At 36.3% G+C, this 144,179-nt stretch overlaps 2 protein-coding genes and 2 long non-coding RNA genes across 7 annotated transcripts in view; 2 read left to right on the top strand and 2 right to left on the bottom strand.

Annotated features, from left to right (window-relative positions):
- Positions 1-3,186, bottom strand: part of LOC141377858 (uncharacterized) — a 7,287-nt gene extending 4,101 nt beyond the window's left edge. Inside the window, exons 1-2 of the long non-coding RNA XR_012390891.1 lie at positions 2,384-3,186; positions 2,139-2,260 (exon numbers count right to left, since the gene is read on the bottom strand). This is a non-coding gene — a long non-coding RNA (uncharacterized lncRNA). The remainder of the gene's footprint in view (positions 1-2,138; positions 2,261-2,383) is intronic.
- An 18,855-nt stretch (positions 3,187-22,041) lies between these two features.
- LOC141377957 (uncharacterized) lies at positions 22,042-51,132 on the top strand. 2 transcript variants are annotated; one of them, XM_073924193.1, is made up of 18 exons: positions 22,042-23,461; positions 24,030-24,062; positions 24,218-24,301; positions 24,385-24,468; positions 24,925-25,008; positions 25,760-25,849; positions 31,184-31,267; positions 32,200-32,283; positions 35,827-35,910; positions 43,736-45,653; positions 45,769-45,837; positions 46,003-46,065; positions 46,666-46,725; positions 48,373-48,435; positions 48,543-48,602; positions 49,730-49,792; positions 49,912-49,968; positions 50,658-51,132. In XM_073924193.1, exons 1-18 carry the CDS (start codon positions 23,339-23,341, stop codon positions 50,879-50,881), a joined length of 3,327 nt encoding a protein of 1,108 aa, XP_073780294.1. In that variant the 5' UTR covers positions 22,042-23,338; the 3' UTR covers positions 50,882-51,132. The 2 variants fall into 2 exon arrangements, with proteins under 2 accessions (XP_073780294.1, XP_073780293.1); XM_073924192.1 differs by having other exon boundaries at positions 49,909-49,968.
- A 9,815-nt stretch (positions 51,133-60,947) lies between these two features.
- On the top strand, positions 60,948-135,950 carry lhx1a (LIM homeobox 1a). 3 transcript variants are annotated; one of them, XM_073922738.1, is made up of 6 exons: positions 60,948-61,080; positions 62,375-62,463; positions 130,059-130,282; positions 130,874-131,151; positions 132,935-133,100; positions 134,131-135,950. In XM_073922738.1, exons 2-6 carry the CDS (start codon positions 62,453-62,455, stop codon positions 134,508-134,510), a joined length of 1,059 nt encoding a protein of 352 aa, XP_073778839.1. In that variant the 5' UTR covers positions 60,948-61,080; positions 62,375-62,452; the 3' UTR covers positions 134,511-135,950.
- On the bottom strand, positions 113,363-127,776 carry LOC141377857 (uncharacterized). Its single transcript, XR_012390889.1, has 3 exons — positions 127,600-127,776; positions 117,573-117,698; positions 113,363-114,304 (listed from the first exon to the last, which is right to left on the bottom strand). It is a non-coding gene; the product is annotated as an uncharacterized lncRNA (long non-coding RNA).
- Positions 135,951-144,179: the final 8,229 nt, after the last annotated feature.

Genomic DNA, 144,179 nt, shown 5'->3' with positions numbered 1-144,179 from the left:
TGTGCTTTTACTAAACTACTGACCTACCTAACTATTCTATTTGAATTAAAAATTATTCATGCTAATATTTTGTGATTTATGAGTAGCCTATAGACGAAAAACAGGAGTGCTAGCATTTACACCGAGGGAATGACATCAGATGTGATACAGTTTGTTGGTTTATTAGAAAAAAAGTTATAATGATTACATATTATATATATATATATATATATATATATATATATATATATATATATATATATATATATATATATATATATATATATATATATATATATATATATATATATATTATTATTTACATAATGCTTTCAGCATATTATAACAGCTTGTCATCCAGTGATTAGCACAGTTATTCAGCAAAATTAATGTTAAAGTGAGTGCCGTTCGCCTGACAGGTCCATTTGTGATAACACCCTCCCAATGGATAATGGATAAGATGAAATGGCCATGCACCCAGCCTGAAATATACAACTATTTCATTGAAACATTGAACTGTTTTTACAAAAAAGAAGTTAAAGGCCTAGAAGTCTTTGGATGTCAACAATTTTGTTCTGTATTGTCATGTGCAAGAAATAATGTTCCATGATTACCAAATTCAAAACTTTGTAGTGCTAAAAACCGAGGTTCAGCCTAGCCAAAGACAAGGAAAGAAGATGGAACTGTACAAAGTCTGGGTAATCATCAACAGGCAAAACTACTGCATTCTGACAGCAAACTGCACCTGTACGGCAGAGTATGTGAACTGAGATTTCTACATTTCTTTCTAAGCAATTAATTAAGCATATTATCAGATTTTGGTGTAATCATTGCTGCGATTAAAAACGAGTAATGTGTATGATTCAGCATAGCGTGAACTCACCTGATATAAAATGAGAACTGCAAAGTTGAGCATTTTTAATTAGGTCGTCACTCTATTCAGCTCCCTTTTAGCCAAAGACTTCTGCGATTGGCATTAAAAGCAGCGTGGTGTACGGTAAAAGTTAAGTTTTCTACTTTTGAATTTGACATCCTACCGCACAATATGACCTGTTTGCTACTGCAACTGGTCTTTTTTTGCAACTGGGAACCCATGTGACGTCATGTGTGATGTAGGTTAGTAATTCCTCTATAAACTTCTTTCAAAATGCTCAAACAGGCAATTTTTTATAAATATTTCCTCAGTCTGTTTTATAGTGGTGCTCCACTCTGGTAAGTAAGCTCACTTATCCAGCAAACGTGGAGCATGCATGGCTGATATCTGTGAATAATTCTGATTGAAGAACAATGAGTTCATTCGATTGGTTTGGTCAGTACACATCATTCACCAGATAGTGAGTTCTAATGGTTTGGGGACAGGCTCCAGTAAATGTGACCCGTCCCCCTTATGCTTAGCTCTCCATGTCTTAATGCACAGTGGCCGATATGCCCTGGTGTGGATGTCAATGCCATTGAAAGTCATAGTGGGAGAAGTCACTGTTGATTATGATATAATTCTGCTTGCCACAGTTTTATAAAGCCACCCCAGCAATGCCCTTCTAGCCGCAGGGGCCAAGCTGGGCCACGCAATGTGTATTAGAAAGTCCTCAATTTCACACATGCTTACTCTTGAGTGAGTTTCGCATAAAGGGATTAGGAGGGAGGAAGTGCAAGGGAAATGGGATGTTAGACACCCTGCTTAATGGACTGACGGGGCCCGGGCCAGTGTCCTTTCTATTTCCACCTCCCGTTCTCCCCCCTCCACCTCCACATCTCTGCTCTAGTGCACTGACACTCTAATCCATGCTGCTCACTCTCCATGTACATCCTGGGAAGAGGGAGGAGGGAAGACAAGGGCGGAGGGGCAAAGATATTTGTTAAACTCTCCAAACACTGCCAGTGCCACATGCTTTATCCTTTTTTATAAGCCTCTGTGAATTTGAACAAGCCAAGAACCTTCCCTCCCCCCTCTCCATTACTTGGCTTATATACATTTTGAAGCTTGTTTTATTGCTGGTTATTGCTCTTTGAGGTTGGGAGGGTCCATCCAGATCAATGGAGGAACCCTATCTTGGAAAAATAAACAAACAGACCAATGGTTAAAAGGACTTTGGTAAGGCAACGCTCGGATAACCGCTCGTTCAAACACTCAACGAAGGCTTTGATGAATGTGTTTTCACCTGATAAAGAGGGCCGTTTCTGGGAACTTCATAGTCGGGAGGTTGCTTCAGTCGTGCTCATAGACTTCTCCCGGTCGGTGAGCTGTGGGATGTGTCCTGGGAAAGGATCCGGATGAGGAACTCTGAGGGATAAATGTGAGTGTGAGACGACCCGCTCGCTGGGGCATCAGCAGCATGTCCTCCCATTCCCCTCACCCCTCCCTAAATCTTCCTCTTCTTGCTTGTCGCTCTTCCTCTCTCTTCACCTTTTTCTCATCTTCCTTCTCTGTCACTTCCATCTTGCTTTCCTCCTCTTCTTCCACTTTTCTCTTCTCTGATGTGGAGGGAGGTTAATCATGGCAAGGGGTCTTGACAAATTGTCTCCTCAGCCCAGTGGAGATTGAGCCACCTGTGTCCCTCGGTGTGAACTCACTGACATGAAACTCACAAACACACACAGATGTAAAAGTTTCAGTGGATAACAACACTTGTAATTAATGATTTAAAAACTTTAGTGGATGCATATTGCATTATGATGGTTCAACATGTGAAAAGAATTGCTGTTTTTTTATTATTATTTTTTACTTAAAGCAAGTATTCAGAAGTATTAGCAAACTTTATTATTATTATTATTTTTTTATTTAGGAAATGGATTGCATAACATTTTAATTTAAATATTAAATTTAATGGTTCCTTCGATTATTGAATTAAATTAAAAACAAAAAAAGAATTAATCTTGTACATGTTTTAGGCTTAAGTGGTAAGTGGTATAGTATGGTAAACAATACCATACAACTTTTTGGGTGATAGCATGACAAAAGGGTACAAAAAGCCGGAGCTAGACGCGCAGCTAAAGGCTATTGGTTCACAGAGAAACGTCACTAGCGTACACAAACTTTTTGAACTGATAATAATAGAGTGCGCATGATTATTGAAGTTCTTCTGACATCCGATACTTTCAGAAATGGAAAAACGTGAAAGTGAAGCATGAAAAAGCAAAGGAGAAGCCAGAAAAAAACAAAGGAACAAATGATTTTTTCAGCAATCTAAAGCATGAACAAACTGCGATGTTTAACTATTATCTTCGCCTTTTGGATTATTATGAACTCGGAATGACAGAATTCTTTTCTAATTGAGGTTATATGTGCTGCTGAAGATTAGAGATGCAGATGAGAGGTTTGCACTGACTGGGAGCTATATTTCATGTTGGTTTTAAACCCTAATAAGGATTAAATATATGCTGTCTATAGTCTTTCTGTAATTAGTAACATATCCTTGTCCTAGTGATTGGTTGTAGCTGGAAGGGCATCCGCTGCATAAAACGTGCTGGATAAGTTGGCGGTTCATTCCGCTGTGGCAACCCCGGATCAATAAAGGGACTAAGCCGAAAAGAAAATGATTGAATGAATGAATGAAAGAATGAAAGAATGAATGAATGAATGACTGAACGAACGAACGAACGAATGAATATATATGTGTATAAAGCACCTGTTTTGTGAGAAATGCTTCTCATATGATAAGTGAACAACCCATACTGCTTTACTTTGAGCGAGATTTAGGTAACACTTTATGTTGATGGTCCATTTGAGTATTAGTAGACTGTCTGCTTAATATCTGTTGATACTGCTCCTTCAACAGATATTTAAATGACTACAAAAAAAACTTAAGAAACTTATCTAATGAGAATTTGTTAGCATGTAGATGAGGCCGAGAATTCTTCGAGCGAGAATGACATCTACTAAAACTTTCTGTCGTACACAGGGGGGAAATTCTGTCGTTTTTTTTGCATAACACTTTGGAGGCCCTTTGTATCAAAAATGTTTTCTTACAAAAAAAGCAAACAAACAAAACATTTTTTGGCAGTATAATAGTAAATCAAAATACTAACAAATCAACTAAAATGTTAAAACTAAGTAGTAATACATGCTAAATGTATGGAGGGTGGATTGAACAGAGGAAGTTTGTTTCTGAAATGAGTATTTTCTACAGGCTCCGATGTGTATGTTCAGTAATTAAATTTTTATGGCATATAATATTTTTTATTGTCATTAATGCAAAATAACTGGATATTATCATAGGAGGCTGAGAAAAACAACATAGGCTCGTACTGAAAATGTAGCCCTATATACATTTCTGGGGTTTACTAATTATGTAGCCAGAATAATAAAAAAACACCAGAATCAATCAGTGCTTTAGAAAACACTATTGGTTGGGTTTAGGGAAGGAGGAAGTTGGGTTAGTTGATCGGTCAGTCAGTCAGTCAGTCAGTCGACAGCAGCCTCTGGTGGATTTACGCGAGGACAGGAGACGTGAATGGCACTCACCAGAGAAATCTGAGATCTGAAAAAGCATACACAGGATTCACGAAAACAAAAACTGCAAAAATTATAGCTCATGGGACATATTTGGTGCTCTCCAGAAATGCATATAGTGGTACGTTTTCAGAATGAGCCTGGTTGGAGAAAATTACACATATTTAAAGAAATGTTTAGATAGTTTTTGCAACTGAACTCTGATGACTTCTAAATATAGTTTGAACCTTGTAAATTATTGGAGCTAAAGTGGCTTGTAAAATAACAAGGCATATTTGCAACTTTTTTATATTTCATTATTTGGTCCCACTTTATATTAAGTGTCCTTAACTACTATGTACTTGCATCAAAAAAAATAAGTACAAGTTATTTACTGTGTTCATAATGTATTTGAGAACACTTGTGGTGCTCTTGAGTTGGGATAGGGGTTGGGTTATGGACATGTTTGGTGGTATGGGTAGGATTAAGGGTGGGTTAAGGTGTAAGGAAGGGTCAACAGTGTATTTACAAATGTAATTACAAAAGTTAATTACAGATGTAATTATATACAGGTATTTAATAAAGCATAAGTACACAATAAATACATGTATTACATGTATTTATTACAAATACATGTATTACAAATACATGTTTATACAATAAGTACATTGTAACAAACTATTAATTTCTGTGTAAGTACATATTAGTTAAGGCCACTTAATATAAAGTGGGACCCATTATTTTAGTAGACCAGTAAAGTCCCATAGCATTTATATTAATCTTGTATAATCATTGCCTCTGATATATAATCATATAACTCTGATATCTTGAAATAGATTTAGTTGCCAAACAATCATTCATTCATTTTCTTGTCGGCTCAGTCCCTTTATTAATCCGGGGTCGCCACAGCGTAATGAACCGCCAACTTATCCAGTAAGTTTTTACGCAGCGGATGCCCTTCCAGCCACAACCCATCTCTGGGACACACACACACACACACCCACACACACAATTTAGCCTACCCAATTCACCTGTACCACATGTCTTTGGACTGTGGGGGAAACCAGAGCACCCGGAGGAAACCCACGCGAACGCAGGGAGAACATGCCAACTCAACACAGAAACGCCAACTAAGCCGAGGATCGAACCAGCTACCCAGCGACCTTCTTGCTGTGAGGCAAACGTGCTACCCACTGCGCCACTGCATCACCCTGCCAAACAATCATTTATATTTAATTAAGGTCTTGATAATTGTCATCGAGAACAAGTTAACTTTTAATAAGACGTGTCCTTAGAAAGTTAATTTACTTGTAATGATATTTTCCTGTTAAATCATATTGTAAGGGACCCGAACAGTAATTTTAAACAAATTGCACACATTTTTCATCAACTCTTTCACCATTTGGTAATTAACGTATCCTCTAATCAGATAATTGGCCACTTCATAAAAAGGATCTGTTAACTTTATAAATGCCAATTAACACCAGGAGCAGCTGGGCCTTTAAAAGTTTATTGTTGATGCTGAGAATGTGATTGGCGTCTTCCTGAAGAGCCTTGAATTTCACGGGGAACATTCCTGAACAGTGGTGGCTCAGCATGCGCCTGTTTATAACGCAATATCTCCTGATATAGGAGATGGCGATGATAAGATAAGCCTGCTCTTTTAATGTGATTTTTCATGCAGTTACACACTGTATTCAATTTAGATCTTCAGATTATGTGCCTATTTATTTATTTTTTAAAGAGATTGATAATGCGCATTCACATTCAACTATTTTACATTATATCCTTTTGTAGCCAATAAATGTGTGACATATGTTTTATACGATGCATAGTGACTTGGCATTGAGAGCTGGGTGTTGCGTTTGATTAAATGGCAACATTTAGAAGAGGAATTTGTCACAGATTTGGTCTCACAGTAATGCGATCGATTGGGTTATTTACTCTCTAGGTCAGAAGGGTTTGTATTGGCACTAGTGAGAGCTCTGATCTTGGTAGCCCCTTCATCTCCACAGGTCTGGCATAGGTAAGGGTCACCCATCATCAAACACTTCATAATCTATCTATTTACTAATAAGGCTAAAGAAACATAATTTAAATTAATTCATAGAGTTTATAGTTTTTTTTTTTTTTTTTTACAAAAATTAAAAATTAATATTGAGTTAAAATGCTGATTTTGGGAATGCTTTAATGAAACTATTTCACATTTATTCTCATCTTGCCAATGTACTCAACATAATGTGGAACTGAATCTGCATCTCATTTCCTAGTCTGCTACTGTCTACAGGAGGTCACATTTCAGTCACAGGCGCATGCTTTCAGAACCTTTCTGATTGCGATTTTCCAACAAGGCAACCCGGGGTGCTGAAATATAATTGTCTTAACTGGCATTGGGCAGGTTAAAGTTACCTAAACAAAGACTGTTCAAATACTTTCTGGCCTGGAAAACACATTTTGTAAAGCAGAATTTCTGACTTCAGCATGGTTCAGATAAACAAGAATGTTCACTTGGCATGTTTCCTAAATGTCTGCAAACATATTGTGGTATTTTTAGGCTTTAGAAGAATCAAAAACGTGTATATATAGCACCTTTAAGTAGCAGAAATAGGCCTAATGGTTGTAATCATTTAGCTTTATGCTAATCTAAAAGCTGTTTCATATACTAGGCTAAAATACATTTATCTTTTAGATGTACAGTATATACATCTCTTAGTAATTATAATTTAGGAGTAATTCTGTCAGGAAAGGTCAAGTCAAATTATAAAGGTTTTCCTCATTTCTCAGGGGGAAAAACTAACAATAACAATGATTAAATAAATAACCAATCATAAAATCTATCAATGTTAAAACTTTTTTTTGCATTAAAATGATTAGAAAAAATCTATAAATGAGAACACTAACGACAGAAATATCACAGTAATTTCAAGATCCACAGCAATACATGAATCTAAAGAATTTATAGAAATTACATTTTGTATCGTATATGTAAACTCAAGTTCAATGAATTTGAAAAGTAAACCTGCATGTATAAATACATGACCAAATCTTAAAAAGCTCTGTTAATAGGCCTGGCTTATGGCAGCTTTATGTGTTTTCTGCAGTGTGTGTTTGTTGCAGTATGTCTGCCAGCCCTTCCTGCACATGGCAGAGCTGGAGTAATGAAGAATTCCAGCTGCCAAGCAGAGCCGCACCGCTTGGACAGTGGGCATTTTTCATCCTGTAATGTGTGCATGGGTCATTAATTGCGGCTTGCCAAGGGTCCAACGGACTTGTCATTTGGGTATACCACATCTATACATCTGCTCTCACCCTACCCCATCACAGCACACCTCCCCTGGGTCTGTCCATTGCTCCACTGTGGCCTGCATCACCACAGATCCCTGCGGGAATCCTTATACTTGGGAACACTGTGGCCACAAAAAAAAAGGAAAATAAAAGAAAGAAAGAAAGAAACTGAAATGGCCTTACTTTAGTGGTTACCGTGTACTGGTTAGAAGAAAAATTACATGATGAAGCATCTTTGTTGTTCCTGTTAAACAGGCTTAAAATGTGTGGTAGGAATCATAACTGAGAATTTGCAGGTACAATTTCTACACAATTCATTGTTTTTAAATATTTTTTATTACAAATTGTTATTTTTGTTTTTCGTTTTGGAATCTGCAAATCAACTAAAAATTACAATTCTGTCATTTCTGTCACTTTTTTCTGTCACATTTTTCAGAATAGGATTTTTAGAAGTATACAGTGTTGGGCAAGCTACTTGGAAAATGTAGTAAGCTAAGCTATTAGTTACTCTACTTAAAATGTAGCTTAACTTCACTGAAATCTACCTCCTGGGAAATGTAGCAAGCTAAGCTAAAAGCTACATGGCAAAAGCAGCTTAGCTACATCTAAGCTATTTTTTTGTTTTCATTTTTAAATCAAACTTTAAGACAAGTTCGTTACTGCAATTAATATGCTGTTCCAAACAAAAACACATTTTACTAGACAGCAAAAACAAAAAATTCAAAAAAATGAGGTGTTGCACATATAAATACAACAGTAATGTATAGAAAAGGGGGGAAATATAGTATTTATAACTCTGTTAATTAATTCTACAACATAGTATAGTATTATTAGTAACTATTGTGAACTAATAGTAATTAACATAGTATACTTTAGCTTTTACTACTGAAAATTATGAATATAAAACAATATAGGTTGGCGACGCAGTGGCGCAGTGGGTAGCGCTCTCGCCTAACAGCAAGAAGGTCGCTGGTTCGGCTGGTTCAATTGGCATTTCTGTGTGGAGTTTGCATGTTCTCCCTGTGTTCATGTGGGTTTCCTCCGGGTGCTTTGGTGTCCCACACATGTCCAAAGACATGTTGTATAGGTGAATTGGGTAAGCTAAATCATCCATACTCTATGTTTGTGAATGAGAATGTATGGGTTTTTCCCTGTGATGGGTTGCAGCTGGAAGGGCATCCGCTACGTAAAACATATGCTGGATAAGTTGGCGGTTCATTCGGCTGTAGTGATCTATGTATGAACAATAAAGGGTTTATAAATATATATACAACATAGTATATTTTAAGTACTGTATTTACATTAAACTACTATAATATTTTTTTGTCATCTAAGTGCACTTGGACACATTTGCAGAATAAACAGAGAATGAATGTAAACCAATTCAACCTTTAACAAGAGCACAACATCAAAATTATCTTTAAGACATGTACTTCGAGGTATGGTCCTGCTTCCAGATAATTCCTCCACTGTCATCCACTACTTGTAGTGACGCTACTGCCCAACGTTGGATGTATTTAGACTGTTTATGACATCACAATGAAAGTCAATGGTGCCCCGACTGCAACGATCACAATTTCGCAAAAGTGCAGGAGATATGTTTGGAAAATCAAGACTGTGAATAACTGCCTTTGATAGCTGAATTTGTAGCATATAGTTAGCATATAGTTTCTTTTAAATGACAGTGTACTAACAAATATCTTTTTTTCCTTATGCATCAAAAATCTGTGGGGCCCAAAATGATGCTTGTCCTCACTGAGCTTGAGAACATACAAAATCCACACAGAAATGCCAACTGACCCAGTCAGGGCTTGAACCAGAGACTTTTTTGCTGTGAGGTGACAGCACTAACCACTATGCGCCACCCTCTAAAGTCACTTTAGAGCTTCAGTATTTTGTGCAATTTACAGGGGCCAATATTGTGTTTCATCAGTTTGTGTGTGTAAAGAATAGCCCATGGCTGGCCTGAGGCTCTTGTTGCCCGCCTGAGGCCGGCTGTTCTCCCGCCTTTATCAGCGTGCCATATTGATTGGGATGAGTGTGTGTGGATGTAAGAGGGAGACACTGAAAAGAGTGGCTGCTCTCCTCCATCTTGGCTCTGAATGAGGCCCCACAGCGGGAGGGGAGGAGTCTCTATTGGTGTGATGTGTTTTGTCAGAAGCATCTGTTTGGTCACAGGACGTGGCATAATCCTCGACCTTGAGCGCACCAGCCGAGACTGAGCACAGTGCTCAGCTGTGGCCCTGCGTGGGCCCATTAACACCTCTCACACACAGGCTCAGGGCCCGAGCTGACATCAGAGCCCACACACCTCTCTCCACAGCACCACAGGCCTCTGCACTTTTTAGACCGCATTTTGGCAGCACTTTTCCTGTCTGTTTCAGCTTTATTTTCTACTCTGTGCTTCTGATTTTTTTTGGGGGGAGGGAAACAGATTTGAAAATGTAAAGGATGAAAATAAATGTTGTTTTCTCTATTTGTTTCCATGGAAAATGTTTAAACCATCGATAAAAAGTTACTTTACAGGGTTTTGTAGATTATTTAAATGCACACTATGAAAAATTGTTTTTGGAACTCTAAATAGTTCTTCTATGGCTCCACCCTTTTATTAAACCTTTATTTTTAATATATGCATTTCATGTATTGTGTAAAGGTTTAGGGGACATTAGATATTAACATTGACAAATCAGTCTGGGACAGACTAAAATAGAGAACTTTGTGTACCTTTTCAAAATAACATACTGGCAAATTACAGTACTGTAAAAAGATAGAGGTAAAAAAATGTGTAAAATGAGAAATAAAGCTATAACCTGAATCAAAACAATCCCAGGTAGCAAAGAATTCTGGCCCAGATTAAGGTGGCACCGTCTTCAAGACGGCACACAAGATTTGGGCCAGATGTAAAAAGTAGTATTTGGCCCAGATGTTAAAAGTTTATTGGTGGGCCATGTACATTTGACCTGTCTTGACCCACATTTAAAATACATTAAAATCATTTTTGAGTAAAAAAAAAAATTCAAACCATCCGGTCGCTTTGAGAAAAAACACGCCCATAGTGTGCTTAAAGTACAATGCTTCATGGGTTTATCAATTCCATTGCAATTGTGACACACCAACCTATCTGGCCAAGTTCAGGCCCAGTTATGAGTTATTAATTTGGCTGAGACTCCATGTTCGGCACTTTTCTGAAAGCCAGACTTGGTCCAGTAATGTACTGTAATTCACAGCAGCATGTGGGCCAAGAAAAACCTGATTGTGTGGGCCAGATAAAATTTGCTGTGTGGGATACGTTGTTGATGTATTAATATATCGCAAGATGATGAGTTACTAAATCAGACCGAGGTGTACAACATAATGAGTATCTATGAAAGCAAATGAGTAATAATAATAATAATAATAATAATTAATATTATTATTATTAATTTTATTCCTTAAATTTATATAACGCTTTTCTAGACACTCAAAGTGCTTTACACATTGGCAGGAATCTCCTCATCCACCACCAGTGAGCAGCAGCCAAATTGCGCCATAGACCAGCTGATTGGTGTAAAATTTTAATATGGGGATGATTAGGAGGCCATGATGGACAGAGGACAGTGGGCAAATTTGGCCAGGCTGCCGGGGTTAAACCCTTACTCTTTTCGAAAGACATTCTGAGATTTTTAATGACCGCAGAGAGTCAGGATCTCTCAGGATCAGTCATCACTCCCTGAGTAGTATAGTGTCCGCTTCACTATACAGGGGCGTTAGGAGCCACATAGACGGCAGCTGGCCTCACTAACATCACTTCCAGCTGCAACCTTTCCCATGTGGTCTCCTATCCAAGTACTCACTGAGCGCAGCCCTGCTTAGCTTCAGTGGGCGACCATGTGAGAGTTGCAGAGAGCAATCTGCCTGCCGGCTAGTTATTACACGGAAAACATGTTTATGAAAAGCTCGAAGTAGCAGAAAGTGAAGGTATGTGAGCCCTTTACACAGAAAATATGATATGTTATTGGATATGTTTATGCAGAAACCCATCAAAATTTTATTCAGCAATATAATAAGTTCAATCCAGTTACAATTTGCTAGTTAATATGTACACAGACACTGTATGAAAGAAATAATTGATCTTTTAAGAGAGTGTTCATAGTAAGTGTATAGTCAGTGTTGGTGAAGGTTGAGATGCATGTCAACCATTTCGCAATAAAAGGGATCTTCTGGACTATGTCATTGCATATAGGACTGTTAATGTGTAAATAACTTTTAAAGATTGTTTTAGTGTGGAAACAGATGCATATTTAAAGTACAAATATTTTTTCTTTGAATAAAAAGACATGTTTTGTGTGAAATTGTAATTGTAAAAAATATTTTAAAATTATTTTTAAAATGACGCCTTTTGTTATTAAGGCATCATTACATTGTGTATACTGCATATGTAGTTATAATTACAATTCAACATATACTTTTTTTTCATTAAGGAGTAAAGCCAAAATCATCGCTTCTTATTTTAATCTGGGGAACAAGATTGTATGAAGGCCTAATGCTTAATTCTTTTATGCAAATGACAGGCTCCCTCAAGCAATGTGTAGTAGATTTATCCAGTATTAGTTGATTTTTACAATCTGCATGCCTAATTTACAGTGCAACTGTAGAGATAATGCGCAGAACAAAGAGGCCTGTAATTACTATCTGGCTAGCTTCAACAGAAGCTTGCACACCAAATCTAATTGGAGGACACCGAACACAAGTCACCACAATTTGTTATACCCTGCTAAAGGTCAGAAATTCACCTTTAGACTCTCTATATTTTATTTAAATTTTAGGTTTATTCATTTAGCATTAAATACACTACAAAAATTGTGTATATTTTTGTTTATTTAGCATTCATTCAAGTTCTCCTGAAGGTCAGAGATTTGCTTTTATACCTTTTATTAGGGCTGGTCAAGATGACAAAAATTTGTCATCTCATCCTGACAACGATATCTAATACAATAGTGCTAATTCTGTAAATTCATTTTATATATACAGTTGAAGTCAGAATTATTAGCCCGCTTATTTAAATGTTTTCCAAAAGATGATTAACAAAGTGAGGACATTTTCACAGAATGTCTGATAATATTTTTTCTTCTGGAGAAACATTTTTTTTTTGTTTTATGTTGACTAGAATGAAAGCTGTTTTTACTTTTTTTTAAAACCCTTTTTAGGTCAAAACTATTAGCACCTTTAAGCTATATTATTATTCGATAGTCTACAGAACAAACCATGGTTATACAATAACATGTCTGATTACCCTAACCTGCCTAGTTAACCTAATTAACCAAGTTTAGCCTTTAAATGTCACTTTAAGCTGTATAGAAGTGCCTAGTAAAATATTTGGTCAAATATCATTTACTGTCGTCATGGCAAAGATAAAATAAATCAGTTATTGTTATTGAGTTATTAAAAATATTATGTTTAGAAATGTGTTGAAAAAAATGTTTTCTCTGTTAAACAGAAATTGGGGAAAAAAATAAACAGGTGGGTTTATAATTCAGGGCGCCTAATAATTCTGACCTCAACTGTATGTTGAACACATGTAAAGAAATGTTTATTTTTTACATTTTAAAGTATACACTAAGAAATGTATTCTTACATGTTGTAATATTTCTCACTTCATTTAGAGCTTGAGAAAAATGTTTGACTAAAATGAAAAAGTATAAAGTAAATGTTTATAAAATATTAAATACTTTTCCAAACTTAATGAATACAGGTCCATAAAAATAAAATACATGTAAACATTGCACTTGCAAAATTGCAACTTTCTCACGATGCTGTTATTCATGTTTATGTTTACATCCCCATAATAATGTGATGATATTGTCATATAAATTCTGAAATATTACAATGCCTTTGTGACATAACAAAATAAACAATAGAGCATAAAAAGAAATGATAGACTCATATTGCAATACTGCACAGCCCTACTCTTATTTATTTACATATAGGTTTATTCATTTAGCATTATACAGGACACCTGACACAAGGCCAAACGCTCTCTGATCTGTTCTTCCAAACATCAGAATTTCACTCATATACTCTTTATTGACTATTTACATTTAGGTTTATTCATTTAGCATTATAGATAAGTTTAAAAACTCTCTCACATGTTCTTCTAAAGGTCCGAGATTCAACCTTATACTCTTTATTATATATTTCCGTTTAGGTTTATTGGTCACACTTTACAATAAGGTTAGTTAGTTAATGTTAATTGATGCATTTACTAACATGAACAAACAATGAACAATACATTTACTACTGTATTTGTTCATGTTAGTCAATGTTAGTTAATGAAAATACAGTTGTTTATTGTTAGTTCATGTTAACTCATGGTGCATTAACTAATGTTAACAAGCATGGACTTGGATGTTAATAATGCATTAGTAAATGTTCAATTATGATTAATAAATGATGTGCATGTGTTGTTCATGATTAGTTCATGTTAGTAAATGCATTAACTAATGAACCTTATTGTAAAGTGTTACCGGTTTATTTGCATTATGCTGGACACCCTGACAAGTCTAAAAAGTCTTTGATCTGTTTTTCCAAAGGTCAGAATTTCATTCATATACTCTTTATTATTTGTTTACATTTAGGTTTGTTCGTTTAGCAGGATATAACGGTGATAAGTGGTTCCACGGGTGGCCGATTAGAGGAGGAGATGCGGGTGTTTAGATTACCGTTAAGGGAGACACGGCAAACATCTGCAGTGCCATCTTCTCAGGGTCATCTCACTCCAGCTCAACGAGCCCATCCCCACTGTGGCCAATTAAACAAATTGCTGCAAAAAGAGCATTTTATTAGTATTTACCCGTTGCTCTCAGTCCATCGCCATAAATTCTCCTTGAGGCACGCTGGAAAACAAATTGGCACATTAACTTGTGAATGGCTAAAGAGGCACTCCGGCTGCGCCTCGGGGGCTGCTGGGTATCAAAGTGTCTGGCGTTCGGAGCAATCTGTCTGCTTTATCATTCAGTGTGACAGTGGGGCTGAGAGAGCCAGGCCTGCCGCAGGGGCTGTGCATGAGGGAGAGCATTAGCTCCCTTTCCCTTGGCAGGCCCAAGCTGTTTGCCATTGTATCCCAGAGAGCCTTGTCTATTTATCTGTTATTACATTGGAATTGGAAGATCAAAAGCAGGGGGCCCTTCTGCTGTGACCACGTTGGCTGCGTTTCTCTGTCTTTCTTCCTCTCTGTCGTGCATTTCTCTTTTCTTGGGCCTTCTTCATTGCTGTCTCTCTTCCGTCCCGTTGCAGGCATCCCGTATTCAGAAATGAGCGGATGAGAGGGGTCCAATGTCTCCGGGCTGATGGGGACTGTTGTATTTTGGCTGCTGCGCTCGTAGCTCATCCTACAGGGGCATTTGTTGGATTGCATTGGTGGGGCTTTCCAAGTTTTAATGAGGATTACCATGTTTGTGTTTGTATGTGTGTCACCATAATCCTTTTAGTAATAAGTCATTTCCAAGAGCAGTAAATAGGCTTGTCGTGGGCAACCCTTACCCCGCACACGTGCAGCTCTGATGGGTGGTCTAATTTACGGTGTTTTCAATTTTCATTTGCACATATTAATGTATAATGAAATCCTTTAGTGGTTTCTTCCTGAAAGTAAACACAGTTGCATTTTTATATATGCATTGTTTTAAAGTTATAGAATCTATGTACAAAAACTATTGAATAAACATTTATGAAAATGTCTGTCTGTCTGTCTGTCTTTCCGTCCGTCCGTCCGTCCATCCATCCATCCATCCATACATCCATACATCCATCCATCCATCCAATCATCCATCTTTATTAACATTTTATAAACTAAATTTATTATATTATATTATATTATATTATATTATATTATATTATATTATATTATATTATATTATATTATATTATATTATATTTATTATATTATATTTATACATTATTCAGTCATTCATTCAATATATTATATTATTCAATCATTTTCGTTTCAGCTTAGTCCTTTTATTAATCTGAGGTCGCTACAGCGGAATGAACCGCTAACTTATCCAGCATACAGTATGTTTCACTCAGCGGAACCCATCACTAGGAAACATTCATGCATACTCATTATCACACATACCGTACGAACAATTTAGCTTACCCAATTCACCTCTACCAAATGTTTTTGGATTTGTGGGGGAAATCAGAGCACCCGGAGGAAACCCACGCGAACAGACCTATGTCGGGGAGAACATGCAACCTCCACACAGAAATGCCAACTGACCCATCCGGGGCTCGAACCAGCGACCTTCTTGCTGTTAGACAGTTGTGCTTCCAACTTGGCCATCATGCTATCTATATTATATTATATTATATTATATTATATTATATTATATTATATTATATTATATTATATTATATTATATTATATTATATTATATTATATCATATTATATTATATTATATTATATTATATTATATTATATTAGAATTATAGTTATAATTAACTATTTAATAAACTGAAACTGACAGATTGCTGTTTTAATCCTACATTTGCAAAATAAATAGCATACAGTAGTTGAAATGCAAACCATATCTACAAATTACATAGCTAAACTAGTAACCTCCATGAAAGAGTAACTTAAACACCTTAGAATTAGTTATTAAAAGTGTACTACTTAACAATTGTTAACCAGGATTACTACATTTTGTATGAAAAAGAAAGTGCAGTCTATCTCTCTTACTCTCTCTCTCTCTCTCTCTCTCTCTCTCTCTGTGTGTGTGTGTGTGTGTGTGTGTGTGTGTGTGTGTGTGTGTGTGTGTGTTGGTTTTGCTATACTTGTGAGGACCAACTATTGAGAAACAACCAATGTTGTGAGGACATTTTTCTTTGTGAGGACAATTTAGGTGGTCCTCACAATAAAAATGCTTTAATGGCCTCCAAATGGCCTATACTTGATACTGTGCAAATTTCAGCAAAAGTCCTCACAGCAATAGTAAAACTGAAAATTGGTGTTTTGCCTTATGACCGCGAGCTCCCTCATCGGTCACACACGTGTACTGCATCAAAAATCCCGGGAGGAGGAGCATGAGTGAGAGCGGATTTTTTTCATTGGACGGCTGCTCCCTCGCTGGGGAATTTTTGTGATTGGCCGTTTCAGTCACATTGCTACACCGTGGAGGGGGAAGGAGAGCCGAATGTATGCAAGCATGATTAACCTAAACTATATGAGACCGGTTGGCAACCTGAAATGTCATGTTTGTAATACTACCTCACGAAAATTAACCAAGTGAAGTCAATTTGCCAATGAACATGTTACTACACGTTTACTACATTACAAACCTTGGCTGAGTTACTGCTGGCTTTAATGTAATTACATATGAAATTATACACCATTAAAATTGTTCATCAAGACTCCATAATAACACGCTTAAAATGTTAAAGTTAATGTAATTCATATTATGGGTGTTTGAAAAGCATTTTGTTTCAAATACGAGCATTAGCCGCATTAGGGAAAGCACTCCTGTATGATCGCCATGAAATCGCGGGACAAAACTGCACCTCTCGACATCTCTATCAACAATAATGAAATGTTTAGTGTCTTACCTTGCCTGATGTTATAATTCCATAGGCTGTCTGTGCTGTTTCGTCGCTGTAGTTTCCAGTAAAGTCAAAGAAAAACTCTCTAAATTCTCTTTACAAAGCCGCGTCCTGTTCGTGAATAAAGGTTCGTTTAAAATGACTCTCACAAATCAATGTAAGTGATTCTAGCGAGTGAATCAGTGAATCAATTAAGCGTTCGTAAAGACGTCAGTTCATTCTAGAAAGCATCGGTTGTTCGAACAAATCAATTCAACCCAACTAATGATTCTGTGATGAAATCATTGACTCGATTCATTTCACTGGCCGTTTAGTTTAGATGTTTTAATATATCAGTTTATATTAATCATTAATTAAATTCTATCTTAATTAACATTAATCTCAACATGAATCTATGAATGTAATTTCACTCATTCTACCTGAGCCTCACTGAACATCTGAAAATACATCATATCTACAACTTATCAAATGTTTTTTCACCCTAGCTCATCAGTCACCAGCAGTACATAACCATATTTTACAGTTGAATTTACATATTAACAGATTATATTTACACTTGTGCAGATGCATCATGCTGTAGGTAGAGGTAGTGTTATAAATGTTAAAATAAAATATATAAAAGTACATATAAAAGTACATATAATAGAGGCACTATAGGAGTAGTGAAAGTAGAATAATGCTTTTAATGAGCAGTTATTTGTTTAAGAGGGAGCTGGAGCTTGGGGGAAGGAACTGCTTCTGTGTCAGCTGCTCTGAAGCGCTGGCCATTCCTAGTGTTCACTCAAAAAAGACTGTCTATACTTTTACAGGTTGACATAACAAAAAAGTAGATAGATTTATAGAGTACATGCACACCATTAGTGCTGAACAGCTGTTCACTAGAGAAGTGGTGTGGAGGAAAGATGTACAAAACTGCAGGGTGAGAGTGAAGTGTGCCCAGTAAGATAAATGAAGAGTAATGCAAGATAAACTGAAGCATTCAAACACTCTTCCAGTCAGGCTTGATGTCAGCTCTCAATGTCAACCTTATTTAAAAACAACCAAGGTTGATCAAAGTATTTCACAAAGTAAAACTAAAACACTAAAACTGTAATATAATACATAGGAAATCACAATTTATATTTATATATATTGTGATTATAAAACACTGGTAGAGTTGCCGTGTCCTCAACTAAGGTTGCCAGCCGCCCTGTATTAGCCTGGACATCCCATATGTTGAGCTTGCCTGGTTTGTCCTGTACGTTATTCCCAATGTCTTGTTTATTGGTTGCTCCACAGATTGAAGCAGCAGTGGTGTTGAAAAGGCTTTATTGATTTAGTTTTTAGTCTTCATTTCTGTTAATAATGTACAGTACAGAATGTATCCTTTAAACAGTAAATGTAAATATGATGGAATGATGGAATGCATATGCTAATTTGCATGGCTGCACTAGTCAAATTTTGTCCCATATTTCATAGCAACACAGTTGATAACCCTGTCCTCAACTTGAAAGAAAAAGAGACGATTTAAAGTCCTTGAGAGTTCAGGCAATTCTAAAATGAATGACAAGCTGCTTTACAGGTAAAGGTTAGCTACAGCAAAGGCCCAACCATCTCTGGTCATTACTCATGAGCCTTAGTTTAGGCTGCTAGTTGTGTTGAAGCTAACTGGCTGTGATATACCAAGTACACACTGATCCAGCACAGTATGACCACAGACAGGTGAAGTGAACAACACTGACCATCTCTTCCTCAAGGCACCTTTTAGCAGGTGGCATATATTAGGCAGGAAGAGGACATTTTGTCCTTAAAGTTGATGTGTTGGAAAGCAAAATGCACTAGTGTAAGGATTTGAGTGAGTTTAATAAGGGCCATAGTGTGATGGCAAGATGACTGGGTCAGTGCATCTTCAAAACTACAGCTCTTGTGAGGTGTTTCTGTAGTGGTCAGTTCACTCATCTAGTGGAATCTGTTCAAAGAGCGAACAGTTGTGAAGCGGAGCTTGTCACAGGCAGCCAAGCTCTGATGCTCATGGGAGTAGAAGCTGGCCCATGCCGTCTTACCCACACATGACTGCTGAAGAAGTTAATGTGGTTCTGATAGAAAGGTGACAGAATGTAAGGGACATTCCACAGAATGGGTAACATTTATTTCCCTAGAATATTAAATGTATAAAAATGCATGAAAATAACTCTAAAATACATTTTAGTAATAATCAAAGTGTCTTCAAATGTAACAAACTGCAAAATTTAGAATAAATAATTAAAATCATTTTTAAAAACTATGTAGAACACTAAAAAAGAGCAGTTGTTGCATGTCCCCACTCCCTGCGTCTAAAATTTGCCAGAATATATTGTGTTTAAAATCCTTCGAAAACATGTTTTTTTGCATTTACATGCAGTTTTATATCCAATTAATGATTTACTATTAAACAAATAATCTTAACTGTTACTTAAATTATTTTTAGATGTTATTTATTAATTTTTAAACCACTAAAACTTGCTCCATATCCTCATGCTATTAGCATGTGTGCCATGTGGCTATTTAACATGAATTTAATAATTTTTGTTACCCAGTCCCGTTACTCATATATGCCATAACAGGATTGAGTAATAGTAACAGGAGTGAGTTGCATTCTCTGCTGCATATATAATAATGCAAAACATTGTCAATTTAAAACGATTTACTTGAATCTTTTAGGTTTCAGTTATTATTACTTATATTGTAAATATACACTCACTGGCCACTTTATTAGGTACACTTGACCAGCTGCTCGTTAACGCAAATTTCTACTCCGTCAATCACATGGCAGCAGCTCACTACATTTAGGCATGTAGACATGGTCAAGAGGATCTGCTGCAGTTCAAGCAAGCATCAGAATGGGGAAGAAAGGGGATTTAAGAGACTTTGAACGTGGCATGGTTGTTGCTGTCAGACGGGCTGCTCTGAGTATTTCAGAAACTGCTGATCTACTGGGATTTTCACGCACAACCATCTCTAGGGTTTACAGAGAATGCTCCGACAAAGAGGAAATATCCAGTGAGCGGCAGTTCTGTGGGCGCAAATGCCTTGTTGATGCCAGAGGAGAATGGCCAGACTGGTTCCAGCTGATAGAAAGGCAACAGTAACTCAAATAAGCACTCGTTACAACCGAGCTCTGCAGAAGAGCATCTCTGAACACACAACACGGCCAACCTTGAGGCGGATGGGCTACAGCAGCAGAAGAGCACACCGGGTGCCGCTCCTGTCAGCTAAGAACAGGAAACTGAGGCTACAATTCACACAGACTCACCAAAACTGGACAATAGAAGATTGGAGAAACGTTGCTGCTCTGATGAGTCTCCATTTCTGCTGACACATTCGGATGCTCGGCTCATAATTTGGCCTCAACAACATGAAAGCATGGATCATCCTGCCTTGTATCAGCGGTTCAGGCTGGTGGTGGTGGTGTAATGGTGTGGGGGAGATTTTCTTTGGGTCCATTAGTACCAATTGAGCATCAACGCCACAGCCTACCTGAGTATTGCTGCTGACCATGTCCATCCCTTTATGAGCACAGTGTCTCCATCTTCTGATGGCTACTTCCAGCAGGATAACGCAGCATGTCATAAAGCTCAATCATCTCAGACTGGTTTCTTGAATATGACAACAAGTTCACTGTACTCAAACGGCCTCCACAGTCACCAGAGCTCAATCCAATAGAGCAGCTTTGGGATGTGGTGGAACGGGAGGTTGGCATCATGGATGTGCAGCCGACAAATCTGCAGCAACTGTGTGATGCTATCATGTCAATATGGAGCAAAATCTCTGAGGAATATTTCCAGTAGCTTGTTGAATCTACACCATGAAGAATTAAGGCTGATCTGAAGGCAAAAGGGGATCCAACCAGTTACTAGTAAGATGTACCTAATAAAGTGGCCGGTAAGTGTATCACATGTATTATATGTATGAATTATATACTTGCAGAGTGCCAATCCACCTGTAAGTGCTGCAGAAAAGCAACAACTTTATTGTAAACAACATGATGCAGAGAAGAGAGAAATATTCAGAGAAGGAATCTGAAAGAGGGTGTCACGGTAGTGCAGTGGGTAGCATGATCACCTCACAACAAGAAGGTCACTAGTTTGAGCCCCGGCTGGGTCAGTTGGTTGTTTCTGTGTGGAGTTTGCATGTTCTCCCCGTGTTGGCGTAAGTTTCCTCCGGGTGCTCATGTTTCCCCCACAGTCCAAACACATGTGCTAGAGAGGAATTGAAGAAGCTAAATTGGCCTTAGTGTATGAGTGTGAATGAGTGTGTATGGTATGAGTGTGAATGAGTGTGTAAGGATGTTTCCCAGTGCTGGGTTGCAGCTGGAAGTGCATCCGCTGCATAAAACGTATGCTGGATAAGTTGGCGGTTCATTCCTCTGCGACCCTTAATTAATAAAGGGACTAAGCTGGAAAAAAAATAAGTGAATGAATAAGTCGGAGAGATACAGGAAGGACCTAGAGTCAGGCAGCAAGAAACTGATCAATGACCTCAGAGAGAAAAGTGCAGACGCCGCAAAAAGTGGAGAGAGATGTACCATAACATCAAAGACAGAAAAGAAGCCCTCAAACATCCCTCCACACAGCCCACAGTTATCACTAGAGCAAGCTGAACATCCACAGTGTCTGGATATTCATTCCTGTTACTGGGTGTTCATTCCTGTTATTTTATATATATATATATATATATATATATATATATATATATATATATATATATATATATATATATATATATATATATATATATATTTTTTTTTTTAATTAGTGACTTTTTTTTGTCATCATCATTTATCCAATAGTTGACTTAATTACATGACTTTAAAATTTTTTATCTTGCACTTTGGGTCTCCTGTAAAATTTAAAAATGTCTTTGCATTTTTTTAAAATACACCTTGTGTACATTTAGTGAATTTTTTTGTAACAAATATAAGTTTTTCAAACATTTTACCAACTATTTCTTAAAGATAAACACTTTTGTGAGTGGAAGACAAAATAGTTGACATTTTTTTTAAAACACCCTTTCAAAAAGTAACTTGATTTTAGTAACAGGACTGAGAAAAATAGATCATTTTCCAAAATTTGAAACCTTGTAAAAAATAAAGCAGAGGTGCCTGAGATTGCCCAATAGTCATTCCAAACAGTTAAATATGTGTGTTGCTAGATACAGTGTTGTAAAAATGTGTGTTGCTAAATACAGTGTTGAAAAAATATGAAAAAATAAATGTAATTTTAAGAAATTATAAAATCAAATGTTACCCATTCGGTGGAATGTCCCATACAGTGCATCAGCAAACACTAGAAGGGACAATATTAGGCCGGTGGTAATAATGTCATGCTCATACAATGTATATGCATATAGTACATACTGTACACTGTGGATGTGACACTTGTAATGTGTTTAATTAGAAAATAATATATTAAAACCACTTTATCATTAAATATTTTCCATTTTTAGTTAGTACAACCCTACATCATTCCTTATCATCCAATGTATTCTATCTACTGTATACACCTTAAATTAAGTTGTTGTTTAACTGCATGATAAATTATTTATTTACAAATAATGTAAAACAGTCATGTAAAATTGAAGGTGGTCATAATGTTATGCTTTAGCTGTGTATGTACAATACTGTGTGTGAATGTGTAACACGTATAAAGTGCTTAATCAAAAAGATATTAAAACCACTTTATCAGTAAATGTTTACCCCTTTTAGTAAATACATCCCTATATCTTATCCAATGTCATCCAATGTATTCTATCTACTGTGCACACCTTAATTTATTTAGTATTTTAACTGCATTTATGAAATGATGAATTATTTATTTATAAATAATGTAAAACAAATAGTCTAAAACAATATTAACCCAATTAATGAATATATAGCCTAGTGAAATGAAGTGCAAAAGTCGTGGTAATGCTAAACCCGAGTAAAAGTCTGTTGAGAAATTGCTACAATTAAGACTGTGCTGAGCTTGATTTGCGAGTGGGGGAGGGGAGCCTGAGTTGCAAGTGGGGGAGGGGAGCGGGACAGGATCAGAATCGATCATTTTCGCGGAATCAGAATTATGGCAGGTGAACGCATGTCACGGAGGCTGCAAATTCTCAGAGCCCATCACGAGACATGCGCTCGAAGATACGACAAAGCCAACGAGGAAAAACAGCTGAAAAGAGATCCATCAATATCACAGGTGAGTCCTAATTAATTTCAATTAACGTTAAACAAGTCTGAGGTGTTTTATAGTCTGGCCCAGCCTTCCTCGTTGTCATTTAGCTAACGTTAGCATTAGCTTAATTAACATTAGTTGGTCATTACACGTGCTTCAAATAAACTACTGAAATTTGGTAACAATTTTGATGATTAATGGATTATTAGAGTCGTTTTTGCAGCATAAAGGTGACCCTGGCTGTGAAAACCCGGCAAAAGTATTTTTTATGATTTTCTATGAAACTGTAACATGGATACATTTTCTATTTATGGTATGATAATCGTGGTGAAATTAGTAAGTGCAATGAAACTTCAAAGTTATCAAGTTGATGCCTCACTCTGTTTTTAAATTAATTTAAGCTAAATTGTAGGAGCAATTAGCAAAAATATCTTGAATTAAACAAATTAATATGTCATTTAGGTCATTTATTGTGATACTAGTAATATTTAATGCATTCATGTTGACACTATTTAAAAACAATATTCATACCACTGTAATTTAAAAATAATGTGTGGTGATCTTGCTGAAAGGTAATTGTTTTGTTTTACAGATAATGGGGAAAAACCCTTCTGGAAATAAGCAGGTAACGTTACAAATTGTTGTAGTTTAATGCACCACTGATTTTCTGATGTTAATTAAAAATATTAAAACCTATTAAACCTGCTGCTTAATAAATATTAATGTAAATCCCGAAACAGATTCAACAAATCTAAAACAAATAATTACACTTTCTTACAGATATCAAAGAAAGCTCAAGACAGAAAGAGAGTGAAAGAGCATCACCACCCTGGCCAGGCTGAGAGAGATGATGATAACGAGCAGGTAACTGATTAACTGAGTGTTAATGATGTGTAATGGACACCATATGATTGTTGTTGAGTGTCTAACACTACATATTCACACAGGTGTCAGAGAAAGCTCAAGACAGAAAGAGACTGAAAGAGCATCACCACCCTGGCCAGGCTGAGAGAGAGGATGATAACGAGCAGGTAAATGATTAACTGAGTGTTAATGATGGGTAGAGCTGCACAATTAATCGTATAAAGATGGCGATCTCGATTCAACCCCTATATGTTGATTTTTACCTGTGAATTTAATCGTCTAATAATGTTCTCAATGACAGATTGCAAGCATAGGCCTTTATCTCAAACATAATTCAACATTAGAATTATTATGAGTAGAATATAATTATTTATAGAAACCAGTAGATCTACACATAATATTAATATTGTTGTTGTTATACCATAAGTTTGAGAAACAATAATAATTGCCGACTCATATTAACCTTTATTTTACATCTACAGAATCGTGAGAAAATCGTGATCTTTATTTTAAGCAAAAAAAAAATCGCGATTCTCATTTTAGCCAGAATCCTGCAGCTCTAATGATGGGTAATGGACCCCATATGATTGTTGTTGAGTGTCTAACACTACATATTCACACAGATATCAGAGAAAGCTCAAGACAGAAAGAGACCGAAAGAGCATCACCACCCTGGCCAGGCTGAGAGAGATAATCATGACGAGCAGGTAACTGATTAACAGAGTGTTAATGATGGGTAATGGACCCCATATGATTGTTAATTATGGCAGGCCATTTTAGCATTTAAACCTTTGTTCTGACTATCCACAAATATATTTAGAGATATCTCTAATTATATTTTGACTAGTCATAATTATAATTCGACTAGTCAGAATGACAATTAGAGATATCTGCAATTACAATTGTACTAGTACGAAATCAGATTGGAGATATCTGCAAATATATTATGACTAGTCATATTCCTCCATTGACTTCCATTGAAAAATATTTGCAAATATCTCTAAATGAATTGACTAGTAATAATTGTAATAAGAGATATCTCTAACTGAGTTTTTACTAGTCATAATACATTTAGAGATATTTTTAATTCGTCATATTTAGAGATATCTACAAATATATTTGAAGATCTCTAATTAATTTACTACTAGTCGAATTACAGTTGTAGATATCTCTAAATGAGTTTTGAATCCAATTTAAGATATCTGCAAATATTTTTCAATGGAGGAATATGACTAGTCATAATATATTTGCAGATATCTCCAATCTGATTTCGTACTAGTACAATTGTAATTGCAGATATCTCTAATTGTCATTTTGACTAGTCGAATTATAATTATGACTAGTCAAAATATAAATGGAGATATCTCTAAATATATTTATGGATAGTCAGAACAAAGGTTTAAATGCTAAAATGGCTTGCCATAGTTATTGAGTGTCTAACACTACATATTCACACAGATATCAGAGAAAGCTCAAGACAGAAAGAGACTGAAAGAGCATCACCACCCTGGCCAGGCTGAGAGAGAGGATGATTATGATAACGAGCAGGTAACTGATTAACAGAGTGTTAATTAGGGTTGGGTACTGAAACTCAGTGTCATTATAGCACCGGTACCTTGGTAACCGGTATGTACCGGATCAAATCGGCATATGAATTTCGGTGCTGCAATAAGAACGTAAGAATCAAAGGGGTGCATGAAAGGCACACATAGGCGTTGTCTCACACCATCACTAAACCAAGGTTTATTATAGTTAACGAAAACGAACGATAAAACGAAAACTAAAATGTAAAATAATTGTCGGTAACTGAAATAAAAACGAGTTTTTTTTTTAATTTATTTTTTAAACTAGAACTAACTGAAACTGTATTGTGTACATACAAAACTAACTAGAATTATTGCAAAAACCTCTGTTTTCGTATTTGTAAATGTATTTAATACATAATCTTACTGTAAGCATTTTTAGAAGTAAATTTTTTTAAACTATTCATGTCTCCAGTAAGCACTTATCCACCAACTACTTACTTTTATAACAAGTCTAATGCTGTGTTCACACCAAACGCGGAACGCCCGGATAAATCACGTTATTCGCGCGTAAATTGCCACGTGAACATTTGAGTTTACTCGCTTCATTCGCGCGTCAAACCCGCTTCATTCGCGTGTCAAATTCACTTCAGAAACAGACGCGGATTGGCGTGATGGGCAGGGCTTCTGTCTGCCCCTTGACTCTAGCTTCATAGCTAAATGGCTAACATGGATTTTATGAAGAAAATAACAGTGTTTGTGCTTTATGAAGGCTGTAAAACAGCGTCGATACGTTTAGGGCCGTGTCTGAGTCCACTACATCCTTTTAGAGGTGCATCCAGCCCTGTGAGCTTATAAACTCCTCCAGAAACTAAACCTGGATGACGGAGGCTTTCAGCGGTGCTTCTGACAGACCCAAGCCTAGTTTGATGAACTGTTGTCTGTGTCGGCTGGAGGATTTCCCCTGGGACACCGACAACAAGTGATGCGTCACAACCAGGCCCCTACAAGAACAGCTCCTGATTGGTTAACGCGGCGCGAATGTCCGCTGAAGTTCAGATTTTCAAACTCGAGAGATTTGCCCGAAACACGTGTCAAACACGCAAAACGCTTTATTTGTGCCACGCCATTCGCGTGTATCGCGCCATTCGCACCGCGCAATTCGCTTCATTCGTGCCGCAGGATGTCTATTCGCGCGTTTGCATTGCCTTAACATGTAAATCACTTGCGCTTGACGCGTGTTCCGCTTCTGGTGTGAACGCAGCATTATACCCCCCTCTGACTCTAAATAATCCAATAAATACTCTCATTGAGTTATTAGAACAGTAACGTTACATTAAGAAGCAGTAAACCGATAATACTGCGCATGCGCGATTCAGTGAACCAAACATAAACCGTACAGTCTGATGCATGACTGCACTGAACTTTGAACAACTGCAGCGCGGGTAAACCGAGGGCTTAATTAGAGGATCTGGTCAAAAACGTAAGTTTATTTCATAACAGACAATCATAATGGAGTTTAAATAAGTGAATCATGCTTCAGTTGGGCTGTAAAACTTTACTGTAAGACATTTTTCAGATCATGGTGATGTTTTAATTTACTGAAATGACTATTGCTGACTACATAATGTTGAGTCCTGACATCTGCGTTAGAAATCTGAATTTCCCATCACCAGGCCCGGATTAATAATTCAGAGGCCCCTGGGCACAATGTCTTGTAGGCCCCCTATAGCCGCACCCCATAGTTGAATAAAAAAATAAGATTGATATAATATTTGTTCAATAAATTAATCTACAATGTATTGCCCACAGTTTTTAAATAAATAATATACAGTACATATATTTCTAGTCTACAAAGATTTAATCTATTTTTAAGCATTTAAAGCACACTTGGAAAAAAATACTAATACAACTAGGGGAAATAAAATAGATTTTAATATACTTGTTCAAGTTAACTGAAGCAGTACTAAAATTTATATTTAAGGGTATTTTTAATGTATAACTTCTACAAACTTATGCACATGATTTGGATGGAACACTTCTTAAAACTGGATTGAAGAGTATGACTCCTTTATAATACACACACTTATTAATGATTCCTACTTGTCTTCCTTCCAAATCACTTCGAATAATGTTTTAAGTATTTTGTGATATACATGTTAAAGTGTGCTCCTAAAAGTAAAAGTGGCCCCTGCCCGCCTCTCACAGGTTAATAGTAAGCTAATGGAATTTCATAATACAAATCTTAAATTCAAGCTTACCAACAAATGATCAAAGGAAATATATTAATGCAATTTAAATATGTTTACTTTAAACTTCAATTATATTGTTCTGTTAATTTATTTTTTTTAATTGTCAAATAAGAATTTTGTAGAGTCGTCAATCATCATTTTGTGGCTAAAAAGTATCGGTTCAGGCACCGTTTTGGCACTGGTATCATTTTAAAAGTATTGATTTAGCACCGGAATCGAAAAAAAAACAATACCCAACCCTAATGTAAATGGACCTGTTTCAGAAAGGAGGTTAAGTGAAAACTGAGTATTTTCAACCCTGAATTGAGAGACACTCTGGGTTTTCAGTTTCAAAATGGCAGCTTTGTCAAACTGGAGAAAGCAGGGTACGTCAAATACTTGACACAGCTATTTCTACCACAGTAAATTCTTTTTTTATTGTTGATATTTGGCGCCAGTTAATCAGGAAGTGATGTTGTTTGATTCACTGGATGGAAACGTTGCTTTTATTTGCACGTCTTTTATGCGTTATTCCAGTTTTGCACAAATTTAATGAATATTTTTAAATGGAAAAATAACTATTGCCTACATTTCAGTTACAAAGAACAAAGTCGCGTATGAGAATAGCTTTTTTTTTTTTTTTTTTTATAAATAATTCGCTTAAATTCACTGTCCTTTGACATGTACTTACTAGATTAATGGATTTTCTTTCTAAAACTATTATTTAGTTCTGCTTGCATTTCTAAATGTCATATCAACCTCTACCATTTGATCAATAATAGAGACTGACACACAAGTGCACTTTAAATCTATTAAAACTGATCAACGTGTATAAAAGTGGGAACGTGTGAAATTTTTATAAACGTCACGCATAACATTACTTTTATTATACATACTTTATACTTTATTTAATTACTTTTGAGGGGCGAAGCAGTGGCGGAGTAGGTAGTGCTGTCGCCTCACAGCAAGAAGGTCGCTGGTTTGATCCTAGGCTCCGTTGGCGTTTCTGTGTGGAGTTTGCATGGTCTCCCTGCGTTCGCGTGGGTTTCCTCCGGGTGCTCCGGTTTCCCCCACAGTCCAAAGACATGCGGTACAAGTGAATTGGGTAGGCTAAATTGTCTGTAGTGTGTGTGTGTGTGTGTGTGTGGATGTTTCCCAGTTAGGGATGCTCATTTCGGTTAATTTTGCTAACCGACAACCGTCTCTAGTTAATCGGTTATTAACGGTTAACTGGTTAGATTATTATACTTTTTTTTTTTTTTTTTTTTTTTTTTTTTTTTTTTTACAAATTGACGTGTCTATTTTGTGTCTGACACATTAAATATTGCATTTTAAAATACTGATTTATATGCTAGCATATTAATAACAAAACATAACAGAGCATCTTTACGCACCTGCAGGGTTTCCATAGCACAGAAGAACAGAATAAACTACATAAAATGAATGAAATAAATAGGCCTGCCCTGAATTATTTCCCACTTAAATTATTAAATTATATTTTTAAAAAAATGAAAACAGGGACTGAATCTTTAAGATCCGGCACAGGCTGTTTTTTTTAATCATGTTTTTGTCTTCATGTATAAAAATAGCAAATTTTCTCAAATTGCTCGCTCCACGGAAAATATGCATTTATTTAACGCCGCGCTGTTATTATGTCACAAAACCTTTAACGTTTTTAATAGAAATCATTATGTTAAAGATTAGCCTATGTCTTGCTATATGGCTTTCTCTCTCTCTCTCTCTCTCTCTCTCGCGCGCGGTTCAAGTGCGCACACTGCGTGATAAAGACATGACAACATGCGCATATGTTGACTTTTTTTGTAAACAGTTTTGTTGTTTAAATATGACATTCCATAAATGCTTTATAGGCTGTAAAATAAAAGGTAAAGCCTATTTGTTTTGTCCAATTAGATCTACAGATCGGTATTAATGCATCCTAAAGTAAAGTGAAATGGCTGTAAACTCCAGCAAGATAAAGTGATTATGCAGAGCCATATAGCTTTTTCTATAAATAAAGTATAATTATGGAAACTGTGTTCATCTTAACTGAAAGGCACGTCGTGTTTGCTGGCCTCACGCATCACGCACCTGTCAGTCAGTCGGTCAGCACGTAACCTCAAAGGGTTTAACAAATAGCCTAGCGCACAGCACTACTACGATTACAGAAAAGTTTGCGCTGTTATAATTCACTTACCTTTTTAATATGTTTTGGTGCAATTATAATCCGCTATTAAAAACAACATTAACTAAACGTTTTGAATGGGTAATAGCCGTGGCGGGATGCATTTTGGTCCTCGCCATAGAAGAAGGAATGTAGCGGAAACCATGCTCTTTAAAAGTTCTCTGTAGTTGTCTTGAGAACACAAACTGCTGCTCTGGGTTGAGCCGCGTGCAAAACACTTGCGGCTTTTAGTAAACTATTAAAAAGATGCCTCTCTTAAAGCAAAAAGTGCATTCAATCGGCCCCTTATGCAGCCAAACTAAAAATATACAAAATAATATTTTTAATCGTTTAACTGAAACCATTTAATCGGTTACAAACACACTTTTTCGGTTAACAGTTAATCGATTATTTTGAGCATCCCTATTCCCAGTGATGGGTTGCGGTTGGAAGGGCATCTCCTGCGTAAAAACGTGCTGTATACGTTGGTGGTTCATTCCGCTGTGGCGACCCCCATATAATAAAGGGACTAAACTGACAAGAAAATAAATGAGAGAATGAATAATTACTTGTAAAATTATGGATTAACTTAAGCAGCTATTTTCCCACGCTAACTGTCTGTTTCACTGATGCAGTGGTGTTGCTCTTTTAAATATTTGCTATATCTCTGCATGAACACATCAAGTTCAGCTGGAGACAGAAATACTGATCCCTTTTTTTCTTTTTTCTTTTTTTTCTTCTTTTCAGATGTTGCCATGGTGACTCATTTCTTTGCTCCATTAATAATGCCTTTTTCTAGTTTTCTAGCACGCTTAACTCTGATTTGGTCTACTCAAAGTTGGTTGACCGAACTCGGATAAGCTGTTCTGAAACTGAAAACTCTTAGTTGAATTACAGAGAGATTAAAAACTCGAGTTCAAGTTTAAACTTAAATGATTGTTGAGTGTCTAACACTATATTCACACAGATATCAGAGAAAGCTCAAGACAGAATGAGATTGAGAGAGCATCACCACCCTGGCCAGGCTGAGAGAGATGATGATAACGAGCAGGTAACTGATTTGCTGTATTAAAGGTGCAGTAGGTAATTGTCTTCAGAAGCATTTTTTTGTTGGGCTGATTGAAAATCTCTTCACAGTCCAATAGTACTGAAAGTAAATTATCTAAATGTGTTTATGTATTTTTATATTTTGGGTAAGGCATAAAACTAAAAGATGTTCATCCAATTAAATAGAGTCGGACCGACATCTCTCATAATTCCGATAAGTAGTCCAAACTGTCTGTCAGCAAATGCAAATTTGATTAACTGCGCAGCCTTTTGTACGCATCTCCGCCGACCGCTGTTTGTGCTGCGCAGTCACGGGAGAGGGCGTGAGCGAGATCGGTTAACCTGCTGAATCAAAACTCTTTTTAAAACCTGAATCAATATTGGAGTTACCTTTACACGCTGGAGAAAGGATGAAACAATGGCTTAAGAATTTCTCTTAGACAGGTAATGTTCTGTTTTAAAACCGTTTTAGCTTCATGCAAAGCTGATGTAACGTTAGATGTTGTTGTTACAAATGGGTTATATCTTCACAGAAGTGTTGTTCAGCCACTAAAATCTTCCGGTGAAAGATTGATAAGACTATTTTCAGTTTCATAAGGGACCTTTTACAGCATCTATAATGTTGATTTTAATTAGTTTAACAACAAAACACAAGTAAATAGCGCTATTCCGCCTAGTCTCTTTCTATATTGTTTACCATGCAACTCCAATATTTACTCTGAAATCGCATGTCTGTTTGGCTTGCTCACCGCCGGACAAGCACTAGTCTCTAACACATGAGAGAAGGTTGTTTTGCTGTGCTCGTGTTTCAGGAGGTGATTCAGAGATTTATGCTAAACTGTTAGCATTGTGGAAGATCACCTACTGCACCTTTAATGATACGTAATGGACACCATATGATTGTTGTTGAGTGTCTAACACTACATATTCACACAGGTGTCAGAGAAAGCTCAAGACAGAAAGAGACTGAAAGAGCATCACCACCCTGGCCAGGCTGAGAGAGAGGATGATAACGAGCAGGTAAATGATTAACTGAGTGTTAATGATGGGTAGAGCTGCACAATTAATCGTAAAAAGATGGCGATCTCGATTCAACCCCTATATGTTGATTTTTACCTGTGAATTTAATCGTCTAATAATGTTCTCAATGACAGATTGCAAGCATAGGCCTTTATCTCAAACATAATTCAACATTAGAATTATTATGAGTAGAATATAATTATTTATAGGAACCAGTAGATCTACACATAATATTAATATTGTTGTTGTTATACTAGGGATGCACCGATACCTTTTTTTTTTTTTTTTTTTGGATCCGATCTCGATACAAAAAGTCTGAGTATCGATCGATACCGATCCGATACTGTGCCGTTTTTTTTTCCCCCAAGTAAGGTTGCTCAAAATAACCGATTAACTTAATCAAAAGGGTGCGTTTGTAACCGTTTAACGGTGTCAGTTAAATGATTAAACAATATTATTATCATTTTTTTTTTTTAAGTTTGGCTGCATAAGGGGCTGATCATAGCGAACGCGCTTTTTTGCGTTGAGACTGACAGGTGCATCTTCTGAATGGTTTAGGCTAGTAACGTTTTGCCGTTTCAGAGGTTGAAAAAGCTTGTTACCTCAGTCGTGTCTTTTTCAGTCTTCAATCAAATGAAAGCAGAGGCTGGGTTTTCTTTGAGGTGACAGCAGTGCTTGTGTTGTCAAGACGACTACAGTGAGCATTTAATGACGGAGGAGAGACTTCGCTGTTTCAAGTCATTTAAAGCTGTATTAAATCTTGAATATCATAATGCTATTAAAAATTACAATTATAACAACATTGACAGGAACACTCGCGCACACACGGCTCAGCTGATTCAGTCGTTTCCTAGTGGCATAAACAGGAGCACCCCACTCCCTTTTTTTTTTTTTTTTTTCTTGTCATCAATAAATCAGTGCGGCGCGCCTCCGTTTTTGGAATGGAAAAGCGCGTGCAACCACAAGTGCCTAGATTTTTTTTTGTCAAAGAAGCAAAATAAAATAAGGATATTTCTGGTCACAGTTTGACTGACGAGCTGACTCTGTGCCTCTTTGCCTCTGTGCTGCCTGAAGCCGCGTCATATAATAAATACGATGATTTAGTGTTCAACCAACAAACCAACCGTTTTTTCCATTTGAAAAATTATAGTTATTAATAGTTCTTGTATAATAAAAAAAATGTAAGTAGCCTACATAGCCTAATCTATCAATCAAACAAATCCAAAGTTTTTTATTAATGTTTGCATATGAACTTCGGACTAAACTGAGGCTTTCATTTTACAGCTTAAAAAACATGTATGCAAATTAATGCAATATCATATGTAAACAACTACATTTTTATATGCTATGTTGTAGCCAATACTTAACAAAAAGTCAACATAGAGCCCTAAGGTTCATTCTCATTGTCTATCAATACAGGCAGCCCGCGCACACGTGAAGCGCCAGCTGAGACAGAGGAAATAAGTCATAATCATAATTAAAACAATCTTTAAACTAATGACTTATATTAAAAATGTTTACAGAGGTTTTGTCATTTAAAATAGCAGAGCATTAATTAAATGCATATTTTCTGTGGATGGAGTCAATCTATTTGAGGTAGCCTATTTTTATTTAAAGAAAGAAAAAACATAATTGGACAAACAGCACATGCCGGTTGTTAAAAAGGATTCGGTCAGTGTTTTTGTTTGTAATATAAATTTGTCATTTCAGTAATGTCAGGATTGATTTGATTCTGATTTTGTTTTGCTGCTGAAGCGCAGGTGCGTAAAGATGCTCTGTTAGGTTCTGTATGCTGTTCGCATGCTAAAATAAAATGCAATATTTAATGTGTCACAAAATAGGCACGTCATTTTTTTAATTAAATAATATATTTTAATATTAATCTGTTAACGGTTAACATTCGCTTAACGAGCGGCGGTAGTCTGTTGGCAAAATTAACCGAAATGAGCAGTTTCTATAGCTCTGGTGCTAAACTCAAAATATATATTTTCTTTAGTAAAAATAATAACACCTAGGTAGGCTATACATGACAGACGGCACAATCGAACTGAAACATGCTTGCTGTTTGAGCATTCTTTGCGCATTCATTGTGATTTTTGTTCTTTACTTTTTAAAATAAATTTTTTCTTTGAAATCTGCAATAGGCTACAATTGACTTCGTGGGTAAAATAATCAGCCTGTTATTAAATGCATTAACTGTATTAAATTAAAGACTTATATTTTCCTGCAGGTCTGATGCAGACTACACTAAACCGTCTGATGCCAGTTTAATGATTCCTTCTCAAATCTCACCGTGAGTGAGACGGAGAAAGTTCAAAACAAGGTCCGCTTATGCTTCAGTGTCAACACAAATTGCTCTGATAAATAAAATATTAATATATAAAATTACAGTGAAGTATTCAATTTCAAAGTAGCTTATATTCGGCTAAATAATTTTCTGTTAATGTCAATCTATACTGCGCTCGTCAGTTTTACTCGTATTAATTTAATCAATACTTTGACCACAATGGGCCAGGCTTTAAAACTATTCGCAGCACTTAAATGATTCATTTTGGAAGAAACTCAGTCTGGAGGATTGGAGAACAAACTTATGAGAATGAATAATCTTACGGAGCGGAGCACAACGCCTCTGTGCATGCAGCCGGCATGTGAATGAAAGTGCTTGATGCATCGTAGACTGGTATCTGCAGACATTTGTAAAACAGCAGCTTAAATGGAAGAAATAAGCGCATTGAGGATCTGTCCAATGTATTATTGAGGCTTTTCTAATTAAACATTTCAGGTAGGCCTACTTTGGGGGTGAAGAGCAGGATAACCCTCTCTACTCCTCCATTGCGAATGCCATCTGATACAGCGCAACATGATGTAGAAACAGCAATGAAATGAACTCCTGCTGCAGGTCAAAATGAACCCATTTAATGCAAAACTAAATGTATTTCTCCACTAATTATTTAAACTAGCAGGAACATAGTCTTGGAGAGTTTTTCCTGTTGTCTTAAATGCGACAAGCAGTTTGAATGGAGAATGAATGACAGGCGCAGCCGCAGGAAGCGCTGAACTGAACATGAATTTAACCACGTGAATATTCATCTGTGCTTCACATTAAACTGTAGAATGGTTTTAAAATACTTAGAATATAGTAGCCTACATAACAACGTTCTAGTGGCTTATAATAGGCTACCTTCATGGCTTAGTTGGCTTATAAACACACAATATAGCGCACGCGCAAGATCGGATTTGGATCGGTACCAGCTGACCGATACCCGATCCAGCAAAAATATGCGGTATCGAACCGATTTCCGATCCAAATATCGGGATCGGTGCATCCCTATGCTATACCATAAGTTTGAGAAACAATAATAATTGCCGACTCATATTAACCTTTATTTTACATCTACAGAATCGTGAGAAAATCGTGATCTTTATTTTAAGCAAAAAAAAAAAATCGCGATTCTCATTTTAGCCAGAATCCTGCAGCTCTAATGATGGGTAATGGACCCCATATGATTGTTGTTGAGTGTCTAACACTACATATTCACACAGATATCAGAGAAAGCTCAAGACAGAAAGAGACCGACAGAGCATCACCACTCTGGCCAGGCTGAGAGAGATAATCATGACGAGCAGGTAACAGATTAACTCTAACTTTATGGGTCCTATCATACTCCTGGCGCAAGACATGTTTGCCACAATGTGTTGCTGTTTTTAGACCAGCACAACTCAAATTTTTCTGTTTTACGATATGTTGTTAAATGGCAAACCTATTAGTGCCACTTTGTGGACTCATGGGTGTTTCAGTGTAAAATGGGGCTGTGTTAAGGTGCTTTATTGGCACATTGCTATAGGTTGTTTTTAATTATGTGTTTCTGGTGATGCCCGAAATTCAGATGGAGAGCAGGAAGTAAAAACTGAATAGGAGTCTTAAAGGAAAGTGTATTTTTATAAAAATTAAAAAAAAACATGCAAAAGTGAAGACCCAGGTGGTTTTAATATTACAGAATGTTTTTTCCGCCAGTCATAGGTTTTACACTGTATTAAATTCAAAATTGTAATATACACAATTTACAAGTTACAAACTAAAATTAAGTAACATTATGTCTTCGATACAGTTGAAATCAGAATTATTCCCCCCTATTTAAAATGTTAGTTAAATATTTCCTAAATGATGATTAAGAGCAAGTAAATTTTCACTGTCTGAATTTTTTTCTGGAGAGTAAAAAAGCTTTTAAGGTCGATATTAGCCCCCTTAAGCAATATATTTTCCTATAGTCTCCAGAACAAACCATCATTATACAATATCTTGCCTAATTACCCTAACCTGCCTAGTTACCCTAATTACCCTAGTGAAGCCTTTAAATGTCACTTTAAGCTGTATAGAAGTGTCTTGAAGAATATCTAGTCTAATATTATTTACTGTCATCATGACAAAGATCAAATAAATCAGTTATTAAAACTATTATGAGCAGAAATGTGTTGAAGAAAAATCTTCTGTTCTTTAAACAGAAATTGAGGAAAAAATTAACAGGGGGGGCTAATAATTCTAACTTCAACTGTAGCTGGAAAAAAAGATATGGACCGTCAGTTCACAATATATTGATTCCCAATTTCTAGGCAATATTGGTGATAATGGTCAGCAATGTTGGACCATTATTGCCTTTTTAGCTTATAAGTAGAGGACAGAATCTACTAGAATGTGAAATAAGTGAGCTAAATAAAATGTAAAAGAGTCAGTATTTTTAGTGCGTGTACTTTTTTGCTTTTATTTCTGCTGTAATAAAAAAAATCAAATTGTAGAGCAACTCAAGTTCTGTTGCCATTTTTAATTTTTACTTTAAGAGGTAGAACTGTCCGAGATGAACAAAAGCAAGTAATGCATCATTTAGATAAAAAAAATCTGATAAAAAAAAAAAATTCTTAAATGGTTAAACTCTTTTACTGTCTTTCTTTTGACAGCCCCCTGTCATTTAAAAGATTCTCAATGGTAAACGTGTTGAGTATAAAAGCCTCATTCGTTTTGTAAGGTGCGTGATGTGGCACCAGGCAAAAGTATAAATTAGCCTTAAGATTTTTTTTTTTTTTAATGGTGCATCTAACCTGTTTTTAGTACTGTTCAATTTGAATACATTTATTTTACTAATTTAGGTTTTTTTTTTTTTTTTTTTTTTTTTTTTTTTTTTTTTTTTTATATAGGTCTTTTAAATTTAATACTTATCGGTCTTAAAAAGGTCTTTAAAGTCTTAAATTTGACTAATGTCTGCAGAAATCCTGTGTCCTAGTAATTGTTGCTGTAGTAATAAACCAATTATTTAAGAGTCTTCACTTCTCTACGTTATAAATATACACTGCACAATGCACCACAGTTTACACAAACAGTATTGCAGTTTATCAGTTTACTGCTACAGTATTTAGTAGAATTCATTAACTTTGGTAGCAATTATTGTTCAATAAGGGTTATACACATTATACACTTTACTATGTGGTTCAAAAACATCTTTGTTAACAATAGTGATGCTCCGATATTGACTAAAAATAGCTTGATTGGCTAACCCCGAAAGCGCTGATCTAAAAAGCCGATCACTTGACGTAAATTACTCGCACAACTTTTTCACGCTTGCATGCACGGCGCACAGGTAAACAACAGCAGAGAGGAGCTTACGAGTTGCAACATGCGTTCCCCCGTCTTTTTCAAAGTGTCCAATATAGACATAAAGTTAGCCGTTTGCAATGTATGTCGCGATGAAACCCCTTAAATGAGCAATGACATTTTACCAGCACTAACATGATTAGGCATCTTAGAACATACAACTAAATATGCCGCGTATGAGAATCCCTCAACCAGCCGACTGTGAGTGATGCAAGACGTAAACCATACACCAGGGATAGTACGAGGTGGAAACGCATCGCATTTCAATTATGGAATTCATTTGCCTCTACGATCAACCTGTGATTATATGGAGTGCAGATGCCTGTCCAATGTCCCTGCTAAGCTTAACAGCACACTTCGACTCAAACTTCGAAAGACACAACATTGTGCTACACTGTCAGTCAGGCTTTCGACGCCTCCACAGAATGTGACCACGTGGTGAACTCCATTTAGCGGTATGTTTCAGTCACAGGGAATCCAAAGAGAGAAAAAAATGCATAACTTAAATTAACTACTAGTGCTTTTTTAAAATATACTAGTGCTTACTCATTAGACACTAGTTTATTTTATTATACTACTTATTCATTAGATCGTACTTGTATAGTTTTTATTTATTAGATACAAGTACTTATTCATTAAATAGCGCTTATTAAATGTATAGTTTTTATTTATTAGATACTAGTACTAATTTTAATAGTGACTAGCAACTATTCTGTTATTAGTAACAAACAAAAAAAAAATTCTATTGATTTCTATGGGATTTGTCATTAAGATATCAACTGTTCAGTTTTGACTAGTATGTAATCCAACTGGGACTAGGGGAAAAAAACGCAAAAGAAATTTGTCTTTAATTTTAGCAGAGACTCAACTGCATTTTCACACGTTTTTCAATTAGGGATTAGGTCTAGAGTAACCTAATAAAAATGTTTTGTTGGACAATTCACAGTAGTCAACACTATAATATTATAATTTATTTTCATTATTAAAACTAAACTATACAATTGATAAAACGCAAAACCCTTTTTAATGTTTGCTTTCCTTTTGACATCGCTAACAGTTGTAATAAGAAACATCCCAGCAGCAGTCTCATGTTAAGACACTTAAATACTTTTTGAGTTTAAAGATGATCAGCCTGTAAAGTCAAGTTTAGTGTCATAAATTAACTGGGTAAAATGCATGAGTAAAGGGGATTTGCCGCATCAACCTCTCATTTGCGCTGCATGTAGGCTGAATGATAATGTTTTAAAAATATGCAATACAAAACTTTCAACATTTGTGTTTTGAAATAAAACAGAAACAAATAAGGAGTAAAATATAATTTAAACCCCTGGTCAATTATACTTTATTGTTTGTAGCAAGAAGAGAGAAAAACAGATGAAAACCTGGCTGGGGAGATGGCATGGATTCTGTTTTTCAGAAAAGATCGTACACTGCATTGTGCAGGCGTTTATCATACAACGCAGTTCTTGTTTAGTGGAGAGAACATTAATCACTGGCAAACATTTTTCTCCAGTACCACCAGGAAATGAAGTGGCCTACATTAGTTAATTTACCTTTTATGTAAAAAATTAAGGAATGACTTGTGCCCTAAATATTAACTAGATTCTTAAAGTTTGAGAACAAACTTTGAGGCTGGCTTGTGAAAGCCTGACGGTAATAGTTTATTTAGTTTAAACAGTTTTAAAAAGTATGAAAAGATAGATAGATAGATTAGCATGTTATTACCATGATTTTAACGTGAAATAGCATGTTGTTAGCATGATTCTAGCATGAATTAGCATGTTACTAGCATGATTTTAGCATGAATTAGCATGTTGTTAGCATGATTTTAGCATGAATTAGCATGTTACTAGCATGATTTAAGCAATAATTAGCATGTTGTTAGCATGATTTTAACATGAATTAGCATGTTGTTAGCACGATTCTAGCATGAATAAGCATGTTACTAGCATGATTCTAGCATGAATTAGCATGTTACTAGCATGATTTTAGCATGAATTAGCACAATTCTAGCATGAATTAGCATGTTGTTAGCATGATTCTAGCATGAATTAGCATGTTGTTAGCATGATTCTAGCATGATTTAGCATGTTACTAGCAAGATTCTAGCATGAATTAGCATGCTACTAGCATGATTCTAGCATAAATTAGCATGTTGTTAGCATGCTTCTAGCATGAATTAGCATGTTACTAGCATGATTCTAGCATGAATTAGCATGTTGTTAGCATGATTCTAACATGAATTAGCTTGTTACTAGCTTGATTCTAGCATGAATTAGCATGTTGTTAGCATGATTCTAGCATGAATTAGCATTTCACTAGCATGATTCTAGCATGAATTAGCATGTTGTTAGCATGATTCTAGCATGAATTAGCATGATTCTAGCATGAATTAGCATGTTGTTAGCATGATTCTAGCATGAATTAGCATGTTACTAGCATGATTCTAGCATGAATTAGCATGTTGTTAGCATGATTATAGCATGAATTAGCATGTTACTAGCATGATTCTAGCATGAATTAGCATGTTGTTAGCATTATTCTAGCATGAATTAGCATGTTACTAGCATGATTCTAGCATGAATTAGCATGTTGTTAGCACGATGCTAGCATGAATTAGCATGTTGTTAGCATGATTCTAGCATGAATTAGCATGTTACTAGCATGAATCTAGCATGAATTAGCATGTTGTTAGCATGATTCTAGCATGGATTAGCATGTTAATAGCATGATTTTAGCATAAATTAGCATGATTCTAGCATGAATTAGCATGTTGTTAGCATGATTCTAGCATGAATTAGCATGTGACTAGCATGATTCTAGCATGAATTAGCATGTGACTAGCATGATTCTAGCATGAATTAGCATGTAACTAGCATGATTCTAGCATGAATTAGCATGTTGTTAGCATGATGGATGGATAGATAGATAGATAGATAGATAGATAGATAGATAGATAGATAGATAGATAGATAGATAGATAGATAGATAGATAGATAGATAGATAGATAGATAGAGACAGACAGACAGACAGACAGACAGACAGACAGACAGACAGATAGATAGATAGATAGATAGATAGATAGATAGATAGATAGATAGATAGATAGATAGATAGGTAGAGGTAGATAGATAGATAGATAGATAGGTAGAGGTAGATAGATAGATAGATAGATAGATAGATAGATAGATAGATAGATAGATAGATAGATAGATAGATGGTGTAAGAGCATGAGTCAAACAAGCCAACCCCCGCCTCTCTACGATGTTCTGATGCTGAGATATAGCTGGTGCCATATCGTTGCTAGGTTAGTCTGTTTTGTTGCTATGGAGTTGATTGACAGCTTAGACTGATGATGTATCAAAGCTTCTTGCCAGTATGAACAGTTAAACACAACCCCCATGTCTCTATCACACTGCAGCATGACAATATCAGTCTGAACCTCTTTAATTGCAGTCTATGGGACAGTTGCTAGGGTGCAGTATCTGGTTGTTAGGGTGTGGCTAGAAAGTTAAAAGGCCATCGGTGATTGGCTGCTGGCTAGACTGAGTTAAATGAGCCTAGCCATTAGTCTGTAGGACAGTCTGATGCAGAGTTATGAGCTCACAAAGTTTGATCCCATGTAAAGTCAATGAGAGTCTTTTGCAATGGAAGTCTATGGGACGGTTTCTAGGGTCCAAAAGTGGTTGCTAGGGATTGGCCAGAAAGTTTAAAGGTGATCAGTCATTGGCAGTTTGATAGTCTGAGTTAAATGAGCCCAGTTAGAAGTCTGTGTGACATTCTGATGCGGAGTTATGAGGTCACAAAGTTTGATCCAATGTTACGTCTATGGGATTTTTCCGACGGTCCCGGGACGTTTTTCGGGAAACCGAAAGTCGGATCAGTCGGAAAAGATATAGCAACTCGAGTCAGAATAGTTCTGAGGTCTGACCCAAGTTTGATGGTCATAGCTTGAATGGCCTAGGAGGAGATAGAGTTTAATTTTTTGTCTCAGAAGAAGAATAATATAGAAAAATAATAATAAGTTTAATAGGATAACAGTAGTCTGGCTTGCTACACAAGCCAGCCTAATTAAAACATCTGTATAAACGTACGTGTTTATTTCTTAACTTTTGTTAATAAAACGACACAATACTGCTTATAAATATTGTAGCTAAATATTAAATAACTTTAACTGATTAAAACCGTATAATAATAATTTAAACGTTACATTTTTAAGAACTTCTTCACAAATAGCATAAATGGCACTTTACTAATCAGTAATAATATAAATGGTAATAATTATAAGTACAAAAATATTAGCCTACTAGTAACAAGTCAGATGTTTAAAAAAACAGCATAGGTTCTCCACCTATGAAAAACTAGAAAAACTAACATGTTGACTGTATTCGGTTTAAGTGAAGACCTAATTGGGGTTATAATTTTTCTCCAGCAATACACCTTCAGACGGTGTGCTTGTAGCGCAAATGCACAGATGCTGTTTCTTGCTTCTGTTCCGCCTCCCGCATTTCTCGGAAAGCAGGTTTCTCTACATCGCGGAGCGGCGCATTCTTAACTTACTAAATATGTTGCTCCATTTCTCATCAATGTCTTCCATTTATCACTTTCTCTATTGTACCTGGCCATTTCTGGAAATGCCTCTGTGATATCTGGCTGACTAGCTGGGCTTTTGTGTTTATAAATCAGGAGTTGATTATAGGCGGCTTTTTTTTCCCCTCGCCGTCAATCGCCACTAGGTTGCATGGATCGGGACCCGTGGAGCTGCACATCGATGGATTTGCTCTTCAGTGTTTGGACTCTCAGCAGTGAATATTAAACCACACTTTAAAAAAACCTACAAAAAGCTTAATCTAAATTAATTGGTTCACCTTTCTCGGTCGGCATAAATCCAAAATATTCCCAGATTTAAAATTTTGTTTTCTAACAAGATTTATGGTTGAACCATAACGAAAGTGACCGCGCGCAATATTCCCGCTGCCGCCTGTTTTTATTATTAATCAAACAACAAAAAGGGAAAAATCCCTCACTGCTCTTGACTGAAGGACTGCTGGAGCTATAATTTAAGCATTTTCACAGTAAGAAAAAACTTTTAAGCACAGTTTGTTTCATATTTTTATTCTATTGTATTTATTTCGCTTTCATTATTTACAGGGAGGAAAATAACTGAATATATACAGTTAAAGTCAGAATTGTTAGCCCTCATGAATTAGCGACACTTTCCCTTCAATTTCTGTTTAATGGAAAAAGGTTTAATTTCAATCTATTTCTAAACATGATATATTTAATAACTTATAGCAAAGATAAAAGAAATCAGTTATTTGAAATGATGACAGTACATTTTATTTTACTAGATATTTTCAAGATACCAGTATTCAGCTTAATTGCATTCAAAGGCTTAACTAGCAAATGCACCATGGAGTGACGCGACTGACTCTTAAAGGCAATGAGAGAGGAGACTCTGATTCGTTTAATGCACGTTATGCTCAACTCCCCCAGAACTCATTAAGAGAATGAGCACAACCCTGTTAGACCATGTACCGGGGTGCAGAGCATATTTATCCATCCTTAAAATACCAAAAGTTGATTCAGACAAACCGTTAATGATTTGCGCCATGCGGTTTAGACTTTCTGCCTTGATCGTTAAGAGAGCCCATTAGCTTAACTCATTAACTAAGTGTTAATATCCAATTGACACACAATGATAGTTTAGTACAATGTTAATGTTTAGTGAGTGTTAAAGTACTGTAATTTTCATGAAGTTTCCATCAGATGTTTCAAACGCAGTTGCACTTTCTATGTTTTGACAGAGTCTTGGTGCTACTGATCAATCGCAGTCAGGCAGTCATGGAAGTGAATATATGCCCTCAACTTCCTCCGACAGTGAAGAGTGCAGCATGGAGGAAAAATTTTTGAAAGATGCTCTCTGTAGAAAGAAAGCTGATGAACTTGAAGGTGATGCTGTTGACTTGGAACATGCCATAAGTGAGGAAGATGACCAGAAGGAAGACAACAAGTCTAAAATAACAGTGAAGACATGCCAGAAAGGAGCTAAAAGAAAATGGGACAAAAGACATTACTGCATTTATTGTAAAAAACCTCAGAGTAAGATAGCACGTCACTTAGAGAGAAAGCACAATAAAGAGGAAGATGTTGCTAAGGCAGTATGCTTACCCAAAAATTCAAAGAAACGACGCTTGTTGTTGGATCAGCTTCGATATAAAGGGGACTATACCCACAATACAACCGTCTTGGAGTCGGGACAAGGGGAGTTAGTGACTTACAGACAACCTACGGAAGAAACCAGTCCACACGAGTACCTGCCCTGCAATTATTGTTATGGATTTTTTAGAAAGCATGACCTCTGGAAGCATGGGGTTTCCTGCAAAAATCGAATTGGCCTCCCTCTGGAAGAATCTGGGAAAAGAAAAAGAGTTCAAGCTGCAGCTTCTTGTCTCCTGCCAGTACAAGAAAATACAACAAAAAGATGTCGTAAAATCATCAGTAGAATGTTGCATGATGAGGTATCTCTTCAAGTAAAATCAGATGCACTTATTTGTGAGTATGGGGACAGATTGTTGGAGAAGCATGGTAGTGATCCATCTAAAGATGGTTATGTAAGTCAGAAAATGAGAGAGTTGGGGAGATTTGTGATTGCTGCAAAGAAACTAAAAGCGAAGGTGAAAAATCTTGAGGATATCCTAATTCCACCGATGTTTAAGTTAGCTGTTGATGCTGCTAAAAAGGCATCTGGCTTCACTTTATCTAAATACCGCTATGATCGTCCATCTCTTGCTCTAAAACTTGGACACTCTTTAAAAACAGTTGGTGATATCTTGATTGGTCGTTACGTAAAGGCAGAAAATGAGATAGCTGCAAACAGAGTCAGGAGCTTCCTAGGGTTAGTGAGCTCTGAGTGGAACCACTATGTCTCACATCGGGCAAGGACAAACCTAGAAGAAAACAAGTGGAACAAGAAGGAAATGATCCCCCTCACTGAAGATGTAATATTGCTTCAAAAATACTTGAAATCTGTGGAGCAAACTGCCCGAGAGAAGCTGAAAGACTGCTGTGATCCCAAAGCATACGCCATGCTAAGTGAAAGCATCCTCTCACAAATTATTCTTTTTAACCGGAGACGCCAAGGTGAGGCAGCAAAAATGCTACTTGAGACATATGAAAACAAAAACACAGAGGCCCTAAATGATGATGTCATGCAGTGCCTCTCAAAATTGGAACGTGACCTGAGTAATGACTTTACAAGAATCGTGATAAGAGGGAAAAGAGGGCGAAAGGTTCCAGTGCTGCTTACCAAAGAGATGACAAGAGCACTGGATTTTCTCATAGAGCACAGGATGCAGGAGAATGGCGTGTTGTACAACAACAAATATGTTTTTGCAAGAGCAAAATCAGATTCTCATATAAGAGGTTCGGACTGTCTCCGAAAATTTGCCAATCTTTGTGATGCAAAACATCCAGAAACGCTGACCTCAACTCAGCTGAGAAAGCACATAGCGACACTTTGTCAAATAATGAACTTAAAGGATCATGAGTTGGATCAGGTAGCGAAATTCATGGGACATGATATTCGCGTTCATCGTGAATATTATCGCCTAACAGAAAACACTATTCAGTTAGCAAAAATGAGCAAACTGCTGATGGCCATAGAGTGTGGAACATCTCTCTATAAAGGAAAATCTCTAGATGAGATTGACCTTGAATTAGAGGGTAATAACTTTTTTTTTTTTTTTTTTTTTTTTGTAGAAGCAATATACACTACATGGAAAAACTAATATTCTTTACAAATTCACGTTTAAAAATGTCTCTTGTGTTGTCCTTACAGTTGCTTTGTCCAATAAACCTAAGCAGGGGTACACTTCAGAGGAGATGTCTCCTAGACAAGGACATGATGGTATGCAAGTTATCCCATATGATATATATAATGTTTGTTTAAAAAATATCATGGATAATACCATGTTGATTTATAGCAATTTATTAAACAGTATATGTATATATGAATGCACAAAGTACATTGTGTATGCTGTATTAATCTGATGTTAATTTTCCTGTGTTACAGAGTTCTCCAAAAGCCTGAAATGTAGACGTGAGCATGAGGAGGCGTATGATTCCAACCCAGATGGTTTGCAGTTTGATTATATACTGCTTAGACCAGTGATGTCCAAACTCTGTTCTGAAGGGCCGGTGTCTTGGAAAATTTACTTCCAACCCTAATCAAACACACCTAAAGCAGCTAATCAATCTCTTACTAGGTATGCTAAAAACTTCCTAGCAGGTGTATTGAAGAAAGTTGGAGCTAAAGTCAGCAGGACACCGGCCCTCCAGAACCGACTTTTGGACACCCCTGGCTAAGACTTTCAAGCCCAGTTTCAAAGACAGGGCTTAGCTTAAGCCAAGACTAATATTAGTATTAGTCTTTTTTGTATTTCCTTATCTAACTCTGTAAAAGCAAATGTCTCCCTTTGCATTGAACTTTCATACATTCAGAGATATTGTTTGTTCACACAGCTACAATACACATCAACTAAAGTTTAAAATATGATATACCACCCCTTTAAAATGCATCAGTGCAGGATATTTTCTGTTGAGACAGTTCAAACATCCATTTTAGTCTGGGACTAGCCTTTCTTATCTGTGAAACTGGGTGTTAGAGTTCAGAAATGTATACATTTTTAGTATGCAAGTGTATATTACTCATGTGGTGTCTCTTTTCCTTACCCAGAAAGCCCTGACTCACACACAAAGAAGAAAGAAAATAAAACATCCAAGCCTGAAAGAAATGGTAAGACTATTAGCTACAGTGCATCCAGAAAGTATTGATAGCGCTTCACTTTTCCACATTTTTTTATGTTACAGCCTTATTTCAAATGCATTAAACATTTATTTCCTCAACATTCCACACACAACCCCCCATAATGACAATGCGAACAAAGAGTTTTTGAAATTGTTGCAGATTTAAGAATAGAAAAGCTGAAAAATCAGATGTACATCAGTATTCACAGGCTTTGGCATGAAGCTCTAGACTGAGCTCAAGTACATTCTGTCTCCACTGATCATTCTTGAGATGTTTCAGCAGCTTCATTGGAGTTCACCTGTGCTCAATTCAGCTGATTGGACATGATCTGAAAAGGCGTACACCTGTCTACATAAGGGCCCAGGGTTGATAGTGCATGTCAAAGCACAAACCAAGCATGAAGACAAGGGAATTGTCTGTAGACCTCCGAGACAGGAATGCCTGGAGGCACAAGGCTGGGGAAGGTAACAGAAACATTTCTGCTGCTCTGAAAGTTCCACTGAGCACAGTGGCCTCCATCATCTGTAAGTGGAAGATGTTTAACTACCAGGACCCTTCCTAGAGCTGGCCGGCATTCTAAGCGCAGTGATCGGGGGAGAAGAGACTTAGTTAGGGAGGTGATTAATAACCCGATGGTCACTCTGTCTGAGCTCCAGCGTTCTTCTGTGGAGAAAGGAGAACCTTACAGAAGGACAACCATCTGTGCAGCAATCCACCAATCAGGCATCTATATGGTAGAGCGGCCCGACGGAAGACACTCCCCGCCTGGAGTTTGCCTGAAGGCATCTGAAGGACTCTCAGAGCATCAGAAACTAAACTCTCTGCTCTGATGAGACTCAAACTGAACTCTTTGGAGTGAACGCCAGGCGTTACGTTTTGAGAACAGCAGGCAGCGCTCATCACCAGGCTAACTGCATCCCTACAGTGAAGCATGGTGGTGTTGGCATCATGCTGTGGGGATGTGTTTCAGCAGCAGGAACTGGAAGACTAGTCAGGATAGAGGGAAAGATGAATGCAGCGATGTACAGAGACCTCAGACTGGGTACCACCTTAGACTGGGGCGACGCTTCATCTCCCAGCAGGACAATGACCCAAAGCACACTGCCAAAATATCAATAAAGCGGCACAACATAACTCAGTGAATGTCCTTGAGTTGCCCAGCCAGAGCCCAGACCCAAATCTTCTTGAACATCTCTGGAGAGATCTAAAAATGCCTGTACACCGTTGCTTCCCATCCAACCTGATAGAGCTTTAAAGGTCCTGAAAAAAGGAATGGGCAACAATTCCCAAAGACAGCTGTGCAGAGCTTGTGGCATCATATTCAAGAAGACTTGAGGTTGTAATCGCTGCCAAACATGCATCAACAAAACATTGAGCAAAGGCTGTGAATACGGATGTACATTTTTGTTTTTTATTTGTAATTTACAACAATTTCAAAAACTATTTTTTTCACATTGTCATTATGGGGGATTGTGAATGTTGAGGAAATCAATGAAGTTCATCTATTTTAGAATAAGACTGTGACAAAAACGTCAATACTTTCCGGACGCACTGCATGTAGTTATTCAGATAATTGATTATCTTTTTCTATACAGATATAACTTATGATAATCTGATAATTTTCCTGTGTTACAGAGTTCTCCAGAAGCCTGAAATGTAGACGTGAGCATGAGGAGGCGTATGATTCCAACCCGGATGGTTTGCAGTTTGATTATATACTGCTTATAAATTACTGAACTCTATAAGCCCGAAAGTCTAAGTCAGTTTTTAGTTTGTATATCATGAGCTGTCTTTTCTTTTCCCAGAAAGCCCTGACTCGCACACAAAGACCACAGAAAACAGAACGTCTAAAACTGAAAGAAATGGTAAGATTGTTAGCTATGTAGATATTCAGATAATTGATGACCTTTTTTCTATACAGATTAGGGATGTCCCAATCAGGTTTGTTTTTGCGCTCGAGTCAGTCATTTGATTTTTGAGTATCTACCGAAACCTGATCTGACAATTTTATAATGCATTAAAAAAAAAGTAGAGCGAAGAAACGGATCTACGATGTTTCTTATTTTTATTTAATTCACCTTATTTTAACATTCTACAACTCTGTTAATATACAGAGCACTTCTGTGAGGTAGCTTGAACACTCAAGTAATAAATAACATCAATTCTTCACTTTTGGACTCAGGAGACCGTGAGAACAGAGAACGCATTCTGTGAAAAAATGAGATGCTGTGTTCCTGATGGTCACATGACCATCACACATTATTAACGGGAAATTATTTTAACATTACAGCATTCATGCAGGGATTTATTGTTGTCCCCCTATTTAAATATATATTACATAAACAAAAACCTTACAAATATACTTTGCACAATACACAACACTAATTTTAATATGAATTTCAGCAAACAAGCTCACTTAATGCGTTTTTGCCTTTTAAGATTTTCGTGCTAATGTTTACTTTGACCGTCTTATTTAGGGAAACTCCTGAGATAAATCTCTGAACTTTAATATTAAACCGATATAAATTGCTGCGCTTCCCACAAGTTTATTTTTATGACTTCTGGACCTTCTTGCGAGTTTAGCTCAAGTTTGCATCGATGCACCCTCTATCAACAACACATCCAGGAACTTTCATGCATTCTTTGTTCTTGCAGTCTTGAGTTTTGGAACTGAACTTTGGCAGTTGATGACTAGGACACAAGGACAATAGATCACTGAAGGAAGCATATTAAGAAATGGTCATACTCGCGCCTTCCGCTTCAAGCTGCTTCAGTGTTCTACTTGCCGACATTTACCCCTAGCGTCTCTGCAACACCGTGATGTCATGCCACACGCCTTGCTGTTTCTGTGAAGTCAAGAAAGAAGTGTAGAAGTGGAGTCCTGATCGGGAGATAACGTCTGATTCTTATAGAGTCTGAAACCACGTGATCTGATCTGGACATCCCTAATAAGGATATAACTGATAATCTGATGTTAATTTTCCTGTTACAGAGTTCTCCAGAAGCCTTAAATTTAGACATGAGCATGAGGAGGCGTATGATTCCCAACCGGATGGTTTGCAGTTTAATAGACTTTCACTTTTTACACTTTTTAGTGTTTATATATCATGAGCTGTCTCCTTTTCTTTTTTTTTTTTTTTTTTTTTTTTTTTTTTTTTCCCCCCCACCCAGAAGGCACTGACTTGCACACAAAGACCAAAGAAAGCAGAACGTCTAAGACTGAAAGAAATGGTAAGATTTGCTACCACTAATCACACAAGCTCAGTTTTGAATAACTAAGGTTCCGGTTACATTTTAGGTGATCTTTTTAACTCCTTTTAAAGTCCCTAGGATGCACACTTTATCCTCATTCTGGTTGATCTCGACTCTTTTTAATGTTTTATTGACAGCTCACATTCTTATGTAGATCATTATCTGAACTCTTCAGCATTTTGAATTATTTTGTCACTTTCCAACTAATTGATAATGCCATTAATTGACTACAAATGTCTTTATCAGTGATCTATCAATTTTATGGATTAGTTTAAGGATCCCTATGATTTTGACAGTGTACTACATCAATATTTGAATTATATGCTCAAAGCAAAAACATGAACCCTCATAGAAATTGAAATGATTGTCTCTCATTTTTACTACACAGTCACAATTTTCTAAAAGCTACGAAAGCTTCTGCTACTGATGCTTAATCTCCTACCACTGCCTCCACTGATATTACTGCTGCTACTACTACTATATTACTTCATTCTTCAATTTAGGTGTTGTTCAGTGCACATGTAAAATAATGCTATACACAAGGACTATAATAGATTTATACATAGTGCTTTTATTGTTGTTACCACTCAAGCAAAGTCATAATTGCTTAATATACATGTTTACTAATGACTGATGCCATCATGTGCTTTTCTTTTTTTTTTTTGTAGGTTCTTCCAGGCAGAACGTGCAGAAAAGGCCCTGGAGTGATGCTGAAAAAAAAGCGGTTTGGCGACAGCTTGGGACCTGCATAACACTATTGAAAGTTCCTGGGAAAGACAAATGTTTGAAGTGCCTAGAGAAAGAACCAGTGCTTCATACCAGGGGCTGGAGAGATGTCAAAAATCATGTTCACAATACAATACAATCAAAAAAGAAGAAACTGATTGATTAACTTTGTTCTTAAAAGAAGTTTTTGTGTAAACTAACCTTGATCTATCCTCTTTCCCTCTTAAATTCATTTTGATTTTCTGACTATTCTGCACAACAAACGAAACTTAAGGTTTTTTTTTTCTTCCTTAAGTTTTGTTACCTTGTCCAGCTGTGTACTTTAGAGCTGACTACACTGTTAGATGTTGGGCTTGTGAACTCCTTTTGACAGGCATTGTGTCTTTGTTAATTAAATAAAACTTTTGTTATAAATTACCATCTTCTCTGATTTCTAATTTTGGATTTGTGTTGTGGTGGTTGTCAAATAACAGGTTTTGTTTCTCAATACTTTATATCAAAGTGGATAGTTTTCTCAACTGCTAAAACTAAAAAAAAAACTGACCAAGACCATGTCTGTGGTAAGAGTTGTATTTATCATCAACGTAAACTTAACTGCAGTTTTTTTTTCTTTTGTTTTCTGTGATTTTGTAAACTCTTCAGTTGTGCAACTTTTTTAAACTCAGTGCGGCTCATATCACAGATTTTATTTCAGATAGTATTCTCTATCATAATGTAAGCAGAATAGAGAATTTTATACACATTTAGTTATGAAAATACCCTGAAAATCAACGGACTAACAAACTAATATTGGTTAACACTTTATTTTAAGGTGTCCTTGTTACATGTAGGCCAACTATAATCCTAACAATATAGTAAGTGCATGTAGTTAATATCACTCAGTATGTAAATGTATAATAACACTGTAACAAGGACACCATAAAATAGAGTAACCAAATATTGTTTTTAAACACAGTTATTTATTATCTAGACTGTCATGCAACATGCATTATAAACAATGTCTACTGTAAAAAAAAAAAAAAAAAAATATATATATATATATATATATATATATATATATATATGAACACATGCAACAGTCAACAGCTGACAAATCTCTGGAAAAAGATATATATAAATATAACAAGTATTATTATTATTAGCCTGCTTTATAAGGTGGTAGCATAGAGCAAGTGTTATCATGACTCACTAATGCATTTGACTAGAGTCAATCATCATCAGTTTACAGTGAGTCCATATTCCTGAAGCTCTGCGGCGCGCATGGATTCGTCATTTGCACTTTTACATCATTCCTCTATGATAAAGGAATTTACAGTTCACCCGCAGCTCACGTGCATTCGGTAGAGAAAGGTCTGTGTGAATGGAATCAACCTCGATCCGTTTCACCACTAATTATAGTAAGTTCATTTCTTGAATCGACCAAATGTTGGCAGGGTTCGTGTTCACGGACACACAAAAATAGAAATTAGTGTTAATGACCATGACCGACCAAATGACATGGCCATGTTGTGATATAGCACGAGTTTCCTTAGTCGAGACTGTGTATTAACCAATCATAAAATCAGCAGGTTATTAGCTTAATGTATCAGCATTTTGAACTGTTTGAGTAATTAAATTATAGTCAAACTAATTAATTCAGTGGTTAAAAGTGTTATTTGGACTAAAATCAGCTTCTCAGATCACTTTTAAAAATGGCTACCCATAACCGGAGAACTGAAATCTGCCTAGTAACAGTCCGGTCCTCACAACACCCAGCTGACCTCACCACTTTTGTGAACATGGTGTTTTTGAAGATTTAAAGTGATATTCTGTTTGTCTGCTCCCCTCTAGTGGCACTACTATTTTTTTTATTTTCCTAGCATTAACAGAAAGGGGGGTCCTCACAGCATGCTACTGGGTCATGGCCCTCACAAGTATAGCAAAACACGTATGTGTGTGTGTGTGTGTGTGTGTGTGTGTGTGTGTGTGTGTGTGTGTGTGTGTGTGTGTGTGTGTGTGTGTGTGTGTGTGTGTGTAGCTCAGCAGTATGGCTCTTCCTTTGCCAGCCCTGCCGGCCCATCAAAGGGTGATTTTCCACGCTGGCGGGCCAGGAGGCTCTGGACTGAAGGAGAGAGAAAGGCCTGTGCAGTAGGCAGGGACAGGTGGGAGGCGGAGCCCTGGGCAGGATCTCAACTCTCTGGGCATGAGCCAGCCGGTCACTGAACTGAAAATACTCATGCCCGGACACCCTGACTGTGCCAGGCAGGCTGAGATGGACAGATCGAGCCAGTGTATGACTGTATTAATGATTTGGCCTTGTCAGCTTTCTTGCTATTAATAATGCATGATGTTTTTTTTCTCTCTTTAACAGCAATGTTATATGTATGTAAAATTGCAAAAGTATGTGAGAGTGAAAGCTATCTTTTATAACAAAAAAGTTATTTGCTTTTAGTGTTTAGTTAAATGTTGCTTATTTATTATGATGGCTGACTGGTTTAAAGGCGTTTGAGTGTTTTCTATTTTAATCATTTAGCCCCAATCCCAATTCTGTTTTATACACCTGCCACAATGCCTACACATGTATCCCTTCCCGGTTGGTCCTTGAAACAGAATTTATAGAAAAAGGATTGAAAATATGGCTCTCAGAAATGTCATCTTCTACATGATCCACCAGTAATAAGAGGGTAACCAGGAGGCCCATATGTTTTCTAAGCTAAAAAAAAAATTGAAGTCCAAAAACAGTACATTAAAACTGTGAGTAATCTGATGAACGTCACTGTGCTTGTGCCTTTTGGAATGACTAACACATCTTCTGCATCCCTTTACAGTGGATCAAGTTGCAAGAGCCACAAATTTGTTCTGCGTACGTACACAGTGCTCATATTCATGAGCTTAACCACAAAGAGAAAACTAGACTTTTTGGACAAAGTGGCCAATTTTATTAAGTCAATGAATATCAGAATTTAAAAAAAATATGTTGTGGGACTATCATGCAGCGATTATGATAAGGATCTATCGGTAGCGAAATAAAACAGACTTGTTTGTTGTAAAAAATCATATTATAGCCAAATTTTGTACATTTGTGGGTCTCCATGCTCTGTTTAACAGCCATGTTGCCGCTCTAGCTGTTGTTGTTATTATTATTATAACATTTATTTTACCAGGAAAAACACATTGAGATTAAAAATCTTTTTTATAAGAGCGTCCTTGCCAAGATTAGGCAGTATCAAGTCACATGGGTCTAACAGACAACAAACAAAAAATAATTAACAGTTAACATGAATCACACATTGACAAACAAACTATTCAAAACATCTAAAAGCCTCTGTGTTATAATTTCCAAATCATTTATACTCTTTTTGGAAGCATTTAGTGAAATCAATTCTTTAAACTGCAGCTTTGTTTGTAGAGTATTCCATGCAAAAGGTGCTGCGTATTTAAAAGCCTTTTTTCCCCATCTCAGTCCAGACTTTAGGAACAGATAGTAAATAAATATCCTGTGACCCAAGGCCATAGCTAAGGACAGGTTTTTTACAAATGTAATTCTGGAGATATGATGGGAGTAAACCCAATATAGATTTGTAAACAAAGATATGCCAATGCTTGAGCCTACGAATGGACAAAGCAGACCAACCTACCCTAGTATACAACACACAATGAGAAGTAAGGGATTTAAAATTAATTATAAATCTTAGTGCACCATGGTAAACAGTATCCAATGCATGCATGAGACAAAGCATGCATATGGGTAACATCACTGTAGTCCAATATTCAGGGAAATATCTCATACGTTATCATTTGTAGTGTGGTCCAAAAAAATCTTTGTTTTGAGGCTGGTACTTCACCCTACCTCTATGCCTCCAACAAAAAGGAATCAAGACACCCTACCCCTTCCCTTGAATGCGAGAAATGGTGAGTTAGAGGGAAGTGTGAGGGTTAAGAGACTGGGCCTTTGGGTCAACTTGATTTGTACTGCTTTTAAATAGTAATAAACAATACAAAACATGCTGCATAAGGATGACTTTGGTGTGTGTTTTGCAATGGTTTTACAGTAACATAAGGCAAAAGAAATAAATATATGTAGGTTTTCAAAAATTTTGTGTTGCTCTTGATAAATTTTCTTGGAAAAAGACATGTTGCTTACCTGTATGATTTCATGAGATTACTTTTTTCCATCTTTGGAACCGAGATAAAGATACATGCATAAATACATAAATACATGCTTTCATACAAACATTATTTTGTTTTAGTTAAACATGTATATGGGTATGTTTTAGCAAAAATGAATGAATGAATACAAGTAGAAACCTTAATTTCATTTCCTATTTTCAGTCTGTTGAGATCAGACATCTATGAGTAAAATCATTGCTCTCAAAAAGCTGTTTAATTGTAAAAATTCAAGTGGATTTTTGATTGAAAGCGATAGCACATTTTTGTGTATGAGAATGAGTGCAGCATGTTATTATTTAAACAGGGTGCGAATTACACATTGACGATTGGGGGGTTCAAGTTTTCCGGTTATGTTCAGAAATATGCCTTATAAACCAAATTAATATATTTAAGTCAATTACATCTAATGTATTTGAAGGACATTGAGTTTTTCTAAATGAAATTTATAATATTAAGTGAACGGTTGTAGATTTGCTTTCCTGCACCTATTAATGTATGACCATGAGAGATTGCACATATATTTTTATTTTACTTTTTAACTTCCATGTATGAGGCGTTTAATAATAAAATACAAACTATGCATCTAGATTTACAGACATCTACGAATGTCGTTTTTAATGAAACCGGTTTTGTGAACACTTACACTGTCTGTGGGTGTTCTAGATTTGCTGGTTTCAAGCCAATCCGTTTACAATTGTATAAACCATTATAGGGGTGGTTAAATGTATAATGAAGTTATCTATTGTTTTTATTATTAACATTATTTAAGATACAGATCAGAGCTAACTATTTCTTAACCAATAAAGGGCAGACCTCCCCTTCATCTTTTGATGTCCTTCAGGGGGGATCAAGCGTCAGAGCAAGCATCAGTTTCATTTATATCAGAACATCCATAGCAACGCCCACTAATGCCTTGGAATATTTTTGTCATAAATAGTGGAAAATCCTTTGGTGACCTAAAAGTATGTGACTTTTTTTGCATAGTACAAAAGTCACCTCTCTTAAACTCTAAATAATGAGTCATTGTAAGCTCCACTTTCAAACAATCATCCTCATTTAACACTAAAGATCAGGGGTCCGTTCTTCATACCTTGTTTAAATGATCTAAGATGATTTGAAAGATCCCGGATCTTTTTTAATCTTGATAACTGATCTCTGACTAATTTGGTTCTTCAAACAAGTTTACGAATCAGATTAAAATATCTGTATGAACTGATCTGAGATTGATGAGTGTGTTGTGAAGGACAAATTTATCAATCCTCGAAATCATGATCAGCAATCCAACAATTGGCTGACGTCTGACAGAAATGACATCATCTGATTGATATTCAATCATCCATGTGAGCAAAATTACATAAAATTCATAGTAAATGGTTTGTTAAATATTATACGCAATAACTTTACACATTTTTTGTGAGCTGTAGGCTTTACACTTTCATGTGTCGAGTACTTAGCAATTTATTTAGTTTTACATTTAGAGCGGATTTTCTTTTATAGGCCTATTCAAGATTCTTAATCGGTGTAAGGCATACGTCTCAAACTTGATTCCTGGAGGGCCACAGCTCTACACATTTTTGCTACAACCTTAATCAAACACAGCTGATGCAAATAATCAGGCTGACTACAAGAGACTATTAAGCAGGCATTAATTGGAAGGGGTTGGAGCTAAAGTCTGCAGAGCTGCAGCCTTCCAGGTATTGAGTTTGAGACCACTGGTGTAAGGAATAACTGGCTGTTTAAAATACTTTTGCATCAAAGAAGCTTTGATTTCGGTAAAGATGTCTGCAACTTTTACGAAGCATCAAATCACTGTCATATTAGCTGTCAAAACATGTGCATGACTACATGATTATTATTCCTTAAAAAACAATGGAATATTGTGCATGACTATTATCATACACAAATTAAAGCGTTTGCCTTAAAATGGTACACGTTTGTATCTAAAAAAATCCATATTAATAAAAGTCTTTGCACTTTTATTTCGAAGTGCATTCGAAATTTTATTTATATAACTTTTTAAAAACTATTTTACAATTTTTCAAAGTGTATATAACTAATACTGTGCGCAAATATCAGAATTCAGTACATACTTTCAGTATCACCCGATCTAATTTTGTTTATAAGAAATAAGCCTGCACCCAAGCAGGTTTGAGCTACCAGAACTGTTGCTATGACAACAACTCTCGTATGAGTTTTGAAAAACGAAACGATCCTGAATCATGTCAAATCTTCAATAACCAAATCCAGCTAATTGAGTAACCCATGTACAAAGAACAGTTCCCAGCATGCAAGGCTGGGATCAACTGGGCCACTGCAGGTTAAACAGCACCATAGTTGCTGTCCTTCTCTGGGAGATTCTCTCCTCCACCATATTTCAAACTTCCTCTGGCCAGCTCTTTTATTCAGCCTCAAATGAGATCCCACAAAATCTATATCACATCTTTAAAACGAAATAACTCTCCCTCTCTGCAGTGGCATTGACCTCGGCGGGGCAGTTCTGGTTCAGTGCACTGGGCCCTCCGGTGGCAGTGAAGGGGGAAGCGATTTAAGGCCCCGGGCCACACCGGACCCCAGGTGCGCCAAGGCAAGCAGTTAAATTTCATCATTACCCTTTCTTCAGCGTGTTAGCTTTTTATAGGGCTTTTACGGCCTGAGCGGACGGTGCCGCACTGGTCCCAGTGGTGCAGGGTGGAGATGGGAAAGGAATGGACAGAGATATGGACAGAGGGTGGGGAGAAGGCAAAGAGGAAGAGAAAAAAGAGAGAAAAGAGACTGGGACATCACTTGTCAAGTTGACTACAGAATGATGTAAAAACAGCGGTGAGGGCAGGGGATAAGAGCGATGATGAATGGGCTGTGGACGTTCATCCATCCAGTTGAAGGATTTGCAGCGCAGGAATTGTGTACAGATGCTGACATCTGAAGGGGGGGGGGGGGGGGGTGAAAAGAAAGAAAAAAAGGAATGCTATCTGGGAGTAAGACAGAGCACTGGTGATGCAGAGTGATGGGGAAGAAGGACACAGTACAATAAGATGCTTGCAGATCTAAAGTTGGCTGTATGAACACAGCAGTCAGAGCAGCTGTCACTCAAATGGTTGCCATGACAACAGGAATGGACACAGCTACCTCCTTTAGCATATATCATACAATGCAAAGGGGTTATATTGCTCAGTTTCATCTGCAACACATTTTGAATTTTGAAATTATAATCTAAAGGTGTGGTTCAATTAGGAAAATTTTAACAACACAAAACTATCCAGTGTCAATAGCGTTGATATGTTTAAAAAACAGCTCAGACAGTAGTGACTTTAAAACATGTTGGTCAGCACATGCAGAATCCAACAAAACCTCATGGCAATTCATAACTATTTTTCTCTATTAGACAATTATAGTAGTTCATTTATATGAATTGGTACAATTTAGTATGATTTGGACACACCACAGTAATTTTTGATAATTTTGTAAAAAATTATCAGTATTAACAGTATCTCCTACAGAAAAGATATCCAAACATGCTGTTTTGAATTGTAAAGAAATCTGTGTTTTTGAAACAAATGAAGACAGCAGAAGACAATTATTCATATTCATTATTTAGCCTGACATGTTTACTGTTCCAAAATGTTTCAAATCTTTCAAAAAATCAAATATATTGTTTCCAAAAGGGAACTTTTTTTTTGTTTATTTGCCCAGACATTTAAAAAGAATATACTTTAGAACAATAATCACAATACCATGATACAGTGAACCCGTGATATTTTTATTTAAGGTTATCATACAGTCAGAATCTTATACCGACCCATGCCTATTTCACAATCTATGTCACCAAAGGTATTATTCCAAAAACCTCTGCAAGCAGGTAAAGAGATCCGAGAACTATTAATAACTGAGCTGACATAGAACTTTGGTCAACAAAAAGTTTGTGTTGTAAGAAATAAAAGAATCTAAAGAACCTTTAGGGCCAGATTTCACTAAAGGTATAACATAATCAGTTGTTGCACCAAAAGCATGGGCATATTCTTTGGGGAGAACTGGAAAAGAAAACTAATGCATACATTTTTCATATGAGAAAGAGACACCACAGTCATCTAAAAGCTGTTTATCATTCATTCATTCATTCTTTTCCACATAGTCCCTTTATTAATCTGGGGTCAGCACAGTGGAATGAACCGCCAACTTATCCAGCATATGTTTTATGCAGCGGATACCCTTCTAGCTGCAATCCATCACTGGAAAACATCCATATATCCAAATTCACCTGCACAGCACTGCAGCACCTGAAGGAAACCCATGCGAACACAGGGAGAACATGCAAACTCCACACAGAAATGTCAACTGACCCAGCCGAGGATTGAACCAGCAACTTTCTTGCTGTGAGGCGAACATGCTACCCACTGCGCCACTGTGCAGCCAAAAGCTGTTTATATAAAAAGTTATTTAAAAAAAAAGAGTTTTATTTTTATATGTAATATTTTTATCGTTCCAAATAAAATAGGTATGAGGAGAAAAAATATAATAATAAAATATAAAGGACCAACATATTAAAGCCTGTTTAAAAACTAGATAAGTTTAATGATATTTTAGAGATGTCAAAAAAAATGATTAGAGATGGTTAGGAGGTTTACAACAAAAAATGTAAACCTCCAACTGAGCTATGACTATATCATTTGGAATAAAATTCAAAATATATTTTAAAATATAATAAAATAGACAACAGTTATTTTAATTACATTTTACAATACAAACCTACTATTAAAAATATCAAACCATCAAAAATAGTAATTTAAAAGTTATTGCCTCATACTCTCTGCACCATACAGTTGAACATACTGGCTTGATTTTAATCACCTACACCAAATTGGACTGGGTTTGTTACAACGCACTGCGAATTCCAGTCCTCAGGTTAACCTAGATTAAAGTCCCAGCTATGAACAAGCTCTCAGTCTCATTGTCTCTCTAAATGTGATTAGCACAGGGTTAAGTACCTCTTCGTTTTGTTCAGTCTATTGGGGTTGTGTTTGAACGAGGGATAAGAAGGAAGAGAGGTGCTCGGAGGGTGGCGTGCTGTACCTTTGCACCGTGCCAATGTCAGCAAGCTGTGCCAGTCTCACCGGGCGGCCGTCCACGTCCCGGGTTCTGCCATGCTACGCAGAGACTCCACAAACTCACTGCATATGCTCCGTATGGCCCAGACAGTCCGTCCAATTTTCCACCATCTGCTGGGCCTGCACTTACGCACCACAGAAAGGTCACCGTCAGCTCTGCTTGACTCGTAAAAATTCAAATGACACTGTGAGAAACCACCATGATTGTTGCCATCACCAACATCACCTGATGAGACCAGATCCTCCCAATGTGTGTGCATGGAAATGGCATCTGGCCAGTCGGGATAATGCTGTATCAGCCGATTCCACTGCACATGGGGATGATGTAGAAGCATAGACAGGCCAAAATAAGCCAGAACAGAATGTCTGGTGTCTAGTCCGCTGTAACAAGAGGTTTTCACATGGCTTAGATAGGCAAATTGATACAATTGCTTTATTCACTGAGCTTGGGTATCGCAAAATAATATCAGCTGCTTGCAGATGGGTCCCTGCACCTCTGTACAATGGGATGGTTCAACCTTGCCTTTCACTCCATTTGCTGTATAATGTTATGAAAGTTGTGAAGGTATATAAAATAATATAATACAATATTATTAAATATAAGGCTTAGCAGGCTTCACCTATGCAAAAAACAAAACAAAAACAAAAACAGAGAGCTCTTCTTTATACTTTTTTTTAAATCTTAAAACCTACAAAATGCTAAAATGCTTAAAAATGTGGGGGGAAAAAACACGAAACACAACTTGAACAACTACAACTTAAAACCTGAAACCTGTAACCTCCAACTTTCATAGTTTTTTCTCATGGATGTCAATAAATGTTTTCCAAAATACCTTCTCTGGTGTTAAAAAAATGAACTACCCCTTTAAAAATAACAAATTGCTTAACAAATTTCGTTTTGCACAACGCTGACCCTTTTAACCAATCACACGCCCACTTGTTGAGCTTTTGAACAAAGTAGCCAATCAGATCATTTAGATTAGTAACCGCTGAAAATGCTAACGTTTAGGAGCGCTCGTTGCATTTTTCGCACTGGTAGTGGTCAATTATCTCGTTAAACAGCACCGTAAGATTATTGTCGCAGCTTCAGTGATTACAATGGACACAACACTCGGTATGCTGCACTGCTACAATGTTATCTCACAGAGCAACACGTTTTGTCTGAGTATATTAGCCAGATAGTGTTTGTGCCGTTTCAACATCACATAAACGTGTTTGTGTATTCATTTATCAACAATAATGATCATTAATACAACATCTAGAGCTATAACCGATTGTACTTTTGACACGATATTACAGAATTTTAGAGCTTGCACACCATTTTAAAATGTCTTTTTTGTTATTGTTTGCAGTTTATAGTTTGCTATAATTCTTATTAGTTTTTATTGCCCCTGATTTCAAATGACCCTTTAATAGAACTAAAGTCTGATGTTGATGTGAACTTGTGTTTATACACTTACAGTACTTTATTGCTGATTTAATTTTACGTTTTTAGTATTTTTGAATGATACAAATCTGAGATTTCAGTCTTTAGTAGATAAGATAAAAGCTATTTATTTTTTGTTTATTAATAAGTAGTTTTAAGTAATCTGGTCACATTCTATCCATCTGCAGGGTTCATAGATACAGTCATGTAAAACCTGGAAAAGTCATGGAATTTTGACAAAGCATTTTCCATGCCTGGAAAAGTTTTGGAAAAACAGAAAAACGTCATGGAAATTAGTTTAACAAATACCTGTATACTTGAATTAGGGATGTGCGATATTGGAAAAGTCTGACATTAAGATAATTTGTATTTATGTAATATATATAGCGCGAATACAGTTTCACCAGATGATTAAACAGGTTTATTTGGATTGATTGAGGGGGATTTTGTAGAGGAGTGAATCTCTCTCTATATATATAATCTATATATATATATATATATATATATATATATATATATATATATATATATATATATATATATATATATATATATATAATCTATATATATATATATATCTATATATATATATAAATTGCAAGCATATATAAATAAAATATAATAAAGATTAAAGTGAATTATAGTTTTCAGGTATTCACTATTCAGCTACAGATAATGAATAATCAGCAATACTCTGCAATGCTCTGAAATGTTAAAATTTTCACACAGTCACAGCACTAAAGGGACAGTTTACTCAAATATTAAAATTTACTCACTGTTTACTCACACCTCTTGTTTCAGTACTATACTATTTACTTTTAGTATGTAAAAATTTTCCGTTATTTTACTGATTTAATTCACCTTTAAGTTTTTAAATTTTAATCTCAAAAGTTAATTTTATTTAATATAAATTTTTAACTAACTAAGATAATAGTTCTAAGTAGGTTTAGTTGAATATCAACGCCACTGCTTGTTATTCCAGATATCAGAAAAAAAGCTGCCTTGGAGTCAGGAGGAGGAATTACTAAGACTGCCACAGAGTGACCTGACTTTGTCCTGCATGTTGCTGAGGTGAGTCCGGCGTTAGCATTGCTGTCCATGGTCCTACATCAGTCTGTTCTAAGGGAAAACTCCACTCAGAGACCCATGAATGACAGTTTTGAGTAGATAAAGCTCCTGTCAGCTGTTATGTATGGATTTTTTTTGCATATTGTGTCTCTATTATTGTCATCTGTACATTAGCAGGTTGGAGTTGTGGCTTTGTTTAGATGCACATATGTGTTCACTTGTGTGTATCTAAAGGTGGGGGAGGCATGTGTCCATGCATGCGTATGTGTGCGTGTGTGTGTGTGTGTGTGTGTGTGTGTGTGTGTGTGTGTGTGTGTGTGTGTGTGTGTGTGTGTGTGTGTGTGCAAGCATTCGTGCGTGTACGTGTGTAAATGTGAGAGGAGACACAGGGTGGGCGGGAAGGAAGGAGGGGTGGCTTGTTCTAACGGTTCTTTGAAAGAGATAAATGGCTTACAGATGGCCCAATCAATATATTCAAATGAGACATGTAAAGTAGCCGGGCAGCCGTCAGAGATCAGGCTTGGGTAGCTGAAAGGCACACAGCCAAGGAGACCTGAGTCTCTCTCTCTGTCCTTCAATCCACCTCACATACGCTCACAGACCCAAACCTCACCTGCCCTTTGGCCCAGCCTAACTGCTTTGAGCAGCCGTTAATGTTTCCAGCGCTAAATTAATTTATAGTTGTTGTATGGAAGTTTGTATGTTTTGAACAATGCATTTTGCATTGTTGACCAATCATAGCCCTGACACAGATCTTACACCCCTTTCAGATATTTCTATTAAATTAATATTTTCTATGGGATGCTTTTTACAATAATATATGTGTGCTTATACATTAGATTATTCAGTTTCAAAGCCAAAACTGGTACTAATTTAACAAAAAAAATTATTTGTTGGAGGAAAAGATTGAATAAAATTTTGAGAAACAGAAAAAATCAAGAGAAGCATGAAAAAAATCAACAATTTTGTTAAAATTTTGTGTTTTTTTCACATAAACTGTTTTGAATTTACACATATCTTTTTGTTCTTAAAAATGTTAGATGTTAGGTATTACAAAACTTGTTTAAATACACCAAAATATATTGCCTATATTTTCTGATAAAAAAAGGGGATGGAAACATTTATATATATATTTATTTATTTTTTTATTTTTTTATTTTACAATGGCCTATTTTATATGCAGTGAAATTTACATTGCATTGCCATTTGTTTATTTTTCACAAAACTGTCCGCATGTTGTTGAGTAATACAGAGAGATTAGCAGTGTGTCTGTGGGTGAGCAGGGAAAGGCTCTGGCCCCAGGGCAGCCTCCAGGGGAAAAATGTTCCCCTGACACAGATAACATCCAATTCCTCCCCTGTGAAATGCAAAAATCCACCCCGACATCAGCAAAGTGTTTTATCATCCTGTATCAGATCCAGCCTCTCTTATCGTTTTGTTACACACACTTACACGCAAACGTCCACTTCCTCGAAATCAAATTTGTGCAAAAAAATGAGGAAGATCCTGACAACTCTTCATGTATTTTTCTCCAACATAAGCAGTTACAAAGCACTGAAAAGCATCATGGAGACAAGCACGGCAGTGCTTTTGTTTAGTTGTCATGATATAATAATGCCTTATGGACAGTGATACAGAGAAATGAATACAGGTTTGACGATGTCCTTGACTAACTCCGCTAATGAAAAATAGGTAATATTTTGTTCATAGCTGACACTGAATAATGTCCCTAGGTATGAATAAAACACATTTTTACACTGACAGGGCTTCTTTTTTAACATCTTTTTATTGTGTCCACTATGACACCAAATTTAAACTGAAGTGTTTTTATAAAAGCCTTTATATAAGATAAGAAAGGAGTAAGAAAACAGTGCGAGGGATAAATACAATATTGATCATCAAATTGAAAAATGACTGCTTATATGTTTTTATCAAAAGCTTGATAAAATTTCAGAAAATTGTGAAGTTTTCATGTCCACTGTGTTCATTTATTACATTTTACCATTTGATGGTGGTTTTTGCTGCTAAAATTCCATTTACTTCACTGACAGTAACTGTAATGTTAATGAAAAATGTATAAATCATTCTATAGGTTAAAGAATCTAAAGATTCAATATTGCAAGTGAACAATATCACACACTAGGGCTGTGCAAATAATTGAAATCGAATCGCAATTGCAATTTAAATGTTGCGATTAGCTAATTGCAAAAGGCTGCGATATGAAATATATATATATATATATATATATATATATATATATATATATATATATATATATATATATATATATATATATATATATATATAGATTATATAGAATTTCCCCCACCCATAGCAAATGCGTGACTGCCGTCTGTGTGCAATATTGGAATATTTTGCTTTTAAAGTCTGGCTGCAGACTCAATGCAGATGCAATATGAGCTGCATGCAATGCTTTTGAATGGGCTAACCCCAGCCCTAACCCTACCCATCACAGTGACGTCACTAGCTTCATTGAGTGCATTGCGTTTGATATTGCGTCTCTGAGAGATGCAATCTCAGCTTGCATTATAAAGGCTGCATCCAGATACTATTGAAAAAAGCACCACAGACAGCCATATGAGTGTCTTGCTAAAAAGTCAACTAAAAGTATTTCCAGTGACAATCAATATAGTAGCTAGCAACAGTAAAGTACAATTTCAGAGTTGTTTGCAGCTGTTACACCATAAAAGAAAACATCACAAAGGCACCAGTGGATAACTAAAACCATAAGTCACTACTGTTTGCTCTAGAGAAAAATTTGTTTTTAATTTCTGAATATTTCTAAACTAGTGCTGTCAATAGTTTAAAAAAAATCGAATTACGAATTAGTTGCACTTTTTTTTTTTTTTTCGCGATTAATCGCATTTAAAAGACTGAAACTTGTAATTTTGGCTATTCAGATGTAAAAGTAATGTAAACGCAAGACAAAAACAAAAAAAGTTTCCACATACAATGTTTCCATCAAAACTAGATTGATTCCGTAAAAAAATTAACATTCTTCAGAAATGTGAACAACATTCACATATGTTGTTTTGACCTGCTTCTAACTCTCATTTAGTACAGTATAAACCCATAATGACTATCTGTACAATAATAGATGATAGATAAATCATGTCTAAAAAATGAATCCCCTCACCTCTATGCATTCTGATGGTGTTGATGAGAAACTGTAGGACGTGTTGGCCTTCTCCATGAGAGCTTCTTGCCTTGCCCTCTGTCTGCTAACCCAGTAAAAGGGTCCTTGGCCTATTAATTGCCTTGACAGTGATAAAGGAAACGAAAGGGGATGCTATTTGTCTTTAATGCAATACCTCGCATATTACCCAGAGACAAATTGAAAGTGTTTCCTAACATGAGCTGCTCTCATTTTTCTCCTAGCATTCGAGAAGGTGAAAGAGGTAGGTCATGGGTAGAGACTTGAGGGTGTTTGGGGCCATGGAGAAAGGTTTCTGCACCTCATTCTTTCTGGTGTCAGAGACCTGAATATGTGCGTGTTGTATGCACGTAGGCCAGCACCTGTGAGCAGTCAGGGGTCAAATGTCAAGGAGAGGGCAGGCCCTAAGTGGCTAGAGGGTTTTGTGGGGGTTCGTGACAAACGTAGAAGAGAAAGGGCTGCTCCTCTGTGAAATGACCATTGTTAATCCTGCCAGCGACACGTGGCCTCTTGTCCAGTCTGCTGTTTTGTGAATCCGCCTACTCGCAACGAAGCTTCACTCAGCTGCTGACCTTGGCTTGCCCTGCCTTACAAAAGCAACAAAGATGAATGCCTTTTTGGTGAGCCGCTCGCACCATTATCTTCCACACTTGTCATTTCCTTGAGTGGCTCATCCTAACGTGACCTGCACTGAGTCAGGTCTGACGTTTTTCTTTGTGCATAATGTCCACATATATAAACTCCTTTCTTCAACAGAGTCATGCTTAGATTTCTGGGAGGGCTTGAGGGATCTTAGTTCATCAAGTATGTTAAACGGTTTCTTTGCTTGAAATACATCCTGTTTTAAATTAATGATTAAAATTGATCCTTAAGAGGCATTTTCGTAGTTCATATACGTATTGGCAAAAGTGCTCCCTTTTAGGGGGTTTGCACTTCAGGGACTAGAAATTATTTTAGTTTACCCGTTGATGGGATTAAGTTAGCTCCTATTTCAGAGTATGGTCTAATGCCACATTCAAGATGTCTGAGGTGGGAATTAGGGTTGGGTCGATGGATGATGCTATCGTCTATCGTCGATGGCTGATAGACATCATGATGCTAATCCTCCGCCCTGTCGCAGCAGCAACCTGCTCGCAAAAAATACATACGGCCCCATTAACACTAATACGCCTTAGTTTTAAAATGGCATTTTAGAATGAAAACGATTCACGTCTACAATGGCGTTTTATTTAGCATTTCTGAAAAGCCCTCCTTTCACACTATACTGCTGAAAACGCACATCACGTGACCACACACGCATACAAACACACACACTCTGTCATGGGCTGCAGTGTAGACTATGCGCACATCTGACTCTGAGCTCCAGGCAGTCAGCGGGTGCTTTGAGCACAAAACCCCAGAGAGCAATGCACATAGGACAATTTATTAAGGATGTACCATTGGATCACGTCTCACTATAGTTGTTAAACATGTTATTTAATTAATCTTGTCTCTACCTAACGACTTTTCTATCTTTTGAATCTATCAGGTAACGTGTCACAGCATCAGTACACTGCTTTAATCTTTCGCTTTCAGACTTGTACTTAGTAATTTTTGCGAAAACCTCAGATACTGTTGGTTGGTTCCTGTTGGTTGTGCACTTTTTTCTAATCAAGTTTGTCGAGGCCATTTTAACGACGCAGATCACTCTGCCTATTCATGCCAGAGTCCCGTGGTGATTGACAGGTGGGAATTTATGTGTAACTTATCTTTATTTATTTATGATTTGGTTATGGGTAAAACAAAGACCCTGCGGGTCAGGTAGTTGAAACGATAGGCTACAAATAATTAATTCCCTCCCACCTACGATGACGATTCTATTGTCCATCGCGATGTTTCACATTAGACATTGTTTGATGCCAAATTGGTCGACATTGCCCAAACCTAGTGGAAATATTAAGGTTGACCTCAAGAAGCTATATGATTTCACAGGGGAAAAAAGTGTTCTGCCAATTCTTAACGTTCCAGATGTTACATTGATACAGCTGCTTATGTGAGTTTTTGACTTACAAATGATTTTTAGTATATACCTTGTCACAGCTATATAGTTTGTGCAGCAAAAAAACAGACAAACTTGGGTCCACAATATATTTGTTGGTGACCGCCTTCTTGGAAATCACCCCCCCCCCCCCCCCCCAATTTTCCAATATGAATTTTTTATTGTCATTATAGCAGAGATAATGTTCTCTTTTTGGGCTCTATTTTGACGGTCCATGCGCAGATCACAAAACGCAGGGCGCAAACGCTTTCAGGGCATGTCAGGACGCATTTTTGCTAATTTAAATTAAATTAAATGGTCTAAAAGGGTTGAGTTTATTTTCTTAATGAGTTATAGGTGTGTTTTGAGAATAAACCAATTAGAGCCTCATCTCCCATTCCCTTTAAGAGCCAGCTGCGTCGCTCCATAAGCGCATTTTGATGTAAAGTAAGTTCACTTTCGCTTTTGCTCTCGTGGATAGGGAAACCTTTATGCACAGACATCAATTAGCCTATAAATAATTAATTTTGTTTGTTAAGCGCAAATATTTGTTTCAAAACTATTTTTAAATTCATATATATATATATATATATATATATATATATATATATATATATATATATATATATATATATATATATATATATATATATCCTTAAGATATTTTATATTTTCCATATGTAAAGATATTTGCATATTGCTCTGCATCTTGTTTGTATTGTGTAAGCCAGGCGCACTTTGCGCCAGACATTAGACTGACTTTGTTCTGGTCTAAAGAACAGACTATTTACAGTTTCTCAAAATAGCAACGCGCCAAAACACGCCTGCTTTTTTAGACCAGAACGCCTATGGGCGCACATTTTAGCGCAAATGCATTTGCTATTTAAACAGCGTGGCTCAACACCTCAAAATGACCCTTGCGCCGAGCTAAAAGTACCAAAAGAGTATTGCGCCGCGCCTTGCGCCACATTGCGCCGGGTGTATGGGGCCCTTTGTGTTTTTCAATACAACCCTCTGATTGGTGTAATTTTCTGCACATCATCATGGGTAAGAGGCTGTTAAGTTGAATTAAAGCAAACAGATGTCTTCAACAAATGTGTTTTTGAGCAACAGAACTGGTGACTATATTTCCTACAGTTGACTTACATAATCACCTGGTGTAAAATATATAATTTCGAAGTGTTTGTGATCCTTTTTATTTATATTCAATGTTAATTGTTAGCTCCAAAAGTTCCATAGGAAATGATACTCTTTCAGTTGAACTTTTAATTGATCTTGTTGGTAATTTCCGTGGTTTCACACTCTGTTGCCATCATAGTCATGCTCTTTATTACATTTCTAAATGTCATTGCGACATAATTTATTATGTAAAGCATTTATACAACTGGAATTAAAGTGATTGGCTCATTTTTTCAGTTACTTTGTTGGATGGAAAATTAGCAATTAGTTTTTTTTTTTACTTCAAACATTTAATTTGAAAAAAAAAAGTATATGTCAAAAACTAATTTTATATAAAAGAAATCAAGGAAATAAACAAAAAACATGACAAGCAATCAAAGCCAATCTGAAAAACTTTGTTTGTGCTGCACAGGACTTTATCATGTTCAAAAGTGTCTGATATTCAATCATCACTGATTAAATTGCCCAAGGTAAGACTATCTTTTCTAGTTCTCACATTTTGAGGAAAAAAACTAAATACGATTATGCATATGCACAAATTATACAGAGATGAGAATAGTATTAATGTGGCATAATTATTTGACAGGATATACTTACACACCGATTAGCATATCAGCAAGACCAGACAAAGATAGAGAGGTAGTGAGTGAGAAATGAACATTGAGAGATAAGAGGCTTCCCCAGTTCTTCCACATGGACACACACACACACACACACACACACACACACACACACACACACATGAACATACAATTCCCAAATGTAGATTAAGAGGTGTGATTTTGGGGGATACATATGCCAGCTACCTTATCAAGAATAAATGCATACATAATACCAGTTTTATTTTATTTATTTGTTTATTTATTTAATTTTATTCTATTTTATGTATGTATTTTTTTATTTATTACATTTTTATTAATTAATTTTATTAGTTTTTTATTTTATTTATAATTAATTAATTTGTTCATTTATTTATTTTATCTTTATTTTATTTTATTTTAAATATACATTTTTTGAACATTCCATGCATTGCAAAATTAATATAATGCTAATGAAGATTAATGAAAAAACAAATTCTCTCAAATATGTCTAAAGCCGCCACTGAACTAGCTGGATGCTAAACATCTAATGCTACAGAAAAGGCTGTCTTTTGTTAATGCAGTAAAAAAAACTGCAGGAGTGCAGGTTGCGGTTTGGCTCTGTCATTCAAAGGGACTTGTAGATAAAGTGCTGACTGTCTGAGCTGGGCATCTGAGATCTCTGTATCTCCATGTTGTTCTGTGTATAGCAATACGTCTATCTGTCCTCACTCGTGTCGTATTGGCTCCCTGCTGTCGATACCCACAGTGCGGTGTCGTCCTGACTAATGCACTTCTGCTTAGTGCATACATCATTGCCAGTTGCATTGCTGTATTGATTATCATCATCAGAGGAATCTTAAATCACATAGACTAATATCAGAGGAGAGATGTTAGCAACACTTGCTTGTAGGTGGTCTGGCTCTGTGTGTGGAAATCTGCTTTATTGGAGTTTTTTTGTGTTTATTGTTTATTTATTATTCATACTTTTTCGTGCTTAGATTAAATTAATAAAACATTCTTACTCTGTAATTTTTATTTAGTTTTTTATTATTTACATTTTTTATTTATTTATTTATCCAATAATAACATCAAATGACGTTGATATTTGGTTGATTTTATGTTGCGTTAAAAAGTGACCAAAATCCAACTTCGAGAAAACATCTTAAACTAACGTTATATTGATATTACATACATTGCATCGGCCTGATGTTGGGTTCTGACATCAAAATGATTTTCATTTCCAAACAAAATGCAACGTCCCCACAATGTTGGGGTACAATGTCAATCTCACAATCGGTCATGTTGACTTCTTGTGCCTGCTGGGTGTTTAAGGCCATTTCAGTCATCATACAGTAAGCATCTGTCATCTTCTGATCGGTGGCATTCTTCTGAACAGTCTCTGGGTCAATGAGTGTAAAGATTTTCTTGGACACTTTTTAACGCTTGCAAACAGTTTGCTGCAATTATAAACTGTGCGATTTAATGGGACAGGAATCACAGGACTAATTTTTCTAATCCCAAAGACAAGAAAAAATTGTGAATGCAGGATGAAGGAAAGAAGTGGAGGAAAAGCATCGATACATCATTAAAAATGTACTCAAGGGAAAGTAAAAGTATTTTTAAAACTACTTGGTAAATTACAATTCCTGAGAAAAACTACTTAATAACAGTAGTTTGAGTGTTTGTAATTTGTTACTTTACACCACTGCAAACAACATTTTTAGAACTGGGAGTTCTGCAGAATTAGAAAAATTAAGTAAAATAAAATATTATAACTCAATTAATTTTATTAGTATAATTATTATTATATATTCACTTTTTGAAATTAGTCAAACATTTTACCAGTCAGGGTAAAATTTGTAGAAATTGTGAGGAAATTATGTACTGAAATGCAGCAATTCAAAAATTGTGATTTCTATAGTAAAAGTAAAATGAAAAGTCAAAGTACATTTAACAAAATATTAGACTTCATTAGACTCAAAATAAATTTATTTTTTATTTTGAAAATTTACTGTAGATTTTGTTTATGGTTAGTATATTGTAGAAATTTTAAAGTAATAAACTCTCAAAGTCTTCATGTTTTATTGTGGATATTTTATTCTATATTTATCTATTTTTTATCATAAGTTCTTCCATTTGTTGATTTGTCAGACAAATAATTACCCATTCTTGGTTTTACAGTTGAAAGATGTCTACCTAGAGTTTTTCCTAATGCACTGCTTTGATTTTGCCTATGAAGCTCTTCCCCCATTAGGGACTAACTTGGCAATGCCAAAGTCAGTAGAGGCTCTGTGATTTTTGTCAACTGTGACATCCAGCACGAATGCGAGTCTGATACGGCCCCTGAGGATATCAAGTCACCCAACTCATGAGTCTGTAATTTTCTGCTTCCACGTGCTGGATGCAATAATAATCAAACTAGAATGACTTTGTAACTACCCCATCTCTTTTGTACAGCTTCACTCATGCCCACTGCCCTAATTGAATCACCACCGAGTCACTGTATCAATTCTAACTTTGGTATTAGGGTTTAATCAGGCATGCCGGGGACCAGCTTGGTGAGGTGAGGGGGTCCTTTGTGTGGCGCCCATCTGTTTGTGACACAAGGCCCAGTTGGGACCCAGAGGGTGCCGCCAAGACACAAAACACAACAAACACACACACAAACACACACACACACACACACACACACACACACACACACACACACACACACACACACACACACACACACACACACACACACACACACAAATCAGACAAACACTTGGGTAAGGTGCTAGTACATCCACCCTCCCTTAGTGCTCTTTATAAAACACTGGCTCATAAAAATTGCACACACACACACACACACACATGTATATGAAGAGTTCAGATGCAAAAAAACACTAAATGCCATCAAAAATTTTCTTAATTGAGCATTTTTTTAAGCTCTTGTTTGTAGGTTCAGTAACTTCACTTATATGGAAATGAATATGTTTTTTCATTGGCTTTAAAGGGAAATAACTGAACATAAACATAGGAGGTTGAGAAAATTATTTATGTCATCATTAATTATTTATATATACATATACTCACCAGCCATTTTATTAGGTAAATCTGTCCAACTGCTCGTTAACACAAATTTCTTATCAGCCATTCACATGGCAGCAACTTAATACATAGGCATGTAGACATGCTTCAGAAATTGCTGATCTACTGGGATTTTCACGCACAACCATATTTAGGGTTTACAAAGAATGGTCTGAAAAAGAGAAAATATCCAGTAGGGTTGTAACGGTATGAATTTTTCACGGTATGATAATCGTCTAAAACAATACCACGGTTTGACGGTTTCGCGGTATACGGTATGTTACAAATGTTACAAAATAATAGAACAGTGAAGCAAATTTGACTTTTTCCAAATAATATATTTTTAGTTACTATAAACAACACCACTTACAATGAACAAATAAAAATAAGAAAATAATAAATAATGTCTCAAAGTCCAAATAAATCCAAATAAACATGGTGCAAATCCTCAGTAAAAAATAGATATAAATATTTACTATACTATAAATAGTTACATAACGAAACTAGATTCAATATGGAACATCCTTAGGTTTTATGTGCCAGCATGGATATGGTTGTCTGTGAATATGGATTTGGATATGGTTGTCTGCAATGCAGACAAACAGCTGCATCTTCATTTGCGTCTTTTGAAAACAGCAAGAGCAGCAGTTCGTCTTTGCTGTGTCACTGTTTTGTCATGTTTCTGTGCTGCTGTGCATGCAAAAGTATTTAGTATGAGAATTATTTCATGCAAAACTTTTTTTTTTTGCGTTTTATTTAGCCGCGCATAAATGTATGCATATCTCTCATTCCGTGTTGTTTAAAAAGCTTGGTCCACAAACAAAAGCGAAACCTATGCTTATTGGTTGTGATATAGCGAGTTTGAACCAATCTGGGCATGGAGGAGGGACAATGCATCAATGTATCATGTCTGATTTGTCCGGAGACACAGTGACGAGCGTTTCTTTGTCAAATCAGCGTTGTCAAATGTTGATGACGTAACCGCACTGATTCCGGAAAAGTACGCGAATGTTATGTGATACAGCACTGGAAAGCTGAGATTCTCTTCTTTATGCCAATCTTTGAATTGTATGAATCGGATCAGCGGATCAAAAGTTATTAAACATTTAAGAGCAATACTTATTTTTAGCCGCGGGCGGCTGTCTCGGTCTTTAAGGGTTAAAACCGTTGATATGCAATTGTTCATGGTATGATAATCGTGCACGTTCAAATCGTGGTAAACCGTCATACCGGTATATTGTTACAACCCTAATATCCAGTGAGCGGCAGTTCTGTGGGTGCTAATGCCTTGTTGATGTCAGAGGTCAGAGGAGAATGGCCAGACTGATTTGAGCTGATAGAAAGGCAACAGTTACTCAAATAACAATTGGTTACAATGCAGAAGAGCATCTCTGAACACACAACACATCCAACCTTGAGGCGGATGGGCTACAGCAGCAGAAGACCACACCGGGTGCCACTCCTGTCAGCTAAGAACAGGAAACTGAGGCTACAATTCGCACAGGCTACAATTCGTCACCAATATTGGTCAAAAAAAGATTGGAAAACGTTGCCTGGTCTGATTATTCTGGGTTTCTGCTGCGACATTCAGGATGGAACGGGAGATTCGCACCATGGATGTGCATCCCACATCTGCACCATATTGACATGATGCTGTCATGTCATTATGGACAAAAGTCAGAGGAATATAATTCAATATTGTTGAATCTATGCAATATATGTTGAATCTATCTACTGCATTAAGGCAGTTCTGAAGGCAAAAGGAACTCCAACCCGGTAATAGTAAGGTGTACCTATTAAAGTGGCCGGTGAGTGTATATATGAACTATATATCACACTTGTAGCACTGCAATATGGCCACACGCTCGTAATTTGCCTCAGTTTGTAGGTTTGCATTGAATTTGTATGTAACTTACTAGTGCAAATGCTTTATTTCGCATTTGGTGTTATTTTGGTCTTAACACAATATAAAAGGCTTCTGTTGCCACCTAATGGTTCGACATGCCCTTAACAATACCTAACAGTGCATTTTCATGTGGACAGAGATTTTTTTTTTAAAGGGCTATGACACCCCCCACTTTCGATTTAGGTCTATCTCAGAATTTAACAAAAAAATGCATCATAATGGGCGTAGAGCTCCGCGATCAGAGGCAGGAGTGGGCGTGGCCAGCAGAGCAGGAAAGATGAGGGAAGTGAACCAGTGTCGGCTCACAAAACACAAACCGTGAGGAGGCCCATGATTTTATAGTTTACAAAGTTAAAATGCAAAGAAATAAACAACAATTTAATGCCCTGCTACATTTATTATTCGTAATTTCATACACACAATCACAATTTATACAATTGTTAAGATAATAAATAAATAAATAAAAATAAAGAGCACTTAAATCAGCACTTTTCCCTCAATCTCCAGGGGCCTCATGTAACAACGCTGCGTACGCACAAAAACTTTGCGTACGCCAGGTTTCACGCTCAGAATCGCTTACGTTTGGATTTACTAACAATGAACTGAACGTGGGAATGTGCGCAGCTTCACGGCAGCTTTCTGGCAGGCGTACGCACATTTTTTGTGCGTGTCTGTTTTATTTCCATTGGCGACTCCTAGAGGCAGTTGTGTTAAATTCCTCTCTACAAAGTGTCTGAGCCTTGCAATGGCAGCTGTATATGAGACGGGTTCAGCAGGTATATAAGGTTTCCATACCATACATTTGACTAGCTAAACATTAAAGCACAATTTGCAGCAGTCGCCTGTTTTCCCAATGTAATCTGAGCAATCTACTGCACGCACATTGCTATAAAGACACTATCTGAAGATGAATTTGCATGCGTGAATCAGAAACATTTCCATTCAATAAATGTGCAAATAAAATTTGATGCACAAACTTATTGATGATTCCTACTTGTCTTTCTCGTGATAAATAGTTGGCAAAATCTGATATGAAGCGGGGGAAAAAAGAAGAAAGAGTTCATCAGACGCTGGATTCGAGCCGAGTCCATGCTCGAACGTATTAATTCATGAACATGTGTCTAACGAGTAGCGCCACTGAAACTGTTAAGCGTCCTGCAACATTTTACAGATATATAAACCACACTATTTCTTTTATTAATGCACTCAGTGCAATGTTCAGACCCAACTGTGTTGACCGCATCAGCTAAACTCTCCCACTCTATTCTCTACTCTACTCTATAAATCTTTTTTTCTTTTGTTGTTAATTCCGGAGAACAAACTTGCAAATAACACCGCTTTTCTCCGGTCTACCTCCGAAAGCAGCACCTCCAATTCACATTCTGTTCAAAGTTTCTCTTTTTGCTTGCTTTTGCCATTGCTTTTTCGTTGGGTTTTGCCATTAGCATAGTCATTAGCATATTCATACGGGGGCGGAGGCAGGGAGGGGTTTTGTGCTCGTGCATGTTGCGCTCAGTTTCACGTTCATTCAGATGTACAAAAGAATATGCGTGAGATTCGGCGTACGCAGTGTTTCATACATCTGAATTTTTTTCTGCGTACGCACATTTACAGCTTTGTGCGTACGCAATGTTTTAGTAAGATTTCCACGCAAGTCTTCGTACATGAGGCCCCAGGTCTGAATGCAGACTCAGTGCAGCAGGTCTCTTGCCCTGTCTATTTTAACCATTAACCCTGCTGGTATTCTGGAGGATTTAGGCAAACATAGCAGCACGGTGATGTGTCTAAATGTGAACCAACTCCTGATAAAAGACAACGTCCACCACTCTCCAATTCTCGTACTGCTTTCCTGACAAAAATGCTTGCTGCACACAAACAGCTTGGCTGTATCGGCCCTGTCAGCATTTTGGGGACAAACATGCAACAAACCCCGTCAATCATCGAAACAAACATATACGACCCTTAATGAACGGCTAAATACTGTGTACCGTGGGTCCGTGGATGCGGTTTCATCCTTTTCATCAAGGCAGGATCTCACAGCTTGCCACTGGCAGGTCTGTATTGCCTTCGGAATGCACGCGCAGTAATGAATAATTAAGAAGCAGGCTTTTCTCATAGGATAAGAAAACTCAGCTATGAATAATAATGAGAAACCGACGCGCCATCTTTGCACTTGCAGTTTTGTGCTACGTCGACGATTTTGATCCCGCCCCAAAAATCATTTTAAACCCGGAAGCTGAAATTAGCTGACAAAAGCTCAAAATGATCCAGTTTTCCCCACAATCAAAGCTGACAGGTGCTAACATTGTCCTAACTGATACTCAACACACACAAATCTGTTAAAATCTCAAAAAAAAGTACTCGAGGGTTTCTTGAACCTTTAAAATGAAGGTGGAGAAAGCTCATGTTGACATAGCCTTGTTTGATTGCGTAATTGTGTATATGGCTGCCCATCATATTAGAGTTGTAATGGTATGTGTATTCATCTTAAACTGGTTCTTGTACTCAATGCTTAATACAGTCAGTCCAGATGTGCCAGCTACTGGAGCTAGGCAAAAAAGTCAACGGCAGTACAACAACATAGGACAGGAAATGCGTCTTTGCTTCTAAAATGGAGGAATGGTTTTATGGAATAGGGTTTCCTCCACCATGTTGCTGTCAAATATAACAGTTGTCAGGTCAACTTGCTTCTGTAAACAGAATCTCACAACGCTAGCTCCACCTCTGATTTTTTTTTTTCATTGGTCCACTGCTTTGGAACCGACATTGATGAGTGGAACTCTGTGCACCACCTTTTTATTTATCTAAAATTAACTATGACATGCCATGTTATACCAATTCCATTTTTGTGATTGAATTTTAGCAATGAGGAAATCATAAAGAGACTTATCTATGGATAAACCATTGAGTAACTGATAATCTACCTGTAATGATAATTCACATAGAAAAGAATAAAAGCTGTTGTTGATTTACTGCTTCTAGGCAGTATTCATGTCAGCTAAAAAGTGCATTGAATTGTATACAGTATCTACATGTTTTGGAGTTTTGCTAAAATATTGGAAGAGCCCAGTTTTCTCAATGGTCCTGCCTAGTTATTTTATCTCTCACAAGGCAAACAGCCAGCCAGACAACAAGAATCTCTTTTGTATAATTTGTGTATTGCCTGATTTCCCCCCTTCATCTCTCTCTCTCTCTCTTTCTCGACTGGCTCTCTGCCTAATATTTTCACATGGCAGCTCATCGAGTCGGTGATGTAGATATTGCAGTGACTGCTATTACAGGCCAGTTGGGGAGGGCTGCTTTATTTGTCCCTTCAGTTGCAATTGATTGTGACAGTGGTGCTGGCCCCTGCCCTGCCTTTGGATGGGGCCCCGAATGAATGGGGGAGCCGTTTAGGTTGACTCCAATTCTTCTGTCCCATCACTCAGCTGAGGTCATGACCCCACTGTAAAGAGGCTGAAAGGGGCGACTGCTGATTCCTGATTTTGGGGTGAACTCATCAGCTATAGAGGACACTGTCTCGTCTCCCTTTCTGAAGATGTTAGTCATTTTTTTTCAGTAAGGTAGTGCTAAGCAGAGCGTCCCGCAGAGAGAGCCTGTCCTGGCTCAGCAGGTGTAGCTGATCACTGCGCTTGGAGCATAAGACTGGAAGAGCACTGCCGCAACCCAAACAAATGGCTTTACAGGCTCTCGACACGCACTCCCATATGGAGACGCCGGACACTATTAATGCTAATGTGATTTTCAGTGGTGTATTTAGATTTTTTTTAATTGGTGGTGGGGTTTAATTGGTGGGATTTTGTGCTTTAAGTTTAAATCTAAGGTGAATGATGACAAAACAATATTTTTTGATTTTGGCGTTTAGATTTAGATTAACATTTTTATATACATATATCAAATATGTTTTTTGAATATTTAGAGTTAAACTAGTTCTCAGTTAAACAATAAGAGCTAAAATAAATGCAAGATGGCATTATCTACTGCAGATTTTTAATAATATAAATTATTAAGCTGTATTTTTTATTACAAAAAATGATTTCACACTATAGTCTAATTTGTTTTAAAAGTCCCACCAGTGATGATATACAGTTGTATCGCTCTGCTACAAGTGCTGTAGTTTGAAATTATACTCAGTTTTTCTCCTCTAAGGGCTTATTATGCGGTCTCTGTCGCCATCTTGTGGTAGAACATCAACTGTCTTTGCTCTGCCTAGTATGACGGATACCGACGTGTTGTATCTCTGAAATTATGAATATTTAAAATAGGCACTGTCCTTTCATATGATCTGCATAGTTGCAATCTAAACAACTACATTCTTCCCTAAAAAGCCTCAAAAGTACATTATGTTGTCCAACAGCAGCAATTTTTGTCAAACTGTAGTGAGTTTATTGATCTGCTGTCACCTTATGTGGGCGGAGTAATACACAAGGGTGAGAAGGCTGTACTAGTGCTGTTATTGCAGAACACGGCTATCAGCCAATGAGATTTGAGAACCAGACGAAACTGTTCAAATATATTGAATATATCACTCTGAAATATAAATAAAAAACTTACATTACAAAATATTATTGCTATATTGTACAGGTTAATTTGTGTCTGCATTAGCATCATGTGCTTACAATGTTTGTAGCATTTATTAATTTAGGTTAACACTGTTTTATAACATATTAATGCATTAGAAAGTTTCAAATGTATTGAAAGCATAACTTGAAATGTAAGTGAAAAAAAATATATATAAGCTAAAATAAATGCAAGTTGGCATTAATTATCTACTGCAATTTTTTTATAATATAAATCAATAAGTATTAGGCTATATTTTCTATTACAAAAAAATAATCGCACATACTTTAGTCTAATTTGTTTTAAAAGTGTCCAACCAGTGACGATATACAGCCATATTGCACTGCTACGATATAATGTGTAGAAATTAAAATTAAACAAGATTAACTTCTCAAAAATATCATGTTTTTTAAATAAATCTCAATATTGGGTTAATTTGAACAAAAATATTTTAAAAACCATAACGTTCTGGAAGCATAACAATAAATATATATATCATTTTATGAATAAAGAATTCAAGCATTTCTTCTCATTATAAAGCAAAATCAGTTAATGTATGCATCATACTGGAAAAAAAAAAACCCCACATCCAATCAGTCCAGCACCATAAAATTTGTGAAGAGTGTGTATATATGCTCATGATGTATAGAGTCCTAAGCACAGTGGATCTGTACATCAATCAATACGATGATGTTTACACTGGAAAGTCTCATTCTCATGTTTACACATTCCCTCAAGGCAAAGCACTCTTACCACAGACTGCTGATAGTTAGTCACAGCTTACTGCCAAGTACACTGAGGGCTGTTGCTGAAAGGTTACAAAAGGTTAGTATGGTGCTTTTCCTTTTGAGATGCACTGGCATGGACTGCCATGCAGATGGAGGGGTTGGGTGGCTGTCACAGTGTGTTTATGTGTGTGCCTGGGTCTCTCTGAAGTGCTGAAAGTGTGTTAGACTGAGTGTGGCATTGCCAACTCTCGCAAGACAAGTATGTGACCACAGCATTCAAGATTATTTATAACCAGTTATGTTTTACCATTAAATGTGGCTGCAATGTATTAAACTGAAAAAAGATGTTATTTAAACCCCTAAACTGTCACTGTCTTGCCACCAGGACACCTAAATTAATCGAAACATCACTTTTTTGTCATTAAATCCTAACAAACTATTTATCTTCAGAAAGGTCCAAGACTTCTGAATAAGTATTTTACCACTGTTTTTGTTACATAGGAAGACTAATGGATTAAAGAAACATTTACTGTCACACTACAGTCTGTGGGACCATTTACGGATAAATTTTTAAACCATATTATTGTAGTCTAAACATAAAGTAATCATGAAAACTATTGCTCTTTTGAAAGCTTGCAATGTGTACTTTCCATATCTTTTGTGATAGATTTTACTGAGCAACAGTTATTTGTTATTTTGAAACAAGGATACTCATCAGTCATATAAAGCATTCCTTTGCTACAGCAATCAACATGTTTTTGTTTAGATGTTTTTTGGAGGCTACGGTCAACTTAAATAACACCAAACTGCCCATATTACTGTAGAATTTCACAACAAAATACAGAAAATGTACCCCCTCAAACCATAGGGGTTGCCCTTGTATGTTCACCACTGGAAACTGAATGTCACCTGGTGGTCATGTCTGGTACTGCGGACGCACAAAATCTTACTGAAAGCTCTTTTTTTGAGATATCAACTTTAAATTTGGAATATATTGTTTTTGATATATTAAGCTTTTATTTTCGGTCTATTGTAGGCTAAAACATGTTTTGTAAAATACATATTCCAGGTATTATATTAACATATTCATTGTTTTATTATTTTCATGAACACAAAGGCACATAAGTTTACTTAAAAATGAGACCAAGCTTAAAGCTGTGCACCAAAACATTGAAGATTGGCAAACATTTAAAGCTAATTACAGGGTGCAATGTTTAGTGCATTACAAAATGTAAGTACACATTTGCCTTATAAAAGAATGCCATCCCATTCATGTCAATTTAATCTACTAATTATCATTAATAATCAAGCTCCCAATTAAGTGGTACATTCTGCTATTTTGGTACTTTTGACTGTGGAAATGAAAGTAGATGCAGAGTAGTTCCAGAGATAAAAAACCAACAAACAAATTTTGCTGTATTGTCTCAAATATTGCTACTCGTTTTGATTAAAGCTGTCGCAAAGTCATTTTAGGCTCCAGAAATCTGATAATGTCTCACAAAATTATGGAGGGACTGATTAATGCACTGAGTAGAAACGGAAGTTTTATTTGGCCTAATATTATTATTATTACTAATACTGATATACAATATAGCTAAATAGATGTAAAGACATAATAAGTAAGATATGATACTAAACAGACCCTGAACACTAATCAGTATGAATCAATGGATTGAAGAAAGCTAAGCAATGCTTCAAATGAAAAAAAAAAAAAAACATTTTAAATTAAAAACCATATAGCATTAAAAAAAGCACCAAAATTGCAAACCACATTGCACATTTTTTTAAATGTAACTTAAAACAAACAAGCCAACAACTAAAAAAATAAAAATAATTGTGTGTTATAAGCAGACTTGGCAACTCTGGAGTTCACTCTCCTCCTCAGCCGGGCTCCATATGCCGGCTCACGCTGCCCTCCTCCTCTCGGTCTGCCCTCTCTGTCTACACTGGCTGCACAAATTAGCACAATGCTCAGGCAGGGCTCCTCAGCTGGCCTCCACACCCCACTTGACATGGGCCTGACCTCTCCAGTGTGTGTCTCTGTGGCCCCGGCTGGGCCCTTTCTGGCTGCCTGTCACTCCCACTGCCCGCCGTGCCTGTGCCAGCGGAGGAGGCGGGACAGGGAGGCAGGAGGCGGGACACAGACTGCCAGGTTTGGGTGAGGAAGTGGGGATGGATGGGAAGGTGGACTTTTCCAGGGAGCCTCTGGGGTTGCCTGGTCAATTAAATTCACATTGTGGATAAATGATTTGCAAATGATATACAAACAAGTAAGTGTCTTCGAGAGCTCTTTTCGACATGGGTTATTAACAAGTGAGCTAAAAGCAGGGGCTCATCTGCCAATGTGCAATACACAGATACTTACCTGTACAGGACACTGATAAACCAGACTGTCAGTGATCCTTAAAGGAGCATTGTCTTTGGTCTAGATAAATATAAATAGGTAGACCTTCTCCAAGCTTATATTTGTTTGATTTAGTTGCTAAATTGGGGTTTCTTTTTCTATATAAATACCACTACTACTACTACTACTACTACAATATATTACATGTTTAAATTTATTTATGTATTTATTTATTTAACATTTATTTTATCTTATATAATCTTATCTTATATACACACACAAAATATACAATAAATAAATATTAAAAAAAACAAATACATTTAAGAACATATATGTTGATATGAAATTGATCATTTATTTATTATTTTGGCATTAATACAGAAAACGGTAATGTTTATTATTTGATCATAATGTATATTAATTGTATTTATCAAAATAGTGGGTGCATGTGTCTGTGTGTACAACAAACATTTATTATAAATATTAATATTATATGTTATTGTAATTTACATATTACATTATTATTTAACGTTTTATATGTAGTATAATTATATATATTTAATATATATATATATATATATATATATATATATATATATATATATATATATATATATATATATATATATATATATATATATATATATATATATGTGTGTGTGTGTGTGTGTTTATTTTTTGTATATAATTTGAGAGAATATTTGACTCAATTTAATGTTAGGTTGTTTAATGTTTTTTAAATTAAATTATATTAATTTTAAGAAATTATTTTATGTATGGAACATTTAATGATTGTACTATTACAGGATATTATATTATTTATTTTGTTCATTTAAATGTAAATAATAGTCTTATTGAAACATGTATATTTATCATAACATGTAGATTTACACTTTAATTTGCATATTATATTAAACTTATTAATTATGCATTTTACAGAAAGTAACAAATCCTTTCAAAATCATCCAGCTTGAATTGTACAGATAAAGCATAAGCACTGTACGTATTTTTATGTGACCCTGTATCACCAAGATCTGTGAATCAACTAGACACGCACACATACACACACACATACACACACACAGAAACATTCATCAAGCAGACACGCTCCAGTCTTGAGGGCGTATGCAGGAGGTTGAGTGCGTGTGTCTGTTTGTGCGCATTCATGTGCTTGAGTGAAAGGCGTGTAACAGTCCCTCTGCCTGCTCCCTGAGGAGTAGATGATACTAAAGACACTAAACGGGACCCCGGCGGTGAGGCGAGGGAGGGGAGGAGGGGTTCTGCCTGAGCCCTGTGCCATTCTGCTCCTTTACAACTTTACAAAATAGGCTTTTAATTTTGCTGAGCGGCTGGGGCGTGTGTGTCCTGCCTGCATCAATCATCATCATGGGGCTGCAGGCGCGGGGCTGCTCCCTCGGGTCTGCTCTCCTGCTGCAGCCTGAAGCTCGCTCTGTTTCTCTGTGTCTGTCCTGCTCCATGGCCTCGGCTGCCCACAGCGCCGCTCTGTGTTGTAGAGCAGTGGATTCAGATCGTGCAGGTGTAGGCGAGAGAGTGTGGATGTCCAGAGTGCAGGGCATGACAGGTGATTTACTGTGTTCAATGTGTGTGTGTGTGTGCGGCTGATTCATTCAGATTCACGCAGCTGCTAGTACATGACTGGAAATGTCAAGTTTGAGGTAAATAAAGGACAAACCGTCCAAAAGGTCACAATCATAAGGGAATAGTTACACAAATATTAGAATTTAATGAAGTTATTTACTCTGGTTATTGTCACTGTAAACATGTACTGTATGCAGAATACAAATACATTTTGTTTGTTATTATTATTTTTAGCTTTTATGTATGCATATAAAGTGCTCAGCATAAAAAAAAGAGTACATCTCCTTTTGAAATTGAGCATTTTTATCCATTTCTTAGTGAATATAGACAATAATTTGTGGTGCATATAAAAAATGTTTTATTAAACAGTTATACCCATTAAACTAAGTTTGGTAGTTGATTGTTTGATCAACTTACATCTTTTGGAATAGAAAGACATACACTTAAATTCAAATAATTATGTATGAATGAAAGTTTTTTTATTTTTAATGTTTTTTATGATTTTTACTGTATATTAAATTGTTATTTAATATTTTCAAAAATTAATTTAAAATCTTGCTACCTATGACTACAAGTTAAATTAAACTAAATTAAATGAAAAAAAATAACATAATGCTGCATGCTATACATGCAATGATTTGTTTTGTCTAGCAATAATATTAACTGTTTTTTTGGGGGGAGAGGGTAAAAAGAAGTAATAATAGTAACTAAAATAAACAATTGTTAAAAGAGGTGGTTCACAGTGTATTTTTAAGGCTTGGTTGTGTTTATAAGATGCAAAGCAATTTGTGCTCATGCTACACTTTTAGAAAATCAAAAAATTTTACTTACTTTGATTATATGCATCTATTCAGCTAACATGAAAACGACTGTCATATTTCCTAGTTACTCTGAAAGGCCCGCCCTCAAGAAGCTCTTATTGGTCAGCTAGCATAATGTCCTGTGATTCGTGGATTGGCCTTTAGTACACATTGTGAAGTTTATTTATAAGCTAATTTCGAGAGGATCACAAGCTTATGATTGCTGGCAGCCGGCCCTGCATTATTCAATTCATCATTCACCAATCTGATGATTCCTAAGCCACTATAAATACCCTAAGTTCCATATGACAGCCATCTTCGTTTTAAAGAATCCCCCCTTCCACCCCTACTCCTCCTCCTTTCCTAGATGGGTGGCACGGTGGCCCAGTGGTTAGCACTGTTACCTCACAGAAAGAACGTCTCTGTTTCTAGTCATTACCAAGCCAGACAATGGTTCTGTGTGGAGTTTACACATTCTCTCTGTGCTCACGTAGGTTTCCCCCGGGTTCCTCTCACTGTCAAAAACATGCAAGTTAAGTTAATTAACTAATCCAAAGCGGCACCATAGACATGCTCCTAGTAAATAGTTATCTCTTAAGAGAAACTTTGCAAACTGGAGGGTTCGAGGATCTTATAAGCTCTGAGCTCTCTCTCTCAGGACAGCATGCCAAACAAGCTTTATAATCAATCATCAGCTAAGTGTGAACTCTTGAATGAACCTTACGACTGCTCTATAAAATAAAATCTGACAAGTGTCTTTCACATAAATTTGGAATAAGCATGTGTAAGTAATATGAAACTTTCACATATCTTTGCAAGTTTGTTATTTAAGAACGCAGGGAAAGCATCTGCATAGAGAGACACTGCAGCACTGCTAAAGATTGCGGGTGTTTACAGGGGTAAACTGATTAATATGAATTTGTAGCTAAATTGTTAGCGGTGGTAAACCGTTGTTTACATCCTTATGTCTTCACAGCAACATAATTAATGCTAGAAACTATGCATGTAATTTATCATTTTTAACTAATACAAATACTTACAGGTTGTGGCTTACAATCCACAGCGTTGTCTGTTGGGGGAAATTTTTCCGAATCCAGCACTGAACTGGGAGAGATCCTGGAAGCTGTCCTTTGTCAAATGCTAGGTATATATTTTTAGAAATATCTGGAACATAAAATTGAATTGTAAGCACCTCTCTCTTTGTGTCGTGTCCTTTGGAGGCCCAAATACAAAAACAAAATGAGCTCTGTGGAAAAAGCAGCGTTTGGACGGCATTTTAGATTTCTCTGCTATAACATTACAGCGGCCTCTGGCCACACCCCGTTGTATGCAAACGGTATTTGCGTGTGGTGAATGCGCGTAACCGGAAACCCCTGTCATCTCATTAACCCGGATGTATTTTTTTGCAGTCTCCAAATTCGTTTGCTGTAGGCTTTGTTAAGCTAACTCTGCAAAAGCCAATGTCTCCCTTTGCATTGAGCTTTGAGCATACTACATTCAGCGATGTTGTTTATGCTCACACAGCTACATTACACATCAATTAAAGTTTAAAATATGATACTGTAGTGGACCACCCCTTTAAAATGTATTGTAATGAATAGATTTTCATTTATATTGATTTAGCAACAGGGTCCTAACTGTCTAACTGTCATAATGAATATAAATAAAAGGCACACTGTATTTGTGCAGACTTACCTTTACTTTTACTTCAAATTTTAAAATGTGGCCTCTGGGTTTCAGGGAGACACGAGGTACCGCACTGCTCTTAAAGGGCAGATGGAGTGGCAGAGGGCACACGCCTCAGGGCATGACTGATCTAGGACACTGGAGAGTGTACACTTCTGTTAGCAAACACAGCCAAGATCACAAAGACACACATAGTCTGACAAGATCCATGGGAGCGTTCGCACATTTCACCAAACGAGACAAGTATAAATGAGAAACAATCCACAGTTATTGCATTATTGTCTTTGCCACCCCATAAGCAGAGCGATTACACTAGAGTCTCAGTCTGACACCAAAACAAACACATATGAAAATGGTGTCGGGTAAGAGCCAAGGATGTAAATCTCTTTAAGTACATCAAATGATCCATGATGAATCTGTAGGCGTACGTACGCAACATACGGCGGTACCAGTCGGCAGCTCTAAAGCAAGGGTTTAGTGTTAGATTATACGCAAAAATAGGATGTAGCGCCTTTCAGTATGTGAGCTAAACGCGGAAGGAACTTGGCACGGGTGTAGAACTGAAATGCAGCCTAATTAGGTTATACAACTAATCTGTGTAGATTATATCCAAGTTGTGATTAGCAAACACATACCCATATGTTTAGGTATGGGAGCGCAGAGTAATGTAAATGATTAGCTGACAGTATCCTTTATCTTGAGATGAAATGAAAAATGGAAACGCGGTGACCCGGGTGACTCCTCCTTCATTTTAACTGGTAACAGTAATTCAGTAACAGCATGAGGTGAACGTCTGATTGCTAGACAATCAGAGCAGTGAAGTGTGTTGCCGGTCATGTAACACATCTCAACTGTACTAGCGCCTGACATGGAACAGAGTGTGTCTCTCTTTCCAGTTCTCTCTCAGCCCCTGTCTCTTCTTCTCCTTGTTTCTTTTCTTTGACTTTCCTCCAACCCCCCCATCACCCTCCAAACCCACTTTCTCTCTCTCTCTCTTCTCGTCTCGACTGCCGGGGGCTCTAATCTGATAAAGTGAGCCGAGAGGTGTGATAAGGGCGAGCCGGGAGCAGCAGGCCCCCCTTGCCAGGCCGTTTAGTATGCATAGACCTCAGCTATCTGCTCCGCTGCACCTTGACTCCCACTGATCAGCCTCCCTGACAACAACCCCCCTCCCCCCATTCCCTCCGCCCCATCCCGCACATACCCCTAACAGCACCCTCTTGCCCTGGGGGAGAGAGAAAGGGGAGGGCTGAGACACAGGTGGAGAGAGGAGACCCGGCCTGTAGCAGCCCATAACTCAGAAATACCCCTTTTTCACCAAAATGGTCCTGTAGCCGATGCCCAGTCATTTTCGCCAAAGAAAAATGGGGTTTGGACCTTTATAAAAGGCAGCAAAATAGTTTTATAAAAATATGCGTTCAAATAGGGATGGGCAATATCTTATAGTTTGCAGTATACCTGGAAAAATTCTGCCTACAATAAAAATGAGACTTATTGAAATAATAGCGATTAAACCCACAATCGATCTGTGCAATGATTTATTACTGAGGCACATGTGCAAATCTGTTTTGTGTTTATGAGCTTGTTTACGAACAGATTTATTGAAATACTTTTATTTTAAAGGGCACCTATTATGTAAAATCAACTGGAAAATGGACATAACTGTGTTTAGGTGTTGGGTGTCCACTGTCCTTTTAGAGTAATACCTACACAAAAAACTTCCTGATGCTAAAATACGTTCCAAATCCCAACGCTTTTGATGCTCACCGCAATGTGACGTAGCAATGCAGAATTTCCCACCCACTGAATTGATTGACAGGTGCGTATTAACTAGGGATGCTCCGTTTGAATGGCCGGAGATTGGATTCGACCAATAATCACCTTTTATGACTTAATTGGTACTCGTCAATGTGGTGGATCTCATGAACAGATCGCAAATGTTTGTTTACAAGTTCACACACAAGAAGACGCAAGTGCACTCATCACAGTGCTACAACATGTGCAGCTGTAAATGATACATGGGGGTGTGAGTGATCACTGTGCTCATGTCACAGCAGCCAAAATATACAGTTTATGCAGTCTATTGGCACGACTCGTGCCTCTTTATAGTGGCGCACGTAAATTAGATAAAATACTGCAGAAATCAAGGCGACGAATGTGAATGAGCAAGAGAACAGATCGCAAGAGGCACAGTGATGTTCTAAGCTTTATAATTGTTAGGTTAAATGGATAGTGTAGTAAAGAAAATCCCCACTCATTGAGCTACTGTGACTATTTAGAGCTGTGTAGCTAATATAGGCCTAGTTATTGCAGTAAACAGTAGTATATAGGGCTTTTTCTTTTTAGTAAAGAAGTCGTGTATTAAGGTGTGCATTTTAACTTCTTATGCATCAAATAATGCCTATGATCAAAACTTTTTCTTCACTGAGATATAATGAATTGTGATTAAGATTTCATCACCAGTACATGCATACTGTATGTGCAAAATCTATTTTTGTAAGCATTCATGCAATGTCCTGTACATGCTTTAAATTGTTGATGCATTTCTTATAAGCTAATTAGGGTTGTCACGATACAAAAATTTGTTACCAATTGATACTGAAGTTTTAAAAATGTCCATATCCCGCTAACATTTGAGCTCTACTGAGCATGTTCCTAAACAGCGCTGATTTGCCATTGTGTTCACATGCTCAACAGAAATGACTGTGATTGGCCATGAAGGTCATCAGTGCACCAAACTCACTCATTCACTTCGCTGAGTGTAACCACAGATACAGGGACACTGGAGTTTTTTAAAGACTTGTCGATCAGCTGGTTTGTCTATAAGCTGACATACGAGCAATCCACAATGGCAAATCAATAGTGCTCTAATGTTAGCAAGACATGGGTGTTTTTAAATTTCCGTATGTACCAAATTTTCGGCCACCGAAATTTATCGGCCAAAACATGTTATGCCATTTAATGGTCCCTCTAATTTTTGTGGTTTCAGTCATTGTTGGGGTACTCTTTTAAATCTGGAAGCATTATTTATATCGAAATATATGTCATCATCATACAATATAGAAAATAATTATCAAGATTGTGTTTTTGCCATATCGCCAAGCCCTGATTGAAAGTTCTATTATTAACTAGAAAATAAAGTTCGTAGACAAACTTTATGGTGGCTTGAGAAAGCCTAGTCTGAAAGTTTGAAGTAGTTTTAAGTTTAAAAAACTGAAGTAGTTTTTAAGTTTGAAACCGTTATAACCACATACTGTATATGTTAGCATGTTTCTAGTATGGATTGGCATGTTTTTTGCTAAGCTGTTGATAGGGGGTTCTGAGTGGTTGCTAAAGTGTTGCTAAGTGGTTGTTATGGTGTTCTAAATGGTTGTTAGAGTTTTCTGAGTGGTTGCTAAGGTGTTGCAAGGCGGTTGCTAGGTTGTTCTGAGTGGTTTCTAGGTGGTTGTGTTTTGAATGATTGTTAAGGTGTTGCTAGGCAGTTGCTAATGTGCTGCCATGTGGTGTTTTATATGGTTGCTAAGATGTTGCTATGGTGTTCTGAGTGGTTGCTAAGGCATTGTTAGGCAGTTGCTAAGGTGTTGCTAGGCGGTTGCGAAGGTGTTCTAGGACATTGCTAAGGTGTTGCTAGAGGGTTGCTTGGGTGTTCAGAGTAATTGCTAGGCGGTTGTTAAAATCTGCTATTCGGTAGCTAAGGTGTTCTTAGTTGTTGCTAGGCAGTTGCTAGCAAGTTTCTAGCATAAATTTTGATGTTTATAGCATGGTTCTAGTATGAACTACCATGTTGCTAGTATGTTTCTAGTATAAGACAGCATGTTGTTAGTATAAATTTAGTATGAATTAGCATGTTAATAGTATGCTTATAGTATGAATTAGCATTTTGTAAGTATTAGTATGTTTGTTAGTGTGTTTTAGTATAGATTGGTATATCGCTAGTAGTATAACATTTTTCGATAAAACGATAATGACAGTTCGATAATTGCTAAATAATATTTACGCACTATGCGTAACGTTGCGCAAACATTTTGCAGCCTGCCCTTCCGACTGCTGCACACCATACAAGTTTACAGCCATACCGTGTTAGTTGCACTGAAAGGAGTAAGAAAGAAATAAGGTAAAAAAAAAAAAAAAGGTCAGAGTCACAGACATTGTTGACAAGAAACGTCACTACTTCATGAGCTACTTAGTTTTTCCCTATCCAACACAAAACAGAGCAACGTGCACCGCAAACTGCTTAGACGACTCGTGTCATCAAAAGCAGGCAACACCACGACCTGTTTCACCATGTGAAACAAGGTATAACACCCTTATAAAGATGCTAAAAAATTACAGACATAAACAAGTGTTGGCAAACCAGAGCAGCTACCCAGCAGAGTCTCATGTCATAATTTTTTATAGCCGTGTCTTACGAGAAAAAAAACCCCCCGAAAAGACAGGCGAAAGATAAGACAGACGACACAACATCTCAATGAACACTTGATGCTTGCTGTAAACTACAGCCTGCATCATTTAAAGGTTTTTGTTAAGACAATAAGATCTTTTGATGTCAAGCCTATGTTTCCTTTTTAATAATAAAATATGTGTTTTGAAATCTGTAATACCACTATTGTCTCTCATCAACGGTAAAAGAACCAGCCTTTATTTAAAGGACATAATCACAGAGGAGAAATCAGATGCTCAAGACATAATCTTTAAAATAATGACATATTAAAAATGCAGCAAATATATGACAGACGTTTACAACAGCTACAGCTTTTTTTTTTTTTTCCACGGAGCGAAGCATCATCCACCAGCAGTTATTTAAGGCGGACACAAACTAAATAAATATAAACATAATTCCTTGAAAATGTATCGTTTTGTAACGAATATGTATGTACGAATGTATAATGTGTGACTTAATTTTGATGAATATTTTGTTGGTCAGTTATCTAGAGCATAAACAAGAGGAACGAATAACATCTGACGTGAAGCGCTTTAACACAAGCCCACTATATGCTTTAGTGCCAAAACAATCCATTAAACTATTTTCACGGTTTCATTTTAACTCATTAACTAAGCGCGGTCTGAGCAGCATGAACTTTACAGTCTTTTCGCAGCACTGATAAGTTTCTTGGGTTACCTCGGAAGAATAAACCTGGAGCTCAGAAGCTCGCTGTTTTCTCCCCGCATGTTTTCGTTGTGATGCGCAATTTGTTAAATGAGAGTCTGCTTAGACCTATTCGTGCTAGTCTGTCAGACAAATTTGGTTAAAACACGCGCGGATTTATCGGAGATATGCGCATAACAAGGTTTTATGCGACCCGCAATATGGGATGTCTAGAGGGTGACAGCATAAGTAAGGTAAACTGCACTCACTTGATGATGTAATGCGTGGATGCGTCTCAGTGCTAAGCATAACTAAACCTTTACATGTCCATGCTTAATCAGTCATATAAGGTCTATCAATCAAAGCGTTATCGACAATCAATAGATCAAGTAATCATTAGCATACCTAAATAAAATACATTAAAGTATATTTCACCCTAAATTCACCATACTCACCATTAAAAGGAAAGTTTATCCAAAACTGAAAATTCTGTGACCATTAACTCACGTTGTTCCAAATCGGGTTTATTTATAATATCCAAAAACTTATAGGTAATGTCTTTGGTTGTTGAAAACTTGAACAAGTAAATGCTGAATTAAGATTGTTCTTTTCTTTTTTATTTTATTATTTATATTGTCAGACAGCTAAAACATTTCACTAAATGTGTTAAATCAGCTGCACAAAGCCATTGAGATGCTGAAAATCTTATATCATTGATAGATATAAAAATTTTACTTTTATCGTGATAAATATCGATATCGACTGATATGAAAAAAAATTATCGTGATAATTTTTTTGCCATATCGCCCAGCTCTAATCGCTAGTATGATTCGTTTGTTAGTATGCTTGTTGGTATGTTTCTACTATGTATTGGTATGTAGTTAGTATGTCCAATGTAAAGTCAATGGTTTTTTTTTATAATGGAAGTCAATGGGACAGTTGCTAGGGTGCCGTAAGTGGTTGCTAGGATGTGTCTAGTAAGTTGCAAGGTCATCAGTGATTGGCAGATTGGTAGTCTGAGGTTGCTTTCACATCTGTAGTTGGCTTCATTTGGTCCGCACCAAGGTTAATAAATGATACATTGTTGCATCTTCTGCCGTCTTTGGGTCGTTTTCACACCACACTGCTGGGTTTGGTCCGAACCAGTTGAAACAAACCAAAATGCAGTCATCTGACAAAATCCACATCTCTCATTGGCCAGATGTTGTTGAATATATTTCCTAAACTGGTTATCGATTGGTCAGAATTCATGTGCAGGAAAATGCCAATGAACTCCCGCAGGTAAACAAAACTGGCAGACACAAATTGTCGCTTTTTACTATGAAGGGACGACTGCGCTGACTGATTGTATCCCTGCTTTAGACAAACTATACATTTCAAGAATGAAGCGCTGCAGCGGCTTAAAAACAGGGTTTTGATGCATGCTGGTCACTTCAGGAGGAGGCGTGAATTAATTTAGCTAAACTGCGACATGGTCATCTTGCGGAAATATTTCCAACGATTCATCAGGTAATGTTTTCCCCTCCTTTCTCTGTTGGTAAAGCGCTGTCAACAAATATTTTTCCTCCATTTCCCATAATGCACAGCGCATCGGCCTACGGCAGCTGAATTAGTCCAAAAGGCGCAATACTTTTTGCGGTTGGACCTGTTTTAGTACGGATCATATTCTCACCACAATCTAACCGCTCCAGGGTTCGTTTGAAAACGTACCGAGACCACCTCTTCAAGCAGGTCTCGGTACGCTTATTAGGTCCGCTTTTGGTGAGCACTCAAGTACGATTGCTGCATTCTCACCTGCCAAAACGAACCGCACCAAAAGGGAAAATGAACTCTAGTGCGATTCAATCGAACTAAATAAGGCAGGTGTGAAAGCACCCTGAGTTAAATGAGCCCAACCTTAAGTCTGTTTGACAATCTGGTGTAAAGTTATGAGGTCATAAGTTTGGTCCAATGTTTAGTCAGTGGGACTTTTCTGAATTTTCCTGGGACAGAAAACCGAAAATCGGATCAGCTGATAAAGGTATAGCTACTTAATTCAGTTTAGTTTGGAGTTAGTTTGGTGGTTGTAGAATAACCGGTCTAGGAGGAGATGCCTACTTAAGAAGAAGACGGAAGAATAATAAGTTTAAGTTGTATAACAGAATGTTTTCTTTCTCAAGCCACCATAATTAGCCGCCCTCATATCATTTTAAATCTGTAAAACCTTTGATCGTTTTGAGTTCTGCCCTGAGGTCAGTAAAAATTTGGGCTGTTTTTAATAACAGTTAGCAGATCAAGCAATGACTTTATTACAGGACAAAAATGGTCAAGATAGTTCAGTCTGACCTGCTAAAAGTGCATCTCTGTCTCAGTACACCTGTTACACATCAGCATGTTGCACCCATTATTGCTCACTCTCATTTTTAATTGATTGCTCTACTTTCTTTGTATGTTTGTTCCACGCTGGCACAGTTTCCAATTATTTAGCTTTTTTTCCCTCCATTTCTCTTCCTCTCCTTCTTCCTGTCTTGTCTTCCTCCCGCTGGTCCCTGCTCTGCCACTCACCTGGGAGGCGTGCAGCTCAGTGATAATGGCAGTGGGAGAGCCAGAAGCGGCCATCCGCCTCCGGTGATGCTGAAATGGGATTTGGGCTGTGCTCGGGCGGAGGAGGTTATTACGGATCAGGGGGGCCCGGTTTAGAACTGGGCCACAGTACGACTAGAACCGCCAGGATGTCTGTTAGCTTCCCTCGCTAACAATGGCAGATAAGACAAAAGTGGTTGTTTGCCGTCTCTCTCTTACACACTGGCCTATTAAAGGTGTGCTGTTATCTGATAAGCCGTGAGGGGTGTGATCACCTACACACAAACACACAAATACACACCTCCAGTCCCTCATTCAGGGGCTCGCTTATGACCTCAAACCCATCTCGCTCGCTCTGCTAAAAAGAGAGAGAGAAACTAGGGTTGTTTTGTGGCTCTGTGCTTTTTTTCTCCGTTGTTTTGTTCCTGTTCAAGTGCTCTCCTAGCTTATTTTCCTTTATTCTTATCGTTCCATCTGGCTGCTAGTCACACATTAATCTAAATTCCAAACAGGGTTCCTCCAGTGGCGTTATCAACTCGCCGTTGATGTGAGCGTTGGCCCAGGAGAGGGAACGCGGGCAAAGGGGGGAAAAACAACACACAGCACAACAAATTGATGTGGATGAGGGAGTGAGTGAGAGAAAGAGAGAGAGCGAGAGAAAGTGAGAGCTCACATCCATGCTTGACTATTGCGCCAAGCTGCATCATGACTTCAGTACAGGTGTGAGACTTAATCACAGGTATAACAGTTCTCTCAGAAGACCATCTCTGAATATTTGTGTTGAATGTAATTTGCGGTGCTGTGTAGCCTACTGCAGGTCCTGCTAATAATACATTACATTGTTGTCCTTTTTTTTGCTTTTGGTGCAGTATCAGGAGGATGGTTTACACTCATCGGCACTCAGATTTAACAAATTTATGTATATTCATAGGGCTGAGCGATATGGCAAGAAAAAAATTATCACGATATTATGTTTCATATCATTCGATATTGATAATTATTGAATGTTTTTTAACAATACATTTAGGAATATTAGATTTTTTTTTTATTTAACAATTTTATTTTAATTTACTAACAAAACCAAGGCAAACAGTTTTAATAGTCAAAAACAAAAATATTTAGACAAAATACCTGACCTCTTTATAATAAAATAAACATTAGTGTTAAAGGGTGTCAAAGCAAACTTTAAGGTGTGAATAATAATGATACAGTAAACCTCAAACTCTGTCAACAACACATTGTAATAATCAAATCTGAGCTTTCAAGTAAATAAACCAGCCATCATTATTCAAATACGTATTGCAACATTACAATTTGTGAAGTTGAAGGACTATATTATCCCTTCTGCTAGAGACTCTTTCAAATAAGTTGCTAGTGGCTGGGATGCACAAGAAAAGAAACCAAAAAGCAACTCTGGTGACATCCTTTTTTATTTACAATCTCTTCACTGCTGCTAGCCACTGCAGTCGTTTTCGCATGTGTTGCTATTCTGACCTGAAGTGACAAGAGGATTTCTTGACCATTTACAATGGACTTTGCACTCTCGCTCCCTTGGTGTCTCTTGTAACTAGGTGACCATCAACCATTTTCTCAGAGGATGACAAACAGACAAATCATTGCTGCTGCTCCGATACAAGTTTATGGAGAAATATCAAAAGCATTGCAGTGTTTGGATGCGCTGTGTTTGTCTGAGGTAATTAGTCGGATTGGTTAGTTTTACTTTCATGAATTGCGGTGCCCTTGCGGCATTCAGAAAAGTTCACGTTTTCAACTAGGTGCGGCTGGAAAACGTGTGCTTGCTCAACATGTGTGCGTGGCTCCCATATGCACGTCGTGCAAGTCGCATGCCTTTATTGGAAATAACAAACTTGCATCCTAAGCTTATTGGCATTGCTTCTAAAATGTGTGCTTGTTTTAATAAAACTATGGCACTTCATACCGAAACAATATACCAAATCTTTTTGTTGTCAATATTGACAATGGTGTTCGGTCAGTAAATATTATTTCAATATTTAATATTTTAAAATGTCAATTTTATTGCTCAACCATATATATTTATAATATATACACACATGTAAACACTTTTACAACATAACAATTTGTAATGAAACCTAAAATAAAATGATTTTTTTTGTCATCATTTTTTACAAATGATGACAAATGGAATTTAGAATTTTAAATCCTGTATCATGTGATTCAATATTAATCTTGATTAATTGGGCATTTTAACTTGATTATGAATGAACGGTTATTTTATTTGTTTATTTAATTTTTTTGCCCTCACAGTTTACTGACAGTACATATGCTCACATATAACAAGTTAGAGATTTCAGAATGAAGGATGCATTACTTAATTTTAAAATAATTGAAGTAAACACACACTGTCTACTATCTGATTATTTATTGAACATCAACATTGAAAAACTGAAATTAAAACACACATTGCCTAAAACCAGTCACTTTTATTCTTATAAAAAAGTGAAACAAATTACTTTTTCTGTACTTTTGGAAATAAAATAAATTATTTTCAAAGTTTTTAAAAGTAGAACATAGGCATCGATTCTAAATAAAATAACTCTTGTATATCCTGTAAATAATATTTTAAACAGTGCTTTTCTTGCATCTTCTGTAAACAAATATTTTAATGTTAACAATATTTTTATTGTAATAGAAAATATGCCGAGGCATCTCTTGCGCAGCTTCCAATCATCGTCAAAGTAATGCAAACGTGTGACGTGTAGTTACATTTTTCGAAAAGTGCACAGGTATGCGTTTGATGCAGAAGTATAAATCAGCCTTAACAGAGCGGGGTAACGTGACTCAACACGCGGTAGGCAAAGTAATTGAAAAATTGACCTGGAAAAATCAAATCAATTATAGGTTCTGACTGTCAATTTTGATTACTTTTTATTAAAAGCCCTACTTAACAAAATTTTTTGGATAAAATAACCCCTTCAAACTTAATTAGTGAAAGGAGCACTAAGGGCACCAGTGGTGGAAAGACTACTGAAAAATTATACTCAAGTAAAAGTACCATTTTTTACTCAAAAATGTAGTGCAAGTAGAGTTAAAAATATCTGTTGTAGACCTTTTAAAAGTACTCAAGAGAAGTCAGTAGGGAGTATTACGGTTGATGCGTCAATTTGTGCATGCATGTGTGTAAAAACGTAACATTCTGTAGTACATTTTGTGATTGCTCAGCCTGATCTCACGAGGAAACGCAAGTATTTTTCGTTTTGTCAGTTTAGTGGCTAATTCCTACGAACTCATTCAAGTTCAGTCGTACGAAATTTGTACGATTTTAAAAAGGAGTCGTGGCACCCTTCCCCACCCCTAACCTCAACCGTCATTGGGTGATGAGCAAATTGTACTAAATTGTACGAATTAGATCATACAAATTCATACAAATCAGCCACTAAATCAAAAATTTACCAATTGCCATGAGATTGCGTTGGATTGCTTAATGTCATTTCAGTCATCATATAGTAAACATCCGCCATTTTCTCATCAGAAATGCGTGTAACAATTTTGTCATGAGGTTGTTTTGTATAATGCAATTTTCATTGTGTGATTTGATTGGATGGCAATCACACAACTGATTATTCTACTTCTAGGACTCTGCTTTTACATCTTCTCTACTAGCCAATCACCATAGACAAAATAATAATAATAATAATAATAATAAAGTGCCTACAGGGTAAAGGAAAATAGTGGAGTAAAAGTTCCAATACATCACGGAAATGTCCTGGATTGAAAGTTAAAGTACACATTTTTAATACTACTTAGTAAACTACACTTACTCAATTACAGTACATTTGAGTATTTGTGATTTGTTACTTACACACCACTGAAGGGCACAGTGTCTGTTCTCCTTAAATTTGACTTTGTACTTGCTGTAGGGGCTTGCAGAGGTGTTTAAAGTCATGACAGAGAGGTATTACCACACCGAGTGAAGATGCTCAGGTTGGGATAGGGCTAAGCTGAACTGCCCCCTGTCCTGTCCAGACAAACTGGCCTGATAAAGTCCTTCTGGAGCTGTGTCGGATCTTTAAATGAGTCCCTGCTTGTCTCCCCTTAGGTTTTGGCTCAGGTAGACTTGCAGAGAAGCGCCAGAGGGAAGTTCACTGTAATCTACAGATTTAGCAGCAGGGTGCCACACGTTCCTCTGCCTCTGACATGAATAGGGCATCATCCTCTCCCCTGCATATATAGCCCTGTGTGTCTGATGTTTCATTTCACACTCGTTTTGCAAAGACAAAACAGACGATTCGACAATTACGTCTATAGAATTAACCCTATTGTAACCATGCCATGTTTGGCTTTAAATGTTTGTTTGTTTCTTTCTTTGCATTTATTCCATTACCATTTAGGTCAGAGCTGGAATAATTAGGGCTGTACTGAAAACTAATAATGTTATGGATTAATGTGGGAGAACTTGACAGAAGCACATCATTGAGTGGGACAAATCCATGATATAAATTGGCAGACAAAGCACGAGGCAGTCAATACGGATTACAGCTAAGCCCCTCTTCTTTGCCGGCGTTTGGACTGGCATTGATAGGCTCTCACAGGTCTGCAAGCCCGGACGGGGGACGTGGAGGATCCGGCATGCTGCCACGTCACCCAGAACGCCATCTCTCGCCCCCCTGCCTAAACCCTAAAGCCTGCACCCCAGGCACTGTGCTGGCACAACCTTGGCATGCCGGCGCCAGCTGGGCAAACACTCAAGTCATTGACAAAATAAACACCTTTCAGATAGACGACAGTCTGACACAAACAACAGACTAAATAAATCATAAGAGTGATGCTGAGAAGGGTTGAGAAAGACTCTTCAGAAAACAGACACAGGTTTCAGGCACCACGTGTTGACAGTAGAAAATAAAGCTTAATGAATTTTGTGATTGTCTAATGTCATTTACTTCTAAGACCTTCAAATGTGATGATCCCTTTGCGAGGGACTATGTTATCGAGGACAAGTAACAAGTCAGATTACATGTGGCTTTCCAAACAATTTTGTTCAACCAAAAAATAAATACTCGCTATTTGCTCACCCTCAAGTTGTTCCCAACCTCTAGGACTTTAATTATTTATTTGAGCACAAAAGAAAATACTTTAAAGAAAGTTTAAACCTGTAACCATTTACTTCCATAATAGGAAAAAAATACTCGACGACTTCCAATTTTTAGCTTCAAAATATCTTCTTTTGTGTTTACCAGAAAGAAAGAAAGTCAAACATGTTTGGATCAAGTGAAAGCCGAATAATTGATGACATAATTTTCAGTTTTGGGTGAACTCCCTTTAAACAAAGTGGGTGATTTATTTGAGATCTAGCAACTGACTTCTGGAAGCAAGCAATGACTACTAATTTGTCATGTCAATTGTCTTATCTTTTCCCCCCAAAAGAAAGAAAACCCAACAGTACACACATTCTTGGATTTCATGCAGAGAACAGTATAATTCCATTGTCTTGGTTTTATGTTTATTGAAAGCTGTGTATGGTACAGCCCCTTTTGCTCCTGTTAGTAATTGTTATTCAGTGTTTAACTAATTGTCCAAGTAAGATTTTCTGTACTAGTATAATGCTATTTTTACTCAATAGGATAGTTTACCCACAAATGAAAGTTAACTAAGAAATTACTCACCCTCAGGTGTTTCAATTTATTTTGTGTCAGCAAAGGTCAGCATAATCGTTTTTTGTTGACATTAAATTAACATGCTAGACTGAATGTTGTGAAGCATCTTAAATGCAATTGTTAACTTTGTTGTGAGCTACAGTTGAAGTCAGAATTATTAACCCCCCTGAATTATTAGCCCTCCTGTTTATATTTTCCTCCAATTTCTGTTTAACAAAGAGAAGATTTTTTTAACCCATTTCTAAACAAAATAGTTTTATTAACACATTTTCTTCATCATGATGACAGTAAATAATATTTTACTTGATATTTTTCCAGACACTTCTATTTAGCTTAAAGTGACGTTTAAAGGCTTAACTAGATTAATTAGGTTAACTAAACATGTTAGGGTAATTAAGCAAGTTATTGTATAATGGTGGTTTGTTCTGTAGACTATCAGAAAAAGAAATATAGCTTAAAGGGGCTATTTTAGCTGAAATAAAAAAATAAGACTTTCTCCAAAATAAAAAATATTATCAGACATACTGTGAAAATGTCCTTTCTCTATTAAACATCATTTGGGAAATTATTAAAATTTTTTAAAAAATCATTCTGACTTCAAATGTATACACAAGGTTACACAAGATTAGCCCCTTTCACACATACAGACCTTTCCGGAAAATTGCCGGCAATTTTCCGGAAAGGTTGTATGTGTGAACAGGTCCTTTTTGAAAATACCGGTAAATTCGTTCTGGCTATTTTCCGGAAAGAGAAGTTGTAACATTACCGGCAATTTGCCGGAATACTGCGCTGTGTGAATGCAGAAGGAAGATTCCTGTAATAAGCGCGTGCACGTCTAGAACGTGCTGACGTGAGACGTCTGCTTTAGCCAATCACAACAGTCAGACGCATTTACGTCCGCGCGGTTTGTGAGGATAAAAGCCTTTGAATATTTTTCCAGACACATTTAGCTGCTAGAAGTTAGTCAGATCACATTTATATGTTCTTCTTAATGCCAACTGTGTAAATAATCATCGATGAGATGCTTATGATAAGCCGTTGTTTGTTTACGTTCGTGTGCCTGTGAAACAGCCTGTGAGCGCCAGCACACGCACATATTATAAACATCTCGACATGCGAAAGTGATCCTGAGAAAGTTGTTCACAATATTGATCATCCACAGAGTTTGTAATTTAGTCAAATGTTTACAAATACAAGCGCAGCCGTTTAAAGCTCATTTGTGGTGAATGATGTCAGAATTTACCGGTATTTTGGAATGGATGTGTGAATGCTCTTTTCCGGAAAATTTCCGTAACGTCCTCGCCTGTGTAAACAGCGCTTTTTTGAATATACCGGTAAAGTCGTTCCGGAAATTTTCCGGATATTTACCGGTATCACTGTGTGAAAGGGGCTACTGTCATTTATGAATCACCACAAAACCCTAAACCAAAATTGGACTACCTACGTACCGTGTAATCTCAGTATATCAGTGTAACATAACCAAAATATTTATTAATTTAGCTTCTTAATAAATTGAAACAAACTTTTTCATTATGGTTTGTTTAAGTTCTGTTTGGCCAATAAAATAGTGGCCATGATATGTAAAAGTAATTCATTTTATACATTTTTAAAGACAAAGTCAACTAGTCTAACTGTTTTAATTCATTGATTATTTTGATTTATGTGACTATTTTTAAAAAAATAATTTAGTTTTGTAAAATGCCAAAAAAATAATTGTATTTCAGGCGCCACACGCAATCTTTTGCTCTCTTCTCCTGTCTGCACATGTTAGCAGTAAATACATGTTTACAGCAAATAAAGGCAATTAATCCAATAATGGAAGAATGCACCAATCTCGCACTTTGTGGGATGAGAAAGGAGGCAAAAGTGATTGGAGTCAAGGCGGGTGGAGATTTTTATTCATTTTATTCATCCCTCATTCATTCAAGCTTGTTTTATAATTCTTTAATTTTTATGTTAATGGCCATTGGTAGCTGAATGAGACCATTTTGATGACATATCTCCAGTCTCGATCCATGGCCAGCTTAGCGGCTGACGAAAATAGCGGTGAAATCCAGAGAATAATGGGGCTCGGGAGGATTTTGTGCAGCTGAGGCTTTGCATTCAAATGGGTGGCCATCTCAGCAGAGGCCCCGCGCCGCTTTATCATGTCTTTACAGCCAGCAGCTTGTTTATGAATAAAAAATGTGGCATGAAACCAGAGGAGTGAGTTGTCTTTGTTTTGTCAAGTGTGCTGAGACAAAATGCTTGCCTCTCTCCGTTCCTCTCTCTCTCCATCTCGAGGGACCGGCAGGGGCAGCTGAACCCCGAACCCCCTACCTGACGAACTGTTGCCATGGGAATTGCTGTCCCTTGGTGATCCTTTGATGCTGCCCACCCAACCCCAATCTCGCAAACAAACCCCGGCACACACTCCGAACAAGGGTGCGCTGAACGCAGACACAATCCCTGAGCTCACCCACCCCAGCATTTTCTGCTCACTCCAACAAGTTCTGTTAAATATTCATGATATGCGACTACAGGAGGGTTTGCTCCCCCTCTCTGTCTCCCCGAGCCTTTGTTTTGGGACTTCTGCCCTCCTGTCCAGCCTTTAAAGTAAAAGCAGGGCTGAGATGACAGGCGGACGGCTTTTGATGGATTTATTAGACCTCAGCAGTCGTCTTTAAAGTCTGCAGTGAAGGGAGAGCAGAGCACTAGTTCAACTCTTTATGATAAACACTGCGCATGTGCAAGCATGCACACATGAAGTTTACACTTCCACCATATCATAGCACCTTCACAAATTGCCTATAATGCAACAGGAACACAGTGTAGTGGACTGTGTGAGAAGAAACCTGGCTAGATGCCTGCTTATGCTGTTCTGGCATACGCATTGTGACTGCCTGGTTGACCTTTTGTGTGTAGGTTATCATTAAAATGAGAAAGTTGCTTAAAGGGTGGTGTGAGGAACACAAATCAGTTTGTAATTTGCCTCAACAAGATTGCCTTTGGATTCTTGCTAACATTTGCCTCAGTGTGTGTGTATGTTGTTTTGTAGTATTAGCTATTGTGTATATTTAAATTTCTCCTCAGCGCAATTGTCTTGTTTAAATTGTTAGAACGTAGAGCTGCCTACATGATTGATTTTGATGGCTGACCAGTTGGAAATTTTTTTAATTGTTTTCTCATTTTGAGAACTTAAATTATGATAATTAATAATAAATATAGCTACAAGCATCAATTATAAGGGCCAAGCAGTCCAGGGGCCACATGATAATAAGCATGGCATCAAGCTGCAGAGCAACAGGCAAATTAATAATAATAATTCCAATTATTTATTGTCTTTTGTTAACTTGCTCAGTTTTTATTATTAATATTTTATTTATTTTTATTTTATTTTTTTTCTCTCAGATGATATGTTTGTTTCTAATTCATAAATTAATAATACTAATTCTGATTCAATCTTTTTAACGTTTCTATTGTAAACTCGCTTAATTATTGTTGTTGTTGTTGTTGTTGTTGTTGTTATTTTATTTTTTCTCTCTGAGGATATGTTTGTTTTTAATTCATAATTTATTTTGAGGGGATACTTAGAAATAAGAAAAATAAGACAGTCTATAATTTTTCCTGTATTGTATTGTAAACTACTATGTATGGTATTGTTAAACACCAATAAAATAATAATAAGAAAGATAATAAGAATATTTTTTACATTTATAAAGCGCTTTTCTGGACACTCAAAATTCAACCATTTTTCCCCCCTGAGAATCCATGAGTGGATTAAATGTATAGCAGTGTTTCCAAGACATAGACTGTACATTTTTTTATCTGCCCAATAACCAAACATGCAGGATCGATTAAGTTGTGGAAAAGTGTTTTTTTTTTTTTCAGAAAAACTTATTATATACTCGACAGAATGGCTGGTTTTAACTGTCTGCAAAATATATGTACATCATTAGTAATGGTTAATCAAATGGTTATTTAAATAATCTACACATTTTAATATGGAATTATTATAATTTGTATAGATATTGTCTTTATTCTTTTTCTGTCATTTATTTCTCATTTGCTGATTATTTTGTTTATTTGATTATGTTAATATATTACATAAGGTATTTTATATACATATCTAAAATGCTTCGGCATTCAAGTTTCCTTTGAACTTGAAAGAGAAGCAGATTTTAGTGTCAGCAGGTGAATATCATAAAAGAGAAATTGTGGATGTTTTTTTTTTACTTTAACCCATTGAAAAAAAACAGGGTATAACAGTGTGTAATAGATAAAATTATTGTTAAAAGTTAAATGACGTATTATTTGTCGCATATAGTTAACTATTTATGTGATTTGGGTAAATGATGTGTTTTAATTTAGCTACTACGACCGCAAGTATATTTCAAACCTGTGGGACGCACTGTATCGTGTTAATTGGTAAGCAATTTCTGACGCAGTAGATTATCATTAATATTTATCCATTGTATTATTTTATATTTATTATATGTAATTTATAATTCTAATTAAAACATGAAGATACTATTATTTCATGTTGTTCCTATGATCATGTGCTCTGTTCATATATGATAGAGAGTGTTTCTGTCTGTGTATGTAATTATAATATAATATTTATACACCCACATACACATTTTCTAGTCATTCCAATGTATTTTAGAAAGATCCCCCATTTTTAGAGCTGTAATTATAAAATATTGACATAATTTTATATTTATTTATGCATTTGAATGTTCTATATATCTCTAATAATATATTATTGGGTCAAGAAGTTAGCAGCGCATTCTTTCCCATTACAAGCACGGCTAGTTCCACTCAGGCTAGTTGCACACAGAAGGCTATGTGTGTGTCTGGGGCTAAGATGATTAGCAGGCTCAGTGATTCAGGCAGGCTGGTATGTAAGATGCTGCCCCAGGGCATGCGGGGAGGCTGAGGGGGCAGGTGGGTGGCTGGCTGTCTGTCTTGGTGTTACCTGGGTGGCGCAGCGTGTGGGTCGGGCTAAGCCCCAGCTCTCCTTGCCTGAGTGGACCACTATAGCTGTGCCAACCGTACTACTCTGCTCGATGCCAGCCTGCCCGCTGTACCATCTGACACACATTCACACCTTTCCCTACTGGGCACCGTCGGCCTCTGCCACCATGGCTCAGCGCTCAAGGCTACTAGTGCACACGCTGCTGTTTGAGCACGTCCACCATGTCGCTGTCTGTCTTCTTGAGGACAGAACATTTACCTGTGCTTGTCAAAAGGCAAAGTTATTCAGAAGACGACACTGTGCATCGCTTGTGCATTTGTCATGTGCCTGACGATTTAGACTCTGAAGGAGAAAGGTATGGAGAGTTCTGCTGATGCCAGTGTGTGTGCCCAGACACCTGCCAGGCGCCTGTTTTCATGTGTTTGTGTCAATGTCAGCTCAGGACTCCAGGTCTCTGACACAGGTTACCAGCCCAGCAGGACAAGCGCCTCTACTCGCTCGATCTCTCGCCCGACTGGGAATCACCTGCCCTCGCCAGCCAAATCACTGACGTATTAAAACCCTCCAACAGTCTGCCTGTCCATATGCCCATATTAACTCCAACGTTTGGTTTGAAAGCAGCAGAATAAGCTACTTTGGGGATTGTTTAGTTGTTAGCAAGGCTGCAAATGTCTGAAACTTACATCCTTGCTGCCTTAAGGCACTGTTACAGTTCATGTTAAACCAAATAATGAACTACTATGTTTGTACTTTCAAATCAAATCAGGCGAGATTTGCCAGAGTGAGATTATAAAAAGATTGTAGAGATTTAGAGACTATAAACAAAGTTTACCCTGACTGGTAAACACTACCATTTGTTTCTGATAGGTTGGTGTGGCACCAAAACTTAGTCCTGTTTGGCATAAAAACCCTCTTAAGGCTGATTTATACTCCCTCATCGAGTGATCGGTGGGACCCACGGCGCAAGCCTTGTGCATAGCCATTGATTTATACTTCTCCACTGTTTGTGTTGCTCTGCAATAACACTTTCGAAACACTAGCTGGCACAGGGTTTTTATGTTCCTCTGTGCTGAGTTTCTTCACGGGTAATTAGTTTTTTCTAAACGCTACAAGTAGCTAATACTCGCACATTCAGTGGCGGGAACCGGCAGACGTGAAACAACTTTAACCACAAAGGTAAACACATAGCAAAAGTTTTCATCTGGACTTAACACTTGTAAACACTTGCTTCATCGGGCTTGTGGTTCTCAGCACCACCCATGCTCATCACTGGAACCAAGCCGACCAATCACAGAGCTTGTGCTACGCATCGTTGTGACGTGTAGTTACATTTTCTGAAAGGTGTGCGCAAGCGTCTCTGTCAGCCACATCAACGGCTATTTGACCATGCAAAGGTGCGCCGGAGCATAGGTGTGAGCATGACGCAGAAGTATTTCAGCCTTTAGTCTATCCAGGTTAGACTCCAGTAAAACCTTGAATTCTGGAAAGCTTCTTTTTAAAAACAGAAGGTTTAAATAATATGTTTTAAAATCTGTGTGAACCAAAAGTTTCTAAGACTTTTATTTTTTAATATGTTGTTGTACTTCCAACTGAAACCGAATATTGAGTTGGGGGCAGAGCTTTTTTATGCATTCCCTCATAACATACTAATGGTAATTGGAGTGTGGTTAAGAATTTTGCTATGGAAACAATGAAGTATATACACAGGAGCATTTAATTAACTAATAATATAAGGATAACAACGGATAACAACGCTTGCATAACAATCATTAAAAATGTTGATTTCATGCAGACAATAAAAAATTGAGTGCTGACTTTCAGAGCTTGTGCAAACATAACCATATATGACACATACTTATAAACATATCAAAAGCCTTTTAACTGCCGTTTTGTCACCACTTTAAAGAAATTACCAATTTCACCACAGGGTATTTTTAATACACTCTAAGAAATAAAGGTATGAGCTGTCACTGGGGTGGTGCCTTTTCAAAAGGTACAAATTTGTACCAAAAAAAATGGGTCTCAAGGGTATATATTAGTACCTAAAAGTACAAAAGTGTTCCTCTTAAAATTTGTAGGTACTAATAATATATACTTTCGAGGTATCAATATGGACCCTTCAAGTTCAAATGTGTACCTTTTGAAAAGCAACACTCAAAATCTCGCAGTTGTATTTATTTCAACAACAATTTGATTTATTGGTTAAATATATGCAAAACGATTGCCTTTAAAAGATCACAAGTTTTAAGTACATGCAGGTTGCAAAAACATGCACATGCTAATATAGCTAGCAGAGAAACAACTACTGTATTAACAACCAAAGGCATTACTTTAAAAGTAAAGCAACAAATAGTCTTGATATTTGTAGACCCATCCTTAAACTAACCTGGTAACCTCCTCAAAATGCTAACATAACAGAGACCTCTGTTTAAATAAATCTTGCACAAACACACACACAAAAAAACATCTAGTTTAAATGTTTACTCATAAATTTTAAAGCAAACTTGGTGAGATTTACTCGCTTGATATTATAGTATTCATACAGATTCGTTCATTTTAACAATGGCTTTCCAAAAATGAAATGCAGAGTATGCAAATACTTGAGATACTTTACATATATGGTTAACATCGTAAATGTAAAAGTCAAGTTTTTTAGGATATATTTTACATGATGCAGAAATTCTAGTCTTGCACACTGTATGCACTAATCACTATATACACAAAAAATAAATATATATTCAACCTTGAGCTTTCCTAAAAACATTACTGCTATCACACAGGATACACATTCTACATATTTCTGCTCTCTCAACATCTCCTGTATATGTGGTACATGTAGTATAGTAGCTCACAGCTCCCTCTCTTTCTGTCTCTCTTTCTGTCTCTGTGTCCCCTCCCTATCTGCCGGACTCAGCAGCAGCTCCTCTAATCTCTTGCGCTCCGGCGGTGCAGCACACGCTGGCCCCTCATGGGCCTACAGATGCCCTCTGTCCATGGGAGCACTTCCTGCGCAGGTGTGCCACGGGGCAGGAGCGACACAAGACAACACGCAGCCATGCCAGGCTGAGTGTCCCAATTCGTCACCCAAAGCCACCCAAACAGCACCGGTCCAGATGCCACTTCGTCCGTGCGTATCTCATCCTGAAGCACGTATTCGACTTGATCGAATTTTGATAGTTGTACTTTTTTTTGTGGCTGGCATCTCTTAATCAATGTTAATTGGCTCCAATTAACATATGTTAATTAATGATATTTACCTCAAATTAAAGGTATGAATGGTCCCAGAGGGTTTCCTGTTCATCCAATTAGAACCAATTAGCTGCAATTAACACGTGTAAATGAGATGCTATTGAGTCCAAAACAAACAGTGTGTAGCCTGCGCGATTCCCATGCAGTTTAACCTGTACTGTGTGTGTGTGTGTGTGTGTGTGTGTTTGTGTGTGTGTGTGTGTATGTGTGTTTCATCACAAACTCTGTTGAACACACACATATACAAGCTCTGTTGGGCAATTTGGCAAGTTCATGGCCAGGATTTCAAGCTTAACCATCTGACACTTCTAAGCGGACTGCATTTTTTTAATATCATATAGCGGCACAACACCATTAAAAATTGAGGTTCCAAAAGGGGGCTTTTGGCATTTATGGCATAGAAGGAAAATGTTTTGATTTCCAAACAAACCACTGAGTCAACATTTCTTTGAAGAAATGTTTATGTCTAAGTGTGAAGGGGCTTATTTGTTTTCTATTTTGCACTATTATAAACCTTTTGTGGAATGAACTCAAATAATTACATTTACTGTTTACTCAAACTGCTTATTTAAAATGAACTAAAACAACACAATTCTTGAGTTTTTTTGGGACAACTTGATTGTTTTATGTTCAGTCCACTAAAATTTGTAAAAATTAATAAGATAACCTTATTCCTTCATCTTGTCCTAGAACAAATCAATTATGGAACCCAGCATTTTTATGGCTATGGGTATGCCTATTATGTTCAATTCAGATTTTTTTTGTCTGGGTTAATGCAAAAAGCATACTTTTTGCAGTAATTACTGTTTTGTAACAAATAATTGCAATACAATCTGCACTAATTAAACACAGTGTAATTTAAGCAGAAATACTATCTTTGTTAACAGGCTTTCATTTTGTTGGCAAGGCTTCATATGGTAAATGTGTATTTAAAAAATGTTTCTGGGCCTATGGAGCAAATACTAGCTTTTGAGCACATGCAGGCCAAACTACTTAAAATTATGCAATTTAAAGAGCCCCTATTATGGGTTTTTGAAAATGACCTTCTATGCACAGCACGTAAGTGAATTAAAACATTCAGATGAGGTTTAAATCTGAAAGTGCTCCGTGTTTAAAAATCCGTGAAAAAAAAAATAGTTGACTCAGAGTTGAATAAATGAGTCAAATTGGGTTTGGACCTTTTGCTTGAATGCATCAACATGGGTACATCACCAAATATATAGTTCCAGATCCGGTAAAATGTGCGGAGCGTGCGTGGGGGATCACAGAACTGATCATGACGTGAAGATGACAGTCACTGACAGATGGAGATTCGGCTGCAGGCAATAAAGGGTTAAAGTTAATTTACACAACAATACCACTCTATAGCCAATCTAGTGCTGTGTTTATTCGTGTCATTTATTTGATTTTTGATGCAATAATCTACACTGCAATGTGGGATTCCTTGGCCATTTCCTATCGAAGCAGCAGCAGAAACTATTATCTAGGATACTTTGTCAGACTTTGACAGGGACTTTGTTAGTAACTGTAACTGTTCACATGGACCAGTGATCCTTCAGATCATAACATATAAGTGTCATTAAAATTGTTGCCTCGTTTTGTCTCACATATTGTGTCCAAAACCATGTTGAAAACGTGACGCGTTTTTACCTTTATCAATTTAAATGCGTTTCTGAACTCACCTTCCTTTGTCTTTGCTATGGCCACCATGAGCTGTTCATACACACGCAAGGTGTGGTCAAGTTTCAGAATAGTTCAACTTTTGCCACTGTGTGGATTAATACTGAATGTGTGACGTTGTTATTACTTTGGATTAGGTTTAAGAGTAGAGAAATATGCTGGTGTCTAACTGCATTGCTTCATTGCATTCCTGCATTTTGCTCTCACATACTCTGTGTGCTACTTCATAGCCATGGTGGACATTTCTCTCTGTCTCGTGCTGAACCCATTAAACCAATCAAAACAGACTAGGTCAATGGACCAATCACAGCAGATTAGCCTAACACAAAGGAGGGGGTTGGGAACAAATGAATCGCTGAACGAATGATACCAGTTGTTATGGTAATTAGGTAAAAATAAATGCATATTATAAGACAATGAAAGTGTTTCTTGATCTTGCTTGCATATCAGCCTGTTGTTGGAGACCCCCAAAAAACAAAATATGTCTTTTTATAATGCAAAATAGGTGCTCTTTAATATATGTGAGTATAATGGTATCTATGTCAAAAAAATGTTTTAATGTATATACTTGTAGTAACACTAAATATATTATAGTAATGATCTGCTTAGCACTGAGTATATGAAAAACAATACATTTTATTGTTATTTTTAAACAACAGTGGTATTATGTAGCCAATCAGTGACTTAATGGGTTAAAATCCCAAAAATGGATACATTTTTGTGTTATCATCAGCACTCATGCTAGTAAAAATTTATACTTTTATATCCATATAATAGATAAAGACTAAAAAAAATAAAAATTACAAATGGTGCTTTTGTTGATGTTTAAATAGAGAAACCAACAAGAGAAATAGTGTGTGAAATATATTAATATTTTTAATGCGGTGTAAACAGGTAGCGATAGCCAAGTAAACATAATACATAGCTGCAGTTATGTAGCTGTTTATTATGAAAATATCCCACCCAAAAAAAAGACAAGAAAAGAAAAATCCTTTTTATGGCAAAATAAATGTGCCGTGGGTATTCCAGACCGGGCTCTTTTAGCCAGCTATACCATTTACTCTGGAAAATTACATATTTCAAAAACCAAACACTCAATTCTTTACCTGGGTATTAAGACTCAAGTGAAGCCATTTTTCATGGCTCTTTTCAGCTCAATTATACCAGCAGCAGAACCAAGGTAGCAATAAGCATGCAAAGTTGACATCAATAACTTCCATACAGCCTCTCTATATCTGAATAGATGCAGATTATTTCACGTTGGGCTTGAATAAACGCGCAGGCCTTTTGAAATTGACGTCGCGAGCAGCCTCTAATCTGAGTTTGCAGTTTTTGGATAGTGTTGACAGCAATCTCCCCCGGCGCGGTGTGGTTGCGTTGCATTAGTCTCCAGGTTTTACAGTGGAAATGGAGAACGCCTTCGATACTTACCATTGTAACAATCGGGGGTTTCTGAGCTTTGCAATGGGGGGGAAGAAGCTGCTTTGTTCGGCGATAAGAGCGGAGGGGAAATATGAGCAGAAAAGGCAATCCAAAGGGCTGAACAAATCTGGGAGCAAGTATTATGGGATGGTAAACACATCTGTGGTTAAGAGGGAGCGGATTTGCTGTTTCTTATATTGGGGACGTGCTGTATTTGGAGAGGAGCACAAAGGGTGGAAGGGCATTGAGGGTGGGGGTGAAAGGGGCGTGTCTTGTGGGAAGACGGGCAAGAAAAAAAGCAAAGGGCTAAAGCAAGAATCAAAAGACGAGAGGGAAATGTCCAACTGTAAATCGAAGCTTATGTACATGCACATAGAACAGCTTATGGGGTTTCATCGCTGTCCCTTTGACCTTCTCTATTGAATTTTCATGCAAAGAATATGCTGCTCTGGCTTCACGCATGCACTCTGGCTTGTTTTAGCCTAACAGGTGAACAAATTAAGCTAACAGGTGAGCAAATTAATTTAAGATATTGACAGTTGGGTTAGCCAATATTTGACACAAAGCAGGGTTAAAACAACCTAGCATTTTATAAAGTGTTGTTAATTATTATATTTAAGTCTCACTGCCTTTTTTTTAGCTAGTAGATGTCTTTTTTGAGCCTGAATCAAATTAAATTGTATTTTATTTGTTCATAAAAGAATGGACTAAAACATTGCAAGTCTGAGTCTACTTTAATGTTTACTTACTCCTATGGCAGTTTATATCGAAGTTGAGCTGCATCAAATTGGTGTTTTGTAACATTTAATTTTTACAGGTTTGATCATTAGCTGGAGGACCAGGAGATGCACACATACACTACGGACATTTTAGCTAACCCAATTCACCTATTTAATAGGGGTAATTTTGGGGAAACCAGAGCACACTGTGGAAACCCACACGAACACAGGGAGAACATGCAAACTCCATGCAGAAATGCAAAAAGATGCAGGAGTGGCGCGAGAGGCAGGCATGCCATCTGCGCGCATGCGTCAGTTTGTTTTTGATTACATGGCTTTCACCAGTTTATATAACGAAAAAGTCTGTAAAACCGTTTGTCATTAAGCCAAAAGAATATTTCACACAGATGATTTTTCTGCGTGAGAAAATGGATGTGTGGCGTGAGAGCGTGAGAATACCGTCAATTGCGTGACTCTCACGCCAAATGCAGCTATGCAGGGAGAACTTGCAAACTCCACGCAGAAATGCCAACTGACCCAGCCGGGCCTCGAACCAGGGACCTTCTTGCTATGAGATGACAGTGCTACCTACTGTGCCACCATGCTGCCTTACCTTAATGTTTTAAATGTAAATATGATGAATTAATATGTGAATTAATGTTCCTTCGCCATATTTTTGGATCACATGTTTATGCAAAAATGAAACCACATACTTATTCTGACATGTACTTACTGTAAAAATCTGTAAAATATCTGTGGTCCAAATATTAAATGAAATAATTGGTTATTTCAACTCAAATTTGGTCAACTAAAATTTTTCAAACCCAAAAATTAAATATTTAGAATTTCATAGAGACAGTGTGTCGGCGGCCATTAGCCTGTCATTGAGCAGAGCAAAGATGATTGATGTAATCCATCCATAAGATAGCGACAGAGACCACATAATAAGTCCTTAAACTCAGCGTAATTTCAAACTACAGCTTATCAAATCATTATTGAACTGGGGAGTGATTTTCTAAGTCGATCTTTCTTTTTATGTTGTTGTGCTATATTTATACTGTAGCAATAGTAGTGTGTTTAGTGTGAGATAGGACTCACATATCAGGAATGTGTGTGTTTTGTGTTGGCCTCTCTTTGTGTAACCCCGAGTTACTTTTGGTTTGTTTCTAATAAGTGTCCTATTTCTGTTACTGCAGACTTGTTCAGTAAACAGAAAGAAAGAAGAATTGCCTGCATGTGTTTAGCGTTTTCCTTATCGCAAACACGACAGTAATCTGGTAGTGAGTACGCTGCTTTTGCTTTTTCGGATTTAATTATTGTGATCTCCTGGTTGCAACAGAGAAATACTAGGAAATGTCTCTAGACTGATGGCATATAATGCCGTTAAGCCCTAAAATCTTAAAATGACAGCAAAATCACCTGTTTTGTCATCACTTTAGACATTACGCTAGAGAATCATTCAAATACTAGTACAATTGACGTTGGTGAAGTAGCAATGTTTTTTAATGTTCTTACATCAGCTGCAGATGTAAATGAATAGCAGAAGAAAGTAGTTCCTCATACAAAAGGGTTTTTAGATTCTCTTCGTTTGATTTAAATTTTTAAAATACACGATTATGCTGTCGAACTGTTGTATAAACCAAATATCACACTCTTAGCAGTGCGATATGGCTGTATATCATCACCGGTGGGATGACATGCTTCTCACCAGTGCTGATATACAGCCATATGGCACTTCTACTCGTGTGATATTGCTCATTTATATTATGTATTTGTAATTGATTACACATTATTAAACACTTGCTGGCCAATAGAGTAAAACTAGTGGTATGAAAAAACCCTGAATTTTCAATTATTAAAAAGAAAATTTTAAGGTAATATTATTACCCGCTGGCTAAATTAGATCTCAGGACAGCATTGTGGGAAAAAAAACACTAAATCAGTTTTCTGTGACAAATGTTGCCTTTATTAAAATTCACACTCAATGAAATTTCAGTTGAAATGCACGTGGACTTACCACTTTTTTTTTTTTTTTCTGTGTAATAGCATCTGTGTGCACAGCACCACAAATCCACATATATGTATCTCTCTTTACATTGTTCAGTTCCACCATAGCATTTCGCCAGCTCTGATAATCATTAAGACCATGCAAGTCAATCCGCTCACACACTGTTTATTTACAGTCAAATCCATTTTCGTCGCTGATCTCCGGAAGATCCAACGAGAAGTATAAGCTGTTTAAATGAGAAAATCTTGGAAACACTGTACAATATCAGATTGGTGCTTGCATGTTTTTTGTACTACGTTAATTCAACTCTTCGTCTCTTCTTACTCAGAGCAGCGAGGGTCTACAGGGGCTTTTCTGTGTGTGCAAAGCCGTCCCGCCGCTAATATTTTCAGTGTCTCAAGCTTACAGAGAGTGAACTCTCACCCCTCCCCGCTGCTGCCGCACAGAGATAAAACTTTCCACTTCCCTCTCTTTTTTTCAGTAGAGAATTACACGAAGAAGTCGATAACACCACCACAATCAGCTTTTACACAGAGGATTGGGCTCAGGTGAATAGCATGGGACTGACAAACAGACAGGACCATACAGCACACCTGTGGGACTCAGGAAGACCACTTCATCCCATTGTGAACATGACCAATGAAAAGAAATATCCTATCAAGCTGGCTTTTGTCTGTGCGCAGCTACTGGAGAGCGGCGTTTGTCTAGCTCTCTCATCGCTGTGAAGCTAGCTCAATTACATTATCTTGTGCTAAAGGTAGTTCCAGGGCATTCTGTCGCCAATCAATCAATCAATCTTTCAGCAAGTATCTCGATGTTCAGTCCCGGGTCTGAAATCTCTAAATGCCAAACCCAGTCTTCTGTCTGTTTCTGTAAATGAACTAGAGAAGAACATTCAACTTAAAATGTAAACTTAATTTTTAAAAAATGTAATTTACAGATTTTCAACGCTAATAAACATTGTGCAACACTGAAGATGCATTTCAAAACTGTTCATACATTGTGCATTACAAGCATCACCTCCAAACACTCGCTCAGATCAACACAACAGTTCATATTTGTCTATAAATAAGATTGTTTTATTAAACTACTGAAATCAATTATCATTCAGCAAACATGCTTTTCATGTACAACACTCCTTAAACACTAACTCTGACATCATCTGCTTAATATCTGTTGATAATGCTGCTAAAAAGACATTTAACTGACTATAAGAAACTTTGCAAGTGCATGTCAACTTAAACTAACCCTAACCCCAACATAACAGTCTACTTATAATTTAATGAGAATTAGTTGCAATGTAACTTAAATGTAACAGACTCAAAATAAAGTTTGACCAAATGTTTTTCTTACTTAAGAGTTTTTGTCTTTGTTTCGAGTCCAAATATCTAAATTTCAAAGCGAAAAGAAGATTATTTCCTTACCCTATACTGGCAGATAATTGAGCTTGTTTTAAGGAAAAGCACTTAATTTGCCTTTATTTCATATCGTTTTAAAACAAATAAATATTTTTACTTGATCTAAGAAATATTTTTAGATAATTAAACTGGAAATAAGACAAGGAAAAGTAAGATTTTTTTTCCCTGTGTGATTATTAATTTTCTATACCTGAATACAATAGTTATATTCAACTATCTTGTGAAGATGTAATTATATTGCAATATTTATTGCAGAAAAATTTATTATATTGCAATATCAGATTTTTTCAATACCGTGCAGCCCTAGAATGTAGATTAACATTTACCAAATTTTTCATTAAAAAAAAAAACAATTGCTGCAATTTGTTTCAAATGTAGTACTTTATAGTCCATGTGGGTATCACAGTTTTTCTCAATAATTTCTGCAAAACATTCACTATACTGCAAGTTAGAGAGGCAAGCATTGGATTGTACAACAAAACAACTCCAAAAATTTCCCAAAAGTTTGAAAATGTAGACATTGTGTACTTGCTTACAATACATAGGCCTACATAGTTCCATTAAGGATGCTGATCTTGCATATTCTGTGGTGCAATTTGTACTATTGATGTGGGTATTTGCGGGGTCGTAAAAAAAAATCTCAGAAGCTAATTTTTAGGCCTTGAAAAGTCCTAAATCTCCTGAATTATTGTGTTGTTGGTCTTAAATCTTTTTAACGGGTCTCAATTATTTCTTTGTACATGTATAGCTACCCAATCAGGCCATTAACACCCATACAATCAACAACAATCCCAATTGCAATAAAACTTTTATCCAAAAATAGCAATTAATTACTTTCCATACAGTAACATTTGTTTAAAAGTTCTCCATTTATTTACTGCTGAGGATACTAACCTGACCTATATTTTTAGATTAAATTATTATTATTATTATTATTATTATTATTATTATTATTATTATTATTAAATAATTTTTTTACATTTTTTTGATAGAGCAAGTAAAAATCTTTTCCAACTGGGATATTTGAATAAAGTCCTTTTGCATTTAGCCTTCTATAATCAAAAATTTCATTCTTAATGATATTAAGATTGTCTTAAAAAGTCAAGTTAACTTAGTGAAACCTGCAGAAACCCTGATTGATGTAACTCACATTTGTGCACATTTTGCAATCAATGACAGCTCTTGGTTTACAACATATTCAAGAACAAAGTGGCCCTTTTCTCATGAGAGATTAGTTCTCTTGGTCTTCCTCTGCTTTGTCCTCCACCACTCTTGTTTTTTATACCACTCTTTTTTTTCTTACCAACCTGTATTCTTTGATCCATATTTCCTAACAAAATCAGCTCCAAGCTATCCATTTTTTGCAACAAAAAACAATCGCAAAGTCACGAAAACAGGAATTCAGGCTTTCAATTGAAATTGCTATTAGCTTGGAATTACAGCATTTTCACACTATAAACAATTATATGATAAATTAGTCATGACCGCATATGTTTTAGGTCATTGTAACTTATTAAACTAAGTTAATTATGTTCTAAATGATGTTCTAGGTTATGCAGTCAGTTTAACATAATATAAGTTCAATGCACTTATTAGGTTAATTTGATTCAACTTAAAAATTTAAGGCAACCAGAATTTTTTACAGTGCAATGCTTGTTAGTTATTGAAAAAAAAAAACCTGTTTAAACATTTGATAATTAATGAATTCTAATACATTAAGGAATGTACTAATGAACATACATTCATTAATGCACTTTAAAAACAGAAAGTTATTGATCACTCAAAGAATACTCACCCTTGTCCCATCCAATTAGTAGGTGACTTTTCTTCTTGGTGGTTCATATAATGAACCAAGTCATAAAAGGAATATATATATATATATATATATATATATATATATATATATATATATATATATATATATATATATATATATATATATATATGAAAACCTCTGATGACACATTGAGATCTTAAGGACCAAAATTAGTTTCACAGACCAATCATTTTATAAGACTTCAGTGTACTGTGAGATACGGGTATCGATTTAGTTTTTTCCTGTATATATTTATTTTAGATCTATTTTTCTGACTTTTTCCTTTTTTTAATCACTTCATGTGTGATTCTACAGAACTACAGTGGCTGCAACATGTCTGTGTTTCCACAAGCCATGTTGCAAAGTCCACAAGTCCACAAGAACATAGGGTATACTATTCATCATTTTAGAAACATGCTTTAGAGCGCCCCCTTTGAGGCCCTTCTGACAAGGCCACATGAGTTAAGCTCCAAGCAGACTTCTACAACTGCCAAAGTGGCATTATATCACAAAAGTATATTGTGCCAATTAGGATTAAATTCGATTTTTAGAAATTTTAGGGCCACTTAACCTACAGAATAATAATCGCACACAGAAAATTAACAATATAATGTTTAAAAGTACTAAGCTACATTTGATTGAAACAAACCATTTTACAGTTTCACAACACAGATGCTGTTTTATGCATGAAAATCATTGTAAACCATAGCAGGACTATTGTTCCTGTATTTGCCCAGTAAACTGGATTGATTAAGTGAACCTCTGCCTTTTGTCTGTATCTATCTTCAACAGAAATATAGTTAACTAGAAATGTAGTGTGTAGGTGAGATTTATGTTCAGGCTAATGCATACACTTGCTGGTTGGTCTAATCGGCATTTTGTGAGGCTGGTCAGGAAGTCAGAGAGACACTGAACCTGTGATGCTCTGATAAAGGATTCCTTTATGCCTGATTAGATCTAGGGCGCGTTTGTCTTCCAGTAACAAATATTACATGAGGCCTGGCTTCCAGCAGCATTTGTGTATTAATTCCCACCCACAACCTGAGGAGAAAACATATACATATTAAAGACCTGGGACATTTTACACCACATGATCAGTCAATAAGACACCATGTATTCTGAGGATCTGAAGTATACATCTCTACAAGGCAATAGGAAAATGCTGAGCTAGGCTGAATTTTTTCGTCATATTTAAAAGTGCAATAAATTTATCTTGTTTTATCATGTTAGTTTAAAAGTGTGATTCTAAAAAATAATAATAATTCAATCATTTAATTAATTAAAATGGTCGTTTTATTAAATCTCATAAAAATGTTGAAAAAACTTTCTGTTAAAGACTTTAAAATTAAACACTAAATATGGGATTTGTGGTTATGAGGATGCAAATTTGTAGGTATTACCTAGGATTTTAAATGTAAATGTGGTTTATGAAGACATCTGAGTCCTCATAGTTCAAAACCATGCTTATTGGGCCTTTTCACATTCAAAACTGGCCACAGGATTCCTGTAAGCGTTAGGGTAAGTATTACATAATATAATAATCAGTGTAAGGTTTAAAGCATTTTAGAGAATAAAATACATTATGCTAATAGAGAGTTTTCAGACAAGTGTGTGCGTGTATGCGTGCCTGCTTGTGTGACTGATGCTCCACATCTATGAAGAATTATTTCTTATTCATGTGTATTAAAATTGGATAAAATGTAGAAACGGTTTCATCTATGAGGAGGCTTCCTCTGCAGTCTGTTCAGACACACTGTGATTAGGATGCCTTAAGGTGTGTGCTCTTTTAGATGGTATTTTCAAACCAAGGTCTGTTCCAGTGGTCCCTGCCATCTGGACCCGGCAGACCCGCAAACAGGTCAAGGTGGGTGCCATTCCCATGGCCCTGACTGCCTGTCACTTTGCCAGTGTGCTAATTTACAGCCAGCAACCCCCTCTATCCTGTCCTGCCTTGCCAGCCAGCAACTCAAGGGTGTGAAGATGCCAACAGCATGCTCCGCTGAAGACAAATCAGTCTCAGTCCCTCATAAAACACCCAGAGGTCATGACCTCTTCACCTTTTCAACCCATCGCTCCCCATCCTGCAGCCCTACCTCCCGCCATGCTTACCTGATGGCCCACTCAGGCACAAACACACGAATGGAAAAACAACTCAAACAAGGTAACAGTCTCATCTGAGCTCACCGTGCAGAGAAAACTATTTGCATGCCCACCCTCTGTTTCAACTCTCGAGACACAGCAGGGGGAATATGAAAGTCTGTAGTCTGTGAGTAAAGCAGCTGAGATATCTCAACACACGTGCAGTGAGGAACTGCTGGAGAACAGTGGAGCAGCACCTCATTCAACTAATGGCCCTGCAACAATAGGGGGTCCGGCAGCGAAAATAGGTTTGTCTGGCATTTGGCATTCTAACCAGTTTCTTCACCTTTTGTTGCCTGAAAATGGGCATATTTTTCTTTTTGGTGCAATATGCAATGTTTTTACCCACTTGTATGAGAAGTTTTCCCCCATGCAGGTATTTTTTTGGAACATCAAATGTGTACTGAACAATTTTTGAATCTTGAATCAACAGGGAATGGTTTAAATGTCCCCGTTCCCTTAATCAGTTAATCTGTCCACTTAATACTTTTTAGAACTGTTTGAATGTTTAATTCAGTGGGCTCCATTAAAAATAAAATGTATTATAGCATTATTGGTTTTGTGGAGATCCTTTAAAACTAAACCAGAGAATCTTTCAGTTTCATGGGTTCTTTTTGGTGGAAAAATATAGTTTTTAGATTTATAAAAGCTGTTAACATTAAACAATAAAAACAATCTGGGAACCAAAGTATTTTATTATATAGCATCACTACAAAACCCCTCATTTGAATCTTATGTGTTTATAAGTGTGCAAGCCATTTCTTGGTAATTGCAAAACTTACAAGCAGTTTCCAACAAAATCTCTTGGCAGTTCATGAGTAGGATCTGCTTATACCTCAATGATGTTTAGGTATGAGGTTAGAGGCAGGCCAAACATTTTTCAAATAAGATTATAATATGAATTACCAATTCACCAAAACCTAAAACAGTGTCATAAAACAGTTACTTTTCAGTTACCTGGAATCAGGTTGTCAATTTCTGAATAAGAATTGTTCATTCATTCATTTTCTTTTTGGCTTAGTCCCTTTATTAATCTGGGGTCGCCACTGCAGAATGAACGGCCAACTTATCCAGCATATGTTTTACGCAGTCGATGCCCTTCCAGCAGCAACCCATTATTGGGAAACACCTATTCTCATTCACACACATACACTACTGACAATTTAGCTTACCCAATTCACCTATAGCACATGTCTTTGGACTGTGAGGGAAACCGGAGCATCCGGAGCAAACCCACGCGAACACGGGAAGAACATGCAAACTCCACACAGAAACGCCAACTGATTCAGCCGGGGCTCGAATCAGCGACCGTCACGGCGCCAACGTGCAGCCCCTAATAAGAATTGTATTTGAATAATTTTTCATATGTTTTTTAATGATTTTTTTTTTGTCTGTGCTAGTTTGTTGTATACCAGTGGTTCTCAGCCTTTATGTAGTCCCTAAGAGTTTTTGGTCACTCTTTAGCATGCTCTTTAGAAAACAAATGCACTATCAATATGACTTTTGCCGCAATATAGTTGATATAGCAGATAGGTTAAGGTATGGTTAGGATAAGGATTAGATATAATGTAGTTTGTAAAGTAGTCAGAATGAGACATTAATAGGTGTTTTATGTAATAATAAACAGACAATATGTAAGCTGATAAGCAGTTAAAATGAGAATTGGTTTTCCTACTAGAAGTGTTACCCATCTTTTCCTATTTTGAATTATTAAAAAAGTATTAAAGATAAGGATTTTTATATTATTTTGTAAGCATACATTTTAAATAAAACTTTTATTTAGAACTTGGCATAACTAATAAAATGTATATGAAATACACCTATAGATTTATAAAAGTTTATTGATTTACATCACTTTAGAGGCACAAGTATGAAAATTACACTTTTTTTTAAATTGAGCTACCTTTAGAGGAAAGGTTGAGATTATTGTTGAGAGAGTGAATCTGCAGTAGAATATAAAATATATATATATATATTTTTTTTACTTGTTTTCCCCTGGTTGTGAAGCACTGCTTCATAAAGTATCAATGTTGGGATATCTAACAATCCAGAAAGCTGGATTTGGAGCTCCTTGTTGGGGTGAATATTTGTAGACTCACACACAGCGCATGTGTAGATGGACACAGAAATGATGGCGGATGTATCACGAGCTGAATGTTTGTGACTGATATAGCCACAGCCAATGAAGATAATCCACTCCCTGAAATAAACTGTCCCATTAAAATAAAATGTTGCCCATATAACGAATTGAAAACGCTTGTTTGCATCCTGCATAATTTGGAGGGGATCCCAAACAGGATAAGAGGTTCGTGCAAAATAAGATTATTGGCAGTGCATTTTATAATTTATTTCCCACCAAGCGTCCCGAACAAAACTCAAAACATACACATTATTTATATTCAGGTCCTAGTCATAAATTACTTTATATTTCTTCATAAAACCAGCCTTGCTGTGGCGGGAATGACTAAAAGTGAGGAGATTTGGGGTATGGCAAGGAATCCCTTTATAAATCTCCTTAACTACTATAACTATCAGTTGCCGTATGGGTTTAAAAATGGCACTGTAGGCACATGTATCTGCACTAGTCGAGAACATCACGTATTTATATGCTCGTGCTCAGTCGCGCGCACGGCTTTCACCAGCCTTAAATCCCGACAGCGCCTGCTGACGTGAGGCATGCTGGGGTGAGTGCGTTTTGCCTATGCATTAGCCATTCATTTCGTCTGTCTGACACCTCTCCAACATAAAACCGTACGGCGGAGGTAAAATATCTCTCTCCTGGCGAAAATAAAGCTTTGTCTCCCTCCTGATCTATAGGATATAAAATAAAGCCATGGCTTTGATGGTGGCTTTACCTTATGCAGGGCTTGCTTTTTGTGCACACAAAGGCAATGAAGATGAATGAGGAGGGATTGCCGAGGCCTTGTCTCCCGTGGTCCTTTAGGATCACCCCCCTTTTCGTGTGTTCACTCTAGACTCATGGAGAAGTTAGTCAGGCAGCTTTATTATTGATCCGAAGCAGTCGATTGCCATGAGAAGGGATGTGTCCGGTCTGTTCATATTTCTAAACTTGGGATTACATCGATTAACCTCGTTTACATTTTTTGTCATTGTGGAGGGCATGGTATTCATGATTATTGTGGTTTCAGGTTATTTTATATCCAAGTTCAGTTTTTTTATATACAAGTTCAGTTGCCATAAAGCGTTAGGGTTTTGACCGTTTCCCCAAAAACATCGTCATGGTTAGCACGTTAATCTGTGATTGGCGCTTCAGACAACGCGCTGATCCACACGTCTGTAATATGGATCTTTACATATTCTATCATTGTTGAATCCTATTATACCATATAAACTTGTTGGACGTTATTGTAAGTACTTCTGTGTGCATCTGTTGGGTGAAGAAAGGTATGAATTATCCACACCGGGTGTACTCACAATATATTTATTTTGGGTCAATTACTCTTTAACATTAACTTGAGTAGCGTATTCTATTTCTTATCAAAGCCTTTTAATTGATTTCTGGTATACTGGGAAATAATTATGGTTTATATTGAGCATATTTGCAGTCATTGTTAAGCCCATTTGGGTCTCCAAATGCGACAGTGCTCAGATGCTCCAATGATACAGGTTATAATAAAACGAGCGATTTAAGGGGCGGTAAGGTAGTTAGAGTGATCTTGAGTTTGTTTGAGGTTAGGAGCCAACTTATTTCATCATGCCACAATTGAGTAATCATCTTAATCCATCATTACAAAAAAAAATCAGTTTTTCCAAAGTGTATTAGCTGTGTATAGTGACTGTTTCATGACAAACTATATTTAACATATTACATTGGCTTTTTAAACGTAAAATACCAAACAAATTAAATTCGAATGTTTTAATCCAGCCCTTAGCTGTTGATATCAGCAGCAGACAGGAGGACTGTTCTCGTGCATGCTCTCGGAGCTTCAGTGCAGAAATCTGCTGCTGTTTAGTCGCTATCTGCTGGTTTTCAGCCCAGCAGCCCGTCCCCCGAGCATTGCCCACTGCGCGATAATATCTCAAAGGGAGTGGTTATCACCACACATTATATTATAATCATTAGTGATCCTGGCCCTTTCACCCGCACTGCAGAATAAGCGCTGGGAACCATTAATCTAAACTAGAGCGACCACTCTCAAAGACTGCTCGTTTCCATTCCTGCCCAGCGGGGAATAATATAATAATTTCTTGTTACTGCTCTGTGGTTGGCTGTCTCTAATGAGATAATGACGTAGGTTTTCTAATGGGTTTTGTTTGTTTAGCTTAACTGTATCAAGAATGGTTATTTTTACACAACATAATATAGATTTACTATTTTAGATTAATAGTAATTTTAATAGGCATAACACCATAGTCTGTAGGCTATATTAGCCTACTTTACTATATATATATATATATATATATATATATATATATATATATATATATATATATATATATATATATATATATATATATATATATATATATAAATCACAACGGTTCTGTTATTGAATGGCTAGGACTTAGCGGTCTGGTTAGAATTGAAATAAAACAGACTTTTAATCCTAGGTCTTGAATGCAAGGCCTAAGCGGTCCTCGTGTCTGTGTTTGATTATCGGGTTTAGGGAGAAATAACAGCTGTTCCAGTGATGGGACTGCGAGATCTATAACCTCAATCGAATTTTCCCTTGCCTGTCTACGGCAGAGTTGGAAAGTCAGGAAAATGTTTATGTAGAGTTGTCGGTCAATAGTGAAGTTATTGGATCATGTTTGCTTTTTATGCTCACAGGAGCATCTCATTTTACGTGGTCACTGTTTATCTGATAGACTGATAATTATTCACTTTATTTACCCCTCAACAGTTCTAAAATCGCCGAGTTCGTGTGGAATTTAGAGTTAATATTTTTGGGTTGGAGACTGCTGTAAGGAATATAATTGCAGAGGTCTTGCTTCAGTCGTCCCTGACCACTAATCGGTTTGGACATGCTGTGGGTCCGGGTTTGGTTGCTGCACAGCTCCTCACTGCACTGCAGAGCCAAAAAGATTGACACAACGCGGTCCTGGAGCGCCACACGCCTATTTTACACACTGCGAAAATAAAGACATTCTCTTGAAAGAAAAGCAAGACACATGCTTCATTGCAGTCATATTTAAATTACCCCCCACCTTTACCACACACTCGTTGGGGTATGGATATGGCCCTGACTGCTTAGAATTGGGCAATGTAGTGTCATCTCAAGCCTTTTGATCTGTTATTTCACCGATTGGAATTCATCTAAACGGCTTTGCCCTATTTAAATTAAGAGAAAAAGTAGGGAAGGATTTGTTAAAATCAAATAATGCAACAACATTACATTATATATTTTTTCGGAGGGAAAGTAATGCCTGAAAAATGAACAGTTTAATTAGAGATACTGGATATCTTTATTATATCTTTAAGATGTTCATTTATCATACGTAGCATATATATATATATATATATATATATATATATATATATATATATATATATATATATATATATATATATATATACACACATACATGCAAAACTTAACAAATAATATGTAATAAGATCATTATAATATACTTAAAAACATACCTGTAATTTCCCTATATCTAATGCCGTAATGTAAATGCCGGCACTTCATTTTGTTTTTTGGCAAACCAATGCAATACCCAACGAAAAACTATACTACTAAAAGGCATTCCAAATATCATGAATATAACGCGTAAACAAACAGGCAGCGGTGCAGAGCGATATGGAGAGTGGCCCGAGGCACAAAGCCCCCCTTTACTTGGGCTCCTGCTCGTCCCGGTGCACCAGCTGATCAAAGCCAGAGTAAGGGGTAATATTTCTCACTTTATTACCGGAGTCACAGCATGTCTGTACGGCCAGTCGATCACACACTGCTCTGCCCACACTAGCTCAGTTAATGTATCGTATAGGATGACTATAACGCGTAAAAATACACCAAAAGTGAAAATACGTACTCTTTTAATTATATAATAATACATTTACTTTAAGATGACACGTTTATGTTGAATTTAACCACGTTTTGTTCTGCCTACGAAAGTTTAGTTTTAAAACGATTTACTACTACTTAAAACTTCTGCACATCAACAGTTAAACGAATGGAAAAAAAAATTAAATCTAAAATTGAACAAATTATTAAATCTGCTTAATGATTTTTTCTATGTTATGTTTAAAAACAATTTTACTTTATGCATATTTTAGATATGTTTATATTTACGTTACATGCAGGTTATGGAATTATGGATGTGCTGAATTTATTCATTTTACGTGAACAACAGATGCAGGCTAAATACTGAAATACGCCAAATCTTTCGAATATGTTGCTATGTCTAGTTTACAAATTTATAACTTGTTTACATACCACCAGGGTATAAATTACAGCTTGATTCACCCTTGCATTTTTCGATTAGCTTTTTCGAAAAAGATTCCTCGCAAAGAGCATGCGTAATGCAGCGCGTGCAGTTTGACAGGCATTGCTCTTCCAGTGGTGAGAATTTTTCGATCGATAGCTCCCTCTAGCACTGCCCCATATCCAAACTCTTTTTTTTTTTTTTTTTTTGGTCAGTAGACTTTATAGCGATGCCACTAATTTATTCACATCTTAGATGAGTCAGCATGTTCGATTAACTATCTGCCAAAGAACATTTTTATTTAATCTTAACATTTTTTCCCGCATAAATGAAACCTCGGACAGACATGAAATATGGTGCTTCGGTTATTTCCGAAGCTCTGTCCTAAGTGGAGGCAGATGCAATCAAATATTACTGTTTCTGCGAAGGAGTGAAAACGAATTAATTAGTATTAATTTCAGGCTATTACACGAATAAAATACACGAATAATTTTAAGAATTTAAGAAGTACAACTTTTTGCTAATTTTTTGTAACTATTAACATATTATAAGCAATGTGTGAATATTAGCCTATCCTTAATCAAAATAAGAATAATATATTTTATTTTTAAAAGGTAAAATTAAATAGGCTACGTTTTCCACCATCTGTGATAGTGCACACTGAATTAAGGAACGGAAAGAAATAGATTGGTGTACAAAATTAACTATAAAAATACACGAAAATTTTAACCATTTAGCAAACGATTATTTCTGACTGTTTTCGGAAATATCTAGTCCAGTGGATTTCCAAACGAGAAGAAAAGAGAAGTTCAAAAGAGAAGAGGGAGGGGTAGTGGCCGCAAATATGCGACTGCAAAAGATTGAGTGTGTTCATCTTTTATCTGTTATTCTTCGTGAAATAACACATGTCATCCAAGGGTCCCACAGTCAAAAGAGGAGCACTCCCTAGACGCTCATCGGCAGCTGTTTCTGTGTGTTGTGTAAGGCCTTTTGCTGCCATGGCGTGGACCAGCCCCGATCATGCCGTTTTACATGAGAAGTGGCCCATATGCACAAAGTTCCATGGTATTGATTCCAGACTGGAACGTTTGCACAATTTAAGCTGACAGAATGTAAATATCTGAGATTGTGAGGTTGAGGGGTGTGTGTGTGTGTGTGTGTGTGTGTGTGTGTGTGTGTGTGTGTGTGTGTGTGTGTGTGTGTGTGTGTGTGTGTGTGAAAGAGAGAGAGAGAGAGAGAGAGAGAGAGAGAGAGAGAGAATTGGAATGACTGAGTCTGTATATGTCAGTGTCACATGAAGAAAATAATACCAGACTTTTCAAATAAAATTAGAATTTGATGTGTCTTTTAATGGTGTTAAATTGTTACAATGATACAGATAATTGCTGTAAAAAAATCGGAAAAGGTTAATGTGCACACAGTAAAACAAAAACAAAACATTCCATATTAATAAATAATTATTATACAGAAATAAATGAACAAAGTTAGAACATATATTGCACATTTCAATAAAATAAAACAGTCAAAAACACATAAATGCTATTAAGAAAATCAAAGAAAACAATTCACCTGGAATCTACACAATCTGAAATAGTTCTAAACCTTTTAGCACTGCTCCCGATTAATAATTTGTTATCAGATGTAAATATTAGCTACATATAGTTTAAGGACGCGACGTATATTGCTTAAAATCAGAAGAACGGACTTAACAGATCTACTAATAACACCACAAGGTGTTTGGGCCATTAGAGGCTGCTGAGGTGATCTAACATCCTGTAAAGTTTAGAGCCCTCCTGTCTTTCACTTTCTCTCTTTTAACAAAGGACCAAAGGAAGATGTAGTTCTTAAGTGTCTTATCGTTGATTGAATGACGTTGTTAAAAGGTTAAACCAATTGTCTGCTTAAAATTCTCTAAACGGAATAGCTTTAAAGGTTAGTTTTAGAGCCGTGTGAAACTACATTATTATACGTAAGTGTCTTGGAAAAGAGGTTATAAATTTCGTGTCAGCGAACTTTTTTTTCGCCATAGACACAAATGTATTATTCAAAATGCGTCTGACATAGCTCATGAAGTTTATACGATGCATTCTATCAGTTTCTTGATGGTTGCATCCCGAATACACTTAAAAACTATGATAAATTTTGCGACATAAAATTAATAGGATGAATATTCCAAAACAAATATCCGTAAGCATTCTTAATTTGTTAATTATATATATATATATATATATATATATATATATATATATATATATATATATATATATATATATATATATATATATATATATATATATATATAAGCAATTAGTTCTAAAAAAAAAAAAACTGTTTGCACTACATGACTAATCTCATATATTCTAAAGCACCTGACACGTACCAATAAACAATGCGTAAATTATCAGACATGTACCTTATCAAATCCTTCTCTCGTTCCTCGGATCCACGAGAATTGAAGATTATTGGAAAATGACGAGGAAAAATAAATAAAACGCTCTGTTTTCTGGCTCTCCACATTAACTGAGATATGACAGTTTCTGGGATTTTTGACAATTGGTGTCTTCTGTTCCCTATAAATAGCGCAGAGTGTGCCGGTAAAGCGGTGAGGGGATAGCTAATGGTTACTTGAACGGAAAGCCGCTGATTGGCTTCGCCCCGGAGTGACGTCAGGAGGCTGTGAATAAGGCTGGCTCGTGTGCTTTCAGGAACATGCAGAACACCGGAGGCTGTTCGGGGATCGTCATCATCAGTCCTGCAACGAGATGTCACGCGTATTCTGTTCACACTAGCATCTTTCACCTCTGTCTTACCGAGGAAACGGCACACGTTACAGAGGGAGACGCACTTTTCGAAGCGTTTGTTCATTGCATCTTTCAGAGGGACGTAAACAGTGGATACGTGGACATGGTAAAGTGCACTCTAGGCTCGCATGTCTCGGTTGCATTAGATGCTGGCTTGTGAAAGACTTTAATGCACATCCTCACCAATGCTTCACCTTGTTGACAACGACGACGTGCTTTTCACGCAATGATGTGCTTACCTTTGTAGCCAACGAACAGTTGGTGTTTTGAAAGATTTCTCTATGCTGGCTTCATTTATGCACCTCAAAATTTGGGACGGAAGAGGACGAGAAATGATGACTGACTACTGAAGCACTACCTCATGAGAAAATCTTCTATCGTCTTCATTTTGGACCCCTACAGGTCCACCCACAAACGCAGAACTGGTGAATATATTTAAAACTTCTTCATCTTTTCGTTTCAACCCTGTTCGCAAAGACTGACTTGGAACATCCTTCAGCGATACAACTTTTCCTCCTCTCTTTTAAAAGAGAAAAACCAGGAGCAGAGCCTCAGGTTGTGGACACCACGGCAGTAACTGTGGGAGCACATCCAAAGACGATGGTCCACTGTGCGGGCTGCGAGAGGCCTATATTGGACAGGTTTCTCCTTAATGTTCTGGACAGAGCATGGCACATCAAGTGCGTACAGTGCTGCGAGTGCAAATGTAACCTAACAGAGAAATGCTTCTCTCGAGAAGGAAAACTATATTGCAAAAACGACTTCTTTAGGTAAGTTCCTTGCGTGAGTTAATTCGACCAAATATTTTACTTGTGGGGTTTTTGTGATAAATGGATAATTAATCGTTTATAAAGTAGCTATTATGTAGGCCCACTTCAGAAAATCTAGTACAGATGTCTACCATAATAATACAAATATTCTACGAACAAGATGAATATATTACCCGTTGTTGTGTATCTATGGTATATCTATGAAACATTTCTATATAAAATATATAATGTATCGTTAATATATGACAGAAATAAATCCAGAAGACACCCAAAATTATTTCATTTTAAAATTACACATTTACATTTTAAAGAGGTTCCACAATTGAGCTTAAAACAACATCACTTTAAAATGTGAAATCACATTTTTTAAAGTCACTCAAAAATAACTAAATTGGAAGAAATTTCTCCAGCGATTCAACAGCTTTACACAGAGCTTTGCATGATTTTATTAGATTTAGGACTTACATTCACACTAACAAGAAGTGTGATCCTAAGTACTGTCAACAAAACCGACTTGTTTGATTCTTTGATTAGGACGCCCATTAATTAAATGCTTGTTAATTTGAATTGTTATGCAAAATGACGAGCAGATACACTAATAGTCTGTGTACTCGTCCGCAGCAATGGCTTTAAGGAAATCACACTTTGTTTACAACGAATGGCAGCCAGGGAAGCCGCAGGGATCAATGCTTTGCCAGGGTAGTTGAAAGTGTAACGTGGCCCAGTGGCAGGCTGTCTGCACAACGCCGAGTGTGTTTGCAGTGGTTTGAGTTAAGATGTGATAAGTGGATTTGAATAATAAACGACTCTGTGATGGAGACCCTCAGACAATGTAATCACAGACTCAGAATCAACAATCTGCACAGAGAACCACAATACACATTATTGGTCATTATTAAGTGGTGAGAATTTACTGCAATGGTGTTTGGATTGTAAGAATGAAGATGCTACGGGAGATTATTAATTGTGCTTTAATGCACATTACTAACCTGCTCAATAAACGTATATGTTTTCTTTAGGCCTACAGTGGAAAAAGTACATGCTAATGCATATATAAATATTATTTTGTTTGCGTATTCTAAAATGCTGCAACCAATAACAATTAACCAGGTAAATATTATTCCCAAAAAATAACTTTGATGGTAATACTTAACATTTAGAAACATTCGAATTTTATATGAATTCAAATAAGTGATGTTATTCAATAAGTCTCGCCTGAGCTTATGCAGATAATTTCGTATTTTTCTTTCGTTTTACTCCTGTATATTGACTTTTTTTTTTTTGGTCTGTCCATTTTGCAGGCGCTTTGGAACAAAATGTGCGGGTTGTGCTCAGGGGATCTCGCCGAATGACTTGGTCCGGAGGGCACGGAGCAAAGTGTTTCATCTGAACTGCTTCACATGCATGATGTGTAACAAGCAGCTTTCCACAGGAGAGGAATTGTACATCATAGACGAAAATAAATTTGTCTGTAAAGACGATTATTTAAGCAACACGAACGGAAAAGACTCAAATCTCCTATCAGGTAAGTAAATTATGCTAGAATTGAAAATATGTATTGCACGCTGCAAGCGGGTTTATTTCCCCCCACAGATTTTTTGCTTTTTGATTAAATGTTTATTAGCAATTCATATTTTGTTGTAAAACATTTTTTAAACAATAAAGACAAATATTGTTCAGAATAGGGCTGTAGATTGAAATGTTTTGTTTTCTTAAACAGTACACTAAAATAGATCTTCAGATGGGGCACGACAATCTAAACAAGCTTGTTTAGAATTTTCTCTACCAATTTCCATGTCAAATGAATTGCATTAAATTAGTAGCCTATCGCGATGTTGGTCAGTTTATTTACTAATAATAATTTTACTGTCGTAAACTAGTGCATCGTGACAGTTCTTTCAACTGTAAATACCATTATTTCTTTGTTCCTTCTTTGTAGATTCATTTCTTTTTTTTATTCTTTCGAAATTTGTTTTTGTGCTTTATTCATAGTGTTTATTCATTTATTTATTCTACATTCCAGTGTTTAGTGTTCAGCGCATCTCAGGTCACCATGTCTAATTCAGATTTTTTTTTCGACTTCCTTTTTTTCCGACGGCCCTTTTTCCCTATTCAGTTACAGCTTGCAGTGATCCTAGTTTATCGCCAGATTCTCAAGACCAGCTACAGGACGATGTCAAGGATGCGGAAATCGCAAATTTATCGGACAAAGAAACGGGTAACAATGAAAATGATGACCAGAACCTTGGAGGCAAACGGAGAGGACCGCGTACCACTATTAAAGCAAAGCAACTGGAGACACTGAAAGCGGCATTCGCGGCGACCCCCAAACCAACCAGACACATCAGGGAGCAACTGGCGCAAGAGACGGGACTCAACATGCGAGTTATTCAGGTAAAATTGCACATTATTGCATAAATTTGATGTGTGTGTTATTAATTACATTATTGCTTTGGTCATAACAATTGCAAGGATCAAAACGCTAAAACAGGAATGTCGATATTGATATTTGAAGAATAATATAGCTTATAGCATGCGATTCTTAAGCATCTTGTGGGATAAATTTCTCTCTTTGGATGAAATTGTGAAAAGCACACGCGCGCCTTCTTTGTGCTTCTCATTGCCAATCCTTGAGGCAAGACCATTTGAATTAAAATGAGGACACTTTTTTTGCTGGCACCTGTAAATATTTGGAAGTAACATTTATATGCTTAGCCTTTTTATACTTGACTCGAGAGATGGAGAGGCACGCCAGCTGGCATCAGACTGGTGAGAACGATGGGAGTCTTGGCAATGCAGCGCCATCACGTTTTGCGACCACATTTAGACATGCTGTGACGGTTCTCAGTCAAGTGGAAACGCAGAAATCTGTCCCTGTGTCTGTCAAAGTACCTCATACTAGGTGGTTTTCTGTGAGAAATTGAGAATCGATCTTTGCGTTTTTGTCGAGTGAACGACGGAACAATGAGAGTCCAAGCGATGCGCGCAGTGCATTGGTGAACGCGCGCCCTCATTTACGCACGCTATATGGGATTTGTCAGCATCGTTTTAAAGACCCTCATCTTGGTCATTTTTTCGGCGTTAGAGATCCGATAAGAACACAGATAAAGCATCATCATCGTTAAAGGCCCCGTAATAGATGTGGGGATAATGCTTTAAAATCAGACTGAACATCATAAGATCAAGTGCAGGGAAAGGGTTGAGATTAATAGAGTGGCGAGGTTGGATATTTAAGACCGTCAGAGTAAACTATAATTAGCAAGAGGAATTCAAGGGTGGATATATAGATTACGAAATAATAACTGCACTAGAGCCGGTTAATATATCGGTAACCACCCTCCTATTAAGTATTAATTAGAGATTTGAAGTCCCCGCTGCTGCCCCCTCAGTCGGAGTAAATGGAGGGTTAAAAGATCATTAAAGTGAGGTTAGATCCGACTCTCTAACAGTGACGATAATTACGAGTAATCGTGTCACTACAATACGAATGTATTTATTAACTTCACATGCTTACCTTAGTAGACTGTAAAGACAGCTCTAGACCAATAAAAAATGGTAAACCTGACATGTAAACATTAGGGCATAGTATCAGACGCTTAGGTGTGCACGTCAGGTAGAGTCTATTTATTTTACAGTCTCTGCACAATAAATTAGCCTACATGATTATTTGCTGCCTTACATTGGAAATCAAAATTATGCACAATGTAAAGCCTACAGGTAGGCCTATTTGTATTTTGGACCACCTTGAGTGACTAATAACAAATAGCCTAAAATCGAGCTAACTCTCTAAACACTCGTAAAAAACCCAAGTAAAATGGCATTGTTATAATGTATTTAAATAATGCCGGAAATAAAATATTATCAATCACACGAAATGTACGCCAATATGTTGTACTAACGATGTTTTTTTGTGATTTATTTATTTAGCTATTTATTTAGGTACTTGATGATAATTTGATTTTCCTCTCATAATTGTTATGTATTTATATATCTAGACACGTTGTCTTAATAAACCAAAACCACTAATTATTAACGTAAATCTAGAGCTTGTTGTTGTTTTTACAATTGGAATTAATTATTGCAATGTTTATCACTTTGTCACTGTTCTATGAAGTGTTACCGATTTTACTGCAAATTATTAATATGATTTTCACTGCTATTTGTCAATGTTCATTAGGTATGGTTTCAGAACCGGCGGTCCAAAGAGCGGCGTATGAAACAGCTGAGCGCGCTCGGCGCCAGGAGACACGCGTTCTTCCGGAGTCCGAGAAGAATGCGAACGCTCGTGGACAGACTCGAGCCTGGAGAATTAATTCCAAACGGCCCGTTTTCATACTATGGAGGTGAGATATACTAATGGCCTATTATTGCACATTTATCCATCTCAAATCTTTGTCTGAAATATGTGTCTTACTTGCGCAGCTACGCCTGAGAAGTGAAAATGATGGATTTACGCGACAAGTATATGTTTAAGAAAATGTTATTCGTCTATTAGATTGTTTTTCGTTTAAAACCTTGTACATTTTGTGATTTAGATTTGTGAATTCTGATTTTGAAAAAAAAGAAACTGGCTTGTTGACCGTGTTTTATATCTAAATGCTCTGATATTGATACCATACCAGCTGTTTAATATTTGTTGTGTTGCTCTTTGAATAACTTTTTGAAAGCTTCTTTAACGTTTTTGTCGATATACTTATTTTTTAAACTATAATTGCGTGAATGTTTTGATCTTGTTGCTATACATGGCGTTTCAATACAATTTTGGTTCAATACTATGTTTCACATGTTTATTAAATATATTTTTCAAAAATAGATTATTCTTGCCAGTTAGCATACAAAATATATAGTGCATAAATATGTAAAGCATTGGTTATGAATGTACTTGAAGATTAATTTAAAAACAAAACCCTTTTAAATTAAGATAAAAAGATAAGTATATATATCCAGCTTAAATACCAGAATCATAATTTTTCTGCTTTATCTGTTAGGTTAACAAGAGCCGATCAAAATATAAACTCTTGCTGAGAAACATGAACATAACTATCCTCAGTTTACCATATAATTTGCATGAGCATAAAACAAGGCAGCTATTTACATAAATATATACACCTGCTATCATATCAATAACAGTGTTCTTCATACGTTTTCAGCTGTTCTGAAAGACCAAAACCTTCCTTGATGTAATTAGCAAACCTTTGTTCTCCCCACCCTACATTTGTGATTTCAGTGTAACATGTACTGTGACTAATGTGGCACATTGAGATTTGTTCCAAAGAGTGACAGACTACATGTTCTATGAATTTTTAAACAAGGAATTTTCTCCTTCTCCTTGCATCCAAAGCTAAATTCTTTTATTGTTCTGTGTATCCGCAGATTATCAAAGCGAGTACTACGGCCCAGGAGGGAATTACGACTTCTTTCCCCAAGGCCCTCCATCCTCACAGGCCCAGACTCCTGTAGACCTCCCTTTTGTTCCCTCATCAGGACCCACCGGTACCCCACTTGGGGGCATGGACCATCCCATCCCCGGTCACCATCCGTCCAGTGAAGTACAACGCTTTTCAGACATCATGTCTCACCACCCGGGAGACTCGCCTAGTCCTGAACCCGGCATCCCTGGACCCCTGCACAGTATGTCCTCAGATGTTTTCGGGCCCAGTCCGTCCTTTACGTCCCTCTCGCTGAATGGCAGCGGATACAGCAACCACCTCTCCCATCCTCCGTCAGAAATGAACGAGGGCACAGTCTGGTAGCTGCTGTGAATGGACATTCCGTTGGAGGAGGGAGGGTGGGAACGGGGACACACTGACCGGCCGCACATTCTGGTTCTCATTTTTGTCTCTTTTTTCACCCCCCATGTCATAAATGTGTTTGGAGAGAGCAGTAGAGGGCAGCATGGGCATTGACATTCACCTTCTTGAACTTGTTGTGTTGATGGTCCGTTTTTTTTTCGTTCCTTCTTTGTCCCAAATCCGAACTCAAGAAGAGATACTGTTGACCCGGTCGCTGTATGAACTCCGCTACGAGGCGTCCCTCCACAAATCGGTTTAATCGGCGCTCTAAAAACAGCGATTGCGACACATTAACAGCGTCAGCTACCGTCAAAGACTTGTCAGCTTTACAGAGAAACACCCGAGGCGGCTGATCTAACGCTAACCTGCAATGTTGACTCCAGGAGAGATCTAAGCCGTCAGACTAATTTATTTATTTGAAAACTCCTCAGACCTCCTTGCCTTTCAAGGCTCTGCCATACTGACACTTAAACAACCTTTTCGACACTAAATACGTTTCTGAAGGCCAGGGAGAAAAGCTTTTCTTTTTCTCGTTCTGGACATATCCTGTTTTTTTTTTTTTTTTTCAATTAGTTTTTTTCTTTCCCAAGAATTCCACCAAATCTGAAGAAGTTAGCCTTCAAAAGGCGAAACATTCAATGCGTATGGATTGTGCACCCTTTATTTAATGGAAGAGAACTTGAAATGTTGATAAATGAAGTCTACCTTCTAAAATTATTTTAACCAAGGGTCTGAAAGGGACATAGAACAGTCAACTGTTTACGTAATATATTTAATTCAGGAGTTAAAAAGTATCAACCATGATTTAGAACCTCTTGATTCAGAAAAAAATGTTCCAAGCAACCAACCAAACTTTTGTATCGATTTTATTTATATTGTACGATGAAAATGAGTTTGCTGGGGTTGTGGTTCACTGTGCTAGTTTGTACAAAATGTTGTTTACAAAAAAAAACTTGGAAAAAAAAGAAAAAAAAATACAAGTAGACAGTTGCCAAATAAAAACATAGCACAAATACTGTAAAAGTGCTTTGCACCATTATCTGCAGAACGTGTTGAAACAAAGTGTAAGTGTTTAAAAAACTATAAGAAGTATTGACTTCTTAATTTTTTAGTCTGCTGAAGAAAAAACATTCATAAATTGTTAATATAACATACTTAGACCTACAAGTTTTATTTTTGTGTCTTTAAAGGAAAATCCAAACTATTGAAATTGATGGTCAAATGTGCAGCAAACGCAGCTGCTGCTTTCTTTAAATATCAAATTCTCATGGTATGTCTTTTATTGTTCTAATAAACCTAAGCTTACGTGACCTCCAGTGCATATTAGACCATTCACTGTATAAACACGACATGTTGAACAAATTTGTGAGTTTTTAATAAAACTAGAAACTATGACATTCATATGATAGGTGCTTTTCCTTGGATTATAGCTGAGCATCTAAATACAGTCTGGAGATGCTCGTCTTAGTGTTTGGAGGTTGAAATATGGGTTGTGAAGGATATTCCCCGGTGGAAATGAAGATATTAGCATCTCACAGATGAACTTGACATTGTGGAGGACGTAACGTGACCCTCGCAAGGTCGTTTTGTCTGCTGTGTGTGAAATACGCTTGTAAAGATGTGCTTTCATGATACAGCATTTCACTCTCCACACAGCATCATTTACTCAGAGATCAGATCAGCTCTATCAAATATTTGAAAATCATGTCCTGTGTTTATGGCCGATTATAGCCTTTTCCGCATTGAGATGTACTGTGAATGAGAATGTATGAGGCTGAGCTTTACAAGGTGCAGATAGTCAGAATTATTAGCCCCCCTTTGGATTTTTTTGTTTGTTTTAAAATATTTCCCAAATGATGTTAACATAGCAAGGAAATTTTATGTCTGATAATATATTATTTTTTTTCGGAAGAAAGTCTGTTTTATTTCAGGCAAAATAAAAGCAGTTTGTTTTAAAAAATTATTATCTCCTTTAAGCTATATATTTTACCTGCCTAGTTAACCTAATTAACATAGTTAAGCCTTTAAATGTCACTAAGCTGTGTAGAAGTGTCGTGAAAAATATCTAGTCAAATATTCATTACTGTCATCATGGCCAAAATAAAATAAAACAGTTATTAGAAAGGAGTTATTAAAACTATTATGTTTAGAAATGTGTTGAAAAAATCTTCTTTCCATTAAACAGAGATTAGGGAAAAAATAAACAGGGGGGCTAATAATTCAGGGGGGTTAATAATTCTGACTTCAACTGTACCTATTAATGAGAGTATTGAAATCATCACTTTTATGTAACAAACATGTATTTAATCACCTATTTTCTTTTTACAATTTATATTTAAATTATAATAATTGTATTATAGTTTATAAATATTGTTTAATTAAATACAATTAAGTCTGAATCTTTTAAAAAATAAGTTAAATCACAACTGTTTGGTCAAGATAAAATCGATTGATTTTTAGAACAGTAATTATAAAATAATTATAATCAGTATTATTTAACACTATTATTAATATATTTTAAAAATATTTACTTTTAAAAAATCTTAAGGAATTCATCAAATTAAAAAAATGTGTTGCCTTTGTGTTATATAAAACTGATGAGGATAATTCAATGTTTATATTTATATTATATATTTTTTTAACATTTTAAGAATTGTTCGGTAAAAAATAAATCTATTAGAATTTAAGTCAACATTAACTTATCCTTGTGTTTCAGACAAGTAATGATTTTTTTTATTATTTTAATTATACCTACATTTTAAAAGACATTTTAAAACGTGTTTACTTTTAAAAATGTTTTTAAATAATGTAAGACAAAATAATGTGTGACCACTCTGTTATCGAACATTTGTTTGTTTGTTTATTTATTTATTTATTTATTTATTTTTTATTTATGTTTTTGAAATAACTTAGGTCAACATAATTCCCTGGCCTTGTATTTTATAAAGTAAATCTTCAGGACTATATATATATATATATATATATATATATATATATATATATATATATATATATAAACATATTAGTTAAAATAATTAGCAGTTAAAAACCGTAAGAATAAAATTTGTATTCGATTTTTACATAAATTTTGTCCTTGTTACTTTAGTAATAATTATTTGTGTAATATTTAATATTTACTTTTTAAAGTGTTCAAAACTAATTTAAATCAAAACAGTAATAATAAAAAGAAATAAAACAATAATTTCAGAATTTCAGTCAAAATTAGTTTGGAACAAACAAAATATTAGCTTTTTTTAATCTTTAAGCTGGAATACCTGAAAGGTCTGCCATTTTTAAACCCATTCACTATCTACTAAACACCTTCAATAACTAAGGGAATCATAACTCTTCCATAAACAGCTCTTTCACAGCACATCTAAAAATCTCCCGTTCTCCAAAACGTGACAAATTTCCAAAGATGCCATCGGACATGCAGAGCAGCACCTTGACATCAGAAACAATAGATGTACAGAGAAACAACAAACTCATCTCGATTCATATCTGCATTCATAGACGGGGGGCGAGAAACAAAGAGTAAGCTGAGATTGAGTAGGGGGATCTTTCACAGAAACACATGCGAGGAAGACGACGGCCATCAAACTGAGCCTCTATCTGGAGGAAAAGCCTTTATCTCATTGCGGTGTGTGCTTTTAGTGTGAAGGAGCCCAGCGGTGGCACATAATCCAGTATATGAATTAATCATGGTGCTGAGAGTTAACCAGGCCTGCGGGTTTATCCACAGCGCTGACTCCTGCTCCGTCACCCGCCGGGACAAAGCTCTTTAAATTCAAATCTCTTATTGATTGAACATCGACTATCAGTTCAGCCTGACCTTGTCCACACATTAAATATAAATGTTAGCAGAGTTTTTTAATTGCTGCTTTTTTATATTTTAAGAGCAGGATTTGAATACAGACATGCCTCTGAGTATTGTGTCAATGTTTTGATGCACTCTAAAAATACTGGGTTGTTTTAATTCAACTTCGGGTGAAATATAGAGAAACCCAACCATTTGGGTTTAAAAGTGACATTTACATTTAATCAAAAAAATTATGTCAGATTTGTCCATATTTGACCCAATGTTGGGTTAAAACCATAGGGTTAAAACAACCCAAATTTTTTTAGTGTGTGTGTGATGATGGTGGTCAGGGTTTGTGGAATTTATTGATTGATGGGTTTGCTGTTGACTTTAAAGCTTACTAACATGTATATTACATACACTCTAAAAATGCAGGGTTGTTTTAATTCAAATGTAGGCCAAATTTGGACAAACCCAACAGTTTTAATTGATACATTTAACCCAACTGTTGTGTTGTCTTTTGTCTATTTTTTATCCAAGTTTGGATTAAAACAACCCACACTGCAAAAAATGCAGGATTCCACACAATTCATTTATGTTGTCTCAACACAAATCAATTAAGATAATGTAACAAATTTAAGTGGATTGAACATAACACATTTAAGTTTTCCAAAGAAATCTCAAGAATTGTGTTGTTTTAGCTCCTTTTAAATAAGTAGTTTCAACAAGCAGCATAAATATTTTTTAGTGCAGCATTGTTTTGTAAAATGATCCTCTAAAGTCTTCTAAAAAAGTGATAGTGATAAGAAAAAAGTATATATTTCTTCTCTTATAATCTTATTATTAATCAATGTTAAAATAATGATTTTTATTCTATTGATGACATCTGAATAAAATATAAAGGCAGTATAAAAATACACTCTTAAAAATTAAGGTTCTAAAATGTTTTACCATATTTATTTATTTATTTATTTATTTTTGCAGTGTTGCCATTGAAAAACCATTTATGGTTTCCAAAAAACCCAATTATTCTAAGGATGAAGAACCTTTTTCTACTATAAATAATCTTTTGTGGAATGTAAAGGTTCTTTGGATGTTAAAAGTTTTCTTTGGGACCATCAATGCCAATAAACAATAAAGTACCTTTATTTTAAGAGAGTTATTAACCATATAACAATACACATTTCCCATAAAATGTGATTCGTAGGCGTTTTGCCCGTTTATGTTTTTGGTATATGTTACAGGACCTTGATGTCTGTAGCTTAACTTTTATTAATTAACACTATTAGTAAGTAGTTTGAATATATATATATATATATATATATATATATATATATATATATATATATATATATATATATATATATATATATATATATATATATATATATATATATATATATATATATATATATATATATATACATACATATATATAGTTGATATATATATATATATATATATATATATATATATATATATATATATATATATATATATATATAGTTATATACAGTTGAAGTCAGAATTATTAGCCCCCCTTTGATTTTTTTTTTTTATATATATATATTTTTCTAATTAGGTTTAACAGAGAAAGGAAATTTTCACAGTATGTCTTACAATATTTTTTTTTTCTTCTGGAGAAAGTCTTATTTATTTTATTTCAGCTACAAAAAAAAACTGTTTTTAATTTTTTTAAAAACATTTTAAGGACAAAATTATAGCTCATTCAAGCGTTTATTTTTTTTCAATAGTCAAAAGAACAAACCAAACCTAATACAATAACTTGCCTAATTACAATACCGTGCCTAGTTAACCTATAACCTAGTTAAGCCTTTAAATGTCACTAAGCTGTATAGAAGTGTCTTGAAAAATATCTAGTCAAATATTATTTATTTTCATGACAAAGAGAAAATAAATAAGTTATTAGAAATGAGTTATTAAAACCAATATGTTTAGAAATGTGTTGAATAACTCTTCGATACACAGAAATTGGGGGAAAAATAAACAAGGGGGCTAATAATTCTGACTTCAACTGTATATATGTATGTATGTTAGTATGTGTGTATATATATATATATATACATATATATATATATATATATATATATATATATATATATATACATATATACATATACATATATATATATATATATATATATATATATATATATATATATATATATATATATATATATATATATATATATATATATATATATATATATATATATGTCAGTATATTTCCTGATGTTTTAACAGTTATTAATTAAATTTCATTTCTAAATTTCTACTTCTTTACTTCTATAGTGCTTTTACAATGTAAATTTTGTCAAAGCAGGTTCAGATAGGGGATTATAATGAATTAAAAGTGTCAGTTCAGTTTTCAGAGTTTAAGTGTAAGTTCAATTTAGTTCAGTTCATTCAGTATTAGAATGTAGTGAACTTTAAAAAACACAAAACATAATTCTGTAATAAATTTACACTGCATTGGGGTAATTGATAATGTCATGCGCCCCCCATGCCCCCCATTTTTTCTTGGTATTTCACCTACATATGCTCAATAAAAAACATGCCTTAGCTTTACTTAAGCTATTTATTCACTCACTCTGTCAATTGACTAATTAATATTAATTTCTCAAAACAATCCAGGGTTCAGATCAGTTAAAAATGATGTAAAGTAAATGTTTTGTGATCATTTGTTTTGAGTAAGACTATTAGAATAGATAAATAGATATCACTTATTCTGAAATCAAACATAAACACTTAATGACAACATTAATAAACGGTTTTATTTCAACTGTTTATTTTTGGTTATCTAACAAAATGTTGCAAAATCTGAAAGATAATAATCAGATTGTAGATAAAATCAGAAATCTTTTTTTTTTTTTTTGCCCTTATGCAACATGATTTTCCATATCGAATCAATGAAGAAAAGATAAACACTAATGAGATTACAAAGATTTTGTAATTTTATTTTGTTGTTGTGTGGCAAATCATATTTGCAAGACTGTTGTTCCAGGCCTGATAAGTTATACTGCAGAGATAATTAATTATAGTTTCTATTTAACCCTAAATATATTTTTATGGGGAAAGTTTGTATACTAAAAAAGCAGAGTATAGTAATCAGTCACTTTTACAGTGTGCTCAATCAGGCCTCACAATCAAAATCTCATTAAGTCTAGCAGCAAATTGAGTTTCATAACAAATCCAGTGTGACAACATATTGTTCCTAATACAAAGAAAAATACAAACAAGGGTCCACTTGAAAATTCCCAGTTTCTCTGGATTCACAATTTATAATTGTGTTTAAGTAATACTCATGACATTTATTCCAAACTAAAAAAAAAAAATATATATATACTCTTCTAACACAAAATTATATTTTAATTTCCAGAGGAGTTAATAACTTCATTTTCAACTTCATTTTGACTGTCATCTGTATATCCAGAGGATCTGAGAATGTTCAAGTGGGGTTTTTTTCTTAGCTGTATTACAAACACAAAACTTGATGTAGAGTCTGTGAGAGACCAATTTGGTCTACACATTTACAAATAATCGTAAAACAAATGGCATGTAATACACTGAATTTAACACAAACTTAAAGTATAAAGTGTGAAATTATAATTTAAAATAGTATGTTTTTAAAGCATTTTGAACTGTATTTGCTACTTCAAAACTGATGAGTTCATATCTCAAAATTGCTCAGCTAAATGTTGAACAGTAAATCTATATTTTTATAAATGTTAATGATTAAATTACACACCAAATGCTTGAAAGACACATACCGAAATTTCTTTCAACAAAATGATATGAAAAAAACTTCTTGAAGGGCTCTTGAAATGGGCAGAAGTCACCCAAAACAAATGTGGCCTTTTCCCTGGAAAACCAGCAGCATGAATATTTTTCACATTTTTAAACATTCATTCCAATTAAAGCGGCCTTGTGCGAGTGCAGCCATGCGGCGCTGTTATTCAATTCCATTAAAATGAATGAAGCAGTGGCATGCAACCATGCAGTTAACAGGAATTAAAACTACAGGCAAGATGACAGATTACAGAGGAAATTGAGTGGTGTACGCTGAACGTGCGCGTCTTTGTTGTTGTATTTCACCTGCATGTGGTAAGAAATGTGCATGCATGCATTTCAATGCAATCCATACAATACCTATAGCACCTTACGGACCGCAATGTGATTAAACATGAAGGTTTGATTGAAATTTTGGTAAAAATGTCATCGCTTGATGTTTCGCAATTAAATGTTGAATAGATGAATCCAAAAATGTACGCAACTCAAAAGCCATCCGCACGTTTCACCTCGTCTCCGACTGAACTTCCAGTAGACGAAGTAGCCATGCAATTAATTAAAAACAAAAGCTGGAAACAATTAATCAGCTTGGAATCCCCTCTTCTTTTATAGACCTTATTATGAGGACGACTGGATAAGGGAGATCTATGAAATGTAATTTATGAACACCGAGGCTGCAGAAGCCAGAAAGATGAATGTTTTAAGTTTTACTCGGACGATTTCCTAAGGAAAAAAAAAAACTCCCAAAGCAATGGGAGATGAGAAGGGGGAAAAAAGATTTGGCATCCAGTGCTGAGCTATTCATGCCCTGAGCTGTTGTGTCCGCGTGTGTTACCCAAGGTCACCACACAATGGCACTGTCCACACCTCAGTTCAAAGAACAATACAGAGTTAAACCACTGGCCATAAACAAAGCAAATGATTCCATAAAAAACTGAATAAAGCATGCACTTGTGGTTATAATCAGTCTAAAAGTGATAGTTCCCCCACAAATTAATTTTCATTTAAATTTGCCCTGAATTTCTTATGTTGAACATGAAATACTAAAAAGTAGTCTAAAAATGAATCATTGTTGTTACTTAATTTAATCGGCACACATTTAAAATATATATATTTTTTTTTTTTTGAGTTATTTTAACTTATTTTGGACAAATGGGATCCAACAGCAAAATAAATTTTAAACCAATGATTTCAAATCACTTTCATTTGAATTACCTTGTCTGGAAGACAGTTTACTCTCCTCTTGTGAAGCCCATTCATCTCAGTCACTAAATTTGGACAACCAGACATTTCGATTTATTGTAGATTAAACTTATCAACTGCTTTACTAATGCTTACTGTTGACTGAGATAGAGCTAGCATTAGAATAAGATAGTCATTTGGCTTGGCACATGTAAAGAGTAAATAATGACATCATTTTCAGTAATGGGTAAACTATCTCTTTAATGTCAATTACAAAGCTGCCAACACTTTGCGCGGTGGTAAACCTCAAAACGTTTAATGAAAGGATTAAACTTAAACAAGTCTTTCTCTCTAGTTTAAACATTACATTTATTACAAACTTTCCCCCTTTTTTTACCCACACAAAGCATGCTGGGAACTACACATCCACATCCCCAGTTATAATCAGCACAATTCCTTTACATTGTCCCAACACAAAACAATTAAGTTAATTACTTTTTTTTATAAATGTATTTAAATTTAGGCTTGAACATAAAACAAATATATTGTCCAAAAAAACTTATGCAATAATTGTAATTTCAATTTTTTTTGTAAGTTACATTTCATCCTACACTGTAAAGAATTCCACACAATTCCTTCATGTTTCACCTAAAACACAAATCTAACACAATGCAAAAAAAAAACACAAAAAAAAAAACACAAAGTTAACTTGATCGTTTTTGCAAACGTAAGTGTATTGAACATAAAACAATTGTGTCAAAAAAAGAACAGTGTTGTTTCAACTCATTTTAAATAAGTAGCTTGAGCAGGCAGCAAAAGTCATTTTTTGAGCATGCTGT

This window comes from Danio rerio, chromosome 15 (assembly GCF_049306965.1).
Source record: "Danio rerio strain Tuebingen ecotype United States chromosome 15, GRCz12tu, whole genome shotgun sequence".
Lineage (NCBI taxonomy): Eukaryota > Metazoa > Chordata > Actinopteri > Cypriniformes > Danionidae > Danio > Danio rerio.
This window is presented reverse-complemented; position numbering and strand designations above follow the sequence as displayed.

Excerpts from the sequence above, each read along its gene's own strand:
- LOC141377957 (XM_073924192.1), top strand. The coding sequence starts at position 23,339 with ATGGCAGGTGAACGCATGTCACGGAGGCTGCAAATTCTCAGAGCCCAT. Across the intron at positions 32,284-35,826 it reads GAGAGGATGATAACGAGCAG|ATATCAGAGAAAGCTCAAGA; the intron begins GTAAATGATTAA and ends ATATTCACACAG. Across the intron at positions 49,969-50,657 it reads GTCTAAGACTGAAAGAAATG|GTTCTTCCAGGCAGAACGTG; the intron begins GTAAGATTTGCT and ends TTTTTTTTGTAG.
- lhx1a (XM_068213457.2), top strand. The coding sequence starts at position 128,588 with ATGGTCCACTGTGCGGGCTGCGAGAGGCCTATATTGGACAGGTTTCTC. Across the intron at positions 128,758-130,058 it reads TGCAAAAACGACTTCTTTAG|GCGCTTTGGAACAAAATGTG; the intron begins GTAAGTTCCTTG and ends TCCATTTTGCAG. Across the intron at positions 130,283-130,873 it reads AGACTCAAATCTCCTATCAG|TTACAGCTTGCAGTGATCCT; the intron begins GTAAGTAAATTA and ends TTCCCTATTCAG.